Below are 144,179 nucleotides of genomic sequence, written 5' to 3'. Positions count from 1 at the left end.
GAGTGGGGGAGCAGGCATGCTGTCATTCGTAGAGTTGGGAGTGGGGGAGCAGGCATGCTGTCATTAGTAGAGTTGGGAGTGGGGGAGCAGGCATGCTGTCATTAGTAGAGTTGGGAGTGGGGGAGCAGGCATGCTGTCATTAGTAGAGTTGGGAGTGGGGGAGCAGACATGCTGTCATTAGTAGAGTTGGGAGTGGGGGAGCAGGCATGCTGTTATGAGTAGAGTTGGGAGTGGGGAAGCAGGCATGCTGTCATTAGTAGAGTTGGGAGTGGGGGAGCAGGCATGCTGTTATTAGTAGAGTTGGGAGTGGGTGAGCAGGCATGCTGTCATGAGGAGATTTGGGAGTGGGGGAGCAGGCATGCTGTCATTAGTAGAGTTGGCCGTGGGGGAGCAGGCAAGCTGTCATTAGTAGAGTTGGGAGTGGGGGAGCAGGCATGCTGTCATTAGTAGAGTTGGGAGTGGGGGAGCAGGCATGCTGTCATTAGTAGAGTTGGTCGTGAGGGAGCAGGCATGCTGTCATTAGTAGAGTTGGTAGTGGTGGAGCAGGCATGCTGTCATTAGTAGAGTTGGTAGTGAGGGAGGAGACATGCTGTCATTAGTAGAGTTGGGAGTGGGGAAGCAGGCATGCTGTCATTAGTAGAGTTGGGAGTGGGGGAGCAGGCATGCTGTCATTAGTAGAGTTGGGAGTGGGGGAGCAGACATGCTGTCATTAGTAGAGTTGGGAGTGGGGGAGCAGGCATGCTGTTATTAGTAGAGTTGGGAGTGGGGGAGCAGGCATGCTGTCATTAGTAGAGTTGGGAGTGGGGGAGCAGGCATGCTGTCATTAGTAGAGTTGGGAGTGGGGGAGCAGGCATGCTGTCATTAGTAGAGTTGGGAGTGGGGAAGCAGGCATGCTGTCATTAGTTGAGTTGGGAGTGGGGGAGCAGGCATGCTGTCATTAGTAGAGTTGGGAGTGGGGGAGCAGGCATGCTGTCATTAGTAGAGTTGGGAGTGGGGGAGCAGGCATGCTGTCATTAGTAGAGTTGGTAGTGGGGGAGCAGGCATGCTGTTATTAGTAGAGTTGGGAGTGAGGGAGCAGGCATGCTGTCATTAGTAGAGTTGGGAGTGGGGAAGCAGGCATGCTGTCATTAGTAGAGTTGGTAGTGGGGGAGCAGGCATGCTGTTATTAGTAGATTTGGGAGTGAGGGAGCAGGCATGCTGTCATTAGTAGAGTTGGTAGTGGGGGAGCAGGCATGCTGTCATTAGTAGAGTTGGTAGTGGGCGAGCAGGCATGCTGTTATTAGTAGAGTTGGGAGTGAGGGAGCAGGCATGCTGTCATTAGTAGAGTTGGTAGTGGGGGAGCAGGCATGCTGTTATTAGTAGAGTTGGGAGTGGGGAAGCAGGCATGCTGTCATTAGTAGAGTTGGGAGTGGGGGAGCAGGCATGCTGTTATTAGTAGAGTTGGGAGTGGGGGAGCAGGCATGCTGTTATTAGTAGAGTTGGGAGTGGGGAAGCAGGCATGCTGTCATTAGTAGAGTTGGGAGTGGGGAAGCAGGCATGCTGTCATTAGTAGAGTTGGGAGTGGGGAAGCAGGCATGCTGTTATTAGTAGAGTTGGGAGTGGGGGAGCAGGCATGCTGTCATTAGTAGAGTTGGGAGTGGGGGAGCAGGCATGCTGTCATTAGTAGAGTTGGGAGTGGGGGAGCAGGCATGCTGTTATTAGTAGAGTTGGGAGTGGGGGTGCAGGCATGCTGTTATTAGTAGAGTTGGGAGTGGGGGTGCAGGCATGCTGTCATTGGTAGAGTTGGGAGTGGGGGTGCAGGCATGCTGTCATTGGTAGAGTTGGGAGTGGGGGTGCAGGCATGCTGTCATTAGTAGAGTTGGGAGTGGGGGAGCAGGCATGCTGTCATTAGTAGAGTTGGGAGTGGGGGAGCAGGCATGCTGTTATAAGTAGAGTTGGGAGTGGGGGAGCAGGCATGCTGTCATTAGTAGAGTTGGGAGTGGGGGAGCAGGCATGCTGTCATTAGTAGAGTTGGGAGTGGTGGAGCAGGCATGCTGTCATTAGTAGAGTTGGGAGTGGGGAAGCAGGCATGCTGTCATTAGTAGAGTTGGTAGTGGGGGAGCAGGCATGCTGTTATTAGTAGAGTTGGGAGTGGGGAAGCAGGCATGCTGTCATTAGTAGAGTTGGGAGTGGGGAAGCAGGCATGCTGTCATTAGTTAAGTTGGGAGTGGGGGAGCAGGCATGCTGTCATTAGTAGAGTTGGGAGTGGGGGAGCAGGCATGCTGTCATTAGTTGAGTTGGGAGTGGGGGAGCAGGCATGCTGTCATTCGTTGAGTTGGGAGTGGGGGAGCAGGCATGCTGTCATTAGTAGAGTTGGGAGTGGGGGAGCAGGCATGCTGTCATTAGTAGAGTTGGGAGTGGGGGAGCAGGCATGCTGTCATTAGTTGACTTGGGAGTGGGGGAGCAGGCATGCTGTCATTAGTTGAGTTGGGAGTGGGGGAGCAGGCATGCTGTTATTAGTAGAGTTGGGAGTGGGGGAGCAGGGCATGCTGTCATTAGTTGAGTTGGGAGTGGGGGAGCAGGCATGCTGTTATTAGTAGAGTTGGGAGTGGGGGAGCAGGGCATGCTGTCATTAGTAGAGTTGGTAGTGGGGGAGCAGGCATGCTGTCATTAGTAGAGTTGGGAGTGGGGGAGCAGGCATGCTGTTATTAGTAGAGTTGGGAGTGGTGGAGCAGGCATGCTGTTATTAGTAGAGTTGGGAGTGGGGGAGCAGGCATGCTGTCATTAGTAGAGTTGGGAGTGGGGGAGCAGGCATGCTGTCATTAGTAGAGTTGGGAGTGGGGGAGCAGGCATGCTGTCATTAGTAGAGTTGGGAGTGGTGGAGCAGGCATGCTGTCATTAGTAGAGTTGGGAGTGGGGAAGCAGGCATGCTGTCATTAGTTGAGTTGGGAGTGGGGGAGCAGGCATGCTGTTATTAGTAGAGTTGGGAGTGGTGGAGCAGGCATGCTGTCATTAGTAGAGTTGGGAGTGGGGGAGCAGGCATGCTGTCATTAGTCGAGTTGGGAGTGGGGGAGCAGGCATGCTGTCATTAGTAGAGTTGGGAGTGGGGAAGCAGGCATGCTGTCATTAGTTGAGTTGGGAGTGGGGGAGCAGGCATGCTGTCATTAGTAGAGTTGGGAGTGGGGGAGCAGGGCATGCTGTCATTAGTAGAGTTGGGAGTGGGGGAGCAGGCATGCTGTTATGAGTAGAGTTGGGAGTGGGGAAGCAGGCATGCTGTCATTAGTTGAGTTGGGAGTGGGGGAGCAGGCATGCTGTCATTCGTAGAGTTGGGAGTGGGGGAGCAGGCATGCTGTCATTAGTAGAGTTGGGAGTGGGGGAGCAGGCATGCTGTCATTAGTAGAGTTGGGAGTGGGGGAGCAGGCATGCTGTCATTAGTAGAGTTGGGAGTGGGGGAGCAGGCATGCTGTTATTAGTAGAGTTGGGAGTGGGGGAGCAGGCATGCTGTTATTAGTAGAGTTGGGAGTGGGGGAGCAGGCATGCTGTCATTAGTAGAGTTGGGAGTGGGGGAGCAGGCATGCTGTCATTAGTAGAGTTGGGAGTGGGGAAGCAGGCATGCTGTTATTAGTCGAGTTGGGAGTGGGGGAGCAGGCATGCTGTCATTAGTCGAGTTGGGAGTGGGGGAGCAGGCATGCTGTCATTAGTAGAGTTGGGAGTGGGGAAGCAGGCATGCTGTCATTAGTAGAGTTGGGAGTGGGGGAGCAGGCATGCTGTCATTAGTAGAGTTGGGAGTGGGGGAGCAGGCATGCTGTCATTAGTAGAGTTGGGAGTGGGGGAGCAGGCATGCTGTCATTAGTAGAGTTGGGAGTGGGGGAGCAGGCATGCTGTCATTAGTAGAGTTGGGAGTGGGGGAGCAGGCATGCTGTCATTAGTATAGTTGGTAGTGGGGGAGCAGGCATGATGTCATTAGTCGAGTTGGGAGTGGGGGAGCAGGCATGCTGTCATTAGTAGAGTTGGGAGTGGGGGAGCAGGCATGCTGTCATTAGTAGAGTTGGGAGTGGGGGAGCAGGCATGATGTCATTAGTTGAGTTGGGAGTGGGGGAGCAGGCATGATGTCATTAGTATAGTTGGTAGTGGGGGAGCAGGCATGATGTCATTAGTAGAGTTGGGAGTGGGGGAGCAGGCATGCTGTCATTAGTAGAGTTGGTAGTGGGGAAGCAGGCATGCTGTCATTCGTAGAGTGGGCAGTGGGGGAGCAGGCATGCTGTCATTAGTATAGTTGGTAGTGGGGGAGCAGGCATGCTGTCATTAGTAGAGTTGGGAGTGGGGGAGCAGGCATGCTGTCATTAGTAGAGTTGGGAGTGGGGGAGCAGGCATGCTGTCATTAGTAGAGTTGGTAGTGGGGGAGCAGCCATGCTGTCATTAGTAGAGTTGGGAGTGGGGGAGCAGGCATGCTGTCATTAGTAGATTTGGGAGTGGGGGAGCAGGCATGCTGTCATTAGTAGAGTTGGGAGTGGGGGAGCAGGCATGCTGTCATTAGTAGAGTTGGGAGTGGGGGAGCAGGCATGCTGTTATTAGTAGAGTTGGGAGTGGGGGAGCAGGCATGCTGTCATTAGTAGAGTTGGGAGTGGGGGAGCAGGCATGCTGTTATTAGTAGAGTTGGGAGTGGGGGAGCAGGCATGCTGTCATTAGTAGAGTTGGTAGTGAGGGAGCAGGCATGCTGTCATTAGTAGAGTTGGGAGTGGGGGAGCAGGCATGCTGTCATTAGTAGAGTTGGGAGTGGGGGAGCAGGCATGCTGTCATTAGTAGAGTTGGGAGTGGGGGAGCAGGCATGCTGTCATTAGTAGAGTTGGGAGTGGGGGAGCAGGCATGCTGTCATTAGTAGAGTTGGGAGTGGGGGAGCAGGCATGCTGTCATTAGTAGAGTTGGGAGTGGGGAAGCAGGCATGCTGTTATTAGTAGAGTTGGGAGTGGGGGAGCAGACATGCTGTCATTAGTTGAGTTGGGAGTGGGGGAGCAGGCATGCTGTCATTAGTTGAGTTGGGAGTGGGGGAGCAGGCATGCTGTCATTAGTAGAGTTGGGAGTGGGGGAGCAGGCATGCTGTCATTAGTAGAGTTGGGAGTGGGGGAGCAGGCATGCTGTCATTAGTCGAGTTGGGAGTGGGGGAGCAGGCATGCTGTTATTAGTAGAGTTGGGAGTGGGGGAGCAGACATGCTGTCATTAGTTGAGTTGGGAGTGGGGGAGCAGGCATGCTGTCATTAGTAGAGTTGGTAGTGAGGGAGCAGGCATGCTGTCATTAGTTGAGTTGGGAGTGGGGGAGCAGGCATGCTGTCATTAGTAGAGTTGGGAGTGGGGGAGCAGGCATGCTGTCATTAGTCGAGTTGGTAGTGAGGGAGCAGGCATGCTGTCATTAGTAGAGTTGGGAGTGGGGGAGCAGGCATGCTGTCATTAGTAGAGTTGGTAGTGGGGGAGCAGGCATGCTGTCATTAGTTGAGTTGGTAGTGGGGGAGCAGGCATGCTGTCATTAGTTGAGTTGGGAGTGGGGGAGCAGGCATGCTGTCATTAGTTGAGTTGGGAGTGGGGGAGCAGGCATGCTGTCATTAGTAGAGTTGGGAGTGGGGGAGCAGGGCATGCTGTCATTAGTAGAGTTGGGAGTGGGGGAGCAGGCATGCTGTCATTAGTTGTGTTGGTAGTGAGGGAGCAGGCATGCTGTCATTAGTAGAGTTGGGAGTGGGGGAGCAGGCATGCTGTCATTAGTAGAGTTGGGAGTGGGGGAGCAGGCATGCTGTCATTAGTAGAGTTGGGAGTGGGGAAGCAGGCATGCTGTCATTAGTAGAGTTGGGAGTGGGGAAGCAGGCATGCTGTTATTAGTAGAGTTGGGAGTGGGGGAGCAGGCATGCTGTCATTAGTAGAGTTGGGAGTGGGGGAGCAGGCATGCTGTCATTAGTAGAGTTGGGAGTGGGGGAGCAGGCATGCTGTCATTAGTAGAGTTGGTCGTGGGGGAGCAGGCATGCTGTCATTAGTAGAGTTGGGAGTGGGGGAGCAGGCATGCTGTCATTAGTTGAGTTGGTAGTGGGGGAGCAGGCATGCTGTCATTAATAGAGTTGGGAGTGGGGAAGCAGGCATGCTGTCATTAGTAGAGTTGGTAGTGGGGGAGCAGGCATGCTGTCATTAATAGAGTTGGTAGTGAGGGAGCAGGCATGCTGTCATTCGTAGAGTTGGGAGTGGGGGAGCAGGGCATGCTGTCATTAGTAGAGTTGGGAGTGGGGGAGCAGGCATGCTGTCATTAGTTGTGTTGGTAGTGAGGGAGCAGGCATGCTGTCATTAGTAGAGTTGGGAGTGGGGAAGCAGGCATGCTGTCATTAGTAGAGTTGGTAGTGGGGGAGCAGGCATGCTGTCATTAATAGAGTTGGTAGTGAGGGAGCAGGCATGCTGTCATTCGTAGAGTTGGGAGTGGGGGAGCAGGGCATGCTGTCATTAGTAGAGTTGGGAGTGGGGGAGCAGGCATGCTGTCATTAGTTGTGTTGGTAGTGAGGGAGCAGGCATGCTGTCATTAGTAGAGTTGGGAGTGGGGGAGCAGGCATGCTGTCATTAGTAGAGTTGGGAGTGGGGGAGCAGGGCATGCTGTCATTAGTAGAGTTGGGAGTGGGGGAGCAGGCATGCTGTCATTCGTAGAGTTGGTAGTGAGGGAGCAGGCATGTTGTCATTAGTAGAGTTGGGAGTGGGGAAGCAGGCATGCTGTCATTAGTAGAGTTGGGAGTGGGGAAGCAGGCATGCTGTCATTAGTAGAGTTGGGAGTGGGGGAGCAGGCATGCTGTCATTAGTAGAGTTGGTAGTGAGGGAGCAGGCATGTTGTCATTAGTAGAGTTGGGAGTGGGGGAGCAGGCATGCTGTCATTAGTAGAGTTGGTAGTGGGGGAGCAGGCATGCTGTCATTCGTAGAGTTGGGAGTGGGGAAGCAGGCATGCTGTCATTAGTAGAGTTGGGAGTGGGGGAGCAGGCATGCTGTCATTAATAGAGTTGGTAGTGAGGGAGCAGGCATGCTGTCATTCGTAGAGTTGGGAGTGGGGAAGCAGGCATGCTGTCATTAGTAGAGTTGGGAGTGGGGGAGCAGGCATGCTGTCATTAGTAGAGTTGGTAGTGAGGGAGCAGGCATGTTGTCATTAGTAGAGTTGGGAGTGGGGGAGCAGGCATGCTGTCATTAGTAGAGTTGGTAGTGGGGGAGCAGGCATGCTGTCATTAGTATAGTTGGGAGTGGGGGAGCAGGCATGCTGTCATTAGTAGAGTTGGTAGTGGGGGAGCAGGCATGCTGTCATTAGTAGAGTTGGGAGTGGGGGAGCAGGCATGCTGTCATTAGTATAGTTGGGAGTGGGGGAGCAGGCATGCTGTCATTAGTATAGTTGGGAGTGGGGGAGCAGGCATGCTGTCATTCGTAGAGTTGGGAGTGGGGGAGCAGGCATGCTGTCATTAGTAGAGTTGGGAGTGGGGGAGCAGGCATGCTGTCATTAGTATAGTTGGGAGTGAGGGAGCAGGCATGCTGTCATTAGTAGAGTTGGTAGTGGGGGAGCAGGCATGCTGTCATTAGTTGAGTTGGGAGTGGGGGAGCAGGCATGCTGTCATTAGTAGAGTTGGTAGTGAGGGAGCAGGCATGCTGTCATTAGTAGAGTTGGGAGTGGGGGAGCAGGCATGCTGTTATTAGTAGAGTTGGGAGTGGGGGAGCAGGCATGCTGTCATTAGTAGAGTTGGGAGTGGGGGAGCAGGCATGCTGTCATTAGTAGAGTTGGGAGTGGGGGAGCAGGCATGCTGTCATTAGTAGAGTTGGGAGTGGGGGAGCAGGCATGCTGTTCTTAGTAGAGTTGGGATTGGGGGAGCAGACATGCTGTCATTAGTTGAGTTGGGAGTGGGGGAGCAGGCATGCTGTCATTAGTAGAGTTGGGAGTGGGGGAGCAGGCATGCTGTCATTAGTAGAGTTGGGAGTGGGGGAGCAGGCATGCTGTCATTAGTAGAGTTGGGAGTGGGGAAGCAGGCATGCTGTCATTAGTAGAGTTGGTAGTGGGGGAGCAGGCATGCTGTCATTAGTAGAGTTGGGAGTGGTGGAGCAGGCATGCTGTCATTAGTAGAGTTGGGAGTGGGGGAGCAGGCATGCTGTCATTAGTAGAGTTGGGAGTGGGGGAGCAGGCATGCTGTCATTAGTTGAGTTGGGAGTGGGGGAGCAGGCATGCTGTCATTAGTAGAGTTGGGAGTGGGGGAGCAGGCATGCTGTCATTAATAGAGTTGGTAGTGGGGGAGCAGGCATGCTGTCATTAGTAGAGTTGGGAGTGGGGGAGCAGGCATGCTGTCATTAGTTGAGTTGGGAGTGGGGGAGCAGGCATGCTGTCATTAGTTGAGTTGGGAGTGGGGGAGCAGGCATGCTGTCATTAGTAGAGTTGGGAGTGGGGGAGCAGGCATGCTGTCATTAGTAGAGTTGGGAGTGGGGGAGCAGGCATGCTGTCATTAGTAGAGTTGGGAGTGGGGGAGCAGGCATGCTGTCATTAATTGAGTTGGGAGTCGGGGAGCAGGCATGCTGTCATTAGTTGAGTTGGGAGTGGGGGAGCAGGCATGCTGTCATTAGTCGAGTTGGGAGTGGGGGAGCAGGCATGCTGTCATTAGTAGAGTTGGGAGTGGGGGAGCAGGCATGCTGTCATTAGTAGAGTTGGGAGTGGGGGAGCAGGCATGCTGTCATTAGTAGAGTTGGGAGTGGGGGAGCAGGCATGCTGTCATTAGTAGAGTGGGTGGTGGTGGAGCAGGCATGCTGTCATTAGTAGAGTTGGGAGTGGGGAAGCAGGCATGCTGTCATTAATAGAGTTGGTAGTGAGGGAGCAGGCATGCTGTCATTAGTAGAGTTGGGAGTGCGGAAGCAGGCATGCTGTCATTAGTAGAGTTGGGAGTGGGGGAGCAGGCATGCTGTCATCAGTAGAGTTGGGAGTGGGGGAGCAGCCATGCTGTCATTAGTAGAGTTGGGAGTGGGGGAGCAGGCATGCTGTCATTAGTATAGTTGGGAGTGGGGGAGCAGGCATGCTGTTATTAGTAGAGTTGGGAGTGGGGAAGCAGGCATGCTGTCATTAGTAGAGTTGGGAGTGGGGGAGCAGGCATGCTGTCATTAGTAGAGTTGGGAGTGGGGGAGCAGGCATGCTGTTATTAGTAGAGTTGGGAGTGGGGGAGTAGGCATGCTGTCATTAGTAGAGTTGGGAGTGGGGGAGCAGGCATGCTGTCATTAGTAGAGTTGGGAGTGGGGGAGCAGGCATGCTGTCATTAGTAGAGTTGGGAGTGGGGGAGCAGGCATGCTGTCATTAATTGAGTTGGGAGTGGGGGAGCAGGCATGCTGTCATTAGTTGAGTTGGGAGTGGGGGTGCAGGCATGCTGTCATTAGTAGAGTTGGGAGTGGGGGAGCAGGCATGCTGTCATTAGTAGAGTTGGGAGTGGGGGAGCAGGCATGCTGTCATTAGTAGAGTTGATAGTGGGGGAGCAGGCATGCTGTCATTAGTAGAGTGGGCAGTGGGGGAGCAGGCATGCTGTCATTAGTAGAGTTGGGAGTGGGGGAGCAGGCATGCTGTCATTAGTAGAGTGGGTGGTGGTGGAGCAGGCATGCTGTCATTAGTAGAGTTGGGAGTGGGGGAGCAGGCATGCTGTCATTAGTCGAGTTGGGAGTGGGGAAGCAGGCATGCTGTTATTAGTAGAGTTGGGAGTGGGGGAGCAGGCATGCTGTCATTAGTAGAGTTGGGAGTGGGGAAGCAGGCATGCTGTCATTAGTAGAGTTGGGAGTGGGGGAGCAGGCATGCTGTCATCAGTAGAGTTGGGAGTGGGGGAGCAGCCATGCTGTCATTAGTAGAGTTGGGAGTGGGGGAGCAGGCATGCTGTCATTAGTAGATTTGGGAGTGGGGGAGCAGGCATGCTGTTATTAGTAGAGTTGGGAGTGGGGGAGTAGGCATGCTGTCATTAGTAGAGTTGGGAGTGGGGGAGCAGGCATGCTGTCATTAGTAGAGTTGGGAGTGGGGGAGCAGGCATGCTGTCATTAGTAGAGTTGGGAGTGGGGGAGCAGGCATACTGTCATTAGTAGAGTTGGGAGTGGGGGAGCAGGCATGCTGTCATTAGTAGAGTTGGTAGTGAGGGAGCAGGCATGCTGTCATTAGTAGAGTTGGTAGTGAGGGAGCAGGCATGCTGTCATTAGTAGAGTTGGGAGTGGGGAAGCAGGCATGCTGTCATTAATAGAGTTGGTAGTGAGGGAGCAGGCATGCTGTCATTAGTAGAGTTGGGAGTGGGGGAGCAGGCATGCTGTCATTAGTAGAGTTGGGAGTGGGGGAGCAGGCATGCTGTCATTAGTAGAGTTGGGAGTGGGGGAGCAGGCATGCTGTCATTAGTTGAGTTGGGAGTGGGGGAGCAGGCATGCTGTCATTAGTAGAGTTGGGAGTGGGGAAGCAGGCATGCTGTCATTAGTAGAGTTGATAGTGGGGGAGCAGGCATGCTGTCATTAGTAGAGTTGGGAGTGGGGGAGCAGGCATGCTGTCATTAGTAGAGTTGGGAGTGGGGGAGCAGGCATGCTGTCATTAATAGAGTTGGTAGTGAGGGAGCAGGCATGCTGTCATTAGTAGAGTTGGGAGTGGGGGAGCAGGCATGCTGTCATTAGTAGAGTTGGGAGTGGGGAAGCAGGCATGCTGTCATTAGTAGAGTTGGGAGTGGGGGAGCAGGCATGCTGTCATTAGTAGAGTTGGGAGTGGGGGAGCAGGCATGCTGTCATTCGTCGAGTTGGGAGTGGGGAAGCAGGCATGCTGTTATTAGTAGAGTTGGGAGTGGGGGAGCAGGCATGCTGTCATTAGTAGAGTTGGGAGTGGGGGAGCAGGCATGCTGTCATTAGTTGAGTTGGGAGTGGGGGAGCAGGCATGCTGTCATTAGTTGAGTTGGGAGTGGGGGAGCAGGCATGCTGTCATTCGTCGAGTTGGGAGTGGGGAAGCAGGCATGCTGTTATTAGTAGAGTTGGGAGTGGGGGAGCAGGCATGCTGTCATTAGTAGAGTTGGGAGTGGGGGAGCAGGCATGCTGTCATTAGTAGAGTTGGGAGTGGGGGAGCAGGCATGCTGTCATTAGTAGAGTTGGGAGTGGGGGAGCAGGCATGCTGTCATTAGTTGAGTTGGGAGTGGGGAAGCAGGCATGCTGTCATTAGTAGAGTTGGGAGTGGGGGAGCAGGCATGCTGTCATTAGTAGAGTTGGGAGTGGGGGAGCAGGCATGCTGTCATTAGTCGAGTTGGGAGTGGGGAAGCAGGCATGCTGTTATTAGTAGAGTTGGTAGTGGGGGAGCAGGCATGCTGTCATTAGTTGAGTTGGGAGTGGGGGAGCAGGCATGCTGTCATTAGTCGAGTTGGGAGTGGGGAAGCAGGCATGCTGTTATTAGTAGAGTTGGGAGTGGGGGAGCAGGCATGCTGTCATTAGTCGAGTTGGGAGTGGGGAAGCAGGCATGCTGTCATTAGTAGAGTTGGGAGTGGGGGAGCAGGCATGCTGTCATTAGTAGAGTTGGGAGTGAGGGAGCTGGCATGCTGTCATTAGTAGAGTTGGGAGTGGGGGAGCAGGCATGCTGTCATTAGTAGAGTTGGGAGTGAGGGAGCAGGCATGCTGTCATTAGTAGAGTTGGGAGTGGGGGAGCAGGCATGCTGTCATTAGTTGAGTTGGGAGTGGGGAAGCAGGCATGCTGTCATTAGTAGAGTTGGGAGTGGGGGAGCAGGCATGCTGTCATTAGTAGAGTTGGGAGTGGGGGAGCAGGCATGCTGTCATTAGTAGAGTTGGGAGTGGGGGAGCAGGCATGCTGTCATTAGTTGAGTTGGGAGTGGGGGAGCAGGCATGCTGTCATTAGTAGAGTTGGGAGTGGGGGAGCAGGCATGCTGTCATTAGTAGAGTTGGTCGTGAGGGAGCAGGCATGCTGTCATTAGTATAGTTGGGAGTGGGGGAGCAGGCATGCTGTCATTAGTAGAGTTGGGAGTGGGGGAGCAGGCATGCTGTCATTAGTAGAGTTGGGAGTGGGGGAGCAGGCATGCTGTCATTAGTAGAGTTGGGAGTGAGGGAGCAGGCATGCTGTCATTAGTAGAGTTGGGAGTGGGGGAGCAGGCATGCTGTCATTAGTAGAGTTGGGAGTGGGGGAGCAGGCATGCTGTCATTAGTAGAGTTGGGAGTGGGGGAGCAGGCATGCTGTCATTAGTAGAGTTGGGAGTGAGGGAGCAGGCATGCTGTCATTAGTAGAGTTGGTAGTGGGGAAGCAGGCATGCTGTCATTAGTAGAGTTGGGAGTGGGGGAGCAGGCATGCTGTCATTAGTAGAGTTGGGAGTGGGGGAGCAGGCATGCTGTCATTAGTAGAGTTGGGAGTGAGGGAGCAGGCATGCTGTCATTAGTAGAGTTGGGAGTGGGGGAGCAGGCATGCTGTCATTAGTAGAGTTGGGAGTGGGGGAGCAGGCATGCTGTCATTAGTAGAGTTGGGAGTGGGGGAGCAGGCATGCTGTCATTAGTAGAGTTGGGAGTGAGGGAGCAGGCATGCTGTCATTAGTAGAGTTGGGAGTGGGGGAGCAGGCATGCTGTCATTAGTAGAGTTGGGAGTGGGGAAGCAGGCATGCTGTCATTAGTAGAGTTGGGAGTGGGGGAGCAGGCATGCTGTCATTAGTAGAGTTGGGAGTGGGGGAGCAGGCATGCTGTCATTAGTAGAGTTGGGAGTGAGGGAGCAGGCATGCTGTCATTAGTAGAGTTGGTAGTGGGGAAGCAGGCATGCTGTCATTAGTAGAGTTGGGAGTGGGGGAGCAGGCATGCTGTCATTAGTAGAGTTGGGAGTGGGGGAGCAGGCATGCTGTCATTAGTAGAGTTGGGAGTGGGGAAGCAGGCATGCTGTCATTAGTAGAGTTGGGAGTGGGGGAGCAGGCATGCTGTCATTAGTAGAGTTGGGAGTGGGGGAGCAGGCATGCTGTCATTAGTAGAGTTGGGAGTGGGGGAGCAGGCATGCTGTTATTAGTAGAGTTGGGAGTGGGGGAGCAGGCATGCTGTCATTAGTAGAGTTGGTAGTGGGGGAGCAGGCATGCTGTCATTAGTAGAGTTGGGAGTGGTGGAGCAGGCATGCTGTCATTAGTAGAGTTGGGAGTGGGGAAGCAGGCATGCTGTCATTAGTAGAGTTGGGAGTGGGGGAGCAGGCATGCTGTCATTAGTAGAGTTGGGAGTGGGGGAGCAGGCATGCTGTCATTAGTAGAGTTGGGAGTGGGGGAGCAGGCATGCTGTCATTAGTAGAGTTGGGAGTGGGGGAGCAGGCATGCTGTCATTAGTAGAGTTGGGAGTGGGGGAGCAGGCATGCTGTTATTAGTAGAGTTGGGAGTGGGGGAGCAGGCATGCTGTCATTAGTAGAGTTGGTAGTGGGGGAGCAGGCATGCTGTCATTAGTAGAGTTGGGAGTGGTGGAGCAGGCATGCTGTCATTAGTAGAGTTGGGAGTGGGGAAGCAGGCATGCTGTCATTAGTAGAGTTGGGAGTGGGGGAGCAGGCATGCTGTCATTAGTAGAGTTGGGAGTGGGGAAGCAGGCATGCTGTTATTAGTAGAGTTGGGAGTGGGGGAGCAGGCATGCTGTCATTAGTAGAGTTGGGAGTGGGGGAGCAGGCATGCTGTCATTAGTAGAGTTGGGAGTGGGGGAGCAGGCATGCTGTCATTAGTAGAGTTGGTCGTGGGGGAGCAGGCATGCTGTCATTAGTAGAGTTGGGAGTGGGGGAGCAGGCATGCTGTCATTAGTTGAGTTGGTAGTGGGGGAGCAGGCATGCTGTCATTAGTAGAGTTGGGAGTGGGGAAGCAGGCATGCTGTCATTAGTAGAGTTGGTAGTGGGGGAGCAGGCATGCTGTCATTAATAGAGTTGGTAGTGAGGGAGCAGGCATGCTGTCATTCGTAGAGTTGGGAGTGGGGGAGCAGGGCATGCTGTCATTAGTAGAGTTGGGAGTGGGGGAGCAGGCATGCTGTCATTAGTTGTGTTGGTAGTGAGGGAGCAGGCATGCTGTCATTAGTAGAGTTGGGAGTGGGGGAGCAGGCATGCTGTCATTAGTAGAGTTGGGAGTGGGGGAGCAGGGCATGCTGTCATTAGTAGAGTTGGGAGTGGGGGAGCAGGCATGCTGTCATTAGTAGAGTTGGTAGTGAGGGAGCAGGCATGTTGTCATTAGTAGAGTTGGGAGTGGGGAAGCAGGCATGCTGTCATTAGTAGAGTTGGGAGTGGGGAAGCAGGCATGCTGTCATTAGTAGAGTTGGGAGTGGGGGAGCAGGCATGCTGTCATTAGTAGAGTTGGTAGTGAGGGAGCAGGCATGTTGTCATTAGTAGAGTTGGGAGTGGGGGAGCAGGCATGCTGTCATTAGTAGAGTTGGTAGTGGGGGAGCAGGCATGCTGTCATTCGTAGAGTTGGGAGTGGGGAAGCAGGCATGCTGTCATTAGTAGAGTTGGGAGTGGGGGAGCAGGCATGCTGTCATTAATAGAGTTGGTAGTGAGGGAGCAGGCATGCTGTCATTCGTAGAGTTGGGAGTGGGGAAGCAGGCATGCTGTCATTAGTAGAGTTGGGAGTGGGGGAGCAGGCATGCTGTCATTAGTAGAGTTGGTAGTGAGGGAGCAGGCATGTTGTCATTAGTAGAGTTGGGAGTGGGGGAGCAGGCATGCTGTCATTAGTAGAGTTGGTAGTGGGGGAGCAGGCATGCTGTCATTAGTATAGTTGGGAGTGGGGGAGCAGGCATGCTGTCATTCGTAGAGTTGGGAGTGGGGAAGCAGGCATGCTGTCATTAGTAGAGTTGGGAGTGGGGGAGCAGGCATGCTGTCATTAATAGAGTTGGTAGTGAGGGAGCAGGCATGCTGTCATTCGTAGAGTTGGTAGTGAGGGAGCAGGCATGTTGTCATTAGTAGAGTTGGGAGTGGGGGAGCAGGCATGCTGTCATTAGTAGAGTTGGTAGTGAGGGAGCAGGCATGTTGTCATTAGTAGAGTTGGGAGTGGGGGAGCAGGCATGCTGTCATTAGTAGAGTTGGTAGTGGGGGAGCAGGCATGCTGTCATTAGTATAGTTGGGAGTGGGGGAGCAGGCATGCTGTCATTAGTAGAGTTGGTAGTGGGGGAGCAGGCATGCTGTCATTAGTAGAGTTGGGAGTGGGGGAGCAGGCATGCTGTCATTAGTATAGTTGGGAGTGGGGGAGCAGGCATGCTGTCATTAGTATAGTTGGGAGTGGGGGAGAAGGCATGCTGTCATTCGTAGAGTTGGGAGTGGGGGAGCAGGCATGCTGTCATTAGTAGAGTTGGGAGTGGGGGAGCAGGCATGCTGTCATTAGTATAGTTGGGAGTGAGGGAGCAGGCATGCTGTCATTAGTAGAGTTGGTAGTGGGGGAGCAGGCATGCTGTCATTAGTTGAGTTGGGAGTGGGGGAGCAGGCATGCTGTCATTAGTAGAGTTGGTAGTGAGGGAGCAGGCATGCTGTCATTAGTAGAGTTGGGAGTGGGGGAGCAGGCATGCTGTTATTAGTAGAGTTGGGAGTGGGGGAGCAGGCATGCTGTCATTAGTAGAGTTGGGAGTGGGGGAGCAGGCATGCTGTCATTAGTAGAGTTGGGAGTGGGGGAGCAGGCATGCTGTCATTAGTAGAGTTGGGAGTGGGGGAGCAGGCATGCTGTCATTAGTAGAGTTGGGAGTGGGGAAGCAGGCATGCTGTCATTAGTAGAGTTGGTAGTGGGGGAGCAGGCATGCTGTCATTAGTAGAGTTGGGAGTGGTGGAGCAGGCATGCTGTCATTAGTAGAGTTGGGAGTGGGGGAGCAGGCATGCTGTCATTAGTAGAGTTGGGAGTGGGGGAGCAGGCATGCTGTCATTAGTTGAGTTGGGAGTGGGGGAGCAGGCATGCTGTCATTAGTAGAGTTGGGAGTGGGGGAGCAGGCATGCTGTCATTAATAGAGTTGGTAGTGGGGGAGCAGGCATGCTGTCATTAGTAGAGTTGGGAGTGGGGGAGCAGGCATGCTGTCATTAGTTGAGTTGGGAGTGGGGGAGCAGGCATGCTGTCATTAGTTGAGTTGGGAGTGGGGGAGCAGGCATGCTGTCATTAGTAGAGTTGGGAGTGGGGGAGCAGGCATGCTGTCATTAGTAGAGTTGGGAGTGGGGGAGCAGGCATGCTGTCATTAGTAGAGTTGGGAGTGGGGGAGCAGGCATGCTGTCATTAATTGAGTTGGGAGTGGGGGAGCAGGCATGCTGTCATTAGTTGAGTTGGGAGTGGGGGAGCAGGCATGCTGTCATTAGTAGAGTTGGGAGTGGGGGAGCAGGCATGCTGTCATTAGTAGAGTTGGGAGTGGGGGAGCAGGCATGCTGTCATTAGTAGAGTGGGTGGTGGTGGAGCAGGCATGCTGTCATTAGTAGAGTTGGGAGTGGGGAAGCAGGCATGCTGTCATTAATAGAGTTGGTAGTGAGGGAGCAGGCATGCTGTCATTAGTAGAGTTGGGAGTGGGGAAGCAGGCATGCTGTCATTAGTAGAGTTGGGAGTGAGGGAGCAGGCATGCTGTCATTAGTAGAGTTGGGAGTGGGGAAGCAGGCATGCTGTCATCAGTAGAGTTGGGAGTGGGGGAGCAGCCATGCTGTCATTAGTAGAGTTGGGAGTGGGGGAGCAGGCATGCTGTCATTAGTATAGTTGGGAGTGGGGGAGCAGGCATGCTGTTATTAGTAGAGTTGGGAGTGGGGAAGCAGGCATGCTGTCATTAGTAGAGTTGGGAGTGGGGGAGCAGGCATGCTGTCATTAGTAGAGTTGGGAGTGGGGGAGCAGGCATGCTGTTATTAGTAGAGTTGGGAGTGGGGGAGTAGGCATGCTGTCATTAGTAGAGTTGGGAGTGGGGGAGCAGGCATGCTGTCATTAGTAGAGTTGGGAGTGGGGGAGCAGGCATGCTGTCATTAGTAGAGTTGGGAGTGGGGGAGCAGGCATGCTGTCATTAATTGAGTTGGGAGTGGGGGAGCAGGCATGCTGTCATTAGTTGAGTTGGGAGTGGGGGTGCAGGCATGCTGTCATTAGTAGAGTTGGGAGTGGGGGAGCAGGCATGCTGTCATTAGTAGAGTTGGGAGTGGGGGAGCAGGCATGCTGTCATTAGTAGAGTTGATAGTGGGGGAGCAGGCATGCTGTCATTAGTAGAGTGGGCAGTGGGGGAGCAGGCATGCTGTCATTAGTAGAGTTGGGAGTGGGGGAGCAGGCATGCTGTCATTAGTAGAGTGGGTGGTGGTGGAGCAGGCATGCTGTCATTAGTAGAGTTGGGAGTGGGGGAGCAGGCATGCTGTCATTAGTCGAGTTGGGAGTGGGGAAGCAGGCATGCTGTTATTAGTAGAGTTGGGAGTGGGGGAGCAGGCATGCTGTCATTAGTAGAGTTGGGAGTGGGGAAGCAGGCATGCTGTCATTAGTAGAGTTGGGAGTGGGGGAGCAGGCATGCTGTCATCAGTAGAGTTGGGAGTGGGGGAGCAGCCATGCTGTCATTAGTAGAGTTGGGAGTGGGGGAGCAGGCATGCTGTCATTAGTAGATTTGGGAGTGGGGGAGCAGGCATGCTGTTATTAGTAGAGTTGGGAGTGGGGGAGTAGGCATGCTGTCATTAGTAGAGTTGGGAGTGGGGGAGCAGGCATGCTGTCATTAGTAGAGTTGGGAGTGGGGGAGCAGGCATGCTGTCATTAGTAGAGTTGGGAGTGGGGGAGCAGGCATACTGTCATTAGTAGAGTTGGGAGTGGGGGAGCAGGCATGCTGTCATTAGTAGAGTTGGTAGTGAGGGAGCAGGCATGCTGTCATTAGTAGAGTTGGTAGTGAGGGAGCAGGCATGCTGTCATTAGTAGAGTTGGGAGTGGGGAAGCAGGCATGCTGTCATTAATAGAGTTGGTAGTGAGGGAGCAGGCATGCTGTCATTAGTAGAGTTGGGAGTGGGGGAGCAGGCATGCTGTCATTAGTAGAGTTGGGAGTGGGGGAGCAGGCATGCTGTCATTAGTAGAGTTGGGAGTGGGGGAGCAGGCATGCTGTCATTAGTTGAGTTGGGAGTGGGGGAGCAGGCATGCTGTCATTAGTAGAGTTGGGAGTGGGGAAGCAGGCATGCTGTCATTAGTAGAGTTGATAGTGGGGGAGCAGGCATGCTGTCATTAGTAGAGTTGGGAGTGGGGGAGCAGGCATGCTGTCATTAGTAGAGTTGGGAGTGGGGGAGCAGGCATGCTGTCATTAATAGAGTTGGTAGTGAGGGAGCAGGCATGCTGTCATTAGTAGAGTTGGGAGTGGGGGAGCAGGCATGCTGTCATTAGTAGAGTTGGGAGTGGGGAAGCAGGCATGCTGTCATTAGTAGAGTTGGGAGTGGGGGAGCAGGCATGCTGTCATTAGTAGAGTTGGGAGTGGGGAAGCAGGCATGCTGTCATTAGTAGAGTTGGGAGTGGGGGAGCAGGCATGCTGTCATTAGTAGAGTTGGGAGTGGGGGAGCAGGCATGCTGTCATTAGTCGAGTTGGGAGTGGGGAAGCAGGCATGCTGTTATTAGTAGAGTTGGGAGTGGGGGAGCAGGCATGCTGTCATTAGTTGAGTTGGGAGTGGGGGAGCAGGCATGCTGTCATTCGTCGAGTTGGGAGTGGGGAAGCAGGCATGCTGTTATTAGTAGAGTTGGGAGTGGGGGAGCAGGCATGCTGTCATTAGTAGAGTTGGGAGTGGGGGAGCAGGCATGCTGTCATTAGTAGAGTTGTGAGTGGGGGAGCAGGCATGCTGTCATTAGTAGAGTTGGGAGTGGGGGAGCAGGCATGCTGTCATTAGTTGAGTTGGGAGTGGGGAAGCAGGCATGCTGTCATTAGTAGAGTTGGGAGTGGGGGAGCAGGCATGCTGTCATTAGTAGAGTTGGGAGTGGGGGAGCAGGCATGCTGTCATTAGTAGAGTTGGGAGTGGGGAAGCAGGCATGCTGTTATTAGTAGAGTTGGTAGTGGGGGAGCAGGCATGCTGTCATTAGTTGAGTTGGGAGTGGGGGAGCAGGCATGCTGTTATTAGTAGAGTTGGTAGTGGGGGAGCAGGCATGCTGTCATTAGTTGAGTTGGGAGTGGGGGAGCAGGCATGCTGTCATTAGTCGAGTTGGGAGTGGGGAAGCAGGCATGCTGTTATTAGTAGAGTTGGGAGTGGGGGAGCAGGCATGCTGTCATTAGTCGAGTTGGGAGTGGGGAAGCAGGCATGCTGTCATTAGTAGAGTTGGGAGTGGGGGAGCAGGCATGCTGTCATTAGTAGAGTTGGGAGTGAGGGAGCTGGCATGCTGTCATTAGTAGAGTTGGGAGTGGGGGAGCAGGCATGCTGTCATTAGTAGAGTTGGGAGTGAGGGAGCAGGCATGCTGTCATTAGTAGAGTTGGGAGTGGGGGAGCAGGCATGCTGTCATTAGTAGAGTTGGGAGTGGGGAAGCAGGCATGCTGTCATTAGTAGAGTTGGGAGTGGGGGAGCAGGCATGCTGTCATTAGTAGAGTTGGGAGTGGGGGAGCAGGCATGCTGTCATTAGTAGAGTTGGGAGTGAGGGAGCAGGCATGCTGTCATTAGTAGAGTTGGTAGTGGGGAAGCAGGCATGCTGTCATTAGTAGAGTTGGGAGTGGGGGAGCAGGCATGCTGTCATTAGTAGAGTTGGGAGTGGGGGAGCAGGCATGCTGTCATTAGTAGAGTTGGGAGTGGGGGAGCAGGCATGCTGTCATTAGTAGAGTTGGGAGTGGGGGAGCAGGCATGCTGTCATAAGTAGAGTTGGGAGTGGGGGAGCAGGCATGCTGTCATTAGTAGAGTTGGGAGTGGGGGAGCAGGCATGCTGTCATTAGTAGAGTTGGGAGTAGGGGAGCAGGCATGCTGTCATTAGTAGAGTTGGGAGTGGGGAAGCAGGCATGCTGTCATTAGTAGAGTTGGGAGTGGGGGAGCAGGCATGCTGTCATTAGTAGAGTTGGGAGTGGGGGAGCAGGCATGCTGTCATTAGTAGAGTTGGGAGTGGGGGAGCAGGCATGCTGTTATTAGTAGAGTTGGGAGTGGGGGAGCAGGCATGCTGTCATTAGTAGAGTTGGTAGTGGGGGAGCAGGCATGCTGTCATTAGTAGAGTTGGGAGTGGTGGAGCAGGCATGCTGTCATTAGTAGAGTTGGGAGTGGGGAAGCAGGCATGCTGTCATTAGTAGAGTTGGGAGTGGGGGAGCAGGCATGCTGTCATTAGTAGAGTTGGGAGTGGGGGAGCAGGCATGCTGTCATTAGTAGAGTTGGGAGTGGGGGAGCAGGCATGCTGTCATTAGTAGAGTTGGGAGTGGGGGAGCAGGCATGCTGTCATTAGTAGAGTTGGGAGTGGGGGAGCAGGCATGCTGTCATTAGTCGAGTTGGTAGTGGGGGAGCAGGCATGCTGTCATCCTGAGAGAGTAGGAGATGCAGAATGTTTGAGTGGGGGGAGAAGGTGGTGGATTGAAATGTGGTGCAGTGATTGGGGGAAAGTGAAGGGATGTGGCGGAGGGGTGTGTTGTGGGTAGTGTGGCTGCAGGTTGTGCAGGTGTGAGCAGAGAGTAATTGAGGTGAGAGATAAGATTCTTACCTTAACAACCCTGGTGAGGTCATTCAAATTTTTTTCCTGGGAGCTAAGCTCCTGGCATTCACCTCTTCAGACAATTCTTTCCACTGTATTCGGAGCTGTTGTCTCGTGAGCTTCTGCCCCCCTGGGGCAAACAGCATCTGCACAAGGACCTCCAACGTTCCATCAGAGAATCTGGGTGCCTTATCTGCCCTCTTTCTGTCATTGTTGCCCTTGGAATGGATTTCCTCCTAGCTGCAGCCATAGTGCATGTCCCCTTTAAGAGGTGCATGCAGCCTTTAAATGGTGCCGGTGATGCCCAATTTCCCACCCCCTCAAACAGACGCCCAGCCAATAAGCAGAGTGGATTGCGTTGGCTGCGCACCTGTCTAATGATAATGACCTCCTAGCAGATATTTCATGTCGTCCCTTGATAGATCAAACTAAAACTAAAACTAATCCCTCTGCCCCATTCTCTTCCCATAGCTCAGTATCAATCCAATCAAATGCAAAATACCTTTCGAAAAAAATGTTGTTTGACATTCTTTTTCTCAGTAAATTAAATTTTAAATGTCGAAAATAAGGTTTTAAGCAAGATTAAAAAAATGTAAATATTTTTTAATTATATATTTTACAATAATATTATTAAATGTCCCCATTAAGTTGTCTTTTGCATCCTGTAATACCTTCACTAAAGTTTTTACTTCAAGGCCTCAGCCTCTTTCAAAAGCCTTGGTTTTGATCACATATTTTTTCACAAGAATACTTGAACAGATTTATCTACCACATCTGTGCATTCTGAGTATCTGCAGTTTACAGAGGTTTGCAGCACGTATCAATAGTATTCTGTGAGCTGAAGTAAACTGTTGTTTCCCTTCATCCTCTGAAGATTTGTGAGGTTTTGTTTTTGCTTTTTTCAAAAGTCTTTGCAACGCATTGGAGAGATTGAATTCTCAAAGATTTATTTCAGGCAAGCTTCACATTAAAAAAATTAACAACTGCTTCTTTTTTTATTATTATGAACTGCTCAATTTTAATCTCATTGACAGTTAGATAAAACTGTGATTACCATGCCTGTGGTTTCTTTGATCTACGTTTAAGCCTGTACTTTTAAAAAAAAATCTGTTCTCGGGTGGTCTTCTGGCTAATCTGTAATATCTCTAATATCCTCTCTGGAAGAGGACAGTTACAAATATTAATCAACGTAGAAGAGAAATAACAGGAGCCCTCCCTGGAAAAAATATACAAATGCACCAAATTGCCAGAAATGTACATATACTATCATCTTCATTGTGCCCTACTACTATTGCTACCTATTATGACAGTGACAACACCTTGTGCCTAAACCTCTTTCCACTCATGACCTTAACCATGTACTCCTATCCAAGTGCTGCCTCAGCGTCAGGAGGTTGTGAGGTTTGTGGCTGGGTCTGTACTGATGGAGCTCTTGAGGACCAAAGTGGCTCACATCTCAGTGATGCTGATGTCCTCGAAGGACCTGCTTCCAATGTTATGTTGCTTGTGCATCCAATGCTTACTGATTCTAGATCAGAAGCTCCCTCTTGTGTTGGCTTTGAAGGTGACTGTATTGATGCTGGTGCATCATGACAAATAATAACACCTGCACTTACTCCTCGCAGCCTATTAGTCCTGGGCTAATCGTCTGCACGAGTGCAGGTTAAATAGTCCCAATTATGCCCTGAAAGCCCTGAGCTATCTATGGAAGCCGTCATTGTTGCAACTTTGGTAGTGACAACTGCTCTCACCATTCTAGTGCTCCTTCTTCCTAATGTCTTGCGGCTGCATCGACCTCCTGGACTGCCACACTCACCAAGGTGCTCCTCTTGTTATGCAATATCTCCTGTATTGAATCGCAGATGCGGGTTGTGGACTCCTCAAACATTTCCACCATCTGCACCACATGAGAGGCGACAGTCTCCATTGTGTGCACTTGAGATCTATGCTCCTAAATCATAGATCTTTTAAAGGTTGGGCCATGAGATCTTGGTCCTTGAGGGTGCTCCAGGGCAGCTTGATCTCACCTCCAACACTCCATCGTCATGGTGCTCTGACGGGGAAGGCCGGAGGCCTGACGTGTTGCTGTTGTGAGAGATGGCAGTATCAGGTAGATGGACTCCAGCTGCTACTATTCCAATGGACCCGGGATCTGTGGCTCCAATGATAAGCAGCATGGCTGGTTTAATGGCAGCCATCAGATCCTGAAAGTTCTGAGATACAGTGATTGCCACGAGTCTGGAAGCTGCCATCCATGCTGTGCCCCAATCTGTCCTTTATTGCCTCCAGAGCTGCAATCTGTGTTTCTATGGAGTTGGACTGACTGATCCCTGGCTGCTTCAATTGGTGCCTCCAAGAAAGACAAAGCTTCCATGATGTTACTGCAGAGAGCTGTAGACTTGACTGTCACATATATCAGTTGCTACACGTCATCAAAGTTTGACCTTGGAGTTTGCATGTAGGTACGATGTTCCTCAAACATCCATCTTTTCAGGCGAGTACCCATGAGTTCTGGGTCCCACAACTCCGAAGCCCTGGGCAACTTTCTTCTCAGCCTCCGCTGGGTAGGTGGCACATTCTCACCCACTCCCCACTCCCTCACTCCTCTGGTTCTGGAAGTGAGGAAGCAAGTGCCACAGGTAGTGAGTTGGCGGGGTTGGTGCATGGTGAGCCAGTTGCACAGGGAAGGTGTCCCGGTTCTAATACAAATCTTCCTCCTCATCGCCATCGTCAAATGCAATGAGGGAGAAATATCTCCCCAGATCCTTCTCCTCCTCATCATCATCATCATCTTCCTCCTCCTGTGCCCTTGTGGTGTGGTGGATATGATGGAATGGAGGGTGGAAGCTAAGAAAGGATGGGCATTACTCCCTTGGGTCTAAAGAGATAGAAAGAGGGTGAAAGATTCTGTCTGTGTGGTGTTTCACAGGAATGCAAGGGTGACAGTTACTAACCTGCTGGCTGCAAATGGAAAGCACACCTTTAAGTGGCTGCATTCCTTTACATTTTAGCTGCAGCTGTTCAAGGTGTCTTCTGGTCTAAGGTCCTCTTCTTGCTGTCTTTACCTCGCAGAAAAGCCAAAGTGGCTTCCCTGCTCAGTCCAGATTTAAAATTACAGTTGGTGCCTGATGATGTTATCAGACCCAAACTTGCCTGCCTAAGGGAGGATCCCAAGGCTTCAGGCAGATGTCTTTGCCACCTGTGCAGAAAAGCAGGTTAAAATCAGGATCAGCACGAAGCAGGCGGGAAGTCAGTGGGCATTTTAACTGCCTGGCCGCCCGGTTAAACTTACCCCCATTCTGCCTCTCAAGCCAAAATTAGTGCTCCACCTTACGCATTCTTAAATTCATTAAGTATTGTTTTTAGTGCTTCAATGTCTGTTATTAGGTGATTCTGCACCATTAATTCTGGGGTTTTTTGTCAGTTGGGTGTGACCTATTGATGCATATGAACTCCAAAAATGTGCACCAAGTGTGGAGTCCATGTAAAGTAAACTTCGGTGTTCGGTGAGTGTGGTTAAAAAAAAAATTAGCTGTCTGTTATCGCACAACCAATGTCCTAGAACTAAATTAAACCCTGCAGCAGAAACTACTCCTTATTGAACAATACAATGTAGGAAGAATTAAATTTAAAAATCTAATGGGAAGCATTGGATCATGATTTACAATCTATATATGATGCCTGAGGGGAATCTGTCACAAACCAACTCACTTAAAGAATTTTGCCTCAATATTAACCCCACACGACGGCGGGAGAGGGTCAGTGGGGGGGTAGGAGGGGGTGGTGGGGTTATTAACTGAAATATCGGGCCATCTGTGTGCCTCTCCATGGAGAGGCGGGATACTTAATTAACATATTTAAATCGGGCTACCACTGATTTGAAATTTATTGCTGCTGCACGGGTTTCCCGGGGATCAGAAAACACCGCAGTGAAAGGGAGGTGGGAGCTGCTGGTTCCCCAACGTAAGTGCCTCTTTCAGCACTCCTTGTGGACCAGCTGAAGCAAGAGTGCTTCCCCGGGCCCTTCAAGAAAGCCTTCAGCCTCCCCCCAGCCCCGATTGCCAATCTCCTCAGACATGGAAAATGTCAAAGACATGACACAAAATCAGTGTATTGCCAACAACTACTTTATTTAATGATATCTATAACATGACCATTATCACCATTACAAGGTTCAGTATAGAATCATAGCATCATAGAATCATAGAAAATTATGGCCATTCTGCCCATCCTTTCTGTGCCGGCCGAAAAAGAGTTATCCAGCTTAATCCGACTTTCCAACGCTCAATCTGTAGCCCTGTAGGTTGCGGCACTTCAAGTGCACATCCAAGTACTTTTCAAATGAGGTGAAGGTTTCTGCCTCTACCACCCTTTCAGGCAGTGAGTTCCAGACCCCCACCACCCTCTGGGTGAAAAAAATTCTCCTCAGCTCCCCTCTAATTCTTGTACCAATTACTTTAAATCTATGCCCCCCTGGTCACTGACCCCTCTGCTAAGGGAAATAGGTCCTTCCTATCCACTCTATCTAGTCCAGTCATAATTTTATATACCTTAATTAAATTTCCCCTCAGCCTCCTTTGTTCCAAAGAAAACAACCTCAGCCTATCCAATCTTTTCTCATTGCTAAAATTCTCCAGCCCTGGCAACATCTTCGTAAATCTCCTCTGTACCCTCTCTAGTGCAATCACATCTTTCCTGTAATGCGGTGACCAGAATTGTACACAGTACTCAAGCTGGGGCCTAACCAATGTTTTATACAGTTCTAGCATAACCTCCCTGCTCTTATATTCTATGCCTCGGCGAATAAAGGAAAGTATCCCATATGCCTTTTTAACCACCTTATCTACCTGTCCTGCTACCTTCAGGGATCTGTGGACATGCACTCCAAGGTCCCTTTATTCCTCTACACCTCTCAGTATCCTCCCATTTGTTGTGTATTTCCTTGCCTTGTTTGCCTTCGCCAAATGCATTACCTCACACTTCTCTGGATTGAATTCCATTTGCCACTTTTCTGCCCACTTGACCAGTCCATTGATATCTTGCTGCAGTCTACAGCTTTCCTCCTCATTATCAACCACATGGCCAATTTTTGCATCATCTGGAAACTTCCTGATCAAGCCCCCCACATTCAAATCCAAATCATTAATATATACCACAAAAAGCAAGAGACCTAGTACAGAGCCTTGCGGAACCCACTGGAAACAGCCTTCCAGTCGCAAAATCACCCGTCAACCATTACTCTTTGCTTCCTGCCACTGAGCCAATTTTGGACCCAACTTGCCACTTTCCCTTGGATCCCATGGGCTTTTACTTTTTTGACCAGTCTGCCATGTTGGACCTTGTCAAAAGCCTTGCTAAAATTCATGTAGTCTACAGTAAATGCGTTACCCTCACCGACCCTCCTTGTTACCTCTTCAAAAAATTCAATCAAGTTAGTTAGGCACGACCTTCCCTTAGCAAATCCATGCTGACTGTCCTTGATTAACCCGTGTCTTTGTAAATGACAATTTATGCTATGTATGAATGATCACAGAAAAAATAACTGGTACGTACAAAAATTGATTGAATTTGAATCAAATAATGTCCCAGAATTAATTGGTTCAAACTGAGTTTTCAAAGTTACATCATGTACTTGGAAGAATTCAAAGTGCAAAATAGCTCTAGTGTGATTTCAGGTTAAGTTTCTAACTTGGATTTTTAGTTAAATGCACATATCCTAACATTATTGTGTCCTTTTCATGACCTCTAGTACATTTACTGCAACCCTGGATGGTCATTTTACATCAATGCACTTTACATTTGATGCGGGGGTCTCCATCCTGCACACCAGAATGGCTGTAAATAGAGATGCAGGATGGAGACCCTTGCAAATTATTGAAGTGAAATGCCCACCTGTTTGAGGTGGAGGTAAAAGATCCCATGGCACTATTCAAAGAAGAGCAGGGGAGTTCTTCCCGATGTACTGGACAACATTTATCCCTCAACCAACATCACTAAAACAGATTGTCTGGTCATTTATTTCATTGGTGATGTGGCCCCTTGCTGTGCACAAATTAGAGGCCATGTTTCCCTACATTTCAATAGTGAATACACTTCAAAAGTATTTAATTGGCTGTAAAGCGCTTTGGGACGTCCTGAGGTCATGAAAGGTGCTATATAAATGCAAGTCTTATTTTTTCTCCTTTTTAAATATGCAGATTGATAACGTCATCAGGAACCCAAACTGCAATTTTAAATCTCGGCTGAGCAGGGAAACTGCTTTGGCTTTCCGGCCAGGTTGTAGGGGGTGGTGGTGTGTGTCAGCTTCACCTTTGACTTCTGAGCAGTCCGAATCGCTCCCACTCCCTGGGTTCTAGACCTTGGACTTATTTGGGGGTTGTGACAAAGTGCAGCAGACAACTGGTTTTGGTGCAAGAAACTTTGACCTTTATTCAAGCGAGGAAATACAACACAACAATCTTAACACTCTAATAAAATGGGGAACACTTCAGTACACACGAGGGAAATTACAGTAGAAAGATACCTCACCCCTCCTAATCCCAGTGTACTAGTTAGGTTGGACTCTAAAGGGCCAGAGATAATGCTCACCAAACGAAACCTTGACAATAATTCTCCCAGAGGCAAGTCAGAAATAGATTGTAGAGTGGAAACTTTGCGGATCTTCGGTTTTCTCCCAAGTTGGTTTTCTTTGGTCGCGGTGGCTCAATATTACCCGGTTGGTTGGTGGTAATATTCGGTTGGTTGTTTCGTAAGGCCCTTGTTGCCGCGAGGTGTCTGATGGTCACTGGGGCTGTTGCTCTGGTTTCTTCTTGTGTGTCGGCCTGCTTCTAGAGCTGCTGATCTTCCCTGTCGAACTGCCTTCCCCTCGCCTTGTTGTTTGCTGGAAACTGCTCTTCTTTCCAGACACAGGCAGAACCAAGACAAGCAGCCCACCAGAGCCAGTAAGCCAGAGAGAGAGCGAGAGAGAGAGAGCTTTCGCCTTGTGGATGTCTCTCTTACAATGGTCTGTTTAAACAGTTCTTACAAAGCCCTTAAGAATCTTGATGTGGAGATGCCGGTGATGGACTGGGGTTGACAATTGTAAACAATTTTACAACACCAAGTTATAGTCCAGCAATTTTATTTTAAATTCACAAGCTTTCGGAGACTTCCTCCTTCCTCAGGTAAATGTTCAGGAGCTCCTTGAAGCCTACGCATTTATACATATAGAACAATACATGGTGTTTACAGAATGCCCCTGCAACTGCCCGTTGCCAAGGCAATCACCGTGTTCAGACAGAGAGGTAGAATCTTAGATGGCTTTTTGATGGTCCCTCATCATATTGCAAATTGCTTCTCCCAAGGTGTCATTGTTAATTCTGATTTTCTAGAGCTTGTCACACAAGGCTTCCTTTTGTATCCAACGTCCTAGGTGTTGATGGTTTTGCTTTAAAACAAAGGCATGGCCCCACCATGTCTGGAACAGTTACCTCTTTCAATGGGAGTGATTGTCGACCCCCTGCTGTCCGTTTTGCATTAAAACAGAGACATGTCTGAAGCTCCACGGTGTGTGTGTTGTTGATTTCGTCTGGTGACCTCTCACCTATCCTTCCATTTTAGGTTTATAGTCAATGGCCAAAGTTTTCCCATACTCAGGGTTTTTTTAGGGTTTTTCTCCGAGTTTTGGTGGATCTGTGAATTTTGAGAATCTTACAAGGTGAAGACAGAGAGAAGAGGATCCTGGACCTTGAATAGCTGCAGCTAAAATGTAAAGGAATGCAGCCAATTAAAGGTGGGCTTTCCATTTTGCAGTGACTACACTTCAAAAGTACTTAATTGGCTGTAAAACACTTTGGGACATCCTGAGGCCATGAAAGGTGCTATACAAATGCAAGTCTTTCTTTCTAATCAATGTAATGATATTTGGTGCATTTGAATGTTGAGGAAATAGGATGCCGTATGAATCATGTGGACATGAGGACTTTAAAACAACATTCATATCTTGATCTGCATACAGTTATGCACATCTTGCAGTTTTCAAAATTTGGCAGTGATGCTGAGTCTCTGTTGAATAGAAATTCTTGGTATTTATTTTGTGAGAAAAATTAATGAAACGCTAGTGATTTTGCACAGTGCTGTTCATGGTCAGTTGGAGGATGTGCTGTTTTATACCATGTAACACACAATTTATTATTCTGTTGCTTTGGTGGAACTATGTATAATTGATGTATCATTTTTAAGATCCAACTGTTGTTTCGACGCATCCTGGGGCTCTTACAGGCTGATTGCTCTTAAGCAGATTCTGAAGTGCATTAGAAGATACTTGTCTGTTGCTGGGAAGTTTCTCTGCAGATTGGCAAATGCTATTAACCTCCTATCTTCCCCTTAAAGTCAGAAGAAACCAGTAAGAAATTACTTTAAAAAAAAATTGATACTACAATTTCCATATTTCATGAAGTGTGACACCTAAAATATGTTGGATACATCTAAAATCATGTCACTCTCCCATGGTATTGCTCATGGGAAATTGGACAATTTGTCGTTTGAGAAGAATAGGATGATTATATGTTTCCATGGGGAATGTCTAATTTTAGAGCAAAATAGAAATTACAATAAAACGAATGTTTATACATAACTATAGCGGTTTGGAAAAACGCAAATAACAGTAACTTGCATTTATATAGCACCTTTAACATAGTAAAATGTCCTTCGGAGCGTAATCATAGAATTGCATAGAATTACATAGAACGTACAGCACAGAAACAGGCCATTCAGTCCAACAGGTCTATGCTGGCATTTATGCTCCACACGAGCCTCTTCCCATCCACCTTCATCTAGCCTTCTATTCCTTTCTCCTTCATGTGTTTATCTAGCTTCCCCTTAAATACACCTACGCTATTCACCTCAACTACTCCTTGTGGTAACGAGTTCCACATTCTAACCACTCTCTGGGTAAAGATGTTTTTAATCCAATCAGACAAAAATTAACACTGAGCCAAAGAAGGAGACATTGGGGCAGAAATCGCTCCTGAAATGACGGAGGAGCTCAACGGCTTTTTTTATGGCGAATTGAGGGAGCAAGTTCCCGCGTTTGCACGTTAGCACTAAAACACGGAAATCGTGAACTTGTGCCTATTGGTCCGCCAATGATTTGACAGCTGCTTCAATCATTGAAATCACTAAAAAATTGCAAACTTGCTCATCTGCCCAGCTGGAAAGTAACTAATTACGCCACCAAAAGGTATGCTTAAAAATACAGGTGTGAACTAAGTTTTAAAAGCGCAATAACTCTTTATGACTGCCAAACAACTAAAAATTAAATTTTAAAAATGTGGAGTCTCATATTATTCCTTATTTTAATAGTTTTTGGTCATTAAAAAAAATAAAAATTAAACATTTTTTTTACATGTCGCTTTTGGCTCTTTTGCCAATCACCTTAAATCTGTGTCCGTTGATTCTCGACCCTTCCGCCAATGGGAGCAATTTCTCTCTACTCAATCTAGACCCCTCATGATTTTGAACACCTCTATCAAATCTCCTTTCAACCTTCTCTGCTCTAAGGAGAACAACTCCAGCTTTTCCAGTCTATCTGCGTAACTGAAGTCCCTCATCCCTGGAATCATTCTAGTAAATCTTTTCTGCATCCTTTCCAAGGGCTTCACATCCTTCCTAAAGTGCAGTGCCCAGAATTGGACACAATACTCCAGTTGTGGTCGAACCAGTGTTTTATAAAGGTTCATCATAACCTCCTTACTTTTGTACTCTATGCCTCTATTTATAAAACCCAGGATCCCGTATGCTTTTTTAACCGCTTTCTCAACCTGCCCTTCCACCTTCAATGACCTGTGTACATATACCCCCAGATCTCTCTGTTCCTGCACCCCCTTTAGAATTGTACCATTTAGTTTATATTGCCTCTCCTCGTTCTTCCTACCAAAATGTATCACTTCACACTTTTCTGTGTCAAATTTCATCTGCCACGTGTCCACCCATTCCACCAGCCTGTCTATATCCTCTTGAATAGATTGCGCACTATTTTTTAAAAGTTCAAAATCAAGTAAGTCGACGCCACACAGCCCACAGTAAGTACATTTGTTAATTAATTCGCAGGAGCTGCAGCGATCATTGCCATGCTCTGCACAAATTCTGGCCCATTAGGACAGGTAATCAAAAGCTTGGCCAAAGAGGTAGGTTTTAAAGTGCATCTTAAAGGAGGAGAGAGAGATGGAGAGGCGGAAAGGTTTAGGGAGGGAATTCCAGAGCTTAGGGCTTAGATGGCTGAAGGCACGGCCACCAATGGTGTGGCGAAGGAAGTGGGGGATGCACAAGAGGCCCCAGTTGGAGGGTTGTAAGGCTGGAGGAGGTTACAAAGTTAGGGAGGGCGAGGGCATGAAGGGATTTGAACATGAGGATGAACATTTTTAAATCGTGGAGTTGGCCATTGTAGGCCAGCGAGCACAGGGATAATGGATGAATGGGACTTGGTACAAGTTAAGATATGGGCAGCAGAGTTTTGGATGAGCTCAAGTTTATGGAGTGTAGAAGATGGGAGGCTGGCCAGGAAAGCAATAGAATAGTCAAGTCTGGAGGTAACAAAGACATGGATTAGGGTTTCAGCAACAGATGAGCTAAGGCAGGGAGATGAGCAATATTACAGAGGTGAAAGTAGGCAGTCTTGGTGGTGGAGAGGATATGGATTTGGAAGCTCAGCTCAGGGTCAAATAGGATGCCGAGGAAGTGAACAGTTTGATTCAGCCTGAGATAGTGGCCAGGTAGGGGGATGGAGGTAGCTAGGGAATGGAGTTTTTGATAGGGACCAAAGACAATGCCTTCGGTCTTCCCAATATTTAATTGGAGGAGATTTCGGCTCATCCAAGACTGGATGTCAAACTAGCAGTCTGACAATACAGAAAACAATGGAGGGGATGAGAGAGGTGGTGCTGAGGTAGAGCTGGGTACCATCAGCGTACGTGTGGAACCTGACATGTCTTCGGTTGATATCGCTGAGGGACAGCATGTAAATGAGAAATAGGAGAGGGCCAAGGAAAGATCCTTGGGGGACTCCAGAGGTAACGGCATGGGAGCGGGAAGAAAAACCATTGTAGGAGATTCTCTGGCTATGACTGGATAGGTAAAGATTGAAGCAGGCAAGGGCAGTCCCACTCAGCTGGACAATGGAAGAGAGACATTGGAGGAGGATGGTGTGGTCACCCGTGTCAAAGGCTGCAGACAGGTAGAGAAGGACGAGGAGGGATAGTTTACCATGGTCACAGTCACATAAGATGTCATTTGTGACTTTGATTAAGGCCATTTCAATGCTATGGCAGGGGAGGAAACCTGATTGGAGAGGTTCAAACATGGAGTTGCAGGAAAGATGGGCGCGTATTTGGGTGGCGACAACACATTCAAGAACTTTGGAGAGGAAAGGGAGGTTGGAGATGTGGTGGTAGTTTGCAAGGACAGATGGGTCAAAGGTGGGTTCTTTGAGGAGTGGAGTGATGACGGCAGATTTGAAAGAGAGATAGACAGTACCCGAGGAACGTGAACCATTTACAATATCAGCTAGTATGGGGCCCAGGAAGAGAAGTTGGGCGGTCAGCAGTTTAGTGGGAATAGGGTCTAGAGAGCAGGAGGTGGGACTCATGGACAACATAAACTTGGATAGGGCATCAAATCAAACAGTGATATATTCTAACTAGGAAACAGCAACTGTTGTATTTCACACAGTTTGACACCTGTAACTTTGAAAATACTTACAGTGTCACCTACAGGAGTGACAGGTATGGCAGGTACTTCTAATGAGTTTTCAATGAAACACGCAATCTATGTACCAAATTTGTATATGAATGAATGCACTCGGTTAATTCCAGAATACAATAAAATATTGCATGTATAATTTCTACCAGGAGCAAGGAAAGCCCTGGAACAAAACAACTTCAAGACAGATGTAACTTTGAGTACCTGAGATAAAGTATTAACATTCAGTGATAAACAGCCCATGTGTGGAGTAATTAAATTGCTAATATCTTCAATGATACCCTTGCCCAGTCAGAGCCTTCTCACATACTGCTCTTCAGGCAACCAAAGTAATTTATCTCTGGCCCCGCAATTCCATCCACCTGGCTACCTTCCTCGTCTGACTCAAGCCCCCCTCTTCTTTTGTCAAACCTATTGCACTGAATGTTTCTCCTGAAAGAAAACAATCATTTTTGGTATACTAATAAAAGACATAGGCACATAAATTATTAACACTCTTGTACATCCACTGACCCTCCATGATGGTATGTCACAAACTCACACTGGCAATGTAAGAGGGGGTGTTCTTATGTAAATTGTGATCATTGAAAAGAGTCCACACTGCAGGTTGCAGTACAAATACAATTTAGCATCTGCATGATTTAAGTGAAATGCAGCCCAGTGTCTATGGTAAGATTAAGTGAGTGGGCAAAACTATGACAAATGGAGTTCAATGTGAGCAAGTCTGAGGTCATCCACTTTGGATCCAAGAAAGGTAAATCGGAGTATTTTCTAAATGGAGAGAAATTAGGAACTGTAGAGAGGCAAAAGAAATTTGGGAGTCCAAGTACACAACTCATTAAAAGCTAGTAGACAGGTACGCAAAGGCTAATGGAATGTTGGCCTTTATCTAAAGTGGACTGGAATACAAAGGGGAGGAAGTTGTACTCCAGCTGTCTAGAGCCTTGGTCAGACCCCATCTGGAGTACTGCATTCAGTTCTGGGCACCGCATCTCAGGAAGGAAATGTCGGCCTTGGAGGTGGTACAGCGCAGATTCATCAGAATGATACCAGGGCTTAGTGGGTTAAATTATGAGGACAGGCTGCATAAACTTGGCTTGTATTACCTTGAGTATAGAAGGTTGTGGGGTGATCTGATAGAAGTGTTTAAAATGTTAAAAGGATTTGATAGGGTAGATGCAGAGAAACTATTTCCTCTGGTGAGGGAATGAAGAACAGGAGGCATAATCTTAAAATTAGAGCTAAGCCATTCAAGAGTGAAAGCAGGAAGCACTTTTTCACACAAAGAGTAGTAGAAATCTAGAATTCTTTCCCCCAAAAGGTTGTGGATGTTGGGATAATTGGAGCTTTCAGAGCTGAGATAGATAGATTTTGGTTAGGTAATGGTATCAAGGGATATGGAGCAAAGGCTGGGAAATGGAGTTGAGGTGCAGATCAGCCATGATCTAATTGAATGGTGGAGCAGGCTAGAGGGGCTGAATGGCCTACTCTGTGCCTAATGTTCCTATGTATAGCCACTGAAATTGTTTACCCCATATTGACTAAACACAGTAAAACATTATCGCTAAACATGTGAGGAGTGGAGTGACATTTGTTTAAATTCAATAAAAATACATAGACATGAAAAATATAGTAGCATCTAATGTGAACACAAACATGTTAATTCTCAGTGCTGTTCCACTTAGTCATAAAGGCTTTGTCTGGTTCTGTTAAATATCAAAATTGAAAACAATAAATGAGGAGGCCATCCAGCAAGCCTCCTGATTCTTAAAGACCTCAATTCCGAACAAAATGTTGCCATAGCTAATGCCTTCTTCAAGCATCAGCACAGTGTTTTAGCCCAGCTAACTATATCGTCTAGTGATTTTGTGTTGCAAAGATTTTTCCTAGTCAACTGATGTCAGCTGCCAGAAATTGGATATCTAATTTAAGTTTGAATTCTATTACGTCTACCTCAATGTTTTTCAATCATTTTTACTTCAGTTTTCTTTTTCAAAATGAAGAAATTATGAAGATCAAAGGTGTGTTAGTGTTCCCTGTCACTGTTGCTGCACTGTGAAGTACAAGGAGAGTAGATTTATTGGTGGAAAAGTAATGAAGTTATCACTATATATCCATCTGCTTCTTGGGATAAATAGAATGTCAAGTCATGACTATGTTGTTTTGGCTGTAACCCAATTCTTCAAGTTCCTACTGGTACAACTATGTGTTTAAGACCCAGCGAAAGTATTTTTCCACTTCATGCTGTACGATTACACCCACGTGTAAGGAATAGCTAATCAGAGTCCTGGCCGGAATTTATCACTAACTAGTCTAACCATTGTATAAATAATCCTGATTGCCCTCAGAGAGGCTAGGTATTGTGAGTACGCTCCCGTTCTCCGTGTGGTTTATTTTCTGCGTTTCGATGTGTCTTTTAAAGTATTGGAGCGTTCTGCTTGTGCTGCTTTCACCATTAACGCTGGAGGCATCTGGGCCGATCCGCTGCTTGCCCTGCACCGACGAAAGGTTGGCACACTGCCCGCCCGTGGATAATACATGCACAGAGGAGGTGGTGAGGGAGCCCGGTTGTGGCTGCTGCCGGATGTGCGCGCTGCCTCGAGGTCAGCCATGTGGGGTGTACACAACGCGCTGTGGCGCGGGGCTCCGTTGTTACCCCCAGCTCGGGGATTCCAGACCTTTGGAGACACTCATGCAGGGACGGGGCATATGCATGGAGGTAGCTGAGGTGGAAAGGATTCAAGCAGCACAAGCAGGTAACCAAAAGAAATACATTTGTAATATGGCGATGGGAAAGACCAATCTAATATGAAATAATTTCTTTGTTATTAGTAGTAGCAAGATACACTAGTATTGCTGCAGATAACATTATTCTAATAAATGAAGATAATGTACGACGGCCGGTACAATTTGATTTTAATATCACTTAAAGATGCACTGTTGTCTATGTCTTCTTCATACAAAGCCTATTGTAAAATGTCACGATTTTGAAATGATCATGTATTGTAAAAACTGAAAGAGACGTTGCGAATATCTTCCAGTGTTTGAAGACTTGATCTGGCTGGTGTTTGACCGCAGTAGTGTTTGGCTTACAGATCATATGTTTCTGATGACAATACACCTCCTAATACATACTACGTTTGCTGTGTTCCAGACAAATGATCATAAACACCTATTTAATAAACGGAACTACAGCAGGGGGATAGTGTACACAGATTATATACTCAATGCTGCTGAGTGCAATACAGAATCAACAACGCAGTATTCTATAGCTAGTTAAAAATAAAATCAGCAGAAAGGAATATTTTAACTTCATTAAAAAAACCATAAATGTGTGAAAAATAATTTGGATTTTTACAACTATATGGCTAGAATCTGTCATGTTTCTGAGTTATTTGATCTTTACCCCCCTCAGGTAGTGAAATTAGTATCATACTTGTCATCGTTTATATACACTTGTAAAGTTCACTCGTACAGTTCTCCCTCTGTGTAGACCATGGCACAAGGAATGTTTCATGGAACAGTGCCACAAAGTCATAAGCTGCACACTAAATAAAAGAGAGAACGAAAAGTAGACATTTTTTTTTAATATATTTTAAAATTATGAGCTTTGGGGAAGCCAAATTAGAGCCAGATGTTTGTGTAGCTTTACAAAAGTTTGTTTATAATCAGAAATGATTAGCACCATGTTTCTGTTGATATTAAATCCTGTTATGGTATTATCCATTCCTCAACCCGCCCCATGCACACACACACAGCTGGAACAACACGGCATTCACCAGCATTTTACAGAATTTCAGAATTTAAGATTAAAGGTGCTGTTGCATACAGTCATTTAAGGATCCCCCTAATGATGCGGAGTTCCAAGCCTCTGTGAAAAATTACCAGAATTCACTTGCATACACAGCATTTGAGAGTTATGAATCTACCACACTCGTGAAATGACTTGAGAGGAGATATGATTAAGGATTTCCAAATAACCAGGAAAGTAGACTCTGAATGCCAGCAAATTCTTTGAAATGAACTAGAAATGTTAAGACATGTTTAAAAATATCAGCTCACGTAGAGTTGGTAAGATTGCAAAATGAACAGCTTGCACGTGCAGGAATGCAGAATTTGGAGAAGAGTTGTTTCAAAAGGTATTAAAACAGATTTATTGCTGAACAAAGGTATAGAGGGCCATAAGCTTCAACCTAAGGACAGCCGGTCTAAGATGGGCAGGGAATGAAGGAACCTACAGGGGCTGCCCAGCTTCCCCACTGGCTCTATTAATAAATGTATTATCTTGTCTGGTACTGAACCATACAGGCCAGGAAAGTCCTGGCTTCAGTCCCCAATTTGTGCTGCATTAGCTGATCTCAGCTGGTAGGTAGCAGGGACATTAAGATTGGCCTCAGTCCCTGGGCTAGAGAGAGGGATGACCACTCTGGATTCATGCTACTGATTGCCGTACAGTGATCCCTGCTGAAAACTTTGTGGAGATTTGGTAGGTATGGAATTCAGCTTGGCTCCAATGCCGGTCATGATCATTTAGCCTCCCTCTCCAGTATGGCACATGAAGAATGCCCAGTTTGGCAAGATCTGGGATTGCATGGGAAAAAACTGAGGGATAAAAGATGTGGGCTCTGACATTAACTTCAGGCCAGTTAGAAACTCACTGGCCGCTCCAGAAATGGGGCCCAGGGTATTTTACCTCCCGGGCCTCATTAAAATCTCACCGGCCGACTTCCCACCTGTCCTGGGTGGGAAGTCGGTAGGAAGCGGCGAAAAATCTCACGGCCTGGAGACCACCTGCTGAAACCAGATAAGTGCCGGATCAGTTGCCAGGACCACACTGCGGGGTCTCCTAATTGGGAAGGGGACATGAATTTGCAGCAGGGAAGGCCTAAGCTTTCCACATGAGGCCCAGAGGAGCACTCATGCTCCTCCTGGCCCCACAAAAAAAAATTACCATTTTGGACGTCTTCTGGCCCCAATCCTCTTCACCACTGGGTTGGCCCTGCGGGAAACTCACTGCGGCGTCCCAGTCAGGCTGCCGAGTTAAAATTGCAGGCGGGTCCCGACATGCATATGTAAAAAATGACCCAGCTGGCTTTTGGCAGATGTTCTCGCCGCTGCTAGTTGAACATGTTAAAGTTGTGATCGCTTAGTTCCCAGCGGCTCCAGGGTGTATAAGTAACCTGGGCGATTTTAACTGCACACCATGCCCGGTTTCCGTCGGGCGGGGATGGTTAGAATCATGCCCATGGTCTGTAAACAGCACTAATCCACCAATATGATGAAAGAAACAACCTACTCTAATTCCATATGTAAATATGACTTAATAATAAAGCTTGTGTGAAATATCTGCATTTCACTATTCCTTTTAACAAATCTTGTAAATTTGGCTCCCTTTGTTTCTTTGACTGGAATGTGATTGTTAAGTAAGTCATGCCATGAAATGGAGCCTGAATTTCTCTCATACTGTAAACAGTTCTACAGTCAGTAATTTCAGTCAGCTCCTTCTTGACTGTAACACGTTTGTACTGATTGTGGTTCTCTGGTCGAACCGTGCTTTGGTAGGTCAGTGATTGATTTGAGTATATAGCCATATCCAATTTGGTGCAGCAGCAGCGCAATATAGGCAGAACTTAACTGGCATGATTCAATCAGTACCCATTAAGTTATTAATAATAAATAAAAACAGAAAATGCTGGAAATATTCAGCGTCAGGCAGCATCTGTGGAGAAAGGAACAGTTAACGTTTCAGGTCGATGACACTTTGTCAGAACTGGAAGAAGTTGAAGATTAAACAGTTTTTAAGCATGTGCAGAGCCAGGGAAATGGGGGGGCGGGAGGAAGGGGAGGGGAGGAAAGAACAAAAGGGAGGGTCTCTAATAGGGTGGAGGGCAGGAGTGATTCAATGACAAAAGGGATGATGGCGCATTAAGTTATTAGCCTGTTTTTCCCATTATGTGTTTTTCACTTCAAAAGTATAAACTTATCAGGCATTCTCAGTGAAATACTAGGAAGAATTTTTGTTGTGGAATTTCTTGATTTTTTTTTAACGGTAACTGAAGATTTTCCAAAATGTACATTATTTTGTACTGCTTTTAACTTCCTGTATTTTAGTGGTCTACTGGAATATGTTATGTCTTATAACCTATCATACTGAAGATCACTGCATGTAATTGAGGCTATATACGTAGTAAAATGTATAATATGGGCAAAAGCATTCATTTAATGAGAGTTCATGGTTAAAATGATTCTGTTGACAGAAATCAATACACTGAATGTTAGAAAATGGCATTTTTAACATTTATATTCATGTCACAGAACTATTTCTCATCAGTTGTTAGCTTAAGTGGAATCAACTGTGTTTATAGAACAGGTTGTACAAGCAGGTTTTCTGATACTGTGCAGTCTACCTAGAGTATAGTACATGGACTGTCTAAGATCTCACAATTGCATGGTTTTGCCCTATTACCATATTTGAGACATTTCATCTAAGATTTATAAAGTGGCTTTCTCAATCTTTCCAGTCAATAAAAATGAGTTTCCCATCCTTTACTTGTCAACAACTTTGAGTAAGCACTTGTCTTTAATAGAGTCATTTTTTATTGGCTGTTTGGAAACGCCCCTGATTTGCATGTGGTAAATTCTGCTGTGGTTCATTGGAAGGCTGGGAGTTTGAGTACACATGAATGTTGCTATCAAAATAAGTCACAAGTGCTTTATGACAGCAGTGCTGTCACTGGTTCTGTTTGCTTCCCAGTAAATTATACAAATTTGTACAATACAGACCTCATAGATCAAATTTTTCTCCTCACCTCCCAACCCAACAATGAAAGAAATACTTGCATTTATATAACGCCTTTCACAACCTCAGGATGTCCCAAAGTGCTTTACAGCCAAGGAAGTACTTTTGAAGTATCGTCGCGGTTGTAATGTAGAGTGACACGGCAGCAAATTTGTGCACAACAAGGTCCCACAAACAGCAATGTGATAATGACCAGATAATCTGTTTTTTTTTAGTGCTGTTGGTTGAGGGATAAATATTGGCCAGGACAACAATGGGTCCAAATTAGCTACAATTGCATAAATAGAGAAAAGTCGTATGTCACTGATAAAATGATGCCGAAGAACTGCTACAGATAATAAATTCTGTGAAAGTAGGTATGAACTTGTTTTTAAAAATCTTATGGATTTTAAAGAAAAATAACCAAAAATAGTTTAAATATATCTGAGCAGCTTTTGCTGCATGTTTATGGTACAGATTCATGATAGCATGGATTGCACCTTTTCATTCCTGTCCATCTCTGATCTTTGCTGAGCTTGTTGGTGTATTATTTTGGCTTTCGGAAAACAATAGCTTGATTTGAGACTGCTGAAATCAATGGAAAAGAAAATCGAGCGGGTGTAAAATGAGCTGTCAATTCGCAATCACCAGTTTTGTGCTACCACCCAAGACCAATTCCCCCCTTTACAACATTACCAACAAAGGACTGTCTTTGTAAGTAGGTCACATGTTTCAACAGTATTAGCTGTGCTGCCTGTGGGAGTTTTTCTAATGGCAACCAAAGTTATTTGTTCAACATCAGCGTTTTATTAAAAGTATGATTTTCATGGTAAACGTAAAAAGTCGCCTACAAACCAATATGTGCCTACTAATAAAGGTGCAAACTGCCGAATACTGCATGGCACCAACTGAGTCAGGTGATGTGACTCAGTGGTATATGAACTCCGTCCTGTCTGAAGGGAGCCAGACCAGCTGGGCTCTGGCTGCATTGGCCTGTACGTTTACATCGACATGCTGTGGGCTCCCATAAATTCTTCCAGCCATAAGAGTTGTGGCTATCTTATAAAGGAAGCTGTTAGAGGATTGAAGTGTAGCTGTCATGTATGATTGTGAAATAAATGTTTCCTGTCAGCAAAGACTTGAGAAAGGGTTAATTGATTATTCCTTTTAGTTCTAACCCAGCAATCAACATAGTTCTGAGTTAATCATCACCTCATCTTGTCTACCTCAGTTAGCCATTTAACTGAACCTTTCCAGTTTTAAATTTCCCTCAGGGTACAAATGGCTCTATTTATTTCCCCCTAGTCTTACAGTCTCCACATTTCCTGTGGCCAAGGCGCCAGACGTGAGGTCTCTTCTGAGGCCTCCACCGATATCAGTGGATGTCAGCCACTAGGAGGCACACAAAAAAAATTTGCAGACACCTCTACCCTTGATGTTTCTTCTCCATGGCAACATAAGCAATTCAGCAGTGTGGAAGATGAAACCCGCACCCCTCCCTCCCACACATGCTATTGGCTCCAATCAGTAATTCAATGAGCTGTGCCACTGTGCTCAAGAAAAGCTTTCCACTTTTCAATATTCCTTACGCAAAGTCAATCTGCCTCCCAAAATATTTGTACCGTTTAATTGTACTTTTCTCTTCATTTTAATAGGAATGTTACGCAGTCGCATTCATATGTACCTCTGGTGCTGATTGAGCGACTGGATGGTATATATTTGGGGCAGCATGTCCGAGGACTTTTAACTGCCCAATGTGCACAGAACGCCACTCTGCAATCAGGTCACATTTTGAGAGCAAAGGGCTTTTTGGTGTGTTCCTCTCGTAGAGATTTGATGTACTTACAGATAGATTTAAAGTACTTGTAGGTGCAATTTTGTGTGTTCAGCACCAGGAATGTGTTAAAGATTTAAAATGGGCACTGCTTTGAAAGCCTCTTCAGATTGTTTTTTTCAAAATTGCTTGCTTAAAAGAGAGTACCATTAGCAGAGGTAGAACTTCGTTTTGCTGCCGTATTTGTTCATTCAGGATTTATGTAATGTTCCATTGTATTTGTTGTTGGTTTAGGTTGTGGCCTATTTTTTGGTTGTTTTTGGATTGTTGACAACTATAATTTAAGTTACCGCAATCACAGTTCTGAAGATGGGTATCTGTTGGGTTTACCTTTCTATTTGCTGGTTTTGGAGAAGCAAGAGGCGGAAATGAGAAGGCACAAAAGGGAGGCGTACTTATATCTGAGGTGGTCTCGCCTAACCATCATTAATTAGGGAGGATAGATGGTATCCTCTGCCGTCATGATCGAGAGTCCAGTAGGGTGCGTATGCCACCCAATACCAGGGTAAGGGATATTTGAAAATGGCTGGATAGGAGCTTGGAAGGGAGAAGAACCGAGTTCGAAGTGACATCAGGAATCAGATCGGGACGCGACACAGGGGAGGCACCTGATTGGTGAGTAGGTTCAGGTGAGTATTTCTACTTATCGACAGTAACTGAAGTGAAAGGGAAGGTCTGCAGGTCTTATAGGAAGTAGCGTTTATTTTTTAGTGAATCAAGGTCCCTAGTGTAGTTAACATTCTCTAAATTGAGAACAATTTAAAGGAGTAAACTCCTTAAAGGGAGTGGTAAGTAGTTTTTCTTTCCTTTTTTTTTCTCTTGACATTGTAGTTGTTCTTAAGCTAATTTAAGGGTTAAGTCATGGCAGGAGATCCCAGGGCCGTGTCATGTTCCTCTTGTGGGATGTGGGAATTCAGGGCTCCTTCCTGTATCCCTGATTCCTTCACCTGCGGGAAGTGTGTCCAGCTGCAGCTATTGTTTGACCGCTTGACGGCTCTGGAGCTGCGGATGGACTCACTTTGGAGCATCCGCGATGCTGAGAAAGTCGTGGATAGCACGTTCAGTGAGTTGGTCACACCGCAGATAAAAATTACTGAGGGAGATAGTGAATGGGTGACCAACAGACAGAGGAAGAGTAGGAAGGCAATGCAGGGGTCCCCTGCGGTCATCTCCCTCCAAAACAGGTATACCGTTTTGGATACTGTTGGGGGAGATGGCTCACCAGGGGAAGGTGGCAGTGGCCAGGTTCATGGCACCGTGGCTGGCTCTGCTGCACAGGAGGGCAGGAAAAAGAGTGGCAGAGCTATAGTGATAGGGGACTCGATTGTAAGGGGAATAGACAGGCGTTTCTGCGGACGCAACCGAGACTCCAGGATGGTATGTTGCCTCCCTGGTGCAAGGGTCAAGGATGTCTCGGAGCGGCTGCAGGACATTCTGGAGGGGGAGGGTGAACAGCCAGTTGTCGTGGTGCATATAGGCACCAACGATATAGGTAAAAAACAGGATGAGGTCCTACAAGCTGAATTTAGGGAGTTAGGAGTTAAACTAAAGAGTAGGACCTCAAAGGTAGTAATCTCAGGATTGCTACCAGTGCCACGGGCTAGTCAGAGTAGGAATGACAGGATAGCTAAGATGAATACGTGGCTTGAGAGATGGTGCAAGAGGGAGGGATTCAAATTCCTGGGCCATTGGAACCGGTTCTGGGGGAGGTGGGACCAGTACAAATTGGACAGTCTGCATCTGGGCAGGACTGGAACCAATGTCCTAGGGGGAGTGTTTGCCAGTGCTGTTGGGGAGGGTTTAAACTAATGTGGCAGGGGGATGGGAACCGATGCAGGAAGTCAGTGGGAAATAAAGTGGTGACAGAAACAAAAGGCAGTAAGGGAGAGTGTACAGAACATGACCGGACAGATGGTCTGAGAAAGCAGGGCAAAGACCAAGGGAAGTCTAGATTAAACTGCATTTATTTCAATGCAAGAAGTCTGATGGGCAAGGCAGATGAACTCAGGGCATGGATGGGTACATGGGACTGGGATGTTATAGCTATTACTGAAACATGGCTAAGGGAGGGGCAGGACTGGCAGCTCAATGTTCCAGGGTACAGATGCTATAGGAAAGATAGAGCAGGAGGTAAGAGAGGAGGGGGAGTTGCGTTCTTGATTAGGGAGAACATCACGGCAGTAGTGAGAGGGGATATATCCGAGGGTTCGCCCACTGAGTCTATATGGGTAGAACTGAAAAATAAGAAGGGAGAGATCACTTTGATAGGATTGTACTACAGACCCCCAAATAGTCAACGGGAAATTGAGGAGCAAATATGTAAGGAGATTACAGACAGCTGCAAGAAAACTAGGGTGGTAATAGTAGGGGACTTTAACTTTCCCAACATTGACTGGGACAGCCATAGCATTAGGGGCTTGGATGGAGAGAAATTTGTTGAGTGTATTCAGGAGGAATTTCTCATTCAGTATGTGGATGGCCCGACTAGAGAGGGGGCAAAACTTGACCTCCTCTTGGGAAATAAGGAAGGGCAGGTGACAGAAGTGTTAGTGAGGGATCACTTTGGGACCAGTGATCATAATTCCATTAGTTTTAAGATAGCTATGGAGAAGGATAGGTCTGGCCCAAAAGTTAAAATTCTAAATTGGGGAAAGGCCAATTTTCATGGTATTAGACAGGAACTTTCAGAAGTTGATTGGGAGAGTCTGTTGGCAGGCAAAGGGACGTCTGGTAAGTGGGAGGCTTTCAAAAGTGTGTTAACCAGGGTTCAGGGTAAGCACATTCCTTATAAAGTGAAGGGCAAGGCTGGTAGAAGTAGGGAACCTTGGATGACTCGGGAGATTGAGGCACTAGTCAAAAAGAAGAAGGAGGCATATGACATGCATAGGCAGCTGGGATCAAGTGGATCCCTTGAAGAGTATAGAGATTGCCGGAGTAGAGTTAAGAGAGAAATCAGGAGGGCAAAAAGGGGATATGAGATTGCTTTGGCAGATCAGGCAAAGGTGAATCCAAAGAGCTTCTACAAATACATAAAGGGCAAAAGGGTAACTAGGGAGAGAGTAGGGCCTCTTAAGGATCAACAAGGTCATCTATGTGCGGAACCACAAGAGATGGGTGAGATCCTGAATGAATATTTCACATCGGTATTTACGGTTGAGAAAGGCATGGATGTTAGGGAACTTGGGGAAATAAATAGTGATGTCTTGAGGAGTGTACATATTACAGAGAGGGAGGTGCTGGAAGTCTTAACGCGCATCAAGGTAGATAAATCTCCGGGACCTGATGAAATGTATCCCAGGACGTTATGGGAGGTTAGGGAGGAAATTACGGGTCCCCTAGCAGAGATATTTGAATCATCCACCGCTACAGGTGAGGTGCCTGAAGATTGGAGGGTAGCAAATGTTGTGCCTTTGTTTAAGAAGGGCGGCAAGGAAATGCCTGGGAATTACAGACCAGTGAGCCTGACATCTGTAGTGGGTAAGTTGTTAGAGGGTATTCTGAGGGACAGGATCTACAGGCATTTGGAGAGGCAGGGACTAATTAGGAACAGTCAGCATGGTTTTGTGAGAGGAAAATCATGTCTCACGAATTTGATTGAGTTTTTTGAAGGGGTAACCAAGAAGATAGATGAGGGCTGTGCAGTAGACGTGGTCTACATGGACTTCAGCAAAGCATTTGACAAGGTACCGCATGGTAGGTTGTTACATAAGGTTAAATCTCATGGGATCCAAGGTGAGGTAGCCAATTGATACAAAATTGGCTTGACGACAGAAGACAGAGGGTGGTTGTGGAGGGTTGTTTTTCAAACTGGATGCCAGTGTCCAGCGGTGTGCCTCAGGGATCGGTGCTGGGTCCGCTGTTATTTGTTATTTATATTAATGATTTGGATGAGAATTTAGGAGGCATGGTTAGTAAGTTTGCAGATGACACCAAGATTGGTGGCATTGTGGACAGTGAAGAAGGTTATCTAGGATTGCAACGGGATCTTGATAAATTGGGCCAGTGGGCCGATGAATGGCAGATGGAGTTTAATTTAGATAAATGTGAGGTGATGCATTTTGGTAGATCGAATCGGGCCAGGACATACTCCGTTAATGGTAGGGCGTTGGGGAGAGTTATAGAACAAAGAGATCTGGGAGTACAGATTCATAGCTCCTTGAAAGTGGAGTCACAGGTGGATAGGGTAGTGAAGAAGGCATTCAGCATGCTTGGTTTCATTGGTCAGAACATTGAATGCAGGAGTTGGGATGTCTTGTTGAAGTTGTACAGGGCATTGGTGAGGCCACACTTGGAGTACTGTGTACAGTTCTGGTCACCCTATTACAGAAAGGATATTATTAAACTAGAAAGAGTGCAGAAAAGATTTACTAGGATGCTACCAGGACTTGATGGTTTGACTTACAGGGAGAGGTTAGACAGACTGGGACTTTTTTCCCTGGAGAGCAGGAGGTTAAGGGGTGATCTTATCGAAGTCTATAAAATAATGAGGGGCATAGATAAGGTCGATAGTCAAAATCTTTTCCCAAAGGTAGGGGAGTCTATAACGAGGGGGCATAGATTTAAGGTGAGAGGGGAGAGATACAAAAGGGTCCAGAGGGGCAATTTTTTCACTCAAAGGGTGGTGAGTGTCTGGAACGAGCTGCCAGAGGCAGTAGTAGAGGCGGGTACAATTTTGTCTTTTAAAAAGCATTTGGACAGTTACATGGGTAAGATGGGTATGGAGGTATATGGGCCTAGTGCAGGCAATTGGGACTAGCTTAGTGGTATAAACTGGGCGACATGGACATGTTGGGCCGAAGGGCCTGTTTCCATGTTGTAACTTCTATGATTCTATAACCAGTTGTCCTGGTCCATGTTGGAAACAATGACATAGGAAAGAATAGGGAGGAGCTCCTGCTGAGGGAATATCAGGAACTAGGTGCTAAATTAGAAAGCAGGACCTTCAGGGTGATAATCTCCAGATTACTACCCAAGCCACCTGCTAATCGGCATAGGGAGAAATAGATCAGGAAAGTAAGTGCGAGGCTGAAAGAGTGGTGTGAGGAGGAGGGGTTCCAGTTCATGGGACAATGGCACCAGCCCTGGTTCAGGAAGGAGATGTACCGCTGGCAACTGTACCTGGCTGGGACCAAGATCCTAACAGAAGGAGTAAATAGGACTGTAGTAAAGACTTTAAACTAGTAAAAGAGGGAGGAATTCGAGAGGATATAATAGTAACCTAACAATAATGAAAAGAAGGGATTAGAGCAAAGATCAAAATACAAAAAGAAATGAAAATAACATACATACTCAGTAAACAGAAAAGGCTATAGGAAGTAATAATAAAATACATGACAAAAAATAAAGCAGGAGTAACGAAAAGAAGACCATATTAAATTGCCTGTATAGTAATGTAAAGAGCATCAACAACAAAACGGGAATTAGAGACAATAATTAAAAGTGAGGAAATAGATGTCGTAGGGATAACAGAAACATGGCAGAGATAAGGCAGGATTGATAGTTAAATATAGAAACGATAGGGAAGGAAGAAGAGGGTATGGGGTAGCTGTGTTAATCAGAAATAGAATAATGGCAGTAGCAAGAAAGGACATAACGAACAAAGAGACAGAAACAGAATCTATATGCATTAAGATAAAGGACAGGAAGGGATCAGTCAAAAGAACTGAATTCCAGAGGTGAGGTGGGAGTGACTGCCCTTGATATCAAGGCAGCATTTGACCGAGTGAGGCACCAAGGAGTCCTAGTAAAATTGAAGTCAATGGGAATCAGGGGGAAAACTCTCCAGTGGCTCACACCTAGCACAAAGGAAGATGGTAGTGGTTGTTGGAGGCCAATCATCTCAGCCCCAGGACATTGCTGCAGGAGTTCCTCAGGGCAGTGTCCTAGGCCCAACCATCTTCAGCTGCTTCATCAATGACCTTCCCTCCATCATAAGGTCAGAAATGGGGATGTTCGCTGATGATTGCACAGTGGTCAGTTCCATTCACAACCCCTCAGATAATGAAGCAGTCCATGCCCGCATGCAGCAAGACCTGGACAACATCCAGGCTTGGGCTGATAAGTGACAAGTAACATTTGTGCCAAACAAGTGCCAGGTAATGACCATCTCCAACAAGAGAGAGTCTAACCAGCTCCCCTTTACATTCAACGGCATTACCATCGCCAAATCCCCCACCATCAACATCCGAGGGGGTCACCATTGACCAGAAACTTAACTAGACCATCCATATAAATACTGTGGCTACAAGAGCAGGTCAGAGGCTGGGTATTCTGCTGCGAGTGACTCACCTCCTGACTCCCCAAAGCCTTTCCACCATCTACAAGGCACAAGTCAGGAGTGTGATGCAATACTCTCCACTTGCCTGGATGAGTACAATTCCAACAACATTCAAGAAGCTCGACACGATCCAGGACAGAGCAGCCCGCTTGATTGGCACTCATCCACCATCCTAAACATTCACTCCCTTCACCACTAAAGCACCATGGCTGCAGTGTGTACCATCCACAGGATGCATTGCAGCAGTTTGCCAAGGCTTCTTTGACAGCACCTCCCAAACCTGCGACCTCTACCACCTAGAAGGACAAGGACAGCAGGCACATGGGAACAACACCACCTGCACGTTCCCCTCCAAGTCACACACCATCCCGACTTGGAAATATATCGCCGTTCCTTCATCGTCGCTGGGTCAAAATCCTGGAACTCCCTTCCTAACAGCATTGTGGGAGAACCTTCACCACACGGACTGCAGCGGTTCAAGAAGGCGGCTCACCACCACCTTCTAAAGGGAAATTAGGGATGGGTAATAAATGCTGGCCTTGCCAGTGATGCCCACATCCCATGAACGAATTTTTAAAAAGTCACTTTATTGGGGGTATACTTCAGACCACCAAATAGTGAAAAGGAAGTGAAGTGAAAAATATGTAGTCAAATATATGAAATGAGAAAAAAACACAGTATCATAATCATGGGGAATTTCAACTACCCCCAAATAAACTGGCAGGGAGGGGAAGTGCAAGGGGAGAAGGGGATGGCGTTTTTACAGGTGAACACGACTCCTTTATGACCCTATATGTAGGAAACCCAACAAGGGAGATAGCACTGCTAGACCTAGTAATGGGAAATGAACTGGAGCAGATAAGCGTGGGAGAGCATCTAAGGGTCACAATATAATAAGAGTTAAGATAAAAATAATGATTGAGAGAGATATAGATAGTACAAAGACCAAAATAATAGATTGGAAAAAGCCAACTGTGAGGGAATGAGGATGGAACTAAGAAAAATAAAATAGAGAAAAATATTGACAAAGAAGTACAATGGAAATATTTAAAGGGGAGATATGGAAAAATATATTCCACTGAAAAATAGGAACAAACTAGCCAAGAATGTGATGCCAAGGATAAATAGAGAGGTGAGAATAAAATTGATTCTGAAGAAAAAGGCATGCACATTTACATAAACAATAAAGGAGCGGTTGACAAAAGGGAATATGAGCTTAGGAAAGAGGTTAAAAAGACCAGAATGGAATGCAAAGAGGTAATATCAAATGAAAATATCAAAGAATATAAAAAGAAATAGTGAATTATTCTACAGGCACATAAGTAACAAAAGGAGAATTAAGATAGGGATAGAGCTACTAAGGGATGAGCAAGATAAACTCAGGAGATGACACTGAAATGGCAAGGATACTGGGTTCTAGCCTGAAGAAGCCAGCAAAGAGGAAATGACAACAGTAGAAGAAGTCAAGAGGAATATTACAACAGTTAAGATAGAAAGAAAGGAGATACAGTGAAACCTGTACAAACGGACACCTGCAAAAAACGGATACTTATTGACAGTGCCAAGTAACTTGCATTGTCAGAGATACAAGCTGCACCTTGAAATCGCAGACACTCGCAAATTATGAACAACGGACAGCCTTCAATACACCAAGTCCGTTTGCAAGTTAAAGCACAGGACACACTGGTAAGCGTGAGGTGGCAATGGGTGAAAGAAACCGCTTTACCCAGCATCCATAGTGGCAGAGAAACCGCTCTATCTCTGGGATTGAATGCTTGCACAGTTGTATCCCAGGGATACAGCGGTTTCTCTGCCACTATGGATGCTGGGTAAAGAACTCCCCGTTCCACAAAAGCCAGGAACTACACCGGGCATTCCTTCAAACTTCAGTCTGTCGAGCAGCACACCATCTAACTACAGGCAGTGAAATCCATCTTTTTTCATTCCTGTCAAATAGTATCAGGTATTTCTAATTTAAAACGTTATTAAGTGCAGAGCAGAGGAGCACGAGTGCAGAGTGTGAAAGCGGCCGCTCGGAGGAAAGCTTCGGTTAGACTGTGAGCAACGGCGTGATGGGCACTCAAAACCCAACCAAAAACGCCTGAGTGGCTGGAGAGAGCAGGAAAAAGTATAGCTGCAGTTGGAGAATGACATCTCACTCCACCAGTATGTCAGGTATTGATGAGCTGCTAACAGCCACCCCCGCCAGCACTTCAAACATTAGCAGCTGCAGCACACAGAGTGAGGGAGCCCCCTCCAATTTGCCTGGGATCTCCCAGGCACACTGACCCTACACAGGCCACCTCGCCCTGTGCGGGCTTCCAATGTAGCAGATCCCAGGATCAGGACATCCCTCCCTTAATAGAAAAAGATCCCGGGATGGCAATGAATGGGAAACACAATGAGCAGAAAATAGAACTGAAATTACATCCCGCTGGCAAGGCTCCAAAATTAGGCTCGATCCCAGGTGAGGGCGAAAAAAAGAAGGAACGCTGCAGGAGGTACAGCCAATCCCTGGATATTTGACTCATCCGGTTTACTGTGCATACATTGACCATTTTGAAAATAGGGACACCTGCAAATAAAGGACACCTGATGCAAATCCCTTAGGTGTCCACAATATACAGGTTTCACTGTACTAAACGAACTATCTAAGCTTAAGGAGGTCACAATCCCAGGTCCACATGGGTTGCACCCATGGATACTCAAATAATCTAGGCAAGAGATAGCAATTTAATTTTAATAGACAAAGGAATAGTGCCAGAGGACTGGCAAACAGCAAATGTAATTCCTACCTTCAAAAAGGAAGATAAAACTAACCCAGGGAACTACAGATCAGTTAGATTAACATCAATGGTAGGAAAGATATTGGAATCTTTGCTAAAAGATCAGTTAAGAAACCATCTAGAGACAGAGAAATAATAAAAAAAATAATCAGCATGGATTTCTAAAAGGAAGGTCATGCTTAACTAACCTTGTTGAATTCTTTGAAGAAATAACAAAAAGAGTAGACAAGGGCAATTCAGTGGATCATAGTAGATCAGTGGATGTGGTATACATAGACTTTTAGGAGGCTTTCGCTAAGTGCTACATAGAAGACTCATGACAAAGGTCAGGCATGTAGAGTCAGGGGCCAGATAGCAGAATGGATTGAAAGATGGCTACAAAACAGAAAACAGAGTGTAGGAATTAAGGGAAATTTTTCAGACTGCCAGAAAATGGGCAGTGGTATCCTGCAGGGTCCATGCTGGGATCACTGTTGTTCACAATATACATAAATTATTTGGATTCAAAAATTTGAGCCATGGTGTCGAAATTTGCAGAAGATACCAAATTGGAGGGTATAGCTAATAGTGTGAAGGACTGCACCAATATACAGGAAAACATAAGCAAGCTTGCAAAGTGAATGGGTAAATAGCAAATGAAATTGAATATAACGAAGTGTGAGGTGGTTCATTTTGGTAGGATGAATGAGGAAGCCAGTTATTCCTTCAAAGGTAAGAAACTGGAGAGATCTGGGAATACAGATACATAAATCGCTAAAAGTAGCAACACAAGTTGATAAGGCCATAAAGAGTGTGAACAAAGTACTGGGTTCATTTCCAGAGGAATAGAATAGAAAAATAAGGGATAATGTTAAATTTATATCGAACCTTGGTTAGACTGTGTTCAGTTCTGGTCTCCATACTATAAGACGGATATTGAAGTATTGGAAAAAGTGCAGAAAAGATTAATGAAGATGTTAGTAGAATTGAGAGGATGCAACTATCAGGAAAGATTGAATTGGCTAGGGCTCTTTTCTCTGGAAGAGAGAAGACTAAGTGGAGACCTGTTAAGGTCTTTAAAATTATAAAGGGGTTTGATATGGTGGATGTGGAGAGATTGTTTCCATTTGTGGGTGAGTCCATATCAAGATAGCCACTAACAGATCAAATGAAGAATTTTGGAGGAATTTCTTTACACATAGAGTGGTTGGAATGTGGAACTTGCTGCAATGTGGAGTGTTTGAAGCAGATAGCATTGATACAATTAAGGAGAGGTTTGATGTACACATGAGAGAGAAGGTAATACGTGGGCAGGGTGGAAAGAGACCATTAGAGTGAGAGGAGACTCGTGTGGAGTATAAACACTGGCATAGAACAGTTGGGCCTAATGGCCTGTTTCTGTGCTGTAGATTCTATGTTTGTAATCCTATATATGTAAGACTAAGGATGAAGTGTGGTGGCTGGCTCCTAGGATGGAAGTGGCCTAGTACCTCCTTGTATTGAAACCACATGTAATACAGCTGTGGCTGACTGATCCTTGCCCTTCACTATTTCACCCATCTATGGCTTTGCCCCTCCCTATCTCTGTTACCTCCTTCAGCCCTCCACTCACACCACCCCCCGAGCTCTCTGTCGCCTTTCTACTTCCATTTCTGTGCCCTTTCCCTTTATCCTTTTATATTCTTCCGCTTCAAATTTTAATCTATTCTCTTTTAAATTATGTTATAATCTCTGTCTGAATTTCCACTTCTGGTAAAGCATTTCATGTTCAAATAACTCTCCGCAAGAAAAAAATTCTTCCAACTTTCCCCTTTATTCTTCTAGTGAGTGATAATCCTCAGTTTATTCCCCCTTGATACCAATTTACTAACCAATGGAAACAATTTTTCACTATTTACTTTCTCAAAACCTTTCATAATTTTGAGACCCTCTATTTGATCCCTCTTAATAATCTCTGATCCAGTGAAACAATATTCTGATTTTGCAAGTCTTCCTTCATAGTTATAGCCTTTCAGTCCTGGAATCATTCTATTTAACAATAGCATTTAATTCATGTGATATGCTGCAGAGAAGCTTAACAAGTTTCATAAAATATTAAATACTTTTTTGTAACAAATAATTAATTGCAACCACTGTACAGTTCATCGGGTTTGGGACAGGTTTCATTGTGGCCCTATATTCAATCTGGAGGGTAAGGCACTAACCTACTGTTGCGTTACTTCACTACTACACCTGTAGCTTTGCTAACTATCCATGTTACTGATGTCTCTGTGACCTCTTTCAATCTCTCAACCAAGCCTTTCAAGTGGCTTACACACTGAACTTGCCATGAAACCTCCGTCAGACGCACTTCACATCCTCAGTCCTTTCTTGGCTCTTCATCCTGTTCAATTCTATATATTTCAGCTGCTCACTTTCATGTTCCTCTTTTGTTCCTGACTTCAAGACACAGTCAACTCCATTAAATATGCTTGCATTTTTCTGACCAGAGAACAACACCTGGCCTAAGTTAAACTTGCATTTGCATAACGCCTTATCACGTCTCTTAGAAGCATCTTAAAATGTTCCACATACAATTAATTACTTTGAAATGCAGTAACTGTTGTTATGTAGGAAAATATGCCAGCAATCTTGTGCACAGCAAGGTCCCATGAACAGCAATGCAATAAATAATCAATTCATTTTTTGGGGGGTGGGAAAGGAATATTAGAACATAAGAACATAAGAAATAGGAGCAGGAGTAGGCCATACGGCCCCTCGAGCCTGCTCCGCCATTCAATCAGATCATGGCTGATCTTTAACATCAACTCCACTTTCCTGCCCGATCCCCATATCCCTTGATTCCACTAGAGTCCAAAAATTTATCGATCTCAGCCTTGAATATATTCAATGACTCAGCATCCACCACCCTCTGGGGTAGAGAATTCCAAAGATTCACAAACCTCTGAGTGAAGAAATTCCTCCTCACCTCAGTCTTAAATGGCCGACCCCTTATCCTGCGACTATGTCCTCTAGTTCTAGACTCTCCAGCCAGGGGAAACAACCTCTCAGCCCCTACCCTATCAAGCCCCCTCAGAATCTTATATGTTTCAATAGAATCATAGAAAATTTAAGGCACAGAAGGAGGCCACTCGGCCCATCATGTCTGTGCCAGCTGAAAATGAGCCACCCAGCCTAGTTCCACTTTCCAGCACTTGGTCCGTAGCCATGTAGGTTACGGCACTTCAGGTGCACATCCAGGTACTTTTTAAATGAGATCACCTCTCATTCTTCTAAACTCCAGAGAGTATAGGCCCATTCTACTCAACCTCTCCTCATAGGACTACCCCCTCATCTCAGGAATTATTCTAGTGAACCTTTGTTGCACTGCCTTTAAGGCAAGTATATCCTTCCTTAGATAAGGAGACCAAAACTGCACACAGTACTCCAGGTGAGGTCTCACCAAAGCCCTGTACAATTGTAGTAAGACTTCCTTACTCTTGTACTCCAACCCCCTTGTAATAAAGGCCAACATGCCATTTGCTTTCCTAATTGCTCGCTGTACCTGCATGCTAACTTTTTGTGTTTCTTATACGAGGACACCCAAATCTCTCTGAACACCAACATTTAATAGTTTCTCACCATTTAAAAAATATTCTGTTTCTCTATTCTTCCTTCCATAGTGAATTTCCTCACATTTCCCCACATTATACTCCATCTGCCACCTTCTCGCCCACTCACTTAACCTGTCTATATCCCTTTGCAGACTCTTTGTGTCCTCCTCACAGCTTACTTTCCCACCTAGCTTTGTATTGTCAGCAAATTTGGATACATTACATTCAGTCCCTTCATCTAAGGCATTAATATAGATTGTAAATAGCTGAGGCCCAAACACCGATCCTTGCGGTACGCCACTAGTTACAGCCTGCCAACCTGAAAAAAATGACCCATTTATTCCTACTGTCCGTTAATCAATCCTCTATCCATGCTAATATATTACCCCCAACCCCATGAGCCCTTATCTTGTGTAACAATCTTTTATGTGGCACTTTATTGAATGCCTTTTGAAAATCCAAATTTACTACATCCACTGTTCCCCTTTATCTACCCTGCTAGTTACATCCTCAAAAAACTCGAATAAATTTGTCAAACATGATTTCCCTTTCATAAAACCATGTTGACTCTGCCTAATCATATTATGATGTTCTAAGTGCCCTGTTACCACTTCTTTAATGTTAGCCAGGAGACTGGGAGAACTCTGTGCTCTTCGAATACTACTTTGGAATTTTTAACATTCATCTGAGCCAGGCAGATGGAGCCTAAGTTTAACATCTCATCTGAAGGGCAGCACCTCCAACAATACAGCACTCCCTCAGTATTACACTGCCTAGATTATGTGCTCCAGTCTTGAAGTGGGCTTTGAATCCACAACTTTCTGCCTCTGACCCTCCAACTTCTTAACTCTTCCAGCATCCTGGCCAGCATGTAGCCAACATTTTTGAATCAGATTTCAACATTAATATCAGTCTTCTAACTGATGTGATCTTGTTGTCTTTCTTCTCTACCTTGACGGGACCAAAGCACTATCTTTCACCCCTTAGAAGCTTCCACTTGATCTCAAGTAGAGCATACGGATACCTGACCATGATGCACGCATATCCACTGTTCATGTTTCTGTGTACAGTAAAATCTTTGTACCCAGTATCCATGCTTCAGTATTTACAGGTAAAAAATAGTGGGGATTTAAGTTTCCTGTGTTAAACTAAAATTGTCCCATGAGCCATCATAGCTCCCACCTGATATTTTTGATTTCAGGGATTGAACTCTGCTACAAACAGAAGTAAATAAAGCTGACAACCAGAAGTGACATCAGATGAAAGCGACTGATTTCTCTGTATTAAATTATAACAGGTTTTATTGAAACCTGAGACTAAGGAGAGATGGAGAGAGGGAAGTCCTCATCTCATAAACTTTTGCAAGATAAGGAATTCCCATCTATAATGTGTGACACAGAGTTGGAGTTTTATATCTTTCCATGGAAAAGAAAATTGGATGGAGTGCAAAATGGCTGACAATTTTCTATCGCCCATTTTGCACTACTACCCAAGGCACATTTATACTCCATTGTTCAAGAAAATTGTCCCAAATACATTCTAGAAATTCATTGCCTTTACTATTTGAGTTGTTCTGCTTCTCCCAATCTATGTTAAAATTAAAATCTCCCATCATAACTACATTGTTTTTGCTATATGCTTCAATGATCTCCATATTTATACAATCCCCTCCCCCCCCAGCACACATCACTACTGTCAGGAGGTCTGTAGACAACTCCAACCAGAATCTTGCACCCTTTGCTGTTGATCCAATGGTCAGGCTCAAGATGGTACAACACATATATCACTTGCTATTCAAGTAAAGCTTCTATTGCACCAGATCCTGTCACAATTTACATATAGTAAATCAGAAAAATATCCAGATTTGTATTTTGAAATCAGAATAACTTGGATGTAGATGAATTCTGAGAATTCCCTTCAAGAAATAGTTTACATAGGAACATGGGAATGTACAGGACAAGAAAGGGCAATTGCAGTCCATTTAGCCAGTCTCAAAGTTCAAAACATACCATGGAATTCTCTACAGAACAAAAAATATAATTTAGCACTCCCAGCACTAGAGCTTTGTACGCTGAATTTGGGTGTAGAGGTCAACATGCCCAATCTACAGCCTGCACAATTTTCCATACATTAAAATTCATAAAGCATTCAAAGGTCTTATTGGCCATTCAACAAGGTTAATCAAGTGCTGGATGCACCCCAAGGGCATTTGACTAAGAAGTGGAACCGAGTTATTCTAACCTTGTGTAAACCATCAACAAGGACAATTTTGGAATATTGACCCTACCATTACAAGGCTCCACTGGTTATAGAGCCTGGTGAGTATAGGTAATAAATCCCCAGGGTTAGATTGTATTTATTCCGGAGTGTTGAAAGAGACTAGGGAAGAGATTTTGTGAAGCATTGCCAATCCTTGAGAGAGAATCACTGGACACTAGGGAGGTACCAGAAGATTGGAAACAAATTAATGTGGTGTCCATATTCAAAAAACAGACATAGGTAATTACAAACACATTTGTCTTACTTCCATTCCATGTAAAATAATGGAATTGATTATCAGGAGTAAACTTGAGGATTATCTGTATAACAATAACCTAGTTAACAGGAGTCAACATAGATTCAGAAGGGGAAATCCTGCCAGACCAACCTCCTCAACATCTTTGCGTAAGTAACAAACCAACTGGATTGTGGTAAACCCTATGACGTGGTATACCTAGACTTACACATGGCTTTTGACAAAGTTCCACATGTAAGGCTAGTAATTAAACTCAAAGCTGTGCGGATTCAGGATGAACTATGGGAATGGAACATAGGCCATTCATCCCCCCGAGCTTGTTCCACCATTCAATTAAATCATGGCTGATCTGTATCTTAACTCCATCTATGGAGTAACTCAATGGATTAGATACAGGTTGAAAGGTAGGAAACAATGAGTACTCATTAGACCACTTATGTCAGAGTGGGTGGAAGGATGATTTGGGTGCCTCAGGACTCAGTGATGGGACCACTACGGTTTCTGATTTGCATAAACAACCTGGATTCAGAAACTTAATGTAAAGTGGTCAAATTTGCAGATGATACCAAACCAGGAGGGGAGTGGAAACAGAAGATGTGGCTCAGAATACGATTTGGACAAGATAAGTAAGAGGGCAGAGCAGGACAAATGAAATTTAATGTAGACAATAGTCTGATACCTCCCTAGTGTCCAATGATTCTCTCTCAATGATTGGCAATGCTTCATAAAATCTCTTTCCTAGTCTCTTTCAGCACTCTGGAATAAACACAATCTAACCCTGGGGATTTATTATCTAACTCAAGTGTAAAGTGCTACATGTAGGAAAAAAATAATAGACGACACGTGTACTCCACAAATGTTGTTGAAACAGCTAAGGATGGAGCTGAAAGAGACCTAGAAGTCTTAGTGGACTCAAGCTGAGCAGCAATCAACAAAGCCAATAGAATACTGACCTACAAAACCAAACCAGTAGAATATAAGTCAGAGGAGGTAATAATCAAACTTTATAGTGCTCTTTATAGACCGAACCGGAAAACTGCAACCAGTTCTGGCCATCAAGGTATTAAAGTAGTGGAGGCAGTGCAGAGAAGACCCACGAGACTAATCGCCAGAGTCAGTGGTCTCAGTTATGAGGAAAATCTGGAGAGAATTGGGACTTTCAGACTGGAAAGAAGGTATCTGAGAGATGATCTTATAGAGGTTTATAACGGGGAAGAAATAACGGTGAGCTCAACAGCGCTCTCCAGCGTGAAACACAGAAATCGTGAACTTGCTCCTAGTGGTTCGCCGGTGATATGACAGCTTCGAATTAAAGGGACATCGCACATGGCAATCAGAGAAATCATTGAAAAAGTGCCAACTTGCTTATCTACCCAGCTGGAAAGTAACTAATTACGCCACCAAACAAATACGCTTAAAAATACCAGGTCTAAACTAAGTTTTAACAGCACGGTAATTTTTAATGACTGCCAAACAACTAAAAATTAACTTTTAAAAATGTGGAGTCTTATATTACTCCTTATATACATAGTTCTGGGTCATTAAAAAAAAATTTTAAAAATTAAAAACCTAAAATTTTTATTTACTTTTTCCTTCTGTCTCTTTTATTTCATTCAATTATTTCTTACCCTCTTTTTTTCACTGTCTATAACTGTTTTTACAATGATTTTAATGTTGTACCTTTCACTTCCTGGGTTTCACATTTGAAGCCTGCAGAAACAGTTTTGCAGCTGGTCAAAAATGCTGTGATCTGATCGGCCGAGGGGAGAGATCGATCCTCTCGCTTCTCCCAGGGTCCTAGCTTCGCTTGAACTGACGCTGGGCTTTTCTCAGCTTCCTATTGGAGGAAGTGCCTGAAGTAAAGACTGCATTGGTTAGAGGGTTAGTTTAAATCTATGGAGCGGCGAGCACTGTTGGTTCGCTGCTACGAGCAATTTCCACCCCAACATTGTTAAGGGTACAGAAAAGTTAATCACGAATTTATCCCGATTTTACTTTCCAATCCAGTCAATGTGTCAGCAAGTGGCCATGCATCATGCAATTAGATTGTATTACAATGACTTTATGTGTGAAACCCTTTTAAGATGTGAGTGTGGCAGCACTAACAATTATTTGTTATATCCTGAATATGTGCCCTGCTGAAATATACTAGGCACAAGATTCAATAATAAAGCTGCAAAGTTATGTGAGGGCTTACCATGAGCAAGCAGTAAATGTGGAATAAATTTACAGGCAACAATAGGATAATTTTTAACTTCGCCGCCTGGGCAGTAACCTAACTGAGCGAATCGCCCGTCCATTATAGAATCAGCCCAATTTCCATCCCATTAAAATCCAATGCTGCAAAAATTAGTATTACCCCACCCCCCCCACTTTGTGATACATTTTTGGGCCTTTGACCTGGGTAAATGACATTAAATGGTAGCATTACCATGCCGTATTCTTTAAAGTGTGCTGTCTTCTCCCTCTTTTGTTCCTCGATTCTGCAGGTAATGGGTAGACTTTTGATCCTGGCTGCCACCTCCTGACAGGCATGTGTACTGCTTTCCCCTTCAAAAAGGGCATCCTTTCTTTCAACGACCCCATGCAACAGCAGGTCTGCTTTACCAACCTTCAAACAGGCAGTTAGGCACTGCACTTCTCTATCATTAGCCCACAGACTCTATTTTATGCCTCCACATCGGATTTCCTTTGACTTCACTGTTGCCTGGCACTCCTTCCAGCAAAGGGCAACAAATATTTCAGATCCAGTTTAAATCTTTATAAACATTGAAACAACAGCTGTCTCCCATAAGCACCCACATCTCTTTAAGTTTGAGCTGCTCGCCAGATCTTATGCATCTCCCATTTGGCTAGTTCTCACTGGGAGCACTGGGAGCTCATGCTAATTATTCAAATAAACTGGCACAAAGAAAGAAAGGCTTGCACTTATACAGTGCCTTTTATGACCTCAGGACGTCCCAAAGAGTTCTAGAACCAATGAAGTACTTTTGAAGTGCAGTCACTGTTGTAATGTAGGAAATGCGGCAGCCAATTTGTGCACAGCAACCTCCCACAAACAGCAATGTGATAATGACAAGATCGTCTGGGTTTTTTTTTAGTGATGTTGGTTAAGGTTACATATTGGCCAGGATACTGGGAGAACTCCCCTGCTCTTCTTTGAATGGTGTCATGTGATCCTTTACATCCAGCTAGGTTTAACGCCTCATCGGAAAGACGGCATCTCCGACAGTGAAGCACTCCCTCAGTACTGCACTGAAGTGTCAGCCTAGATTTTGTGCTCAAGCCTCTGGACCTTGAACCCATGACCTTCTGACTCAGAGTGCTACTGATTGAGTCACAGCTAACACCCTTTGGCTCAGTATGCTTTAACCTATCATTGTTCTAGCAGCCAGGCATTCTCAGCTCTATTACATCGGGATCACAAAATTGTACCTAAGACCCTATAGGGTGATGTTGGGCGATGCCAGTAGTGTGTATCGGGCTCATAGCAAATCCACAGCCCGTTTTACACCATACCGATTCGCTATGAGTCCATTTTGTGCTGCTAGCGAAGTCCAATTTCACCCCCTATATACTTTTGCTCGATCCCCCACATTGTTATTTGCAGTATTTGTTTAAGATACAAGTAATTTTATTTATTTATTTTCTCTCCTCCCCTGTCAAACCTTTACTTTCAGTTTTTTATTAAAAAATATATTTTTGTCCCTTTCCCACAATGAAATTGTACTTTTTCCCCTGTTGAATTCCCAATGATCATTTGCCATGATCCAGGTCGAATCGACTGACCTCAACTGATCATTGTCTCATAACATTCCTCTTCTGGACCAGATGAAAACATCACCCCGCTGCCTTCCCCCACCCCCCGCAAGTGCCACTAAAAAAAACACATATCTCGAACATCAGGTCACAATTTTTATCTAATGGTCTAAATTGTATAAAATAGTGGGAAAAAAAATGAAATCCTTTCATTTTTGATTTGTTTTCAATGTTGTTACTAGCAAATTTTCTGCCTGGTTGTCATATGGCACAAGTTAGTCATAGAGTCATAGAGTTATACAGCACGGATAGAGGCCCTTCGGCCCATCGTCTCCGCGCCGGCCATCAGCCCTGTCTACTCTAATCCCATATTCCAGCATTGGGTCCGTAGCCTTGTATGCTATGGCATTTCAAGTGCTCATCCAAATGCTTCTTGAATGTTGTGAGGGTTCCTGCCTCCACAACCCTTTCAGACAGTGAGTTCCAGACTCCAACCACCCTCTGGGTGAAAAAGTTCTTTCTCAAATCCCCTCTAAACCTCCTGCCTTTTACCTTGAATCTATGTCCCCTTGTTATAGAACCCTCAACGAAGGGAAAAAGCTCCTTAGTATCCATCCTATCTGTGCCCCTCATAATTTTGTACACCTCAATCATGTCCCCCCTCAGCCTCCTCTGCTCCAAGGAAAACAAACCCAATCTTCCCAGTCTCTCTTCATAGCTGAAGCGCTCCAGCCCTGGTAACATTCTGGTGAATCTCCTCTGCACCCTCTCCAAAGCGATCACATCCTTCCTGTAGTGTGGCGACCAGAACTGCACACAGTACTCCAGCTGTGGCCTAACCAGTGTTTTATACAGCTCCATCATAACCTCCTTGCTCTTATATTCTATGCCTCGGCTAATAAAGGCAAGTATCCCATATGCCTTCTTTACCACCTTATCTACCTGTTCCGCCGCCTTCAGGGATCTGTGAACTTGCACACCAAGATCCCTCTGACCCTCTGTCTTGCCTAGGGTCCTCCCATTCATTGTGTATTCCCTTGCCTTGTTAGTCCCTCCAAAGTGCATCACCTCGCACTTTTCCGGGTTAAATTCCATTTGCCACTGTTCCGCCCATCTGACCAACCCATCTATATCGTCCTGCAGACTGAGGCTATCCTCCTCACTATTTACCACCCTACCAATCTTTGTATCATCAGCGAACTTACTGATCATACCTTTTACATTCATATCCAAGTCATTAATGTAGACCACAAACAGCAAGGGACCCAGCACCGATCCCTGTGGTACCCCACTGGCCACAGGCTTCCAGTCACAAAAACAACCTTCGACCATCACCCTCTGCCTTCTGCCACTAAGCCAGTTTTGTATCCAAAGTGCCAAGGCACCCTGGATTCCATGGGCTCGTACCTTCTTGACCAGTCTCCTGTGGGGGACTTTATCGAAGGCCTCACTGAAATCCATGTATACCACATCCACTGCGTTACCCTCATCCACACGCCTAGTCACCCCCTCAAAAAATTCAATCAAATTAGTCAGACATGATCTTCCCTTGACAAAGCCATGTTGACTATCCCTGATTAATCCTTGCTTCTCCAAGTGGAGACTAATTTTGTCCTTCAGAATTTTTTCCAATAATTTTCCTACCACTGATGTTAGGCTCACTGGCCTGTAGTTCCCCGGTTTTTCCCTACTCCCCTTCTTGAATAATGGTATTACATTAGCGGTTCTCCAGTCCTCTGGCACATCCCCTGTGGCCAGAGAGGTTCTGAATATATGTGTCAGAGTCCCCGCAATCTCCTCCTTTGCCTCACACAGTAGCCTGGGATACATTTCGTCCGGGCCTGGGGATTTATCCATTTTTAGGCCTGCTAAAACCGCCAATACCTCCTCCCGCTCGATGTTAATATGTTCGAGTATATCACAGTCCCCCTGCCGTATTTCTCTGTCTACGTCGTCCTTCTCCATAGTGAAAACAGATGCAAAAAATTCATTTAGAACCCCTCCTACATCTGCCGGCTCCACACACAGATTGCCATTTTTGTCCCTAATGGGCCCTATTTTTTCCCTAGTCATCCTCTTACCCTTAATATACTTATAAAACATCTTAGGATTTTCCTTTATTTTGCTCGCCAGTGTTATTTCATGGCCCCTCCTTGATCTCCTAATTTCTTTTTTAAGTATCCCCCTGCACTTTTTGTACTCCTCTAGGGCTTCCTCCGTCTTTAGCCTTTTGTATCTGCCAAAAGCCCTCCTTTTTTTCCTAATCCATTCTCGTATATCCCCTGACATCCAAGGTTCCCTGGAGTTCTTGGAACCACCCTTGACCTTTACGGGAACATGTTGCCATTGTATGGTCTCAATCTCCCTTCTGAAAGACTCCCATTGCTCCGATGCGGATTTTCCTTCAAGCAGCTGATCCCAGTCCATTTTGGCCAGATCCTGCCTTATCCTATTAAAATCGGCCTTCCCCCAATTTAGAACCTTTATTTCCGGCCCCTCCCTGTCCTTTTCCATGACCACCTTAAATCTCACCGAATTATGGTCACTCTCACCAAAGTGCTCACCGACTAGCACTTCTTCCACTTGGCCGGCCACATTCCCTAGAATTAGGTCCAGTACCGCCACCTCTCTTGTCGGACTTTCTACATGCTGGCTCAAAAAGCTCTCCTGGATGCACGTTAAGAATTTTGTACACTCTAAGCCTTTTACACTCTGAGTATCCCAGTTAATATTGGGGAAGTTGAAATCCCCCACAATTATTACCCTATTATTTGCACAATTTTCTGAGATTTGCCTACATATCTGTTCCTCTATCTCCCCCTGACTGTTTGGGGGCCTATAGTACACTCCCATCAAAGTGCTTGCCCCCTTTTTGTTTTTAAGCTCCACCCATATGGCCTCATTAGAGGAACCTGCTAATATATCATCCCTCCTTATGGCAGTAATTGATTCTTTAATTAATATTGCGACCCCCCCTCCTCTTATACCTCCCCCTCTGTCTCGCCTGAAGATTCTGTACCCCGGAATATTGAGCTGTCAGTCTTGCCCCTCCCTCAACCATGTCTCTGTGACAGCAACAATATCATACTCCCATGTGTTTATCAACACCTTCAGTTCATCCACCTTATTCGCAAGACTCCTTGCATTAAAATAGATGCCATCCAGCCTTGCCCTCACATATTTGCCCTGTCTTCCAAGCTGACTTGTTTTTTTCTCTATATTTGGCTGCACATCACCCCCTATTGTAGCTCCACTCTGTATCCCATCCCCCTGCCAAGTTAGTTTAAACCCCCCCCAACAGTGCTAGCAAACCTCCCCGCAAGGATATTTGTCCCGCTCTGGTTCAGGTGCAACCCGTCCGACTTGTACAAGTCCCACCTTCCCCAGAAGCAGGCCCAGTGATCCAGGAAACTGAAACCCTCCCTCCTGCACCAACTCTTTAGCCACGCATTCATCTGTTCTATCCTCCTATTTCTATACTCACTAGCCCGTGGCACTGGGAGTAATCCAGAGATTACAACCTTTGAGGTCCTGCTCTTTAATCTGCTACCTAGCTCCCTAAATTCTTGATGCAGGACCTCATCTCCCTTCCTACCTATGTCGTTGGTCCCAATGTGGACCACGACCTCTGCCTGCTCACCCTCCCCCTTGAGAATGCCCTGTAGCCGCTCAGTGACATCCATGACCCTGGCACCAGGGAGGCAACAAACCATCCTGGAGTCACGTTTACGGCCACAGAAACGCCTGTCTGTTCCCCTTACGATAGAATCCCCTACCACTATAGCTCTTCCACTCTTTTTCCTCCCAGCCTGTGCAGCAGAGCTACCCCTGGTGCCAGGAAGTTGGCTGCTGCTGCCTTCCCCTGATAAGTCATCCCCCTCAACAATATCCAAAGCGGTATATTTGTTTGAGAGGGGGACGGCCACAGGGGACCCCTGCACTGCCTGCCTGCTCTTCTTACTCTGCCTAGTGGTCACCCAATTACTTCCTGCCTGTACAACCTTTACCTGCGGTGTGACCACCTCACTAAACGTGCTATCCACGACGTTCTCAGCATCGCGAATGCTCCTTAATGAATCCATCCGCAGCTCCAGTGCCGCAATGCGGTTTGTCAGTAGCTGCAGCTGGATACATTTCCCGCACACATGGTCGTCAGGGACACCGGAAGGGTCCCTGATTTCCCACATAGAGCAGGAAGAGCATAACACGGGGCTGGGCTGTCCTGACATGACTTACCCTTTAACTAATTAATTCAAATTAAATGAATCCCACCAATTTCACTTCAATTAAAAAGGTATACTCAAGGGCCCTTGCTGAACAGCAGTCCCCCACTACACAACAGAGACCAGAGAATCCACAAACTCTAACCTTAGACAAATTCAGCAGGAAAATACTCACCAGCCAATCACTTACCTCTTCCTTGGTGACGTCCCACTTAGATTACTTTTTGCTTCTTATTTATCTTAGGTCCAGGAGTTAAGTCCCTGTGATGTCGCACAGTAGTTGTCTCTTGGTGCAGGTCTGCTGCTGCTTTTATTCCACAATCTCAGCCTTCTACTCTCAGGTCCACTACCGCTCTGCAGGAAAAGTTTGGAAAAGCAAGGCAAAGCAGCACCTCCTTCCCCCACTTCACCAAACTCCCACACTTACCGAACTCTCAGCACACTGTGTTGTCCGCACACCGTGTACAACTGGGCATTATAGTTCCGCAGGGTAAAAACTACAACTACCATGGTGCATCTCTCTCGCTCAGCCACAGAATTTATTAATGGGAGCTGGAAATTACCAGCGCTCAAGGCCCAAATGAAATTTCAAATCTGGGACTGAAGCACAACTCAAGACTAAAGGCATGGGGAGAGGAACAGCGCTGTATGGGGGGAAACATACGACAGACATTTTTAACATTAAATGATTCATTTTGTGTGTAAATTAGTGATATTTTCCCGACTCCAGATTTATACTAACACTTCAATGCCAGTAAATGCAGCTTAAAAATGTTCTAATTTTGTAGCCACTGTTAACATTTAGCATTTAGTTCCAGGTTTGTTATACTCTGGATAAATTACCCAGTGATTTTCCATTATGTACAGTAGCAATTCTAAGTGCCCCAAATGTATTATTCCCAAATCAAGTAAAAGAGGTGGAACAAAGTTGTCTTCGCAAAAGATTGGATGTGGGGTGTGAATATATGAATAGGATGTCAAGGTTATACATCTTTAGATTTAGCCTGGGGAAGCTGATGGGAGTCAGAGCAAGTCGGTCCTGATAGCAGCTGAAAAGTATGTCTTTGGTTTTGCCGATATTGAGCTGAGGAAAATTTTGACTCATCCAGGACTTGGTGTTGGACAGTCAAAGAGTACAGCAACAACCTTAGAGTTAATGGTGGAGGCAAAAAGGCAGAGTTGCCATTGGAATAGTTGTGGAAGCTGGCTTCTGCTTAGCAATGATGTTGACAAGGGGTAGTAACAGGGGTCAGAATCCAAAACGCAACAGAATAGAATGGAATTAGAGGTAGAAAAAGTCTTTGCCTTCAAGATCATAATATTTATGCACAGAGTCTTGAAACTTGAACACTTGGTGGACATAGTTATGGCTTTTATAAGCATTTAAAGAGATAAAGAATCGTTAAAGACATGTTAGAACCTCTTGGGGATGAAGGAGGTACTTTAATTGTGGGGGATGAACATATGGCAAAGACATTCGGAATCCTACGATCTAGCAATCTATTTGCATATTTACGGGGTCTAACACCTGGACAACTAACAGTTGCCCAAACCAACATGGCCTCTAGTGCACTTTCAATCCAGGTCAAGCACGACACATCATCACATGAAATTTCAAGGCCTAATGCCCATTTTATGGGCACAAAATGGGAGGCTGTAAGTTGAATTTCTTGCCCCATGAGTCAACTTAATAATGAAGCACAGCCAAGCAGAGCACTAATCATACAAACAATTAGGGAAAAAAGCATTACATCTTTTGCTAAGGGGAAAATTCTCAGTGGAATATTAGCTGTTCCAAATAAATTGGGAAATGGCCCAAGAAATTCTACATTCCAAACTAATTACATTCCTGCATCTCCAGGAGGAAAGGGAGGAGAAGAATAGGAGACCAACCCAATCTGTTTGAAAGCATCGTACGTTCTACATCATCCTGAAAAAAGTATTGTTTTCTTAGTGGAGAAAAGGCAATGTCTTGCATTGTTTAATCTTTGTTTTGATTAATTTTTAAAAATTACTTATGGCAAATGTGCCTTCAGTTCTTTGTGCCTATTAAAAAATAAAAATCAAACACTTTAATGAGGAGATGAATCAACCAGGACCACCCTCACATTTTCTGAGTGGAAGGATAAAATCAATTTGAAAACAGCTTTGGAAGAGTACTTAGAGCAGTTCACCTTCTTGCCCTCTTAGTCAGAGAATAGTGTGTGACATTGAAGGAATTTGTAGTGAAGATGAAATAATTAAGAATTGAGTCAAATGGTTTTAGTAATAGACATTAACCAGGATTGGTACATGCCACACTTTATGTGATTATTATAGATTCAGTATTTTATAGCATGTGGTTGAAAAGTGCACTTTGAATCCAGCCAAAGTACATATTAAACAAATACATGGGACAGAATGCAATAAAAGTGCTCTTCTTTCCAAGAATTGCCTCACTCTGGATATTAATCTAGCTGGCAGAGACTCATCTGATATACAACAAAACCATAAAAATGATTATTTTTAATAAACAAATCAATGGGAAAAATAGAAATGTATGCAATAATGACAGTGTGGATACAAAATTGGCGAAGGGACAGAAAGTAGTGGTGAATGGTTGTTTTTCATACTGGAGGGAAGTATACAGTGGTATTCCCTAGAGGTCAGTATTAGGACCACTGTTCTTTTTGATACATATTAATGACCTGGACTTGGGTATAGAGGGTATAATTTCAAAGTTTGCAGATGACACAAAACTCGGACATGTAGTAAACATTGTGGAGGATAGTAATAGACTTCAGGGGAGCATAGACAGACTGGTGAAATGGGCAGAAACATGGCAGATGAAATGTAATGCAGGCAAGTGTGAAGTGATGCATTTTGGTAGGAAGAATGTGGAGAGGCAATATAAATTAAACGGTACAATTTTAAAGGGGGTACAGGAACAGAGAGACCTTGGGGTGCACATACACAAATCTTTGAAGGTGGCAGGACAAGTTGAGTAGGCTGTTAAAAAAACATATGGGATCCTGGGCTTTATTAACAGAGGCATAGAGTACAAAAGCAAGGAAGTTATGCTAAAGCTTTATAAAAAACTGGTTAGGCCTCAACTGGAGTATTGTGTTCAATTCTGGGCACCACACTTTAGAAAGAATGTCAAGGCCTTAGAGAGGGTGCAGACGAGATTTACTAGAATGGTTCCAGGATTGAGGGACTTCAGTTATGTGGAGAGATTGGAGAAGCTGGGGTTGTTTTCCTTAAAGCAGAGAAGGTTGAGAGGAAATTTGATAGTGGTGTTCAAAATCATGCAGGGTTTTGACAGAGTAAATAAGGAGAAACTGCTTCCAATGGCAGAAGGGTCAGTAACCAGAGGACACAGATTTAAGGTGATCAGCAAAAGAACCAGAGGCAACATGAGAAAACATTTTTTTACGCAGCGTCATAATGATCTGGAATGCACTGACTGAAAGGATGGTAGAAGCAGATTCAATAGTAACTTTCAAAAGGGAATTGGATAAATACTTGAAGGAAAAAAAATTACAGGGCTATGAGGAAAGAGCAGGGGAGTGGGACTTTCAAAGAGCCGGCACAGGCACTATGGGAGAAATGGCTTCCTTCTGTGCTGTAACATACTATGATACTATGGAAAGTCTACAGCTGCGGCACTGAAATATACTGCTGGAAGTATAATAAGCGCTGTCAAAAGATTATATGCCATGTTTAAAAATTATGCATATTTGCTATTTATAGGTTAGTTGTAGTTATACAAATACTTTGTCTTGTAATCATCCAGGGTTTGGGCTTTAGTTTATGCCCATAGTTTAAATATCTTGCACTATCTAGTCTTCCTAAATCTAAGCTTAATACCACAGTTGTTTTGAGTGTCTCCATGACTGTTGCTAGAGTCTCATTTCCAGGACCTAGTGTTGCATTGTGACAGTTTTCACTTGAGAGACTTCTGTTGTCCTGATTTCTTCTGGGAGTTTTGGTTTCACCTGTTGGTAGTGTTGGTGTAGGTATCTCAACAGGTGTACTTCAATCCTGGATGTTCAAATGATATCTTCTGAATGTCTCTGGTCATGCCTAGTGAATAGATTAAACTTCTATCCTTTCTTTTACATAATGCTATGCTGAGATGTCCTGCATGTGTTTTCTGTAAGATCTCTGATCTTGTAGACTGTGGTAAACAATGTTTTTGTCTTTGCGCACAATATCATTTTCTACAGCAGGCTCATCTCGGAAATATTATTACTCCTTGAAACCAATGGGCACCTCTGACTTGGATTTTGGCCACCCTGACTTTATTGTGAATTATGAGTGGGAATCAAGGGATATGGAGATCAGGCGGGAAAGTGGAGTTGAGGCCAAAAATCACCCATGATCTTATTGATGGTGGTGCAGGCTCGAGGGGCCATATGGCTTACTCCTGCTCCTATTTCTTATGTTGTTATGTGACAATTATTTCTTGCAGCATAGAATATTCTGCAGTTGTATCTTGTATTTCCATTATTTTATTGGCTGTTATGGATAAGTTTGGCATTATGCAGTATATATATGCAGTCATGTCTTTCTTTGCTTCATAGCTTGGTTAGTAGTGTCTTGAGAGCGAGTCCGCAACTGGGATTTCTTTCCCTTGCTTGTGATGGACATCTGAATTGTACTTTGAGAGTTTTAAGATCATATTCTGTAGCTGCAGTGATTCTGCAGATAATGATCTTTCATGATGCTCTCAAGTAATTTAAGATCAGGCCTTATGCCCACAAATATATTGATGGAATTTTCCACACCAATTTAAAAAAAAACGTTATTCAATATATTAAGGGGGTGAATTTCTGTGGGGTTCTCCCGATCATCACTGTAACTTTGGTGGTGAAGCCACAAAAACCCCTGAAAATTTTCCCTACCTTTGTGGTATTTGGAATTGATGACTAGGCACTTCTCCACACTGGCATCCACATCTCTTTACACTTACCATGCTTATTACAAATCATCTTGTTCTTAAAATGTTATCCATTCTTGTGTGCCTGTTTGATTATGTTTACAGATGCTGCGATTTGTGGTGCTTGCAGTGGATCACCTTCTTTGAGCACTGCCAAATACTTGATGATAAAATGTCCATTGAACTTTCTAATTACTGTGTCACGCTATTTAATGTCGTCATCTGTCAGGTTGAATAATCCAAGAATATCCTCTGCTTTATCAGTAAATCAGCGTTTTTATTTGTCTGATTCTATCAGCTCCTTCGGACATGATGCAATAGCATTCCCAATATTTTTTACAGCTCAGCCTTAACTTGTGTTTGGTAATATTATATTTTCCTGAAGGAGCTATAGCAGTATTAGTTTCTGTCATATTTAGTTTTGCTTGACACTTAACTTATATTTCGGGAGGTTTGAACAGTCTTTAGTCCACAATGCAAGTGGCTTTCCCTGCTCAATATTCGCACTGACTTCAGTTTTGTTTTTTTCTCTTCTTGCTTACCAACAACACTTCAGCAGCTTAGATTAACAATTTCCTTTTGTTCTCAGTCCTTTACGTCAATGGCTTTTGAGGAGCAGGCAGAGGCTTCACCCCACCTCCTCCCCCCCCCCCCCCACCAAGGTCATCCCGGAAACATCTCCTAACGGCCAGGACTTTGTGTACCAGGTCCTGGCTTCGTTTCCAGCTATTCCGGTGGACTCCTGCCAATGTTACAATGGGAGTTCACTGGAAGAGCCACATATTTTTGGACAATACTCCCTTGGCTGAAATACATTACCATGTTACGAGTGGTCACGCTCATTCCCAGTTTATTAATTCTATTATTCCCTGCAAACAAAACTTCTTTTTGCCTTCTTCTTTCTCAGTTGCATATACACGGAGTTCAGTAAAATTCAACTTTATTAACATGCCAACTTTTTTAGTTTTTTCCCAGACTATTTGCATAACTACTGTAGCTACATATAGGGATGAACACTAAACAGTGACAGATGGATGAGTGCTTCTGTATTTATCAGGGCTATTTGACCTCAAACCGAATTCAAATATTTTTTGACATTTGAGTGTGGGTTTAGTTCCAGCTTTTCTTTCTCAATTGCTTCCCGTCCTCTCCTGAAGTGACACATGCTACGCTACAGATCTACAGGCATTCCTGCCAATTTACCAAGGCTGCCATTCTTAGATGGTGAATGTGCTATTCAGCTTGGAGGGAGGTGGAAGGCACAACAACAACAGCTAGTAATTATATTGCACCTTTAACGTGGAAAAGTGATCCACAGCACTTCACAGATGTGTAACCAGATAAGAATGGACGCCAAGCCAATGAAGGAGATATTAGGAGATTCAACTAAACTTGGTCAAAGAAGTGGGTTTTAAGGAGGTTCTTAAAGAAGGAGAAGGAGCTTAGAGAATTAATTCCAGAATGTGGGGTTTAGGTAGCTGAAGGCTCAGCTGCCAAAGGTGGGCTGAAGGGAGGGGGAATGCACGAGGCCAATGCCTAAGAGGCCGGGGGGAAGCCCTGGAAATCCAGGACATGTAAAGTGGGCAGAGACTTGTCGAAAGTGATCTCTGTCTCTTTTTCTTAACCTTTGTGCCTTGTGAAATGGACAGGAAACTCAGCCCTCTAATCTTCAAAAAATCATTTGGACATCACCAGCTGGCTCATTTTATATTTGATCTTGGGATGTGGGCAAAACTGGCAAAGCAGTATTTGTTGCCCATCCCTAGTTACCCTGAGGGCATTAAGAGTCAGCCACATTGAACTGGAGCTACACATAAGCCAGACCAAGTAGGGATGGCAGGTTCCCTTCCCTGAAGAACATTAATCAGCCAGTGGGTTTTTACAGTTTTCATGGTTATTTTCTGACCATTAAGAGATTTTTGAATTCACTTTCGCAATTTATTTATGGTAGGTAAATACTCCCACCTACTTTTTGGGGGAGAAAAAGATCATAAATGGTGTAGCTTTATTTATGCAGAGCAGCTTGTCTGAACTTAGTCTTTTATTCCAAGATCACAGCTACATAAATACAAACTTCACTATGGGGACCTGGAAAAGCAAAATACAAAACAAAGATCGCATCAAGAAATCTAAAAAGTTGAATAAAAATTCTTAAAATAATAAAAAATTGGCACATGTAGTTTGCTCCTGAGTTTAGTACCTAAAATGCCCAAATTCCATCCACTGTTAAAAGGGTCTGTGAAAATTTTAGCCTAGTGTTCAACTCTGTGACATAGGCTATATGTAAGTTTAGCTCATAATTAATATTAAGTTTTGTTGGGCTGTTTTGCCATTCAGCTCAACAATTGATACTAACAGTAAAAAAAGATTTCAGTGCCCAATCTGTCACCTTGTTCAGCTATTTTGAAGAGTATTATGCCATTTCTATTCTAAAATGACTTCTATTGTGCTTCTCTGAATTTTACATAAACGTATTAGTTTCTGTTGTACAACTAAGGTTTTTGACTTTTTGGTGTGTGCTGCATAGTTTTGAGTTCTTTTTGTGCGATCAGGGTGTTTTCGTGATATTTTTCAATTGTTACTATGGTCTTCATTTTTGTGCTTCCAGGCCAATGTATTCACACATCAGTACTAAAATTAATCCTGAAACTTCATTTTTGTTTCCAACTACAACAAATATCGTCATCTATTTCCTCTGGCTGCTAAATTCAATTAATAAAGGCATGAATAAACTGGGAGTAAGACTGATTTTTAAGGTGATTGGCAAAAGAACCAAAAGTGACACGAGGAAAACTTTTTTACACAGCAGGTGGTTAGGATCTGGAATGCACTGCCAGAGGGGATGGTGGAGGCAGAGTCAATCGTGGCTTTCAAAAGGGAATTGGATAAATACTAGAAAGGAAAACATTTGCAGCACTACGGGGATAGGGTGGGGGAGTGGGAGTAGCTGGATTGTTCTTGCATAGAGCCGGCATGGACTCAATGGGCCGAATAGCCTCCTTCCATGTTATAACCTTCCTGTGATTCTATGAGTCTATGATAGAAAATTGACTTTTCTTCAGTATTTACTGTTATTCTATCTCTTGCTCTCACACTAACATCTAGTAATGAAAGCTAGCCAAGAAAATTCTTTGTTAATTAAGATCTCGACAATAGCCAATAGTGAAAATCTTGAGCACAGCTTTGCAGGCCACAGTGTAGGGTAGAGAAATGAATTCACATTCAAACCTTTAAGTTAGTTAGGCAATGGGAAGGTGAAATTTCAAAACACCAGCAGAACTAATAGTTATTGGGGCTATTCCTGCACTCCTAATGCCACGCTCTACACTGCAGCCCTGATTCTTCGACCCACACTCCCTGTGAGCACGGCTCCACAGGAGAGCAGGATAGCAGGGTTAGCCCTGTTGTTTAAAAATATTCTAAACATGGGGGAACTGAGTGACGTGGTGGGTTAAATACTAACCTTTCACTTCTGGGACCTGGTTCAAATCCATTTCAAACCGATGAAAGAAAGTCTCCTCTGTCTGCTGGCTGGAAAGGTTCTAACTGAAATGAGCTTGAGCAGTCATGCTCGAGTTCCCAGTGGGACTGGGCCCATGGCAGAAACCGCCCCTAAATTGACAAGGCCACAGGATGATTGGTGTGGGAAATTGGAAAAGTGCCATATTGAAAAAAGTAGGGGATTCTCTGCTGAGTTTGGGCTGAGGCATGAATGGCAGGGGCTTTACTCTGCACTTGGCAGTGCTACACCTGACCTGCGAGTGCTTGATGCTGACACTGGAGGCCTGAAATGCAAGGTGCTCCATCCGACAGCACTAACATCCCTCAACTTGATGAGCACTAATGTTTTTAAAAGTAAAATGTAAGCATTCCACCATCCAATTTAAGTGTCAGCTTGGCTCAATGGTAGAACTCTTGCCTTGGAATTAGAAGGATGCTGGTTTAAGATCCACTTCAGGCACCTTGAGCACACAATCGAAGCTGAGGTATTGTCTTTCAGATGAGACTTTAAAGGCTCACGAAGATGTAAAAGATCCCATGGCACTAAATAAAAGAAGAGCCGGGCAGTTCCCTTGGTCTCCTGGTCAGCACCATCCCTCACTCAACACCATCAAAACAGATTAACTGGTCATTTATCTAATTGCTCTTTGTGGGAACTTGTTGGGGGAAAACTGGCTGCTGCACTTGCCAACATAACACTGCGTACACTTCAAAAGTAATTAATTGGCTATGAAGCACTTTGAAATGTCCTGCGGTGATAAAAGGTACCATATATATGCTAGTTCTTTCTTTCAACAACAACTTGCATTTTTTTATAGTGCCTTTAAAATTGAGAAACATCCCAAGGCGTTGCAGAGAGATGCAAGCAAAATGGACACTGAGCCAATCAAAGGGAGATTAGGGCCAGCAATTTACTCAGAGCCACTCCCTCTCCGCTACAATAACTTTGCATAAGCGCACCAGAAACACCATTTACTGCACTTCCAGTGAAGTTACGACAGCGGAGCAGGAGCAGGTCCGAGGAAATTCCTGATCTAGGAGGGGTAACCAAAATATCTGTCAGAGGTGAGTTATAAGGAAGGCCTTAAAGGAGGAGAGGGAGGGGTATAGGTGGAGGGGTTTAGGGAGGAAATTCCAGAGCATGAGATCTAGGCGGCTGAAAGCACACCCATCAATGGTGGATCAAAAGGAGGGAATGATCCACAAGAGGCTGGAATCAGAAGAACGAAGAGTTCAGGGAGTGTGGGATTGTAACGTTGAAAGTGGGTACAGAGATAGGGAGGGGCGAGGGCATGGACAGATTTGAACCTAAAAATATGAATTTTAGAATTGAAGCACTGGGGAACCAGGAACCAATAACAATGTCACAGTTTTTTTAGATGTGTATCATAAAAATGCAATTATATAACCAAAATAATGTTATTGAAATATTTTATTAAGCATGCAAACCAGTTTTCATGTGCCCAGTATATTGTAAAAGTTCAACTATAGTTTGTTTAAAGGAATTGTTTGAATTAATCAATTGACCAGTATGTTACTCCAATGATAAATGCAAAGATATGATTTAACAAGTCAACAGCACCAAATGTAATAGAATTTCGGAACAGTTATCTATATATGTGTCTCAATTGTGCCCCAGACAAATTGAGCACTATGAACCAGGTAAGTTTGGTGTTTTAGTCAGTACCGTACAGGAAGCCAATGCAGATTGGTGCCTTGAAACTTGGAAGCAACCTTTCAACAGAAGCTCATATTGACAAGTTTCGTGGTGGATTCTAACTTTTCCACTTTTGAATTCGGCAACCCAGAAAGACATTCTGGGTGTGCCAGGGAGGACTGGCAACATCAGAGAAAGAGAACTCATGTCTGCAAGTACCCCAGAACAAAAATATATTGGTCCCAGCAGACATTCCTACACTTGTCACTGGAACAGTACATTATGTGCTGACTTTTCCTACACCAACAAATGCAACACTTCATTACTTCTCACAAACATTGGGTGAAGACTCTACCCTCCCTACACTTATGGATTTGCTAGGGGACAAAGGTGTGGGATGAAGCTGCTGCTACAGATAAAGTGATGCAAGCTATCCTTCATGGTCTGGGGTGGGCATACTCTTTATGGGATACAAAAGGCATCTCAGTGTCACATATGAGGAGGTTGTTTGCTGTGAAGGTTTTCCAACTGAGGTACTAATATCCGTGAAGGAGTTTGATTCAAGTGCCATACAATGCTTCTCTCCATACTGTGACAGCAAAAGCAACCTTTCCTCTTCAGGATGAATTTTCTGTATTCAGTTCCTCTGCTGCCTCTTGCCATGCCTTTTTTCCCATGCCCATTCATCTTCTTGTCACTTGAGGGAAACAGTAACCTCTGTCCTCTTTTCCAATTCCTGGCGCAGTAGCTCCATGCTGTCATCATCAAAGGGGGAAGGGGGGGTGTTGAATATAGGATCTAATGTTTGTAGACATTCTTTACATAATTCGTAGGAAGTGAAAAACAGGCACTCAGGAATTTTCTTGGCAGAAACACCCACCGCAAAGATGAGTTTCTTTAACTCTTCCTCTCTCTCTCTCTCCAGATGGTTACCAGTGCCCTCTCAATACCTGCAGGCCTTTAAGGCATAACACTGTTCAGCAACTTCCTGTTAATCAGGAGCCCACATCCAATGACCTGCCACAGCAGGTGCTTGTACTTTGCAAACGAGGAAGGACAGGAAATACTTCTTCGAAACGCTTCCAGTGCATTCCATCCCGTTTAGTGCGTGTATACTAGGGTCCCAGGAAAATTTCTATTAAGAGTTTTCTTTATTATTACTTTGTCATGATAACAAAAGATAACCGAAACCATTTTGGGCCTGCATCCACCGAGACTGTCACAGTGGGTTGCTGAACAATAGAATGCTCAGCCAAAGAAATTACAGTTAGGTGTTGTCTTGGTTACAGGGTGAGGTACAGATCTCTGGACTGAGACCTATGTCTTGCACCAGCAACCAGGAATTATGCCATGATTTAGAAGTGAAACTGATCAATGCTATTTGAACTAATAACTAAATTGGCATCAATAGGATAAAGCACGTCCCTATATTTGAGAACAAACCAGTTCAAGGTTAATCTGGGCTTTTATTCAAGAAATCTTATGCAATTGACTTATTTCCAAGAACTTCAAGCACTTAGATTCACACATTGTAGCCCTGATATTTACAGAGGAGCGGGGAGGGAGTGGGGGGGTCCTAGCAGCCGGGAAACCTGGAAATATGGCTAACCTGGAGGTCCTGCCAGCTAGATAGAGAGGCTGCCTGGCTACCGTGCGAGAAGGCCTGTGCTGTTAGGCCATGGCCAGAGAGTGGACAGGAGGGAGGGAGGGAGAGATTGTGGAGGAAAGGGGAAGATCGGAAAGGCTGGGTGGAAGATCGGAAAGGTCGGGGGGAGATCAGAGGTTGGGGGGAGACTGGAAAGGCCGGTGGGGAGATCGGAAAGGTCGGAGAGAGAGCGGAAAGGTCAGGGGGAGATCAAAGGTTGGGGGGAGATCGGAAAGGCCAGTGGGGAGATCAGAAAGGTTGGGGGGAGATCGGAAAGGCCTTGGGGAGATCGGAAAGGCCAGGGTGGGGGGAGGATTGGAAATGCTGGGGGAGATCGGAAAGGTCAGGGGGATGGGGGCCGATCGGAGGTCGGGGGGAGGGAAGCAGGTTAGCTTGGGAGGTCGGGGGAAGCACTCCGGCTCCTCCTGGCCCACAAGCAGTGCTGGAAAGGCACTTACCTGCTGGATCTGGCCGTTCTCACCTCCCTTCAGCTGCCGGGTTTCTCGAGCCCTGGGAAACCCGGCACGCAGCCATTATATTTAAAACTGAAGTAAAATTTGAGGCACGCAGCCTCATTAAAATATTTAAATGACGTGCCCGTGTCTGGAGAACAGGTTAGTCATCCGTCTCCGTTAAAATCGGAAGCAGGTTAGGGTCGGGTTTCCGATTTTTGAAATTTCAAACCCCCCCACCACCCACTGCCCTCTCCCACCTGTCCTGGGGGATAAAATTCCTCCCTGTATGACTGACCTCTCAAGCATGAACCCTCAATATTAATATGAATCAAAATGAATATGAGAAACTACAGCATAAATGAAAATGAATTCAACCTTAAATATGTCAGATATGAAAATATTGAGGTATACTTTCCTCTGCATGTACAGTTACAAAAAACATATTTTATTAAACTGTATAAGCAAGTTACATTTTAGTGAAAGAACATATCTCTAACTTTATCCACAGATGAAAATATGCCCATAGTCTCCTATATTCAAATTGATCTATATGAAATATTTTAATCCTGGACTCCTTCCTTATCTTCTGTTTGAAACTGCAGCAATTAAACACCGGGTTTGAAATGTTAGAAAGGTCAAAAGCTCATTTTACTGCCATGTTTACCGTTTCCCTTTTAAGCAAACAACCCTTATCTGCTGTAAGCAAAGTAAATTTGCACATTAAGCACCTTACAATTTTATGATACAGAGAGGACGATTAACAAAAGAGGCTTTCCCAGGGAGTGAGTTTATTTTACACACCCATCAAACACAGTGATTAACTTGACTGATGTGGGAGGTAGAGTAAAAATGTACTAAGCCTTTTTAGAAAGTTATCAGATCATTTTGATTGGGCAAGCAATGATGTAACACCAGATCCAATCTCACTTTCTAATTAGTTCATTTTACTATCAAGTGCTTTTGTTTGGCCAATGTGAAGTTCTTTTAACTGGTACGTTAGGTGAAGGCTGGCAGTTGAGGAATGTGTACCGAGCGATGGTGGTATCTTACTGTTATTATGCAGGAAGGGGTTTTAAGGTTGTGCATACATGTAATTGATGTTAGGAGAGAAGGTAGCCATACTGTAAAATCCCAGGTTAGTGCTCCCCCCTGCCAACGTGCATTACGAAGGGTTAGTTCTATAGCTGTAACTTTTACAGCGTGCTCAAGAACGAAATAGGAGAGTGGTCACTGTGTTACCTTGCCTGTCCTGGTCAGGTCATTGAACTTTTTGTGGCAATGGTCTACAGTCCTGTGGACGAGAGAGTTGGCACTCTGCACCAGTGTCACCTCAATCCATATGGCACATGACCTTTTTTGCCAGGTTTCCTGCTACAGATACGCAGCACTGCATCTCTCCTGTGTTCTATTTCATCCAGCAGGGTTTGCAGGTTGGACTCAATTAAAGTTTGGCATCTTCTTCTCTGCCTCTGTGCCATGCCTTTGTCCCAACTTTTCCTGCCCCTGCCAGATTTAACTACATTAGATATTCTTGTAAAGTGGGATAAAAACAATCATGAGACATCTAGTCAAACTAGCTGCCAGTCAACTCACTGAGTGAAGTATTTTTCTCCTTACCTGCTGTTCCCCTGGGCTGCTGCTGTTTTATAAAGCTGCACCCTAATTTCTATGTGCTTATATGTCTATATGTCTCATGACTGTGCCTCAGCACATTACTCTCATTTTTACATGGGATTTAAGATTTTGATTACTCCAAAGATTATACCAATGAGCTGACTCAAGAAATTCTCCAAACAGCTCCCCCGGCCATCTGCAGGCACCACGCATTTCCCATTGGTGTAAAGGTGGCATAATTCACCATGTGCAATTTCAGAGCCAATGTACATATCTATGTGTGTATATATGTATAGATATGTATGTGTGTAGTTCCTTTTTAAAAATGCAAATAGCGATCAAGAAATAAAGCAATATTCGTTCAACAGTACTAACTGTAATAGAACTCAGGAGCAACCTAGCAAACTAAATCATAACAAGGTAACTAAAGATTGAAATCAGGTTAATTAAAACTTCAGATTCAGATATGAAATCCTCCCTCCCCCACAGAAGTTCAATATTCCAAATATGAACTTTTCGGGAAAAAGTATAGGTCTACTAATGGCAAGAATTTCTCCAGCCAACATTACATAGAAATTACAACATGGAAACAGACCATTCGGTCCAACCAGTCCATGTTGTTGTTTATCATCCACACAAGCAGTAGTCCACAACCTATTTGCCTGCTCTGTTCCCATATTCCTATATTCCCCTTTCCTTTAGCCACCTATCTAACCAATTTTAAATGTTGACATGGTCTTTGCTTCAATCATTAACTGCAGTAATACATTCCACAGCCTCACAACCGTTTGTGTAAAAAGGTTTCTCCTGCTCTTTGTCCTAAAACTCTTACATTTAATCTTATGTCCCCTCAATCATTGGAAACTGTCTGTTTCTATTTACCCTCTCCCATCCTTTCATAATTTTAAACATGTCTATTAAATTACTCCATGATTTCCTCTGTTCTAATGAAAATAGCTCCAATTTTTCAAGTAGAGTGAGACTGAGAACAAACTTGGATGCATGCTTACTGGATATCGGAGCAAGCCCACTGAACCACCAGAGAGTAAAATACATACCCATTAAAGTGCCAAAGAATATTTAAATCTTAAATGCTACATCACTTCCTTCCATAAATGCATTAAGGGGGAAGCTAGATAAACACAGGGGGAGAAAGGAATAGAATGTTATGCTGGTAAGATTAGATGAAGAAGGGTGGGAGGAGGCTTGTGTGGAGCATAAACACCGGCACGGACCAGTTGGGCCGAATGGCCTGTTTCTGTGCTGTACATTCTATGTAATTCTATGCAATGTAATTCCAGCTGTCATCAAATGGAGATATCAAGATAATGAAATGATAGGAACAAAAAGGACCAACTATGGAAAATTATTGCATTATTCATTTGAGACACTTTTTCCTCATAATGAAGGCTTGTTTTTAAATATGCATTTCAGGGTGCATATTTATTTATTCCATATAAATAAATATGCACCCTGAAATTCCAAGCCCCACAATCTGCTGTTGTAGGTGCAGCAGGATGGGACTTCTATCTGCCTAATGGCCCCAACATTGACTCCGTAAGAAATCCCAGGGTCAGCAAATTTTAATATTGCTCAGCGAGACAAAGGCCCCAGTCCCACCAACAACTGGTTATTTACTCCAGGAGACTTTGAAAATACGTGGGGGTGGGGCCCAGAGGAAGCACTTGTAATAGTGCCGATGCAGCTGGACCGTTCTTAAAACGAAACCACCACACAGCAGTCTGAAGGCATGGATCCAAAATGAAGACGAGAGCCTCAAACTTCTCTTACAGTGACATAAGTATTCTTCTAACTAAAATTAGGCACAGGAGATATGGAATACTTGGTTTGGGTGGCACGAGACCTGCCAACACAGCAGCCATGGCCATATGGGAAAGGGTGGCCCAGGCAGTGAGGGGCAACTCTCTAATCCTCAGGACTGCCCTCCAGTGCAGGAAGAAATTTAATGATCTCACAAAGTCAGCAATGGTAAGTATAATGGCTGCAAACTGTTATTCATCTATCTGTTACATTTTACAAACTGCAGACTGAAAAGTGCAGTAACAAACTTAAGGGTATATGCGTTGGAGCTAGATTTCTTTTGTAATCCCACCCAAAATTGGAACGGGCTCTAGTCACTCCTTCCCCAAGTACTCCAAGCATATATCAGCTGGGGGTTGGGGTCTGTGTCTCCAGTGGATTTCCCTCCTTTCTACCCCAGTTACCACTGCTGCCAAGAGCCACCACCGTATGAAGAGTGGTGGAAGTCCCCAGGAAGTGGCAGTAAAGACCCTTTGTTCCTCCAATGGAGGGAGATGGACTTTTAATGGCCTGCACTCCCCTCTACCTGGCCCCAAAAACGACCGCCTGAAGGCCTGGGTCTCAGCCCAGGCCTTCAGTGGGAACCTTACTCTGATCTTCAGGGCACTTCTGCCCCTTTATGGTCCCTCGCCACACCTTCTGTGTTGCACCGGCAGTGTTTCCTCAGTCATAATGGCAGGCTCCCTCTTGACAGCAGGAATTTTCCTGGAAGCTCGCTGTGAATTTGCAACGAGTCATAACCCAGGAAAATGGGTTCGGGTTGGGGTGGAAATGAAGGGGTAGGCAGAAGTCCCATCCCACTGGAACTCTGCCCTGAAGAGAAGAATGCCCCCTCCCCGCCCCATTTTTTCTATAGGAATTTCATAAGACAAGTAACACAAATTCTCAAATGAACCAGCCTGTGACTGAAAGTAACAATCATTCTGTTCTCACACAGGAAAAAAAAATGCTCATAATTCATGGGGATGTTGAGCTCCAGCAGGAGGAACAGCAAGCATTCATCCATTAACCCAGCAGGAGGAGGGGACAATTGAGACACTCAGATCCCACTCGGGTGAAGCGACGAGGGAAGGAGATGTGGGAGGTCCTGCACCCACAGTTGGTTTGTGCGGAACAGTGTTAATGTTCAAGATCTTAAAAAATTTCAGTTTTCTGACATACATTGAGGAGACCCTTATATGAGCAAAACAGGAAGGAAATGATGACAAGTAGGAAACTCATCGACCTTCTCTGTCCTTCTCTCTCCACAGAAGCTGGAAGCAGGGAAGGAGAAACAAAGGAGAGGAAGTGACCATTGGCAGGACCCTCAAAAGCAAGGGGCAGACAGTAGAAATTCACTCACCCTGTCTTTCACCCTCACAGCCCAGGTAGAGTCACTCAGAGGGGATAGAGATGAGGAGTAGACATACAAGGAAGCCAGAGGAAGAGGTGGTGGAGGTGGAAAAGGATATTCCTGATCTGACGCTAAGGAAAAGTCAGCCCTTGGATGAACAGCATTTGGATAGTGACCTTGGGGGGTCCTGCCATGAAAAGAAGGATTCTAGCAGAACATCAAACTCATATGAAGGCACTGCAGAGTTTCTCTGAAAATGTGCAACATTCAGCAGGGCTGTGGGCAGAGTCTAATGATCTCCTTTGTAGCAATTCAGAGAGGACTTCTTAACAGAGCAACTTGGAGCAAATGGTAGTTGTAGAAATCATGGCTTACATCCCACATAATGCAAAGGTCAGGTGGCAAGTCATCACCTCCAATGTGCAGACTTTTACTGGTGGTAATCAGATCTTGAGTGATGGAATGAGGAGAACCAAATCTACCAAATTCACAGCGAGCTTCCAGGAAAATTCCTGCTGTCAAGTTCACCAAGGCACCATTTCAAGGGGTTTGCATAATATTCATTGTACTGTCTCCCACGGATTAAAGGATATTAGTAATTCATAAGATCTGTTTTCCCACAGATCATTACCAACCACTATCCTCATCCCATGCCTAATGAGAGAGCAGGAGAGGTCTCTAAGGATCTTGCCTTCCCTCGGGATAACAGTACCAGAGAATTCTCTGCTCAGTCCCCTCAGATGCCTTCACAGCTGGAAGAAAGTCAGAAGGCCAAGGGTGTGGAGATTGCAATCCCAGAGAAGCAGTCAGTTACAGTCCATCCCTGGAAAGTGGCTGTGAAAGAAGAGACACCTCTGTCCCAAGAGGCCTGTAGTTACATAGAACAGCCCATTGACCCCAAACCTAAGGTTTCACTTAGAAAAAGTGTTAGAATGAAGGAATGCTAGGAATGAGGAAAAAGTGATACGTCAAAGGGTGCTGAGTCTATTGGACTTCTCAGGCATAGTGATGAGTCTAATTGAATTGTTAGTTACAATATTCCAGAAACCTTATAAGATTGTTGCTGTCAGAAATATTCTTATCACTTTCATGATTTTTCTGTTGAAAGCATAAAGTTGCATTGGAACTTTTGGACTTGGAGACCCTCATGGGACTTCAGCTTTTAATGATGAATAGAGTGTTCTGAAGGGTTATACATGAAAATTACATGGAGCAAGCTGGTTATTACAGATGTAGTATAATCTGATCACATGGTACTGAAAGTCTCTCTGATGAGTTTGTCTTGCAGCTCCCTCCCAACAGCTGGCACTCCTGCTTCTCCAGGGCCCACAAAAATAAAAACTGAAAATTTCTTGGGCCTTTTTACACTCTCTTTGAGAATGTTGGGTAGGCTGATCAAGACCTCCTGCAACTAGGCAGAGCATGCACGGTGCAAGATCCACCCACTTGTACTTGAATTTCGCATTTGGTGCCCTACGACTGGTGTAGGGCCTTGATTTGCATATTTAAGGTGGTTAACACCTGTACCCTGGATGAGTCTGGCACATTTTCGGTCCAGATCGGGCGCAACAGATCGTGATACGAAATTCGGAGGCCTAACGCCCATTTTACAGGCACAAAATGGATGGCCATGGTTTGAATTTCTCTGCCCAGGAATCATGAATTTTATTCTGTTATGTTTGGTGTGGATAATTTGCTGAAGGACCCCATGGAGCATGTTCACTGACCTGCAGTGTTAGAATTTATTGAAACAAATCAGGACTTATCATTTCAGTTTATGTATTCCTTTTCAGCTGGGAGAGTTTTGAAAAGAGATTAATGGGACCCACTCTGTATTAATAAACCCAAATATTATAATCAGTAAATGAGCACTGACAGGCCTTCAAGGCAGAGATAGTTCGGGTAAAAACTATGCATATTCCCATAAGGAGGATAGATGGCGCATCCAAAGCTAGAGCTTCCTGGACAAAGGAAATAGGTGTTAAAATAAAACAGAAAAAGGAGGTTTATGACAAAGGTCAGGTACAGAATACGATAGAAAACCAGTGCAGGGGGAAATTGAAAAAGGATATAAGGGCAAAGAGAGAATATGAGAAAAGATTAGTGGGTAACATAAAAGAGAACCCAAAAATCTTTTATAATCATACAAAAATTGAAAGGATATTTAAAGGAATGGTGGGGCCGATTAGGGACAAAAAAGGAAATCTTCTTGTGGAGGCAGAGGGCATGACTGAGTTACTGAATGAATACTTTGCATCTGTCTTCACAAAAGAAGAGGATGAAGTTAATGTCACTGTAAAGGAGGAGGGAGTAGAGATATTGGATAGGATAAAAATAGATAGAAAGGAGGTGCCAAATAGGTTGGCATCATTCAAAGTTAACAAGTCACTCAAACCAGATGGGATGCATCCGCAGTTGCTGATGGAAGCAGGATTGAAGATAGCAGAAGCTCTGACCACAATTTTTCAATCCTCCTTGGATATGGGAGTGGAGCCAGAGGACTGGAGGATTGCAATTGTTATACCCCTATTCAAAAAAGGGGAGAGGGATAAACCTGGTAACTTCAGGCCAGTCAGTTTAATGTCAGTGGTGGGAAAACTACTAGAGGCCATTGTCAAGGACAAAATTAATTCCCACTTGGAGAAGCATGAGTTAATAAGGAACAGCCAGCATGGATTTGTTAAAGGCAAATTGTGTCTGAATAACCTGATTGAGTTCTTTGAGAGGGTTGATGAAGATAGTGCAGTAGATGTATAGGCTTTCAAAAGGCATTTGATAAAGTACCACGTAACAGACTTATTCAGAAAATAGAAACACATGGGACTAAAGGGATGGTGGTAACTTGGGTACATAATTGACTAAGGGATAGGAGGCAGAGAGTAGTGGTGAACGGATGTTTTTCTGACTGGAGAGACGTATACAGTGAGGTTTAGGACCATTGCTTTTCCTGTTATATATAAATGACCTGGAATTGGGTATAGGGAGTACAATTTTGAAGTTTGCGGATGATACAAAACTTGGCAACATAGTAAATAGTGAGGAGGATAGTAGCCAACTTCAAGAGGATATAGACAGACTGGTGAAATGGGCAGACACATGGCAGATGCAATTTAATATGGATAAGTGTGAAGTGATGCACTTTGGAAGGAACAACATAGAGAGGCAGTATAATCTAAATTATATTATTTTGAAGGGGTTGCAAGAGTAGAGGGACCTAGAAATGCATATTCACAAATCTTTGAAGGTGGCAGGGCAATTTGATAAGGTGGTTAAGAAAGCATATGGGATACTTGGCTTTGTAAATAGGGGCATAGAACACAAAAACAAGGAAGTCATGCTAAACCTTTACAAATCACTGGTTAGGCCTCAGCTGGAATATTCAGTACAGTTCTGGGCACCACACTTTAGGAAGGATGTCAAGGCTTTAGAGACATTAGAGAGGAGATTTACCAGGATGATACTAGGATGAGGGATTTCATTTATGTGGAGAGATTGGAAAAGCTGGGATAGGTCTCCTTAGAGCGGAGAAGGTTATGAGAAGACCTAGTAAAGGTATTCAAAATAATGACTGGTTTTGATAGAGCAAATAGGGAGAAACTGTTCCCTCTGGCAAGAAGTAACCAAAGGTCATAAATTTAAAATAATTGGCAAAAGAACTAAAGGGGAAATTAGGAGAATTTTTTTCACAGAGCGTTGTTAAGGTCTGGAATGCACTACTTGAACGGGTGGTGGAAGTCGGTTCCATAGGAACTTTCAAAAGGCAATTGGACATGTACTTGAAGAGGACTAATTTGCAGGATTATAGGGAAAAAGCTGGAGTGTGGGACTAAATTGGACAGCTCTCTCAAAGAGCCGGCACAGGCATGACGGGCCAAATTGCCTCCTTCTGTGCTGTAAGATTCTCTGATCCTATGATTCTATTCTGTAACATTCAGTGCTGGCTAATTAACATGACCCATGGAAATTCTGCCATCTTTTAACAATACAATATACATAGCTGTGGCTCAGTGGTAGGACTCTCACCTCTGAGTCAAAAGGTTGTGGGTTCATAGTCCCATTCTAGACTCTTGAGCACAAAATCGAGGCAGTGCAGTACTGAGGGAACCCTATACTGTCAGAGGTGCTATCTTTCAGATGGAATGTTAAACTGTCTGCCCTCTCAGGTGGACCTAAAAAATCCCATGGCACTATTTTGAAGAAGTGTAGGGGAGTTCTCCCCTGCGTCCTGGCCAATATTTATCTCTCAACTAATATCACTAAAACAGATTATCTGGTCATTATCACATTGCTGTTTGTGGGACCATTGCTGTGTGCAAATTGGCTGCTGCGTTTCCTACATTACAACAGTGACTACACTTCAAAAGTACTTAATTGGCTGTAAAGCACTTTGGGACATCCTGAGGCCATGAACGATGCAAGTCTTTCTTTCTTTATTAAAAATATCAGCATAAAGTGTATAATTCCTGGGACCTGTGGAGGAGCCTTTCAACATGGGATGTATATCTGATATTGAATTTTGACATTAGTACAGTGTACAACAAGCTTATCCATATTGGAAATGCAACTATATCCAAATGCTTTGTTTAACCCTTTACCATCAATAACTTTGAAATATTCCATTATTTCCAATGGGATTTTTACTTTTTGACCATTTTCAAGGTATTTGAAAAGTACTGCTGGATGCCAGCATATCCACTGTGCTGAAGGTTCTGCAAGGCACATCATACTATTAGTGGGACTTTTATTATTTTTGAAATTCTGATTTATGGGTGGATAATAAACTAATCCTTAAATATTATATTTGCCAACACATATTTATCAAATGGAGTTGTGTGGATTGGCCTGATTAGGTGGGAAAGCTTTAGAAATGACAATAGAATATAGAATATGTGGGAATTAACTGGTGCCTATTAATTGCCACGTAGTGTATTTATGTTTAAATAGTTTGGGGCAAAAATGTTGTGGTTGTATGTTGCCTACTGAACTTCTCAATTACTAAATGTAGTTATATAGGATAACAGATAGCCAGGAGCGAGCTACAATGTAATAGCCCTTTGAGGGACTCAAGTGATATGGATCATGAGAGCAAAGCTTGAGCAGTTTTTCAATGTTTTCTGAGCTCCAAGTTATGTAACTTTTTGAAAGTATTATTGTATATATTTATACAGATGTATTTACTGTTCTATGATCTTCCTGTACCACGTGAGATCATTTCCTTCCTGCGGCCAGATTTAATTCCAGCTCTCTGACACTAACGCCCATCACAAGTACATAGAAATAAAATCTTGATAATTACTTGATGGCTTAAAATAAAATGGCATTATCCCTACTGTGGTACCAATGTTGGACAATATCTGTCAGCGCTGGCACTGATGCAAAAGAAAATAATTCTGTCCAATATATTAATAAGAAAAGTTACCAGGGTGTGAGATCAAGATGGTTGTTTTATCTCAGGGATGTCATAAATCGCTCAATCTTCACTCTAACAGTTTATGATATCAGTTAAGCCACTAGATTAGATTTCAAAACAAAAACAGCATCTGTGGAAAGAACAGACAAGTTAATATTTCAGGTGTAACCTTTCATTGCAAGATTTTTCCACATATGCTGATTGACCTGCTGAGTGTTTCCAACATTTTCTGTTTTGATTCCAGATTTCCAGCATATTTCATTTTTTTGGGTTTTAGCTCATTCTAATGTCACCAACTTTCTGCCTATAATACTTCAGCATTCCAAAATCTACTTTTTATGATTTGTACAATTAATAAAACATAACAGCAACTTACACTTAAGGGAGGAAAACATCACAAAGCACTTCCCAGGTAGAGGAAGGAACACTCAACAATAATTAGGGGTGGGGTGGGGGGTGATTGAAGGTTTGGTTGAAGTAAGTTAATTTTGAGCTCGATTTTAAAAGTGGGGAGAGCCAGAGCAAGATGGAGTAGTTTAGGAGTTAAGGGGCATGATGGTTGAAAGCTCTGCCACTGACAGTGGAGAAGAGTGAGGGGAAGACATACAGTAGAAGAGAGTTGGAAGAGTGGAGAGTGCAAGTAGGAACACAGGACCAGAGGAGGTTGCAATGATAGTGTGGCAAAGATTTTGAAATCAGTCTGCTGGGTGATGGTGGTCAGTGAAGAAAGGGTTAGCAGTTGAACTGAACTTTAGTACGGGATAGATTTTTGGATGAGTTAGAAATTATGTAGGGTGAAACTTGAGAGCTGGTGAAGAGACCATTGGAAAAATCAAACCTGGAAAAGATGAAAGTAAGAATAAGGGTTTCAGCACTGGTGTGGGTGAGGTAGAGATGGAACTGGGTCATGTGACAGGTAAAAATGGGTCATCTTGATGAAGGATAAGATATGGGGTTTCAAGCTCAGTTCAGAGCCAAATGTGAAGCTGAAGTTATGCCTCATGTTCAAACATGTTATACATCATGTTCATTAAGATTGTGATTATGAGGTTTTACAACTTACATGAACTGATAAGAATTCTGAAAGTTACCTCTTTATCTTGCAGTAGTTTATTTACTATTCTGATATTTGTAAAATCACTTTCCCAGATCGTGATTAACAGAATTGCTCCTTCAATTTCAGCCTTGATGATGCTGGGAACACTGCAGTTATCCTCAGCATCCTCTGGGCTATGGAGAAGGTGGCGGGGTAGGGGGGTGGTGGTGAGGAATCAGATAAAGTTTCTACTCCTGTTCAGTATCCAGTGATTCCTGTTGGAAAATGTGCACCTGTTAATGTCAGGTCAGGACAGGACGGGCTTGACTGTAATGTTTCTCATAGGAACATAGGAACAGGAGCAGGCCATTCAGCCCCTTGAGCCTGTTCCGCCATTCGATGAGATCATGGCTAATCTGTATCCTAACTCCATCCACCCACCTTGGCTCTATATCTCTTAATACCCTTGGTTAGCAAAAATCTATTGATTTCAGATTTAAAATTATTAATTGAGCTAGCATCTATTGCTTTTCATGGGATAGAGTTCCACACTTCTACCACCCTTTGCAGGAAGAAGTGTTTCCTGACTTCTCTCCTGAATGGCCTGGTGCTGATTTTAAGTTTATGTTTCCTTGTCTTAGACTCGCCCACCAGTGAAAAAAGTTTCCCTCTATCTACCCTATCAATTCGTTTCAAAATCCTAAAAACTTCAATCATATCAACCCTTAACCTTTTATATTCCTGGGAATACAAGCCTAGTTAATGTAATCTCTCCTTATAATCTAACCCTTGGAGCTCTGGCAACATTCTGGTGAATCTGCACTGCACTCCTTCCAAGGCGGTGCCCAGAACTGTACACAGTACTCCAGATATGGTCTAACCAGGGCTTTGTATAGCTGTGGCAAAACTTCCTCCCCTTTATATTCTAGCCCTCTAGTTATAAAGGCTAACATTCTAATAGCATTTTTGATTATGTTTTGTATCTGACTACTACATTTTAGTGATCTGTGTACATGGACCCTTAAATCTCTTTGGGGGCCACAGTTTCTAGCTTTTCACCCTTTAAAAAATACTAGGATCGATCCTTTTTTGGTCCTAAATAGGTGACCTCACGCTTGCTTGTGTTAAAATCCACCTGCCGCAGTTTTGCCCATTCACTTAATCTATCAATGTCTCTTTATAATTTTATACTCCTGTCTACACAACTTACTACTCCATCAATCTTTGTGTCTTCAGCGAACTTGGATATATGGCTCTCTATTGTGTTATCCAAGTCATTAATAAATATAGTGAATAGTTGAGACCCCAGCACAGACCCTTATGGGACATTACTAGTCACTTCTTTCCAATTCGAGTACCCATTATCCCTACTCTTTGTCTTCTAGCGCCTAACCAATCTCCTAACCAGGTCAATAATTTGCCTTCAATTCTATGAGCTTTAATTTTAGCTAACAGTCTCTTATGTGGAACTTTATCGAATACCTTCTGGAAGTCCATATGGATAGACAGTCCATATCCATAGACAGTCCCCTGTCTACTACTTCCTCAAAAAATTCAATTAGGTTCGTTAGACATGACCTGCCCTTTACAAATCCATGTTGGCTCTCTCTAATCAGCTCAAATTTCTCTAAGTGCTCAGTCGCTATTTCCTTAATTATAGATTCCAATAACTTCCCCACAACAGATGTTAGACTAACAGATCTTTAAATTCCTGTTTCTCTCTCTCACCTTTCTTAAATAATAGAGTTACATTTGCAATTTTCCAATCTAAACAGACAATTCCTAAATCGAGAGAGCTTTGGAAGATTATGGCTAAAGCATCTGCAATTTCCTCACCTACTTCCTTTAAAATCCTAGGGTGGAAATCATCAGATCCTGGGGATTTGTCAGTCTTTAGTGCCACTATTTTTTCTAATACTGTTTTCTTGCTTACATTAACTTTAGTGAGTTCCAGTCCTTGATTCATTATTAGTTTTCCTGGAATGTCAGGTATATTATTCTCTTCCTCTACTGTGAAGACTGACACAAAGAAATTATTCAACAAGTCTGCCATTTCCTTATTTTCATTTGCAATATTACCTACATCTGTTTTTAAAGGGCCCACATTACCCTTGACTACCCTTTTTCTTCTAATATAATTGTAAAAACATTTTGAGTTAATCTTCATATCCCTCACACGTTTCTTTTTGTATTTTCTTTTTGCAACTCTTACTATCTTTTTTGTCTTCCGTTGCTGTTCTTTATATCTGTAGAAATTTGGAACTCTCTTCCGCAAACGGCAATTGTGCTAGCTAAATTGCTCATTTTAAATCTGAGATAGATAGCTTTTTGCCAACTAAAGGTATTAAGGGATATGGGCCAAAGGCAGGTATATGGAGTTAGATCACAGATCAGCCATGATCTTATCAAATGGCGGAGTGGGCTCAAGGGGCTGATTGGCCTACTTTTGTTCCTATGTTCCTATCTCTCCCAGTCCCCTGGATCTACACTATTCTTTGCACTTTTGTATGCTCTTTCCTTTAGTTTTATGTTATCTCTGACCTCTTTTGTCAACCATGGCCATTTTATTTGGTAAGTAGTGCTCTTGTTCCTTCGGGGTATATGCTGGCCCTATATTAAGCTAAATTCTTTTGAACACCTCCCACTATTTATCTGTAGTTTTGCCCGATAACAGTTTTGACCAGTCTGCTGTCATCAGTCTCTGTCTCATTTCGTTAAAGTTAGTCTTAGTAACTAGTAAAGTTTCTCCTTTTCAAACTTAACATTGAATTTGATCATATTATAATCACTGTTAGATAAAAGTTCTCTTACTGTTAGATTATTAACTAAGTCTGGCTCATTACTCATTACTAAATCTAGTGTAGCCTGCCCTCTTGTTGGTTGTAGAACATATTGCTCCAGAAAACTATCTTGAATGCACTCAAGAAATTTCCTACCTTTCTGACTTGAGCTACTCTGCTCTTCCCAATCTATATGAAAATTAAAGCTTCCCATTAAAACGACTCTGCTTTGCTACAAGCCTCTCTAATCTCTGAATTAATACATTCTGCCACATCATTGCTGATAACAGGAGGCCTGCAATGGCTTCTCTTCCCGCTCCCGCATTGTTATCTCTGGAGTCCCCCAAGGATTTATCCTTGGTCCCCTCCTGTTTCTCGTCTATGTGCTGCCCTTTGGCGACATCATCCGAAAACACGACGGCAGATTCCACATGTACGCTGACGACACCCAGCTCTAGCTCACAACCACCTCCCTCCATCCCTCCACTGCCTCTCATTTGTTATATTGCTTGTCCGACATAGCAAAAGTTTCCTCCAACTAAATATTGGGAAGACCGAAGCCATTGCCTTTGGTCCCCACCTCAAACCCCGTCCCTAGCCATCGACTCCATCCCTCTCCCTGGCCACTGTCTGAAGCTGAACCAGACCATTCGCAACCTTGGCATCCTATTTGACCCTGAGATGAGCTGTAGACCACATTTCCACTCCATCACCAAGACCGCCTACCTCCACCTCCGTAACATCACCTGTCTCCGCCGCTGCTTCAGCTCATCTGCTGCTGAAACTCTCATCCATGCCTTTGTTACTTCCAGACTACTATTCTAATGGTCTCCTGGCTGGTCTCTCATCTTCCACCCTCCATAAACTTGAGCTCATCCAAAACTCGGCCACCCGCATCCTAACTCGCACCTAAGTCCAGTTCTCCCATCACCCCTGTGCTCACTGATCTACATTGGTTCCCGATCCAGGAACACCTTGATTTTAAAATTCTCATCCTTGTTTTCAAATCCCTCCATGGCCTCATCCCTCCCTATCTCTGTACCCTCCTCCCGCCCTACAACCCATCGAGATCTCTGCGCTCCTCCAATTCTTGCCTCTTGCGCATCCCCGATTATAATCACTCCACCATTGGCGGCTGTGCCTTCAACTGCTTAGGCCCTAAGTTCTGGAATTCCCTCCCTAAACGTCTCCAACTCACTACCTTTCTCTCCTCCTTTAAGACATCCTTAAAACCCACCTCTTTGACCAAGCTTTTGACCTGTCCTAATACCTCCTTACGTGGCTCGGTGTCAAATTTTGTTTGATACCATTCCTGTGAAGCGCATTAAAGGCACTATATAAATGCAAGTTCTTGTTGTTGTAGACAACTCCTGTTACAGTTTTAAGTCCTCCTTTATTCTTCAATTCTAACCATAGAGTCATAGTATCATAGCATGGTACAGCACAGGAGGAGGTCATTCGGCCCCTTGAAAGAGCTATCCAATTAGTCCCATTCCTCTGCTCTCTCCTCATAGCCCTGTAATTTTTTTCCCTTCAAGCATTTATCCAATTCCCTATTGAATCTGCTTCCACCACCCTTTCAGGCAGTGCATTCCAGAACATTACAACTTGCTACGTAAAAAAATGTTTCCTTGTGTTGCCTCTGGGTCTTTTACCAATCACTTTAAATCTGTGTCCTCTGGTTACCGACCCTTCTACCCTGGGAACAGTTTTTTCTTATTTACTCCATCAAAACCATTCATGATTTTGAACACCTCTATCAAATCTCCCCTTAACCTTCTTTGTCCCAAGGAGAACAGTCTTCTCCAGTCTCTCTATATAACTGAAGTCCCTCATCCCTGGTACCATTCTAGTAAATCTCTTCTGCACCCTCTCTAAAACCTTGATATCCTTTCTAAAGTGTGGTGCCCAGAATTGAACACAATACTCAGGCTGAGGCGTAACCAATGTTTAATAAAGGTTTAGCATAACTTCCTTACTTTTGTTTTCTATGTCTCTATTTATAATGTGTCTGCCCATTTCACCAATCTGCCTATGTCCTCCTGAAGTCTGTTACTATCCTCCACATTGTTTACTACATTTCCAAATTTTGTGTCATCTGCAAACTTTTAAATTATACCCTGTATACACAAGTCCAGGTGATTAGGATATAGCAAAAAGAGCAGTGGTTCTAATACTGACCCCTGGGGATCACCACAGTACACTTCCTTCCAGTCTGAAAAACAAACATTCATCACTACTCTCTGGTTTCTGTCCCTTAGCCAATTTTGTATCCACACTGCCAATGTCCCTTTAATCCCATGGGCTTTAATTTTGCTAACAATTCTATTGTGTGGTACTTCATCAAATGCCTGTTGAAAGTCCATATACACAACATCAACCGCACTACCCTCACCAACCCTTTCCATTACTTCATCAAAGAACTCAGTCAAGTGTCCACTGATTGCTTTCCCTTACCTATATCCTTTCTTAATAATGTCGTAATAGTATATTTAATCAATAAGGCTACCCCTCCTCATCTTCCAGTTTCCCTATCCTTTCTAAAGATCTTATAACCTCAAATATTTAATTCCCAATCATGGCCAGCTTGTAGCCATGTCTCAGCAATGGCCACCATGTCATACCCTTTAAGTTATATTTAAGCCTTTAATTTATTTCTAATACTCCATGCATTAGTATATAAAACTCTTATTTGAGCAAGAGACCCTAAGCTGTCCTTCTGCCCTGATGCTGTCTTTCTCACATCATTTAACTTAATATGTTTCTTATTTGTCACTGCTACTGTAACTACTTTAGTTATTTGTGTAGTCCCTTCACCTGGAGTATCTATATCACTGTTTGTGACCTGAACTCTACTCTTACCCTTTTTTTTACCTTTAAACTATCATTTTTACTACTTGTACAGCTCCCTCCTGTCCCAGTACAGGTGCCAGTATCCCATGAAATGAAAACCCTTCTTCCCACACCACTCCTTTAGCCACGTGTTTACCTTCTTGATTTGTTCGTTCCTATTCCAATTAGCACGTGAGGCTCAGGTAATAATCCTGAGATTACCACACTTGAGGTCCTGCTTTTTAATTTAGCTCCTAACTCCTGATACTCTCTCAGCAGGACCTCCTCCCTTTTCTTCCCTATGTCATTGGTCCCGACAAGGACCACAACAATTGGATCTTCCCCCTTCATTACCAGATATCCTGTGGTACTTACCGTCTAGGATAACACGTGAAGAATGGCCACTTGGGTGAAATACTTGGGGGGCTGCTGACATTTGTGGAACTGCATGCACCAGCATTTCAGAAAATCAGGGACAAATTTGGGGAAAAAATAAATAGGAAAATAAAGGGAGTATTTTGTTATTTGAGCAGACGACCAACGAACTTCGAAAGTCAACTGGCTGGGTGGGGCAGTGAGAGGCCCGGGCCATTTCAAAAGCAGTGCCTCATTTAAATAGAACTGACGAGATGCCACCCCAAATGGACGTCCCGATGCAGCTTGGCAGATTTGGGCCTGCGCAATATCGGGCAGGTGGGAGGCCGCCCGTCCAGCAGCCCAGATTATTTGTGTAGGGCCTTGAGGAATACTCCTGCTCCTCCTAGCCCCATAAAAATATATTTTTCACTGACCTTCGAGGTCCTCCATGTCTTTGCCAACAGGTTCTACTGAGCAGAGAGTCCACGGGGGACACTCCGCCCAATAGGCCATATAAAAGGCTTTGGCATCCTGTCTACATAATAGGACCCCGATTTAAATGTGTTCATGAGGCTCCTGCCAGAGATAAGTGGGCGTCTCAGCCACCCATTAAATTAGCAGCAAAAAGATGGCGGGAGGGCAGAAAACCATTGGTAAGTCTACCGCTTTGATTTTAACTTTGAGTTTCTGCCGGGAGGAGGGAGTTAAAATCCTTTCTTATGTTTCTGATGTGCAGTATTTGTGAACAATATAACATACATGTGATTTGTGGTTATATTTTATTGAACTGCCATTCAGCCAAGCTGAAGAATATTTATCTGGCAAAGGGCTATTTTAAGAGTCTTTTGGTGTTAATGGGTCCTGGGACTGGGAGTTTTTAAATGGCATTTTCCTAAGGCAAATAAAGGATTCCATTTCTTTCTACTCTACACTATTTGCGTTTGTTACTAAGTGGTCTGTGCAGCCTGAACACACTTTGCTATCTCAGCATTCTTGAACATGTTACGCTGCTCGTTAAAGACAAATTAGTAAAGAGTGATTTCATTTTGATAGAACACCTTTATCTTTCAGACCCATTATATTTATTTGAACAGGCCCTTGGTAAGCTAATTTTGAACTCCAGCCCTGAAATCATCCCAACTTGGGGGATAAATGGTACTTATAATAATGAGCCATAACATTCACAGGAATTCACAATTCAGATTCTTGGTGTTGAATTTCATTTATAAGATGACTGTTATCTGCACAACAACAAGGTGCCAGCTTGGCTCAGTAGGTAACATACTTGCCATGGGTCAGAATGTTGTGGGGTTGAGCCCTGCACCAGGAATTGAGTGCATAATCTATAGTGATACTGCAGTTCAGCACCAGTCAACCAACACCACTAAAATATAGATTAACTGGTCATTCATCTTATTGCTGTTTGTGGCACTTTGGTGTCTCCAAAATAGTTGTGGTGTCCATCCATATCACAGTGAATGCATTTCAAAGCATTTCATTGTATGTAAAGCACTTTGGGACATTTTGGAGAGAAGCAATAAGGCACTATATCAATTCATGTTCATTCTTTCTTACTTACTGAAGGAGTGCTGCATTGTCAGATGTGCCATATTTCGAATGAGACATTAAATGGAGGTCCTGTCTGCCTGTTCAGGTAGAGCTATCATCTCACTCCTTTAACAGTTACTGCCTCACCAATACATGTTCTAGCTGCAATTATGTGTTGGTACTTAAAATATTTTCAGTACTTCTGTGAAAACTGTCATTTTCAGAAACTCAAGAGTCTGATGTGGAAACTGAGAATCCCAGTCCAGATGGCACGGAAGGCACCCAAGATAGGTTAGCAGGCACCAACTTTAGGTTTATGCCAGCTCCTGGGCCCGTCATAACAGACAGACTGTTTGATACGCGGAATTCAGCTGATGCACAGATGGGAATGAGGGCACGAATAAACTTCAAACAGAAGCCAAGAGGGCAGCAGGTAAGAGTCAGAAATTTCTTGAAATCATTCTGGAAAAAAATTGATTTTACTTCCTTCTGTTTTTCCATTTAATTACTGTTGGCTTGACATTGGTAAACATTTGGCCTGAGTTTTCTTTACCATTGTATAATGGTTAACTTAATGCCTCAGCTGATAATTCATCCAAGTATAACACTCTAGACAATGTTAACTCTGGTTACACTTATATTTCTTTTTTTTCCCTCTATTTTCTCCTCTCTGCCATTGGTGCTGGTTCATTCTGGGCTATAGTTCCAGGAGCAAAGGCTGTCCAGTGGTACTTTGCTGAGACAGTGACTATTGATGGGCTACCAAAGGTAGGGGAGTCTATAACGAGGGGGCATAGATTTAAGGTGAGAGGGGAGAGATACAAAAGGGTCCAGAGGGGCAATTTTTTCACTCAAAGGGTGGTGAGTGTCTGGAACGAGCTGCCAGAGGCAGTAGTAGAGGCGGGTACAATTTTGTCTTTTAAAAAGCATTTGGACAGTTACATGGGTAAGATGGGTATAGAGGGATATGGGCCAAGTGCAGGCAATTGGGACTAGCTTAGTGGTATAAACTGGGCGACATGGACATGTTGGGCCGAAGGGCCTGTTTCCATGTTGTAACTTCTATGATTCTATGATTCTATGATTTGATTATAGCACACAACACAGCTAAACCCAATCATATCCTCATAAGTTATTCACACATTGACACTTTCCAGTAACTGGATAGAAATCAGGAGAAGGAACACTGGTAAATAGTCCTCTACCTAAACCAAGGGCAATGAGGACAGTTATTACCCCTACCCCTGCACTGGCTTAGATCAGTAAGTCAGCACATATCTGAGATCAAACTTGGGATGTCTCTATGGCCCAGCTAGTCAATGCTTTAAACAGCTGAGCAATTGTGGGACTGCTTTCGAAGCAGTTGTAATTCGATGATATGATGTTAAGTTGAATATGTAGGCCATAATTTTCCAATTTTGCGGTATCACGGCACATCTTCAGCAGGACGGGACATCAGCAAGCCAATTCTCCAGGCATCATTTGCATTTTTGAGGCTCACTCCCCAGCTTCTGCCACATTGTCTGCCGGAGGGGAATGGACATTGCCTGTGGATGGCCTTGAAGGCCTGCTACAGTAACATGGCCTCCATGGTGAGATTGAAAAAATGTTTTGAAAATTATCAAAACAAATGGACAGCTAAGCTAATGCAATCATTCTGCGATCAACTGGCCAGTCTTCTTTTGGCCCTTTATAATTGAAATGGGCCCTCTGCCACCCATAGCAATGTTGGACATCAGGGACAATCAGGTGTCCCTTGTGCCCAGTGTTGCTATGGCATAAATACTAAAAATAGGTCATATTACATATTTCTGTCATTTGCATAGCATTACAGTAAGTCCAACTATAAATGGGCAACTGAAGAACACTTCCCTATTAGCTCCAGCAGGAAATCTGAGGGTCTGTATTACTTGAATGGAAAATCTAGGGCCCTAGTATTGATCATTTGACATTTGTTTGATAACATTATTACTATGTGACACTGGGAAACCTGTAACACTCTTTGAAAACTTGAACTTAAATGTTGCAAGCCCACTTTCCAAGGTAATTACACTATCATTATGCAACATGCTTAGTGATGGAACGATGCTATCCTGTCCACATCAGCAGCATATATGGAGTCTACTTCTGTCAATTTTCTAGCAACCTGGAAAACAGCACTGGTATCAAGACCACCTGATAAGGATGATTGTGTCCTTTTAATGCTATAGGTTGACTATTTATCACCTATAACATGACGTTAATGGGTAATCATCCACAGTGCACCACATTGTACATTGATGGCAGGACAGCAACCCATACAAATGTGTGAACTAACACATATCCAGATGTTGAACAAGCATAAGTGTATGGTGCTGAAATGAATATGCATGGGACCCTCCCCAACTTGGGACTGTTAAAATCATCACACTCCACAAGCCGTTCAAGGAAGCAACTCCATTCTTTCCACCCACATTGCTTCAGAAATGGTAATGATATTGCACAGTGTAGCTGCAGGATTATACATCCATCCATGCAACATAATTTCCTCTACAAACTATGTGATGCACAAATGATTAAATTTTCTATGCAAATATCCTGTGCTATTTTATTGACTTCTAATATTTGCATATGGGTAACTTTGGGTGGTGAGGCTCCTGGTATGGAGCATTGCTAGATGGGAGCAGGGGACACAGATTTGGTCCTATATTATACAGCCCTACCTCTGATCCAAGCTCTGGCAGCAAAGCTTCACGAGTACAAGGTTACCACAACAGTAGTTATGAATGGAATTTCAATATACAGTTCAATCTCCGTTAGGTGTAAAATTGGCCAGATTGGATTTGTCCTGCTTTTTGTGGACAGGTCATACCTGGGCAATTTTCCACATTGTCGGGTAGATGTCAGTGTTGTAGCTGTACTGGAACAGCTTGGCTAGCTAGTTCTGGAGTACAAGACTTCAGCACTACAGCCGGGATGTTGTCAGGACCCATAGCCTTTGCTGTATCCAGTGCACTCAGCCGTTTCTTGATAACACATGGAGTGAATCGAATTGGCTGAAGACTGGCTTCTGTGATGGTGGGGATGTTGGGAGGAGGCCGAGATGGATCATCCACTCCGCACTTCTGGCTGAAGATGGTTGCAAACGCTTCAGCCTTGTCTTTTGTACTCACGTGCTGGACTCCGCCATCATTGAGGATGGGGATGTTTACAGAGCCTCCTCCTCCCATTAGTTGTTTAATTGTCCACCACCATTCATGACTGGATGTGGCAGGACTGCAGAGCTTTGATCTGATCCGTTGGTTGTGGGATCGCTTAGCTCTGTCTATAGCATATTGCTTCCCCTGTTTAGCATGTAGTCCTGAGTTGTAGCTTCACCAGGTTGGCACCTCACTTTTAGGTATGCCTGTTGCTGCTCCTGGCATGCTCTTCTACACTCCTCATTGAACCAGGGTTGATCCCCTGGCTTGTTGGTAATGGTAGAGTGAGGAATATGCCGGGCCATGAGTTTACAGATTGTGCTGGAATACAATTCTGCTGCGGCTGATGGTCCACATCACCTCATGTATGCCCAGTTTTGAGCTGCTAAATCTGTTCTGAATCTATCCCATTTAGCATGGCAGTTGTGCCACACTGGATGCAGTCTTCAGTGTGAAGGCGGAACTTCGTCTCCACAAGGACTGTGTGATGGTCACTTCTACCAATACTGTCATGGACAGATGTATCTGTGACAGGTAGATTGGTGAGGACGAGGTCAAGTAGGTTTTTCCCTCGCGTTGGTTTGCTCACCACCTGCTGCAGACCCAGTCTGGCAGTTATATCCTTCAGGACTCGGCCAGCTCAGTCCGTTGTGGTGCTACTGAGCCACGCTTGGTGATGGACATTGAAGTCCCCACCCAGAGTACATTCTGTGCCCTTGCTACCCTCAGTGTTTCCTCCAAATGGTGCTCAACATGGAGGAGGACTGATTCATCAGCTGAGGGAGGGCGGTAGGTGGTAATCAGCAGGAGGTTTCCTTGCCCATATTTGACCTGATGCCATGAGATTTCATGGGGTCCGGAGTCAATGTTGAGGACTCCTAGGGCCACTCCCTCCTGACTGTATACCACTGAACCGCCATCTCTGGAGGGTCTGCCCTGCCGGTGGGACAGGACATACCCAGGTATGGTGATGGAGTCTGGGATGTTGGCTGAAAGGTATGATTCTGTGAGTGTGGCTATGTAAGGCTGTTGCTTGACTAGTCTGTGGGACAGCTCTCCCAATTTTGGCACAAGTCCTCAGATGTTAGTAAGGAGGACTTTGCAGGGTTGACCGGGCTTGGTTTGCCTTTGTCGTGTCCAGTGCCTAGTGGTCCGATGCGGGTGGTCCGTCCGGTTTTATTCTTATTGTGTCTTTCTGTAACGAGATTGTACAACTGAATGCCTTGCTAGGCTATTTCATAGGGAGATTAAGAATCAACCACATTGATGACTATATGATCTAGTTTGGAAGGGTGGAATCTGTAAAACTAACTTCAAAAAATCTACCAATCTATTCAGTATTCTTTGTTCAATACCTTCAAATGACCACATGGAGGCATTATTCCTTTCTTGATTAAATTTTGTGTGGCACATTTTCCAGGATTAGGCTCAAAGCTTAGTAAATTAAAAGGCATCCATGTGAAAAGTACTGTGTCATGCCTCATTCATATTCTTTTATTTTCCTTAAATATATGCAGTGATATTTAAACGAGAAGGGCTAGGGTACTGATTACTTTATGTATTCTTATTTTTGAACAGCTTTTTGTTTTCCTTTCTGAGAATTATTTAGTTGAAGTGTGGAGAGCAGGAGAGAACCATTTCAGTTAAGAGAAAATGAAACAGCCGAGCTCCACTGACATCAGGCAAAAGAACTGCATTTTACCACAGTGTTTGCTCTAATCAGTAGCCACTTTTTAACTTTTGGCATCATACTAAAGTAAAAAGCGCAGCTTCTGATCCATCCTCAAACAAATGCCACTGAATTAAATACCCACTAGTGCAGTCTGTGGCCTGACATCAACAGAGTGAGACTGCTCCATTTCCTCTTCATCAAAATGTCTATCTGCCAGGGTCTATAGGAGGGATTTTTGACTAAGGATTTTGCTGTGAAAAATAGATTGTTGTTTAGGTCCATTGTTGTTTTTCAAACTGTTAAAGCTTTCACTGCAGTGGACTTGGTGGTCTAGTGAATTAGACATTGTTTCATTTCTGGGATGTGGTTTTGAATACTGTCCAGTCTAATGGGTTGAAAATCCCTCTGTCTGCTGGCTGTAAAAGTGTTTTTGGGCAGCTTCAAACACACTTCCTAATAGGTATGTTCTTAAGGGAAAAAAAAGTAGCAATAAACTAGTACCCTCACTCAGACAGGTCAGAAGGATTGGTGTCACAAGTGGAAAAATGTCACAATGGTGTCGTATTAGGGGGTTTTCGAGAATGGGTTCAGGTGCATTTTTATGGCAGAATAACAAGACCTATAGTCTGTAGTTGTGCTGGGAGTACTTGATCCAGATACTCGGTACCTGAAATCAAAAATACCTCAGTCCTTACCTCACCCCACCTCTGCTGAAACCCTTATTCACATTATTGCTACTCCAAGACTCATCTTCAACCACTCCTCTCTGCCCTCCTTACACAGACTGCAAGGGGTAGATTTTCAACTTGTCACCTTGGTGTATAACTGGCATTGCTGACCAACGGATATGGAAATTGGGCAGTTTCTATAATAATCCGCAACGGGCCGGGAGGCAAATTGAAAATCTACTGCATGTCAACCAAAATGTTGCCACTTGTATTGTGTCCTGCAAGAAGAAAATTATTCTGCATCATTCATTTTGATGAGCACAGTTCACAGGGGAAAAAATTGTTTTCATGGCTTCATAACCAAATTCTTTCAGTGTACAGATAGGATCTAATAACATTGAATCATAATTTCATTTCTTTTTATGTTTCCCAATTTATTCATTTTTCAAGTTATTTTACCCTGTATAAAATTTCCCCTGCCACAAACATCATTCCTTGGCTGAGAGGTAATCTGCCCTCGGGTCTCTGTCAAAGACACTCTTAAATTGCTCACTGCGAGGTACAGGATAACGGCCTGGGATAACTTGTTGTGGTGAAGCATCTGGCTGCTGCTCACTGCCTCTCAAATGACCAAGCCAAGATCGGGAACCTATTGCGCTAAGAGTTAAGGATGCAGTACCGTAGTTTACCATTCATGTTTAATGTGTGGTACAGCAGATATCACTGGAAGATAAATTGACTTTAATTATATAATTTTTTCCCTTAAAGTGATAGATTATCAGTAATGTGTGGGAAATGCATTGTCACTATCGGTCTCTGGTTTATGCCCTTTCCTTCCAAGCTATTCTCAGAAACCTAGGGCCAAAGAGTAGAGGTCAGTGATGTCAGTACACAAACAGTATTGCCCTTATTGATCCCTTAGGAAAACACTGGCTATCTGTAAAATGGGACGAAGTTTACAATTTTTTTCCCAGACACACTACATTAGCTCAAACCTGTACAAAATAAAATTAGATTATAAAGCCTTGCAGATTTCAATTATTCCTTAATAATTTTGAAGTTTCAATTCTGGACTTCATCACAGCTTTGATCCAGATATGGAGGCAAGAGCTGAATTCAGCAGGAGAGGTGGGAGTAACTGCCCTTGACATCAAAGCAGCATTCAACCGAGTGTGGCAACAAAGGGGCCCCAGTAAAACTGACGTCAATGGGGATTAAAGGGATAACAGCAGGACCTGGAAAACATCCAGGCTTGGGCTGACAAGTAGCAGGTAACATTTGCAATTCATAAATGCCAGGTAATGGACATCTTCTACAAGAATCGGCCCAATAACTCCCGAGACCTTCAGTGCCACCATCACCAAGTCCCCCATCATCAATATGCTTGGGGTCAACATTGATCAGATGCTGAACTCAACCAGCCATATTAACAGCATGGTTAGAAAAGCAGAGGCTGAGTACTCTGCAATGAGTAGTTCACCTCCTCAATGCTTCTCCACCATCTACAATGTCCAGGTCAGGACAGTGATGGGATACTCACCACTCATCTGAATGGGTGCAGCTGCAACCGCAACAACATTCAACAAGCTCAATACCATCCAGGACAGAGCAGTTCACTTGATTGGTGCCCCTGCCACTGAACTCAATATCCACCCCATCCATTACCAGTGCAATATAACTGCTGTATGTGCTACCTACAGAATACATTGTAATAACCCGCCAAACTTACTTTGACAGCACCTCCCAGTCTTGCACGCGCAGCAAGATCATGGGAACACCATCACCTCCAAATTCCCCTCCAAGTCACACGCCATCCTGACTCAGAGATATACCACCATTCCTTCATCGTTGCTGGATCAAAATCCTGAAGTTCTATCTAATACCATCATGGGAGCGCCATCGCCACAAGGACTGCAGTGGTTCAAGGAGAAATCCCACCACCATCACCCACCCAGAACTAATTACAAGGAAGACATCTAGTTGATGGGTCAGATGGTGGCATCAACCACAAAAAAAATTCTCGAATGATTTGTGATGATCTCCTGAACAAATATTGAGATTCTAGCCTTGAAATCACTCCAGAGTATTTGTAACCTTTTACTGTAAATTTTAAACAGGTGGTTTTATTTTATTTTAATTTAGACCGACATTTTTTGCTGATAGCCAATGTACTCCATGTTATTAATGTATGATGGTGCTCATATCGAAGGATTGATGATTTTGATGTAATCACTGAAAGTTCATTAAGTGATTATCAAAAGTTTATAAATATAATAAATTTAAGAAAATTGATTGCTGAGAATAATATGGTCAGTATATACCACTGATTTTTAGAAGTCATCTTTGAATCAGGGACGAGTTGAAGATGTAGGATATTTACATTTGTGTTTTACTGGGGAGGTTACTGAGAATCACATACAAAACCTGAGTCATAATGTCAATACCATGTTGATTCTGCCCAGGGTCCGTGCCAGGAGGAAATGCAACGAGCTATTGACAGGATTACTCTGGTTCAACAGCATACTAATGAAGAGCTTTACAGGTTTCACATCCCGAACTGTGATAAGAGAGGATTCTACAACCTGAAGCAGGTATGTGGATTTTTACAGTTAAAAGGATAATGAGGGATATCTGGGAGTAATTACAAGGCATTGTTTGAGGTAGGGAGTCCTGTCTGTTGTACAGTCTGCATAGGCTCATCCCTTGTTTACAACCCTCATGTGCAGTTCAGAGTTAATATAGGCTGCTGCACCAGGCTTGTTGTAGTACACACCATGCCAAAAGAAACCTCTGATCTTGCCCCTTTGCCACACCAACTTGTAAGTCTTTTTTATTCTCAACTTTCCGAAGACAACTATCCTTGTTTCAGTTGGCACCCTATTTTTATTTCATAAAAACATTCTGGCTAAAATTTCTGTTCTTTTATGGGGTGCAAATCAGTTATTCTGGGAAAAGAGGGGCTAAAAAATGGGGCAGAACCTAATTCCACAGGGTTTGTGCCCCTTCCTCAGTTTCACAGTAATTTCCGATGGGGTGGGGAATGTGGGTGGGTGACTCTTTCTCCTGCTCCCCCATCCCAATGCCAGTTTTGGGCATTTCTCTAGGATGCCAGGCTCTTCCAGATATTAATCCATCTGGAGCAATACTTTGTGCAGTACTTTATCTACCATTGTTTGCCCATTTCCGTATTTTGTCCAACTCATTTTGTATTTCCTAAATGTGCTTGCAGGAATCTTTACCCTCCCAACAAAGTGCATAAACACAGGATAATATATCTGCAATTCTCTAAGGAACAGTGCACAAGGAGGCTGTGCTTCTGTAGGGAAGCTGTCACAGTGTTGTGTCACCTCCTGCAGCAAGACCTGTATCAACTATCATAGCTCACACAGCATTGCCTGTTGCAGTCAAGATTGCCTGCAGCCAAAGCACTTTGGCAACAGTTCATTGAAGAGCGCTTCAGATGAACACTATGCCCCCTGAATTGTCTGTCTTGTCCAGTGAGACATGATATATCCTGGGATGCTGATGGAGAAGTCTGGGATGTTGGTTGATAGATATGATAAGTAGAAAGGTTTCTGTGTTGCATCGAAGGATACATTCATTTGTGATCAAAGCTTAGGCTTTTTCACCAGATTACTGATCCTTCTGACACACCAATTAGAGCCAATAGAACCAATAGATTATATTATTTTGAACCATATTGTTTTGGAGTTATATTTATTTATCCAGCATTTTATATTTAAAAAAATTTGGACGTTAACAAGAATGTCAGGAAATGTAGATTTTAAGTTCCCTCTATTTAAAAATCATCAAATTTTATTTACCAAATATGGGATTAAGACGTGTATGTGTATATGATAGTGGGTTGGTTTAGTCCGATGACACTGGGGAGTGGAGATTGGTGTTGGGAAATCAACTACGAACAGAAAAAAAATACGAGAAATGATGGACACTGTAAAGATGCTTTGCTTTTCACCAAACGTTCCCTTCAACTTATATGTTACCTACAACTTTATGAATAAAATTAACAAAAAATTTTATTACATCTGTATTAGAAGTCAAATTCAAATGTCCTAAGAGATGATAGGCATGGTGCTCTGTGGGATCTATCATTTGCTCTGGGGCCATTATAAGTGAGCTGGTGCTTTATTACAGTTTATGGAGCAATCCTTTCTAATACAAGTCAATCATGTGAGCAAATGATTTTTTCTATTTGCATGTATTATTGCCCATTTTGTAGTTTACCACATGTGAAGTAACATTGTACAAGCAGCAAAAATAACTTTAACATATGTATCAGAAAATGTTTTCAATGTATTACAGTTCATAGCATATTTTATCAAGTTACATTTCACCAAACTTGTTCACTGTGTGTAGTACTGAAAATAGTGAACTTCATGAATGTCTTGGTATCATGAACTGAGAATGACTTGCAACATTTTGCTGTACACCCTAAGAATATTATTTGGAATCTGGCTCAGGGATAGATGACAATATGTTTTTATTTTCTCCAGTGACTGTTCATATGAGACAAAAGTGAAATACATTGTGCCAGTTAATTTATCAATTGGCTGGAGTCCCCAGCATAAAAAATCTTCTTTGGAATTAGCAGCACTGACTCTCGTGGAGAAAGTTGGTGTTACTGTGCTCCCAGTGTGGAGCTTGTTTACTGGGAGCACGTATCAGGAAATCATGCAGGCCACAACCCTTGATTTTCCGTTCGTAAAATTAATGGATGGAAGATCAAGGGCTGCACCCATACAATTTCTTGGATGAGGCTCTTCACTGGGAGTACAGAAGTGGAAACTTTAGCCTGTTTGACAACAAGACAACAAGACAACAGTGACTACACTTCAAAAGCAATTCATGAGCTATGATGGATGTCCTGAGTATGTGAAAGGTGCTAGATATTGTTAGGTTCTTCTATCTTTCTTCTTTAGAGAATTAACATGCCACCTAGTGAAATATTGAGGATGCAGTCCAATAAATTAAAGAGAATCTTAGAAATTACATCACAGAAAGAGACCATTCATCCCATCCATGACAGTTTGCTTCAGTGGTAGTACATTTGCCTCTGAGTCAGAAAGTTTTGGGTTCAAGGCCCATTCCAAGGACTTCAGCACTTAATCTAACTTCAACATTGAGGGAGCACTGCGTTATTGGAGGTGCTAACTTTTGGCTGAGACATGAGATAGGTGACCAGTTAATCTGCTTTTCGTGGTCAATATCTCTATTGAGTGAGAGATAAATGTTGGCTAGGACACCAAGAGAAATCCCTTGCTCTTCAAATAGTGCCATGAGACCTTTTACACCCATCTAAACAAGCAGACATTGCCTTAGTTTAATGTCTCATGTAAAAGATAGCACTTCCAACAGTGTATCACTCACTACTGCATCAAAGTGTCAGCCTGGATTAAGTGCTTAATTCCTGAATGGAGCTTGAATCCACAACCTTCTGACTCAAAGGATCTATGTATTTATACCTCTATACCTGTTCTGTTACTCTGTTAGGAATCTGATCATTTAAAGTATACTTCCTTTCGCTGTATTTTTTCTAAAATGTACTATTTCACATTTTTCTGCATTTGCCCCCTATCTGCCCACTTGGACAACCTATCTATGTCCTGGAATCTCCTCCATTCTTCTTCACAATTTGCCATCCACCTAACTTGGTACTATCAAAATAGGAACGAGGATAGTATTACATAATGGGGTAGAAAATGGTATCTGTTATTTGGGCGTGAGTGAATACCTAAAACAGGCATATAGCCCTTTGAATATGTAAATTAGGGGCCTAATGCCTATTAAAGAACCCCTTTCAAAAATTGGTCACCTCATGAGTAGGGCAGGCGGAGACCTGCTCCGCTCAGGATTCTTCAGCGGCCCCAACAGTCGCCAACCAAGGATAAGTTTTCAATTTTCTTTTTCAAAAAACACTGTCCTATGGAGCCAGGAGCAGTAGTGCTCCTCTGACTCCACAGGAGACGCGTTCACCCCCGTCCCTCCCATGGCTCACCCCAACATCCCCCCTCCCTAAAACTTACCTGAAGGCTGCTGCCGGCGAGGCAGGCGGCCCGAAACTGGTTTCTCCCATGGGGCAAGCTACCAGCACTGGCAGCTCATCCTGAGAATGCAGATGAGCCCCGAGGTCTAATTTCTATTAATCTGGTTATTATGTCCAGAAAAGTGGAAGGGCCGTGAATCAGGTGGGCTGAACTCCATACCTGATTGTCCAGTCTGCTTTCCCTTTGAACAAGGCTGCATTATCTTAGATCATGCTGTTTTGCATGATTATTTTATGTAGTTACCTTGGAAAAAGCTTTTTTATTTCTGCGCTTTGCATGATAATTTTGATAAACATTTCATAGTATCATAGTATGTTGCAGCGCAGAAGGAGGCCAAACGGCCCATCATGTCGGTGCCGGCTCTTTGAAAGAGCTATCCAATTACCCCCACTCCCCTGCTCTTGCCCCATAGTCCTTTAAAATTTTTCCTTCAAGTATTTATCCAATTCCCTTTTGAAAGCCACAATTGAATCTGTTTCCACCACCCTTTCAGGCAGTGCATTCCAGATCATAACAACCCTCTGCGTAAAAAATGTTTCCTCACGTCACCTCTGGTTCTTTTGCCAATCACCTTAAATCTGTGTCCTCTGGTTACCGACACTTCCGCCACTGGAAGCAATTTCTCCTTATTTACTCTATCAAAACCGTTCATGATTTTGAACAACTCTATCAAATCTCCCCTTAGCCTTCTCTGTTCTAAGGAGAACAACTCCAGCTTCTCCAGTCTCTACACATAACTGAAGTCCCTCATCTCTGGTACCATTCTAGTAAATCTCCAATGGGCCTTGACATCCTTCCTAAGGTGCAGTGCCCAGAATTGAACACAATACTCCAGCTGAAGCCTTACCAGTGTTTTATGCCTCTATTAATAAAGCCCAGGATCCCATATGCTTTTTTAACAGGCTTCTCAATTTATCCTGCCATCTTCAAAGATTTGTGTACATACACCCCTAGGTCTCTATGTTCCTGTACCCCCTTTAAAATTGTACCATTTAGTTTATATTGCCTCTCCTCATTCTTCCTCCCAAAATGTATCACTTCCCTTCATTAAATTTCATCTGCCATTTTGCCAGTCTATCTATGCCCTCCTGAAGTCTGTTATTATCCTCCACATTGTTTACTACATTTCCGAGTTTCATGTCATCTGCAAACTTTGAAACTATACCCTCTATACCCAAGTCCAGGTCATTAATATATATCAAAAGAGCAATGGTCTTAATACTGACCCCTGGGGAACACAACTGTATACTTCTCTCCAGTCTGTAAAACAACCATTCACCACAGCTCTCAGCTTTCCGTCCCCTAGCCAATTTTGTAACCACTCTGCCACTGTCCCTTTAATCCCATGGGCTTCAATTTTGCTTACAAGTCTATTATGTGGTACTTTATCAATTGCCTTTTGAAAGTCCATATACACAACATCAACCACACTGCCCTCATCAACCCTCTCCATTACTTCATCAAAGAATTCAATTAAGTTAGTCAAACACAATTTTCCTTTAACAAATCCGTGCTGACTTTCATTTATTAGCCCATACTTTTCCAAGTGCCAATTAATTTTGTTCCAGATTATTGTCTCTAAAAGTTTCCCACCACTGATGTTAGGTTGACTGGCCTGTAATTGTCGGGTTTATCCCTCTCCCCTTTTTTGAATAGATTTGCAATCCTCCAGTCCACTGGCACTGCCCCCATATCTAAGAAGGATTGGAAGATTGTGGCCAGAACCTCTGCACTTTCCACCCTTACTTCCCTTAGTAACCTAGGATGTATCCCATCAGGACTGGGTGACTTTTCCATTTTGAGTACTGCCAACCTTTTAAATACCTCCTCTTTATCTATTTTTATCCTAACCACTGTTGCTATTACCTCCTCCATTACTGCTACATTGGCAGCATCCTTTTCTCTAGTGAAGACCGATGTGAAGTATTCATTTAGTGCCTCATACCCTCTGTCACCACAAGATCATCTCCTTTTTTGTCTCTAATCTGTCCCACCCTTCCTCTAACTACCCTTTTACTATTTATAAAAGACTTCTGGGTTCCCTTTTATGTTAGCCACTAATCTATTCTCATAATCTCTTTGCCCCTCTTATTCCCTTTTTTATTTCTCCTCTGTACTTTCTGTATTGAGCTTGATTCTCTACTGTATTATGAACCTTACATTCATCATAAGCCTCCTTTTTCTGTTTCATTTTAATCTCTATATCTTTAGTCATCCAGGGAGCTCTAGCTTTGGATGTCTTTCCTTCTCCCCTCGTGGGAATGTGTCTAATCTGTACCCAACCCATCTCCTCCTTGAAGGCCTCCCATTGTTCAATTAGTGTTTTGCCCACCAATTTTTGATTCCAATCCACCTGGGCAAGATCCCTTTTTAACTCACTGAAATTAGCCCTCCTCCAGTATTATTATTTTTACGCTTGATTGTTCCTTGTCCTTTTCCATAACTATTCTAAACCTAATGATATGATCACTGATCCCCAAATGCTCCCCCACTGAAACATGCTCTACTTGCCCCACTTTTTCCCCCAAAACTAGATCTAGCACTGCTTCCTTCCTTGTTGGGCTGGAAACATACTGATCAACAATGTTCTCTTGTATACATTTCAGGAAATCCTCCCTCTCTTTGCCCTTTACACTGTTACTATCCCAGTTTATATTGGGATAATTGAAGTCCCCATTATCACTACTTTTATAGTTGTTGCATCTTTCTGTAATTTGCCTGCAAATTTGCTCCTCTATCTCCTTCTCACTATTTGGCAGCTTATAGTATACACCCAGTAGCGTAACAGCTCCTCTACTTTTCCTTAATTCTAACCAAATAGAATCTGTCTTTAACCCCTCAACTACATCATCCCTTTCCAGTGCTATAATAGTTTCTTTGGTCAGCTATCCACAAAGAGGACAATAAAAATTGTGTGCTTATGTTTTAAAAGTGCGAGTCATCACTGGATGGGCAGCGTGGAAAGTGTTGGTGTGTTTTTCGTTGGAATGGAAAGAGAATCCCTGGCTCTCCAGAAGTGAGAGGTGATCCCCAATGCCATAGGCACGACAACCAAGGTTCGGCGTCGGCAGAACAAAATAACTGAAGTGTCTTAAGAAACTGATGAGGCGTTAACATCTTTGCTTTTCTTTCACACGTTGCACCACAGCATTTGAAGGTGATATCTGCAAGGTTACAGTTATCTTTCATGTATGTAAGCTATTTATTTCCTGCTCTGTTTTTTAGTTTAAAGATTGCATTTAAAAAAAGAGAAAAATATCACATTTAAGATGACATGTAGCTGAATTGTCCAGTAAAATAATCTATTGTTGCTAGATGCACTTTTGGTTCACTACTAGATAACGTGCATGAAAATATTTCTATTGTGAATAATGCATGACTAGATTACACTAAGTTGGAAAAGAGTAGTATCTAAACAGTCAATGGGTACACTGCAAGTCAATATGTATAATCAAGGGGTATAACACATATAGGTATTGCCATAATGGATCTCATGGCATTCGAATGATGTAAAGCTTGAGTCCTATGCCACAAACACAATTTCTGTTACTATCAATTGACATTGACTCCTTTTCAAGTCATACTTCCAATCGCCTTTTCAAATTTCTATATTTTAAAGAATAAAAACATGGTAGTGTGTTTCAAAATGATACACATCTTCAGGTTCAGATAACATAACTTTTGCTAACTGCTCAAACTTCATTCTTGTGCTTTATGACATCTGTTTAACAGCTCCTATGTACAACACTTGGTATATCTAGTATTTTAAAAGAAAATTAACTCATTTGGTGCTGAACTGTTTTTTTTGTTTAAATGCATTCATGATCTAATGTTAATTAGAAGCAAACAAAAGATGATTACTTTATTCTTGTGGTGCAAAATTACACTATTGTCTCACATTTCCCTATCAATTTTGAAGTAATGAAATGGATTAGTGTCCACCCTTTGCACTCCGAGCCCTTAGCTGAAGGTAAAGGCCTTATGCCCACTTCACCACGAGGTGTGTAATCGCATCTTTTATAACTAGTGATGCTCAAATGGATTTCACCCATTGCCCTCCCACAAAGCGGTTTTGCTTCAACTAATGTTCAGATACACATCTGCCAAGTAAAAGGGTGAGACATCACTGTGCTCAGCACTCATAGTAAAGGAGCAGAAATCTGATAATAATTAAATGAAAAAAAACCCGTGAAGCTGTCTGAAATGGTCAGTTAATACACAGCAACTCCTTGGTCATCATTAGATGTAACTGAAGCCATGGTAGATGAACTTAGCTGAGCCTCTGCCAGCCAGGAGTTTTTTTAAATCGATCTGTCCGTATAATCGTGGACACCCTACTGCTTCAGGGGTCACCTTTGCTGGGTGTCAAGTCTGATTGAGCAATTCTCATTTTGTTTTTGCCATCATAGCACAAGTGAGCGAAATAAAATTTAGCCTATACAACATTAATTATTCAACTTTTACTTTAAACATCATTTTACATATTGGGCACTTACAAATGGAACAGAATTTACCAGTTTCTTTTCTTTTTTGCTTAAGTGTTGATATTTCCTATACCAAAATTTGTGAATTCAAATCCAACATAAAGCAAGAAAACATGACTAACGTTTCATGAGTAAAGAATGCTTGCAGTATATTAAAAAATTGTCCAGTGTTATTGAACAATGGTGTATTATTTTACTGATTGTACACAAAAGTGCCTATCAACTGTAATTGTGTTGAACATATTGACTCGGTAATGACTGGAGAATGTGATATAGAAAATTTGATTTCCTGCACCTGCTGGGTTTTCTGGTGATGTATTAACACCCTGTAACCACTAGATGGCACTCATACATTTGTTCATATTTTCTCATTTACTATAATTGTTTTTATTCAATCAAAATTGTTGTATGATAGCATATGTCCTTATAGTGCAACTGCATCATCTAAATTTTATTTTAGAAAATCATTACATAATTCTGATGTACAAGTAATGGACTTATCTTCAGTGAATTTGTGATTTGTGTAATATTGTGGTACAAATTAAGCTATTGACTTGTTGCTGTAGAAAATACAACACTTCATGTTTATTCGGTTTAAATAATGTTTATTAAAAAACATAATTATATTAAATACAGACCATATTCTAACAGAATATTCATTTCATTTAAGGAAAAATAATCATATGAATTTTTAGTAACATGAAAGCTTTTTTTTTTAAAAGAACAAAAGTCCTTTTTAAATTTTATAGAAAGTTTTACCCGTGAAGGCTAGGTTCCTGTTTCAGACCTGCAGAACAAGACATTTCAAAATATGTAGTATCATACACTAATATTTTTACATAAGAGCACAAAGTCTGTCAGGATCAAATTGGTCACAGGCAGTTCTTAAATAGTCAAGTGGAGATTCCCTGATTCCTTTCTGAAGTGCCTTTTCCTTGGGAACTATAGTGCAGATTTCTTGGGAATTAAAAAAACTCCCACTCTTTCAGGGAGCTGGAAGAATATGTGGCAGGGTAGAGCTGCATCATTTGGGCTGAAGAAAGCCCCCTTTCCGAACCTAAGCTGACAGCAGAACCCACAGCTCTAGAACACAGGCGGTCCATGCTACTGCCAGTTGCTCTGAGGTCTCTGATTGATCAGTGTCTCTTGCTCGCTCTCTTTCTCTCTCACACACATACAGAGTCCACAGGAGCTGCAGTCTTCCTCACTTACTCTCAAAGCTGTAACAGCGCAATTCCCCATTCCTGTCATAGCTGGGCAGCCGAGTGCCATATTTATCCACACACCAGCAGAAACCTCTTCTTCTACCTTTAGAAGATCGGCACTGTGCGAAAGAAAAAAAAAATAAAAAAAAACTATAATGTAATTTTCCCTTTAAACTTAATATAGTAATTTACAACCAAATTACCTTGCCATGTCATTAAAGGGTCTTGTTTTTATTATAGTCCTAATACTGGCTCAGTGAGACCAGGATGTCGAGCAGCATTCATACTTTTAGCAAAGATTTGCCTCTTTAAGGGATATTAAGGGAGCAATAGCTGCAGCACCCCAGCCATTCTTTCCCAGGCTTCGGCAGCTACAGCACCAAAAGATCTGCAAGGAGTGGTGGTGCACAAGGCACAGTTGGTAGGCCACTGTCTTAAATTAGTTTTCTGTCACAGTGCACTGGATCTCTTAGCAGTTTGCAACAGAATAACAGGACTCTGCTTGATACTTTCAAATGGATTTCCTCTTACAACTTTGCAAATAGCAAGTTTGAAGTTTATTTCACAGTCAACATTATCCCCTGATATCAACTAAGGTGAAGGATATCCATTACTGATTAGTTTCGTGTAAATATCACAATGCAGTCTTGTAGAGTACTAAGCTGCAGTCTGCAAATATTTGATCCACGTTATAGAGTGTCTGTATACTATTAAAATAATAGGACTCATCGACCTGAAGGGATGATTCAGCAATTGTAGTTTCAGATAGAGTCAACCTAACTCTTGATGTAGTAAAGAGTGGAAATCTGGAACTCTCTCCCCAACAAGCTGTTGAGGCTAGGTCAATTGAAAATCTCAAAACTAAGACTGACAGATTTTTGTCAGGTAAGGATATGAGGGATATGGAACCAAGGCGAGTAAATAGAGTTGAGATACAGATCAGCCATGATCTAATGATCCATGAATGGCAGAACAGGCTCGAGGGGCTGAATGGCCTACTCCAGTTCCTATATCATTCATTTCCAAGAGCAGTTACATTCCTGCACTATTTTAGAAGGTGCCCACCCAAATTAGTTGTACAGTTACTTCTAATTTAAAAACAATTTTAGGTATAACAGTTTTACCAATGACAAAAATGCAAATCCTACTAGGTCAATGCTCACAGATTTTAAGGTCTAAACAATAGCAGGTGATGGGATGCTTAGTCACCTGAAATGATGGCAACTTGAATATCCGCCCCCTCGGTCAGCCAAAACAATAAACATTACAGATACAGGGGGAGTGGGACGACTGTGAGAGGATCACACTACCTTCATGCCCTCACTTCCAATATTTCTCCAAAAAGGATGCACAAATTTCAGGTCAGTTCTAAGTGTAAATACTATTAGATAAAAGTTGGGCATTATTTTTGCACAATTCTCAAAAAATGTTAAATGTATGAGCTGTGCCCAAGAACAAATCAACTGCAAAATTTTGCCTTTTGTCTTGACTATTAAGCTACGAGCAAAATATTAGGAACGGACTGCATACCCTCCATTGGTGTAGTATAGAAAATCCTATGAGTTTTTGCATTTTAGCCAATCTCTGGTTAGTAATCGATATGCATGATGTGTGTTAGGGGTAGAACAATTAGGCAACTTCAGCGAGTGCATCCTACACACAATTAGGATGGGAAACATTTATCAAATGGAACAAACAAAGGAATGCTAGCAGCAAAGGAGCTGAGCCATCTACAAACCTGTTTTTTCTTGTAGAAACCTTTCTTGTCACAATTTGGAATGTATACACCTCTGGGGCTCAGAATGGATACAGCTTTCAGATTATTTAGGATGTCTTCCATTTCTCTCCGACAAGGACCCTGATAAATATAAAGGCAGAAAAATCTCATTATCTTTGGCGCACAGACAAAGATGACTTTACTTTGTGAAAATAAAATCATTCATTCAGAATCAACCAAAATCTAAATGATGAATTTTTAAAAAAAAAACAAATTTGTTTAATTGAAAATGTAATAACTTTGGATGCACTGGGATAAGAATTTCAATGGTTGCTTATGTTTAGTGACATTGCAAGTAAGTTTTTGCTGATTTCCTGTGTTTGGCATTTCTTGTAAAATTGTGAACATGCTCTAAAGAAAACACATCTATGATTTAAGTAGAAATGCTACAGTGGAAATCTTCGGCACATTTATGATGTCACTACATACAGACCAGAGGAATTCTTACCTCACTGTGGTAGGTAGTAGAGGTGCATAATTTGATTTCAAAGATTGGAGGGAATTTCCTGAACAGGAGATTCAAATCCTTCAAAATGTATATAAATTTAGAGAAGGACCCACTGTACACTCACATATTCTGTGTCATGTTTTATTTCTGAAGAGAAGTTGGTAGTTTCAGTGTTCTCTGCTTCATTGTTAATTTTGTAGAGCTGGGATTTTCTTGATGCTTCTTTCTGAAGCAGCTTATTGTGTTGTTGATGAGTTTTACGGTGTGTATTGGGACTCCACTCATTCCCGGAGTTACTGGCATTCCTTTCTTCCACTGAATGGTTGACATTCCCTAAATGTAAAAATAGGAGTCACGTCAGTTAAGCTTAGTGCAAAAATCCTATGGAACAAAATTCTTTAGTGCTTAAACTGCATGCTGAGGGGGATAAAACAGGCAAGTGTACAAAATGGTTTAACTTCATCACCATATTTCAGTTGATTCCAGTCGTCAGTCTGTCCTTGTAAGGCTTTTAAAGAGCATCGCCGCTCAGCGGCAAGCTTTGCAATACTCTCTTCCACCAGACGATGGTGAGCTTAAATCGCCACACACATGCTTACTCCATATACCAAATGTCTGTTAGCAACGTTACCAATGCCACAAAATTGTGCCCTAGCGAGGACTAGAAAGTGTAGTTATTCTTATCCCCACCTATTCAATAATAGAACAGACTTTTAATTCATTTTACACTGTTGTACCAATAGTATAATTGCCGTAACTAAATATTCATAGAAAAAAGCTTTTAAAAAAAACAAGAGGAACACCAATGTTTCAGCACGAAATACGTTCAGCAGCGCTATTATTCCACGTGTATAAAACATCTTAGAGTAAGCGACTTCTTTTCAAACAGACGTTAAAATACATCTAAACTGAAAACAGTCAGTGCATCGCATATATTTATTCAGTTGCTGAAAGTACAGTTGAAGTCATTCAAGACATAAATTAACTTTGAAAAGTTACTACCAACTCACAAGTCGCTGCTCCCTCTGATGAAAAGGCCAAGCAACGCTGCCTTGTTTCAAACCATTTCTCCCAACCCAAACAGTGAGGCTACTGTTTAAAACAGTCCTCGGGTTAAACACCCGCTTCCTATCGGGTAAGAATATAAACTTAGCATCACGTAGATTTCAACCACCCAGTCACAACAATGATGCGACCACTGGACCTCCACTTCAAATGCACAAATATTTTAGCGAAAGAAGCCGAATAGAAATGAGATCAAATCTCCATGTACAGTTTGCGGACGTGCTTATCGACTGGCAAGAGCAGCATCTTATACTTCCAGCCAGCACCAAAAAACCTAGAGCGACTAAAGAAACGCCACTAATAACTCGGCTCCCCCTCCCCCTGAAAGAACGAGACTGTAAAATGCATGATTCTGTACCTGCAGCGGTCAGGAGGACGCGGAGTCTCGCCGTCTCGTTAGTGCACAGCCCCCTGCCCTCCAACAGTGATTGCAGCGGTCTGCTTTCGCCCGCCTGGGGCAGACAGGTGAGGCCCGAGGCGCAACGCTCCGTGTAGACGCCGCACTGCTGCCCCTGGCGGAGGGCGCAAGTCACGCAGCAGCCGCAGCCCGGCTCCCTCACCGGCTCGCAGTCGCCCTGCAGCGGTTTGCATTGCGCCAGCGCCCGGCCGTCGCACGGCTCGCAGCGGACGACAGGTCCCAGAGAGGCCGCTAACTTGACACTCACCGCCGCCACGGCCAGCACACACAGCGCGTACACCATGGTTTATTCACACAGCCTTCGCCGGGAGTCACGTCTCTTTGCAAAAGAGCTTCTCACAATTTTTTTTTTCAAACAAGAAAATGGGGAGGAGGAGGAGGAGGAGGGGGGGGGGGGAAGTTGGAAGAGAAAGAAAACAAGTTTGCTGCTCTGCGAAATTCAAACCGAACTTGTAGCAAAGTTTCCCTTTTATTTTACTTTTTCTTTTTTTTTTAAAAAAAAATAAACTTTACCCGCTCGCACTTTCTTCGACTCCGAGAAACCAGGAGCGAATGCAGGTTCTCTTATATCAAGAAACGAGAGATCCCGCCTCCGGAATATGAATAATTCACTCGCCTCCCATTGGATTTACGCAGTTGGTTATTTGCTGATACAGGTTTCGGGGCGGGGCAGTTTCTTTGCCCCTCTCCTCCCTCCCCATCCGATGGAACAGCGGCTTCTTTTTCTCTCTCTCTCTCTCTAAAAGTCGCCCAAGTGAGTGCCACCCCTGAAGACGAATAACGAATGCTAGTGTCATCTTGGACTCGGAGAACATCTTGGGCTATTCAAGTTGCAGGGTGCCACATTACCTTTTTTTTTGTCATTGAGAAATCGTCAGTTTGCAATTGATGAAATCATTGTTTTAAACAAAGAGAATGCGTGCATCCGACTGTAATAATACTGCATGCACAATACAAGCAACGACCTGTGCCACAGGGCTGATTAATCTGTGACCTGCAGAAATAAATGATTAAAACTGATCATTTTGATGGATGGAGACTGTTCTCAGTCAGGCGGAAAGGCTCCTTGTAACTTAGACTTTCATTCACCTGAGCCAAATGAAATGATTCTGCACCGATGACTTCTATTGTTAAGTGTTCAGTAATCGGAACAGTCTCCTCTTAAAGCCTGTTTTATTATACACGTAATGCGTCTCCCTCACTGAAAACCAGTTGATTCCAACTTGCTGGAGTCAAAGTTGACACAGATCTCTTACACCTTTAGCCGCACGTTCGCCTTCCTTGTTTCTATCTAGCATTAACAGAAAGGAGATAGCAGAAAACCAATTTTTCTGAACAAACAAGGTCGCTGCGAAGCGATCGGCCGCTCTACTTGTTAAGAAAGGACTGTGTGAATAGAACACCACATAGTTCTTCAAGTTAGATTCACATTTAGTAACAATTGTGAGATATATGGAAAACGTTGAATCTTGGTTTCTGTGTCGGTTCAGGATGCATTCTGGGCAATAGGTACCCGCAAATCAGTTTTACTATTTTACATTCGTCTTTCTCCAAGAAGATTTGACATGTGCTCGGTTTTTAATGCACAATATCGTTTTTATTTATCGTGTTTGGATTTTATGCGGATCTCTTTCATGCTCCTCATCCCCCTCTCCCTTTTTTTATTATTATTGTGGTCCAAAAAAAAAAGGAAATCAATTGAAAGGGGTAAAGGGTTTGCGGAAAGCTGCTAAGTGCAGGTTGGGTAGAGTCTGGCTCTTGGCGTGCGCTTTAACCCGGGCAGGACAGCCGGGGGCTCGGGTCTGGGTTGTTTAAACCGTGTCCTAGCAACCGTGCACACCCAGAGCAAGCTCGTGACTGCAAGGGGAAGGGCACAAAGACAGTCGCAGACATTGCTGCACGCTGCCACTCTGCCTTGACACAACTTTCTGCCACTCGAAGCTCTGGCTCAATCCTCCGATCTGCACAAAGCAAAAAGTCTGACATTATAATTGCATCCAGGCAAGAGCTGAAAACGCCATCAAATAATACATTAATGTCGCACGATTAATGTTTTTATTTTTTTTAAAAATATATACAGTGGCTATTTTCCAGTCTTTATGGGGCTATTTTTTTTACAGACCAAAACAAAAAAAATCGGGTTGTATGGATTGACAACCAGCAATGAATCTGCTGCTGATTTACTTTGTTTAATTGAACGTAAAATTTAGAAGACGTGAGGAGACGTGTCTGCAAACAAAGGAACTAAAAAGCGCACATGGAGCATTTTGGACGGTTGTTCAGATAAGGAGGAAGGTGCCGATGATGTGACGTTAATTCATGTCCCGCTCTTGATTTCGGGGGGATTTTTGCAACCTGATTTTCCGACGCCGACCGTGAGCATGCGCAACCCCCCCCGGCTCGCCAGGACAGCCCCGAAAGTTGGTGCTGATCAAACATTCTTCAATCGGTCGGCGATCTCATCTCTATCACCCTACCTCCCGCAGTGAACCGGCATCTTTCCATTTAAAAAACCACACACACACACAAGGTCAGAGCTTAATAGCGTTTCTCCAGAATTAAAACCACCTCAGCTGTCGATATCGATACAAATATCTGTAAACAATTTTACAACACCAAGTTATAGTCCAGCAATTTTATTTTAAATTCACAAGCTTTCGGAGGCTTCCTCCTTCGTCAGATACAAATATCGGTAGCTCTGATTTGCAGGTCGGCGATCACTTGGCCATATCGATCACGTTATTCCCGCCCCTTAAATAGCTGGACACTGATTCATAGGGTCCTGACCAAAAGCCATCGACCTGAAGCGTTAGCCCGACCTTCCTCTCTCCACAGATGCTGCCTGACCTGCTGAGTGTTTCCAGCATTTTCTGTTTTTATTACTGATTCTTGCTCTTTGGCACGGCCATGACTTAATAACTCAAATTCCGTTTCTTTTATACGCGATTCTGGGATTTTTTTACCAGTGTTTTGGGGATTACATTCCAAAATTCTGTCCGTTTATAATTAGGAGACCTGGCTATAAATCAAATTCCAATTTTAATTGCATAGGGTTACAGAATTTTTTAGATTTTTACCAGTGTTTTGGGGATTTTACTCGTGAATCCATCCATTTTTCCACGAAGACCACAAATTAGGGGCCTTGTTCATTGACGATGTCCCTTCTGTCAATCCCTTATCTGTCCCTAACCTCCAGGCTCAGTTTAATTACAATTTCTGAATAACAGCAAAAACCTGTGTATGTGATGTGTGTAGAAAAATGTCCCAAGCTGCTTTACATGAGGAAATCAGATACCAAGCCAAATGAGATATTAGGAGGGGTGACCAAAAGCTTGGTCGAAAGGTGGGATTAGGGATGGTCTTAAAGGAGGAGAGGAATGTGGAGAGCGAATTAGAAGGTAGCAAATGTAAGAGCACTATTCAAGAAAGGAGGGAGAGGGAAAACAGGCCAATTAGCCTGACATTGGTCATTGGGAAAATGCTGGAATCCATTATTAAGGACGTGGTAACAGGACACTTAGAAAATCATCATATGATTAGGCAGAGTCAACATGGTTTTATGAAAGGGAAATAGTGTTCAACAAATCTATTAGAGTTTTTTGAGGATGCTCGCAGGGTAGATCAAGAGGAACCAGTGGATGTAGCTAATTTGGATTTTCAAAAGGCATTTGATAAGGTGTCACACAAGATAAGGAAGTCATGATGAACCTTTATAAAACACCAGTTCTGCCACAACTGGAGTACTGTGTCCAGTTTTGGGCACTGCACTTTAGGAAAAATATGAAGGCCTTAGAGAGAGTGCAGAAGAGATTTACTAGAATGATTCCAGGGATGAAGGACTTTAGTTATGTGGATAGACTGGAGAATCTGGGGTTGTTCTCCTTGGAACAGAGAAAGTTTGAGAGGAGATTGCAACATATAAGATTCTGAGAGGGCTTGACAGGGTGTATGCTGAGAGACTGTTTCCCCATCTGGAGAGTCTAGAATTAGGGGGCATAGTGTCAGGATAAGGGATCAGATGTTTAGGACTGAGATGAGGAGAAATTTCTTCACTCAGATGGTTGTGAATCTATGGAATTCTCTACCCCAGAGGGCTGTAGATGCTCAGTTGTTGAGTATATTCAAGGCTGAGATCAATAGATGTTTGGACTCTAAGGGAATCATGGGATATGGGGATTGGGTGGGAAAGTGGAGTTGAGGTCAAAGATCAATCATGATCTTATTGAATGGCAGAGCAGGCTCTAGGGGCCGTATAGCCTACTCCTGCTCCTATTTCTTATGTTCTTACAAAAAGGGATTAGGAAGAGTATGCCAGGCTGCGGGCCAATGCAGCTGATGGCATGGCCACTAGTGAGGGGGAGAAGAGGGAGCAGAAAAGAGGCTGGAGTCAGAGGAACAGAGAGTTTGGGGGTTTGTAGTGCTGGAAGAGGTTACAGATATAGGGAAGAGTAAGGTAATGAAGAAATTTAAAGACAAGGACAGGAATTTTACATTTTGAGCCATTGGGAGACTCAGAGCCAATGTAGGTCAATGCCAATGGTCACAGAATAGAATGGAGCAGCTCAGCTTCCTCTTCCCTCAATGTCTCCCCTGCTCCTGACCACATCCTGCCCTTCCTACCCCAGTTCCACCACTACACTTTGTAGCTTCCCCACTATCTGGTGGACATAAAATATCCCAAGGCACTATTCAAAGATGAGCAGGGGAGTTCTCCTGGTGTCCCAGCCAATAATTATTCCTCCTCCAACACCACTAAAACAGATTATCTGATCATTATCTCATTGCTGTTTGTGGGATCTTGCTATATGGCAATTGGCTGCCACATTTCCTGCACTACAACAGTGATTACAGCCAATAAAGTACTATTGAAGTGTAAAGCACTTTGGGCATCCTGAGGGCATGAAAGGTGCTATATAAATGCAAATCTCTTATCTCCCTTCCAGTTTTCACCACACACATCTGCTCCATGAGACCAATCACTTGTTTTTTTGTCCACTCCCAGCTCCTAATTACCCAACCATCCTTCTTTGGCCAAATACTCACTAATATCATTTATAGCTCCCTGTCCTCTGTAGCCCTCAGCCCTCCAAAACTGCTGTCACCACCTCCTTATAAAGGTCCACCGTGGACCTCACCACTCTTTCCAACTACCACCCTATCTTCAACCTCATTTCTCTCAAAAGTTCTCAAATGCATTGTTGCTACACAATTTCACATCCACCTCTCCCATTACTCCCCCGTTTTAATCCTTTTGTATAGTTTCTGTCCTGAACATTCTACCAAGACTGCCTGATTAAAATCACCTGTGAGACTGCAATCATGGTGCTTTTTCTCTCCTCATCCCCCTCAACCTCTCCTCAGCATTCAGCAATCACTCCATCCTCTCCACTGCCTCTCTTCCAGGGTCCATCTCCATGGCATCACCCTGTCATGGCTCCATTCCTACCTATCCAAATGTAGTCAGCCAGTCTTCTGCAATGGCTTCTCCCTTCATACTGGCATAGTCACCTTCAGTATGTCCCAGATTCCATCCTTGGCCCCCATTTGTTCCTCATGTACATGCTGGCTCTCAACAACATTATCTGCAAGTACTATGCCAGCTTCCATATGTATCCTAATGATGCCCAGCTTTACCTTTCTGCCACAATGCTTGATTCCTTAATATTTGCTCTACTGTCCAACTACCTGTCTAACATCAAGCCGTGGATAAGGCGGAACTTTCTCCAGCTCAGTATCGGCAAGACAGAAACAATCATCTTTGTCCCTCGCCAGAAACATCATGCCAGAAAATTCCATCCTCCTTCATAGCTGCTTGATCGGGTTGAACTTAGCTTGCTATCCTTGTTGTTGTTCGTGAGGGTATTAGTGATAGTGGGGATGAGGTAGGGGTGAAGGCAAACACTGCCACCTCGTTTCACACTCACTTGCAATTTTTTCCAGCTCTACGTGCTAGCTTGCACTCTTATGACTCAGACCACCCGTGCACCTCTCCTTTTCTTTGCTCCACCATTGGTGGCAAACCTGTCAATCATCACACCCCAGCAATCTGGAACTTCCTTCCCAAAGCGCTTTGAAATGTGTTCTTTAAATCTAATGGTGTCTTCAATTATCTCCCTAACCCTGCTCCCAAATTCTAGCCAATGGTCGGTCCCTTTCTGTAAAGTCTCCCTTTCGATACAATAAAGGCACGATGTAAGTACAAGTTGTCTAATTGTGGAGCCTAATGCGATTTTTTTTGGTAATGATGCCACAACGTTCAGAAGTTTCAATTAAACATTTAAATCCACGGATTTAAACGCGGGCTGGTTTACAAACCAATCACGTGTGTGTTCGTGTGTGAATTGAATAGGAACTAGCAGGCTTCGAATGAAACGAAGAGGCGCACTCACAGGTTACTCTTGGCAGGCCACTTTCTTGCCATCTTAAGTCTAAATGATGTTGTGATACTATGGGCTGCAAAAACTCTAATGTCCAAATTCAATTTGGATGCTATCCTGGGTATGTTGAGATGGATTGATAGCAACGTATTAAAAGGTTGAATAACTAACGAGTAGATTAATAACAATTAAACCAAAATGGCAAGACGAATAAAGAGGGGAAACCGTAAGAATTTTATTTCATGGGATTTCTTGTTCCGGGTTTTATACATAAGTATATTATTTGGTGCAATTCAATTATAGTGTCTTGGGTTGTCATATTCTCACCATTACTGTGTTCCTCAATTTGTTTAAATTTCCTCACTATATCAAAGATACACAGTGCTCAAAGCCATGTATAGCACTCAGTTTTTATTTATCTTGTGGACCCGATGCTGTTTAAGGTTCAAATGAAATCATTGTACAAGCCTGCTCAACAAATTAGATGTTATATTGCATTAATTACTCTGCCCCACCCTCCTTTAGTTTAAAGCACACCTCTAACACTTTCATCTTTGAACGTCTCCCATATCTGCTAACTGGTACAGGTGAAACTGACATCAACCAGGAATCATGCAGCTGATATCCACCGGAATTCCAAAGCTGATATTGTAATTATAATTTGAAATGGCTTTTGATCTGCACCATTTATCCATTGAGCATTACTGGAGTTCTAACCTAAATAGTAATCTATACTCTCTACAACAGGGAAAGACAAGTCTTGATAACTGCATGATCATAGCTAGGAAGCGAGGACAATATACCCTTTCAATTTAGTTAGTAAGGCTGTAATGTACAGTGGTACCTGTCTCAGATTGGTAACTACAGATTCAATTTCAGCCGCAACACCTGTCTGGAACCACACTCTGATGACCAGCAGAGTGCTCTACACAAGTGCTTACAGAGAGCATACGGAGAGCTTTACTGCATGGAAGTACATTTTCTCTCAAATGTAATTTTAAAAAAAGTCTTGAGCACTTTTAAAATCTATTGGCGTTATACTCCACCAGGTGTCATGCCCAAGTCGTGTGAGACTGCCTCCTGAGGGGAGTCTTACATCCCTGTGCTCAAGTCAAATCAGGCCTGTCACTTTTGCATCACTCTTTGTGAAGGGAAAACTGCTTTGGGACAACACAAAAGTGGCAGTGCCCTGAAACTACTCATACTTAGGATGAACAAAAATGGCCCTATACTTGGTTATTTCAAAAGTCCAAACCAAACTGGATTGTTGAGTTTCAAATACAATGCTGGTCTTATCTGGAATTTGTATATTTATCACTCTTGCATGATTTAATATTGCCCATTGTAATTTTTTGCAGATCTCACCAAGTATTATTACCAAATCTCACTGTAGATTATTTTGTAAGAAAGCATTTCTGACCATGGGTCTACATCCAAAAAGTTAACCTTTCTTTTCTCTTTATGGATGCTGGCAGACCCGCTAAGTATTTCCAATTGGAAAAAAAAATATTTGTGAGAAAGATTTGTTCAAAAAATAGTTGACTCAGATGGAGTAAAATAGTTGCATTTCAATTCCATTTTGGATCTAAAAAGCATAGATCAGAATACTTTTGAAATAGTGAAAAACTCGAAACAGTGGAGGTCCAAAGAGACTTAAGGGTCCATGTGCATAGATCATGTTCAACAAACCTACTGGAGTTTTTTGAGGATGTAACTGGTAGAATAGATAAGGGAGAACCAGTGGATGTGGTTTATTTGGATTTTCAGAAGGCCTTTGATAAAGTCCCACATAAGAGGTTAGTGTGCAAAATTAAAGCACATGGGATTGGGGGTAATATACTGACATGGATTGAAAATTGGTCAACAGAAAGGAAACAGAGGGTAGGAATAAATGGGTCTTTTTTGGGGTGGCAGGCAGTGACTAGTGGGGTATCGCAGGGATCAGTGCTTGGGCTCCAGCTATTCACAATATATATCAATGATTTGGATGAGGTAACCAAATGTAATATTTCCAAGTTTGTTGACTACACAAAACTAGGTGGGATCGTGAGTTGTGAGGAGGATACAAAGAGGCTTCAAGGTGATTTAGACATGTTGAGTGAGTGGGCAAGTACATGGCAGATGCAGTATAATGTGGATAAATGTGAAGTTGTCCACTTCGGAAGGAAAAACAGAAAGGCAGAGTATTATTTAAATGGTGATAGATTGGGAAATGTTGATGTACAAAGGGACCTGGGTGTCCTTGTACACCAGTCACTGAAAGCAAACATGCAGGTGCAGCAAGCAGTTAGGAAGACAAATGGTATGTTGGCCTTCATTGCAAAAGAATTTCAGTATAGGAGCAAGGATGTCTTACTGCAGTTATACAGGGCCTTGGTGAGACCACTCCTGGAGTATTGTATGCAGTTTTGATCTCCTTACCTAAGAAAGGATATACTTGCCATAGAGGGAGTGCAGCGAAGGTTCACCAGACTGATTCCTGGGATGGCAGGACTGTCATATGAGGAGAGATTGGGTTGACTCGGCCTGTATTCACTCGAGATTAGAAGAATGAGAGGGGATCTCATTGAAACGTATAAAATTCTGACAGGGCTACACAGACTGGATGCAGGGAGGATGTTTCCCCTGGCTGGGGGGGTCCAGAACGAGGGGTCACAGTCTCAGGATACGGGGTAGGATATTTAGGACTGAGATGAGGAGAAATTTCTTCACTCGGAGAGTGGTGAACCTGTGGAATTCTCTACCACAGAAGACTGTGAAGGCCAAGTCACTGAATGTATTTAAGAAGGCGCTAGATAGATTTCTAGACACAAAAAGCATCAAGGGGTATGGGGAGAGAGCGGGAATATGGTATTGAGATAGAGGATCAGCCATGATCATTCCAAATGGCAGAGCAGGCTCGAAGGGCCAAATGGACTACTCCTGCTCCTATTTTCTGTGTTTCTATCTCTAAAATGCCATGGACACATACAGAAAATAATCAAAAAGGCTAATGGAATGCTGGCCTTTATATCTAGAGGACTAAAATACAAGGAGGTAGAAGTTATGCTACAGCTATACAAAGCCCTGGTTAGACCACACCTGGAGTACTGTGTTCAGTTCTGGGCACCACACCTTAGGAAGGATATATTGGCCTTGGAGGGAGTACAGCGTAGATTTTCTAGAACGATGCCTGGACTCCAAGTTTTAAGTTACGGGGAGAGATTACACAAACTACAGTTGTATTCCCTGGAATTTAGAAGATTAAGAGGTGTTTTGATCGAAGTTTTCAAGAAATTAAGGTGAACTGATAGGGTAGATAGAGAGAAACTATTTCTGCTGTTTGGGGAGTCTAGGACTAGGGGTTATAGCCTAAAAATAAGAGCCAGGACTTTCAGGAGTGAAGTTAGGAAACACATCTACACGCAAAGGGTGGTAGAAGTTTGGAACTCTCTTCCGCAAATGGCAGTTGATGCTAGCTCAATTATTAATTTTAATTATGACATTGATAGATTTTTGTTAACCAAAGGTATTAAGGGATATGGGCTAAGCTGGGTATATGGAGTTAGGTCACAGATCAGCTGTGATCTCATTGAATGGCGGAATAGGCTCGAGGGGCTAAATGGCCTACTCCTTATCCTATACTACTAAGTTTAGAGTAGTTATGGAAAAGGACAAGGAATAATCAAACGTAAAAATACTCAACTGGAGGAGGGATAATTTCAGTGAATTGAAATGGGATCTGGCCGAGGTGGATTGGAATCAAAGATTGGCAGGTAAAACAATAAATGAGCAATGGTAGGCCTTCAAAGAGGAGTTAGTTCGGTACAGTCTAGACACATTTTTGAGGAGCAACAAAAGGACATCCAAAGCTAGAGCTCCCTGGATGAGTAAAGATATAGAGATTAAAATGAAACAGAAAAAAAAGGCTTATAATTAATGTCAGGTTCATAATACAGTAGAGAATCAAGCAGACTACAGAAAGTGCAGAGGAGTACTGAAAAATTAGGGGCAAAGAGAGTTCATGACAATAGATTAGCTGGAAACATAAAAGGGAACACTGAAGTCTTTTATAAACATACAAATATTAAAAGGATAGTCAAAAGAAGGGTGGGGCCAATTAGGGACCAAAAAGTAGATCTTTTTCTGGAGGCCGAGGTTGAGATACTGAATGAGTATTTTGCATCTGTCTTCACAAAAGAAGAGGATGCTACCAATGTCACAGTAAAGGAGGAGGTAGTAGAGAAATTGGATAGGATATAAATAAATCAAGAGGAGGTACTTTAAAGGTTGGTAGCGCTCAAAGTGGAAAAGCCATCTGGTCTGGATGAGATGCATCCTAGGTTGCTGAGGGAAGTAAGGGTGAAAATTGCAGAGTCTCTGGCCAAAACCTTTCAATCCTCCTTAGATATGGGAATGGTGCCAGAGTACTGGCGGTTTGCAAATATTACACCCCTGTTTAAAAAATGGGAGAGGGATGAACGAGGTAACTACAGGCCAGTCAACCTAAGATCGGTGATGGGGAAACTTTTAGCGACAATAATCTGGACAAAATTAATTGTCACTTGGAAAAACATGGGTTAATAAATGAAAGCCAGTATGGATTTGTTAAAGGCAAATTATGTTTGACTAACTTTTGAGTTCTTTGATGAAGTAATGGAGAGGGTTGATGAGGGTTGATGTTGTATATATGAACTTTCAAAAGGCATTTGATAAAGTACCACATAATAGAATTGTTAGCAAAATCGAAGCCCATAGAATTAAAGGGGTAGTGACACCATGGATATGAAATTAGCTAATGGACAGAAAGCTGAGAGTAGTGGCAAATGGTTGTTTTTCAGACTGGAAGTGTACAGTGGTATCTCCCAGGGGTTGGTGTTAGGACAGTTGTTCTTTTTGATGTATATTAATGACCTGGACTTGGGTATACAGGGCATAATTTCAAAGTTTGCAGATGATACGAAACTTGGCAAAGTATTAAAAAGTGAAGAGGATAGTAGCAGACTTCAAGAGGACAGAGACTGGTGAAATGGGCAGACACATGGCAGATAAAATTTAATGCCGAGAAATGTGAAGTGATACATTTCGGTAGGAAGAATGAGGAGAGGCAATATAAACTAAATGGATATTTTTTAAAGGGGGGTGCAGGAACAGAGGCTGTACATACGAACAGATGCTTTGAAGGTCGCAGGATAAGTTGAGAAGGCTGTTAAAAAGGCAACTGATCCTTGGCTTTATTAATAGAGGCATAGAGTACAAAAGCAAGGAACTTATGCCAAACCTTTTATAAATTGCTGGTTAGGCCTCAACTGGAGTATTGTGTCCATTCTGGGCACCACACTTTAGGAAGGATGTCAAGGCCTTGGAGAGGGTGCAGAGGAGATTTACTAGAATGATATCAGAGATGAGGGACTTCAGTTATGTGGCGAGACTAGAGAAGCTGAGATTGTTCTCTTAAAGCAGAGAAGGTTAAGGTGAGATTTAATAGATGCATTCAAAATCATGAAGGGTTTTGATAGAGTAAATAAGGAGCAACTGTTTCCACTGGCAGACGATTTGGTAATGAGAGCACAGATTTAAATTAATTGGCAAAAGAGCCAAAGTTGAGCTGAGGAGGCATTTTTAATGATCTGGAATGCCTTGCCTGATTGGGTAGTGGAAGCAGATTCAATAGTAACTTTCAAAAGGGAATTGGATAAATATTTGAAGGGGAGGAAATTGCAGGGCTATGGGGAAAGAGTAGGGGAGTGGGACTAATTGGACAGCTCTTTCAAAAAGCCGGCACAGGCACAATGAGCCAAATGGCCTCCTTCTGTGTTTATCATTCTATGATTCTAAGCATGGTATTGCATTACCGAGGAGCTACCTTTTGTATAATTTTTTAGATTTAATTTGTCCCTTTTTTTTGTAGGATATTGCAATAACCAAATATTCTCTTAAATGCTTTAACTGTTTAATCTTGTTTGTTCACAGGGACACAAATGGGTAAACGCTAAACGTAAATTACCGAATGCTTTTATTTTAAATTATTATCACTAAATTATATTTGCTGAGGTCCACTAGTGATTGTAATAGTCACTTAAAACTGCGTTGGTGATATTTATATTGTGTTTCATTGTACTCTGTCGCTCCAGCAGATAAACCTAGCAATCCATATTTAAAATCAAACAGTCTGACTGATATTGATAGATCAATGTCAGATATTCAATATGTTTGTGCATCAGATTGTTCTTTTTGAAGAAGTATATGGGCAAATGTTGTGCAATTCATTGCAAATGTTTGAAAGTTTAGTTTATGTGCTAAATTAACTTCGGACTTGTAGTTTAGCTTATTGTTAGAATTACATAGAATATACAACACAGAAATAGGCCATTCAGCCCAACAGGTCCATGCCGTTGTTTATGCTCCACACAAACCTCCTCCCTCCCTACTTCATCAGCATATCCTTCAGTTCCTTTCTCCCTCATGTCTTTATCTAGCTCCCTCTTAAATGCACCTATGCCATTTGCCTCAACTACTCCTCGTGGTAGTGAGTTCCACATTCTTACCACTCTCTGGGTAAACAAGTTTCTCCTGAATTTCCTATTAGATTTTTTAGTGACTATCATATTTATGGCCCCTAGTTCTGGTCTCCCCCCGAAGTGGAAACATCTTCTCTACGTCTACCTTATCAAACCCTTTCATAATCTTAAAACCCTCTATCAGGTCACCCCTCAGTCTTTTTTCTAGAGAAAAAAGCCCCAACCTGCTCAATCTTTTCTGATAGATATAACCTCTCAGTTCTGGTATCATCCCAGTAAATTTATTTTGCACCTTCTCCAGTGCCTCTATATCCTTTTTATAATATGGAGACCAGAACTGTTCACAGTACTCCAAATGTAGTATAACCAAGGTTCTATACAAGTTTAACATAACTTCTCTGCTTTTCAATTCAATCTCTCTAGAAATGAAGCCCAGTGCTTGGTTTGCTTTTTTTATGGCCTTATTGACCTGTGTCGCTACTTTGTGATTTTGTACATCTGAACCCCCAGATCCCTCTGTTCCTCTACCCCGTTTAGCCTCTTATTATCCAAGCAGTATGTGGAACCCCTATTCTTCCTACCAAAATGTAATACCTCACACTTATCTATATTGAAATTCATTGGCCAATTACACACCCATTTTGCAAGTTTATTAATGTCTTCCTGTATTTTGTCGCAGTCCTCTTCGGTATTAACTACAACCCCCAATTTAGTGTCGTCTGCAAATTTTGAAATTGTACTTCCGATTCCTGAGTCCAAATCATTTATGTAATTGGTGAACAACAGTGGTCCCAGCACCGATCCCTGTGGAACAACACTTCCCACCTTTTTCCAGTCTGAATAACTACCTGTAACCCCTACTATCTGTATTCTGTTTTGTATCCAGCTTGGTATCCATTCTGCTACCTGTCCCCTGACTCCACATGCTGTGACCTTAGTCATGAGTCTACTATGCGGTACCTAATCGAAGGCCTTGTGAAAATCCAAATATACTACAATACACTAGAAAAGGCAAATGCAAGTGTAGGCCTCCTACTGTGAGCCTCCCACCTCACCACACACATATACAACCAATGTGACAACCTCATTTAATAGATATAAAGAAGCCCTTTCTGGTGACCCTCAGTTGTTTTAAAGCAGCCATCCTGAATTTTATCAATTCCTTCTTAACCTAGTGGTTTCATCTATTTTATATTTTAATAGTTGAACCTTTACTGGACTCTTTTAAAATAGTATCGTTATCTCTGCAAAACGTGTCGATCTTATAAGGAGCTGGCCACCTTGATGTGAATTTATCTTCTATATTGTTTGCCACACATTCCATTTGTTATATCAAAGAGTAAAGGAGTGGAAATATTCCCGGTAACCATGCCGTTCATGCCGTTTCCTTCTTAAACCAGTGTCTCACTCCTGACAGTCTCTGCTGCTGCGGTTGCAGCGCAGTTTTTGATGACTCAGACCAAGGTCAAATGAGGGGAAGGATTAGAAAACGTTCATTTCATGTAACCTCAGGGCAAGTGGTTTGCTGTTAAATGACACGTCCCCCATTTCCTCTGTCACTTGGACAACATGCATTTTTTTCATAGAGTGCTATTGACGTGAACAGCGGTGGGCGTGAGCGCCTGACTCTTCCGATGCAAAGTCATTTTTTACTCGAACTGAACAAAAACCAGGATGCATCCGGCCACAGATAGGCCATAAAGAGACGTAAATGGGAAATCCCGTGCCAGACGAGGACAATCTTCCCACTGCTTTGGTTGTTACGCAAGAACTAAATCAAACTGTGGGAAGTTATGACACGACTGTCAAATTAAATATATAAAAATGCACTTCCCGCATCATTCAATATCGCCTAAATATTCCTGCAGTTTCGATTGTATGCAGATGTTCCACATTGGTGTAAGGACATTTTTTTTGAAAGAAACAACAATTTCTATAATTTAGTGCCTTCCGAATGCCATTTAATTCCCTTAGGAATGTTTTCCCTCAAATAAATGTGATCATAGAAGGGGATTGAGCCAATAGGGATAACAGCTACCTTAATTACACTTCCTCCCACCCCGCTTCCTGTAAGGACTATATTCCCTTCTCCCAGTTTCTCCGTCTCCGTCGCATCTGTTCTGACGATTCCACCTTCCACACCAGTACTTCCGATGTGTCTTCCTTTTTCCTCAACCGAGCATTCCCCTCCACTGTAGTTGACAGGGCCCTCGACCGTGTCCGTTCTATTTCCCATACTTCTGCCCTCACCCCTTCCCTCCCCTCCCAGAACCATGATAGGGTCCCCCTAGTCCTCACCATTCAACGTATCATCCTCCGCCACTTCCAGCGCGATCCCATCAACAAACACATCTTCCCCCCCCTCCCCTTTCAGCGTTCCGAAGAGACCGCTCCCTCCGTGACACCCTGGTCCACACTTCCATCACCCCAACACCCGCTCTCCTCCACATGGCACCTTCCCGTGCAAGGGAGGAGATGCAACACTTGCCCCTTCACCTCTCTTCCCACTGTCCAGGGCCCCAAACACTCCTTCTAGGTGTAACAGTGGTTTGCTTGTACTTCTCTCAATTTAGTATACTGTATTCGCTGCTCACAATGCAGTCTCTACATTGGGGAGACCAAACACAGACTGGGTGATCGCTTTGCTGAACACCTCCGCTCAGTCCGCAAGCGTGACCCTGACCTGCCGGTCGCTTGCCATTTTAATTCCCCTTCCCACTCTCACTCTGACCTCTCTGTCCTCGGCCTCTTACACTGCTCCAATGAAGCTCAATGTAAGCTCGAGGAACAGCACCTCATCTTTCGTTTAGGCACTTTACAACCTTCGGGACTGAATATTGATTTCAATAACTTCAGATCATAACCACTGCTCCCATTCTTTTTGGTCAGCTAGTGCTGGCAATGGTTTTGTTGCTGCCATTTACAGCTACTCCTGATCTAATCTTTTGTTTCTTAACATGTCCCATTGCCACCTTCCTTGCCTTGCACCATCATCCCTTTTGTCATTTAATCACTCTTGCCCTCTATCCTATCACAGACCTTCCCTTTTGTTCTTTCCTCCAAACCCCCTCTTTCCCCCCACCACCCCTTCCCTGGCTCTGTACTTGCTCTAAAACTCTTTAATATCTTCCAGTTCCGACGAAAGGTCTTTGACCTGAAACATTATCTCTGTTTCTTGGAAGCTGAACGTGAAACTGTTGACCCCGGGAAACATTGAGGAACTGAAGAGGGATTACAAAAGTTGGAAAACCGTAAAGCCCCTCTTTGACTCCCCAATGCACTGGTGGGAAGTCATCAAGGCGAACATCAAGAGGTTTTTCATCCTCAAAGGTGTTCACAAGGCGAGAGAGAGGCAGAGGGAAACATCCCGACTCCAGAAAAGCATGCAGAATCTTCTGCTGCAGTCGATGGGGATCGATGTTGGGGAGGAACTCAGAGGTGAAGGACCAGCAAGCCTCACTCTTTGCCTCCGAGGCCTCCAAGATCATTTTCTGGTCCAGAGTCCGCTCCGTGGAGCAGGACGAGACTTGCTCGCGTTTCTTCTTCCAAAAGCTGCAGAGAGAGAGCTCTGTGATCAGCAGCCTGAAGGAAGAGGACGGCTCGGTCATGCCCTCGCAGCCCGACATAATGAGGATCTGCAAATCCTTTTATGCCGGACTGTACGATGCGAAGCCCACAGACAGCGCGGCCTCCCAGTCCTTCTTATTGTCTATCACGGAGGTTCTAGACGACAGCAAGCGGGAGAGTCTGGATCAACCGCTAACTCTGGACGAACTGACAAAGGCTGTCCGTTCCTTCGAGAAGAGTAGGACTCCCGGAAGCGACGGCTTACCGGTGGAGTTGTACTCTGCTCTGTGGGACTGGATAGGCCCAGACCTGCTGGAAGTGTACGGGAGTATGCTTCTGGCAGGCAGCATGTCAGACTCCATGCGGAAAGGCATCATCACCCTCATCTACAAGCGGAAGGGGGAGAGGGAAGAAATCAAAAATTGGCGACCTATCTCATTACTTAACGTGGACTACAAAATTCTGTCCAAGGTCATCACCAATTGGGTCAAGTCAGCCCTGGAGGTGGTAATTCACCCCGATCAGACCTGCGCCGTGCCCGACAGGAAGATCTCTGATAGCCTGGCGCTACTCAGGGATACGATCACCTACGTACAGGACAGGGGGGTGAATACCTGCCTGATCAGCCTGGACCAGGAGAAGGCCTTTGACAGAATATCCCACATGTACATGATGGACGTGCTCTCCAAAATGGGGTTTGGGGAGGGAATCCGCAATTGGATCCAACTGCTCTACACAGACATCAGTCGCGCCGTTTCAATCAATGGGTGGGAATCAGAAAGCTTCCCGATCAAATCTGGAGTCAGGCAGGGCTGTCCTCTCTCCTCCGTCTTATTCGTGTGCTGCATTGAACCCTTTGCCGAGTCCATCAGGAGGGATGCGGGCATAAGAGGGGTGACGATCCCAGGCAGCGGAGGCACTCGGGTCAAGGCCTCCCTGTACATGGACGACATCGCCGTCTTTTGCTCGGATCAGCTGTCGGTCCGCAGATTGAGCATCTGCGACCAGTTCGAACTGGCCTCGGGCCAGGGTAAATCGCACCAAGAGCGAGGCCACGTTCTTTGGGAACTGGACCGACCGATCCTTTGTCCCCTTCCCCGTCAGGTCGGATTACCTGAAGGTGCTGGGGATCTGGTTCGGGGAGGCCGGGGCATACACCAAGAACTGGAAGGAGCGTACCTCCAAGGTGAGGCAGAAACTGGGACTGTGGGATCGACGATCCTCCTCGATCGTGGGCAAAAACCAGGTCATCAGGTGCGAGGTGCTCTCGGTGTTGCTGTACTTGGCACAGGTCTCGCCCATACCTCGCTCCTGCGCTGTGACAGTCACCCGAGCCATCTTCTGCTTTATCTGGAGATCAAAAATGGACCGTGTCCACAGGGACACGATGTACAAATCCCTGGAAAAAGGGGGGAAAGGTGTGCCCAACGTGGCCCTCATCCTAATAGCCACTTTCGTGTGCGGCTGCATCAAGCTTTGCGTGGACCCTTGGTACGAAAACACAAAATGTCACTACGTGCTGAAGTTCTACCTATCCCCAGTGTTGCGAAGGATGGGCCTGGCCACGCTGCCATGGAACACTCCGTCCAGTTGGACCGTTCCGCCCCACCTGTCCCTCGTCAAAAGGTTTATGCCAAAAAACACTTTCAACCACAAGGCGATCAGTAAGTGGTCCACACGTAACGTCCTCGAGACCCTGCGGGAAAAGGAGACGATGGATCCTGTCAGTTGGTTCCCCGAGCAGACTGTCAATGTCATTTGGCAGAACTTTCAAAAAAGCACCAAGACATAGCTTGGCTGGTGGTGAGAAGGGCCCTTCTTGTAAGATCCTTCATGCACTCCCGGACTCTCAGCGCCACCGCACATTGTCCCCGAGGAGGCTGCGGTGCAGACGAAACCGTCACCCATCTCCTTCTGGAATGTGCCTTTGCAAAGAAGGTCTGGAGAGAGATGCAGTGGTATCTGTCCAGGTTCGTCCCGAGCAGTTCCGTAACACAGGACTCTGTGCTCTACGGGCTGTTCCCGGGGACGCACACCGAGACGGACATCAACTGCTGCTGGAAGACCATTAACTCGGTGAAAGATTCCCTTTGGTCTGCCCAAAACCTGCTGGTCTTCCCGTGCTCGGAGCTGTCCTCGACCGAGTGTTGCAGACTGGCACATTCCAAGGTCCAGGACTACGTGCTCAGGGATGCACTGAAGCTAGGTGCGGCCGCTGCAAAGGCTCTGTGGGGAAAGGCAACCATTTAGAGCCTTCCTGCCATTGTATACCGAGGGGTTGCAATCAGGGAAAACCCCCCCCGGGCAGAATGTAAAATTCAAATTCAAATTGCTGTAATGTACCTGTAATCAATAATCTGTATTGAGTATAATGCAATGAGACATCCCAGAGTGTCATGAACTGTAATTATGCACGATGTGTTCATTGAACTGTACTTGATTTAACCTGCAAATTGTATAATCTGTATTGTGTATGTTTGGAATGTGATCTGACAACTGTATTGTATGTTTTTGCTACAAATTTTATGAATAAAGTATATTTTTTGAAGAAAAAAATTATTTCTGTTTCTTTCTCCACAGATGCTGCCTCACTTGATGAGCTTCTCCAGCATTTTCTGTTTTTATTTGGGATAACACTACTCATTGATCTGTGGGAGAATATGAAGCTACATATGTGTATGTGTAAAATAAGGTGTTATGATTATAGATTTAGCGTTTGAATTAACAGCTAATTAAACAAAGAAAGATATCAGTTAGCTTTAGTTCCTATGGGCCAGAATTTACTGTCAAAATAACACTGAGGCTAATAATGCTTACCGTTATTTATGCGCAAAATCTCACAGCAACTTCAGGCGTGGGCAGATGTGAGGTTAAATGCGTAAACCTGAAAGTTGTTCTCCACCGATAGCTTCCCGAAAATGGCATCTGGTTTTCTGGCTCACCATTCAAATACATTGAACGGCGTGAAGTTCCTGTACTTGCATGGTGGATATGAACTAAACTCGCCACAGAAAGTTAGGGCTTGTCCATTTCAGTCTAAGTGCCCTTTTTAATGGTGTGATAAGTCTTAATTACCAAACAACCTCTCTGGCACTGAAAATTAACTTTTACAAGTGTGGAGTCTCATTCCTTCAGCTTTTAATTGATGGAGATTTTAAAAAAATGTAAATAAATTTTAAATAATTTTTTTTAACTTTTCCTTTCTGTCTCTTTTTTTCTCTCTCTCTTGATCCAATCTTTCTTTCCCTCTCTTTATTTCACTTTCTGTACCTGATTTGACATTGAATTCATTATTCTAACTTAAACTTCCTGGTTCAGACTGCGCTGTTCATTAACAATTCATCAATCTGATTGGTTCAGGAGACACACAGTTGCATGCCTTGTTCGCACAGGTCCCAGATGCCCTGTAGAAGGCGCCGACAACAACAACTTGCCGTGCAAAAGCTCATGGAAATTAAATGGGCAAGGGCAAGTCTAACGAACGGCGGGCGTCTTTTGTTCACCAGCTGTAGAGTAAATTCAGGCCCATATCTCAGAAGATGTCATCCGCCAATTTGACCTCCATGGGCAGCAGTTAAGACTTCTCAGAATCCGATTTGTATAAAACACCTTATACAAACAAACTAATCTTCAAAATAGTGTATTTTTATTACGTCATCAGTTTGATTTCTTATGACATCTAAACTTTGAGGTACCTGCTTTTTCCACAGCCTTCTTAGTTGGGTTTCACCCAGACAGCTTACAGGACCCTCTGAGGGAGTGTTGCTGTGTGAATGGGATTTATAGGTTTCAGACACAAATATAATTGTTACTTTGATATGTTGTCTCTGTATGCCACAAATCAGCTTTGCCTTTAGCAAAGTTTGAGAACTGGTAAGGCTCTTTGAACGAATGTAACCTCAATCAGTCTTAAAATGAATCCTGCAGAGGAGTGTGTCTAAATTTTTTTTTAAAAAGTCACCCGTAGTTTAATCTTCCACCTCTCTCCCACTGATGTTGCCACAATGGCTTTTTGATCTAAATAAGGATGAGTAGCATCAGAAAGTTTGAAATGCCACTGGGATGATGGTGTAAGTATGAAAAATTCCAGAGTCTTGATTTACCACTGGGCACCAGGATTATGACTTCAAAAGAATAGCTAACTTTGGATATCAGCCTCTGAAGGTCATTTTATTATGAACCGAATGCCAGCAAAAAGAAACACAACCGTTCAATCTCCAAAAACACTCAGCCACCCATTCTAAAACACAAGCAAGCTGTCCAATAGTTTGCAATTTCCTAAACGCTAGCTGTGCAATCCTAGAAAGAAGGAGGCTAAGAGGGTCTCTTGTGGAAATAGATAGGTATGGTAAATCCAGATTATTACATCAAAATGAGTTTTTTAAAAAGTGGGATATAAATGTGAATTAGTGAAAAGTAAATCTAGAACATAGAATCAAAGAATGATACAGCACGGAAGGAGGTCATTCGGCCCATTGTACCTGTGCCAGCTCTTTGAAAGAGCTATCCAATTAGTCTCACTCCCCTGCTCTTTCCCCATATCCCTGCAAATTTTTCCCCTTCAAGTATTTATCCAATTCCCTTTTGAAAATTACTATTGAATCTTCTTCCACCACCCTTTCAGGCAGTGCATTCCAGATCATAACAACTCGCTGCGTAAAAACATTTTTCCTCATGTCGCCTCTGGTTCTTTTGCCAATTACTGTACCTTAAATCTGTGTCCTCTGGTTATCGATCCTTCTGCCGTTGGAAACAGTTTCTCCTTATTTATTCTATCAAAACCCTTCATGATTTTGAACACCTCTATTAAACCTCTTAACCTTTTCTGCTCTAAGGAGAACAAGCCCAGCTTCTCCAGTCTCTCCATGTAACTGAATTCTTTCATCCCTGGTATCATTCTAGTAAATCTCCTGTGTACCCTCTCTAAGGTCTTGACATCCTTAAGTGTGGTGCTCAGAATTGGCTTCAATATTCTAGCTGGGGCCTAACCAGTGTTTTATAAAGGTTTAGTATAACTTCTTTGCTTTTGTACTCTATGCCTATGTTTATAAAGCCGAGGAGCCCATATGCCTTTTTAACAGTCTTCTCAATTTGTCCTGCCACTTCTAAGACTTTTGCACATACACCCCCAGGTCTTTGTAAAATAGCTGCAGGATTTTTGATATTACGAAGTTAGATATATTTTATCATAAAACAGACAGCACATTTTTTATTCTGAGATAAGGAAAGACTTGAGATACTGGGATTATTTCCATTTGAGCAGAGAAGGCTAAAATTAGATTTAATAGGTTTTTAAAATTATGAAGGATTTTGATCCCCGGGTCTCTGTCGCTGCACCCCCTTTAAAATTGTACCATTTAGTTTATATTGCCTCACCTCATGCAGTAAAAACTTATTTGTTCAACGGCCTTGAATTTACTCCAGGGGATAGTAGATATGAATTTTAAATGGGTTAATGCTTCTGCTAAAATAGTAGAAGGAGGAATTTTAGATGAATGTTTAGCACTTGCATTTATTATCTCATAGTCAAATTTCAAAGGCAAAGAGTGATGTGTTTGGAATAACACACCCACCAAGGCAATACAGGAAATAAGCATTAGTATTAGTCTAAATACAACTAGGTGCCATAATGGGGAATTAACGTACTAGAGGAATGAGCCTTGATGAGACAAATGGCCTTTACGCATCCCTGACTTTTATGTTCTAAACACATTGGGGAGAAATGGAACTCACAACCATCCATTTTGTGCCCAAAAAATGGGTGGTCAGTAGTTGAAATTCTGGGAGGGGAGGAAACTCCACCACCTCTTTGCTGCCCAAAGCCCACCTGATGCAATATTCAGGTGGGCCTGTAAATGGGTGAGCAACCTTCCCACCTGAAACAGGCATAAGGCTGCTTAAATATGCAAATTGGGGTCCTACACCAGTTGTAGGACCTCAATTGCAAAATTCAGGTACAAATGGGTGGTCACTCTGGCATTGAGCGGCCTAACCAGCTATCCTTAAAGGAACTGTTGGAGCCCGCTCAAAAAAACAGGTGCAAGAGAATCAGTAGTGCCTCTCCTGGACCCACAAAAAGTCAAATGTTTTGACCATTTTTTAAAAAAAAAAGGTGTGCATGGTTGTAGGACTGTCACTTCTTCTACTGTTCTTTCTTTCAAATACCACCAGATCTGTGTCCTAGAAAATGTATCTATTTAAGCATGCCTTATGGTATAGCATAAATAGCCTGTATCTCACCCAAACTTAGGTAGCTCTTTTAAGCTTTCTTTTTCCAAGAAAGAAGCTCTCAGATGAAACTATCACTTCTTGACATACATAAAAGCATAGAGTTCTGCTGCCAACATTTCTCTATTTCTAGTATCAAATGTGATGTACGTCATCATAGGTACAATGAAGAAACTAAATGTGAAGATTACCTCGCCATTGTTTGCCCAGTCTCTTGTAAAGTAGAATGTGATAGTGATGAGTTACTGGTACATTCTCATAGTGGTTGAGGCAGACAGCTTTCAATATTAGAATGGATCGATGGATAAAGAAAAAGGGGTTAAAGGGATTTGGGAACAGAGTGGGTAAATGTGTTAGAACTATTTCCTCATGTGGAGGGTAAATGCTGCTGGCCTGTTTCCATGTTGTAACTTCTATGTATTTCTCTGATAAGCTAAAAGGAACTAAATAGCCCTGGTCTTCACAGTCCAAAAGAATGCTTTTGCTGACACGGACAGGTTTTCTCAGCTGGCTGCAACACAAAGTTGGAAATTGCCCGTTCGTCTCTTCAATATATCTTGTTGCAGTGGAGTTACATTGTAAACAACATTGATAGCATATCTATATCTGCTATAGATTTTAATATAACAGTGGCGACTGGGTTTCCTTTAAATATACAATCTCAGCACTAACATACTGAAAACAACAGAAGCAAATATAGGATGTTAGTCCAGTACAAAGTGTGCCATTTATTTCTTATAATCTGTCCACTGTTGTATGGCCTTTCTTTAGTACCCATCTCAGCGATGCATCTGTACGTATCCCTGTTACAGTGTACCTTCACAAATGCAGGGCAGCAGCTCTTAATTTCCATACACTCCTAATTCATGCAGTCTCTTTACAAATATACCAGGCCATCTGGAACAACAGCAAACACTGCACAGCATACAGGACAGACATTGCATCAGATCAAAGATTCAGATACCTGTATGTACACAATGAGACAGATCAACACTCTATGAATGGTCACATTACTCATAGAAAGTACCATTATCAATAGAGGAAAATTAATGATGGAGTTCCATGTTAAACCTCAGACCTCAGGTGCATGTGGAGGAGCAGATAGCTGAAGAGATTACTGGGCATGTACTGAAACCATGGGGTCGATTTTAGGATGGCCGAACGGGTGCGTTCGTGGCGGGGGGGGGGGGGTTCCGAAAATTCGGGATTCCTGGGGCGGGTCCGGAGCCCGGCTCCAGCCCGCCCACTTCCGGGTTCTCCAATGATGCACGCGCAGCCCCCGCATGCGAGACACCCACCGGCAATTAAAGCTGGTGGGATCCCACTTAAGGCAATTATTTTGATAGTTCAGGTCGTTTGCAGACCTGATTGGGAGGATATTTTAGGAGGGGTGGGATTTTCAGGTCAATTGAGCGTGTTTCCCGTACTGGGGGAAACACTCCCAGTTGAAACAGACGTGTTGCAGCCACCAGTCTGTGGGAGCTTCAAAGGTCCATTTGATAGGTGGGGGAAGACCCTCACTTATTGCAGGAGGCCATTCCGTCACTTTGGGCAAAGTTTGGCCTCCACCACCACCCTCCTCCTAACACAAAAATTCACCAACTTGGAACCTCAACCCCAGTGTGCAGACACATTTACCTACCTTGCGGACCCCCTCAAACGTACATCTTCCGGAAGGGGCTGCCATAGCCGCAGTCATGGCCTCCTCGGAGGACGAACAGCATCGCCAGCCACGCCGGCCACCTCTGACACGTGGAGCTCCACAACACAGTGCTGTGACACATCGACCTGCACAGCAGGAGGGAGGGCAACCGCAGAGAGAGATGCGTCGCAGAAGGCACTACCCTCGCCACAGGGTCTACAGACCGAGGCTCAGCTTCCTGGACCTCTCTGAGGAGCAGTGCACACGGAGGCTCAGAGTCACTCGACATGTAGTCATGGATATCTGCAGCCTCCTTGATGCCAAGCTGCTCCCGGCTGGCCCGAGCACCAACTTCTTATCTGTCGCTGTCAAAGTCACCACTGCCCTCAACAACGTCTCCTCCAGATCCTTCCAGGGTGCCACCAGGGACATCGCTGGCGTCTCTCAGTCATCTGCACAAAAGAGCACCGCAAATACACCTGCACCCACTCTGCAGTGACACAATGGGTGGCATCAGTTGTGGGTCTTCATAGTGATCCTCAGGAAAGGGAATTATTGCACAAGCCAGACAAGATTTGCAAAGATGTGGCAGTAGTGGTGATAACAAATTTTAATTTGCTTTGCAAAACAAATGAAAGTAAATCAAAAACATGACATTCTGTCATAGACCCTGTGCATCCCCTTTGTGCTCATAAAACCTTAGCCTTACGTTTACGGGAACCCCTACGTGGTGCTACCCCTGTGGCTTCAGCAGATGTAGTGGCAGGTTGCTCTTGTCCATGCCCTGACCGATGAGATGCTTTGCGCGGACGCTCTCTGGGTTTCGGTGCCCGTGAGGGCCCCTCCAAAGACTGCTCCACCTGCACCTGTGCAGGGGCAGACGCGGCCACCTGGAAAGGAGGCAGCATTGTGGGTTCTGGTTGAGAGGGGGGCAACAGGTGAGACATGGAAGCGCTTTGAGTGGCGTCCCCACTTCCATGTCCCCTTTTGCCATCATCCCTCTCCTGGGCCTTCTGGCATCTTCTCCTAGCAAGGCAAAACACAGAGAGGCGTGATTGAGTGATGGTTGCATAGCGACCCACTGCATGCATTGGTGTGGGTGGGGGTGACCATGGGGGAGATGCATGGGAAGGTGCGTGTGAGACATAACCATGAGATTGTATGAGGATTAGGTTGCGTGGTAGTGTTCGAATGGGAACTGGGGCGGTAAGTGCAGGCAAAGTGAGGATGATGGTTGAGTGGATGTGAGGACTGATGCAAGAGTGTTGTGGTGGCAGTGCAGAAGGAGTTGTGTGGTGGTGAAGGTGATGTGGAAGATGGAGTGTGGGAGAGTGTGTAAGTATACTCACTTTGGCTGACCTGGTTCGGTCATTAAAGCGCTTCCTGCACTGGACCCAGGTTCGGCAGACATTGCTGCTGCTGACCTCCTCGGCCACCTCCAGCTAGGCCTTCTTGGTGGCAGAGGGAGGCCACCTCCTCCCATCAGATGGAAAAAAAAATTCCCTCCTAATCCTCACCCCATTGAGCAGCACCTGGAGTGAGGAGTCAGAGAACCTTGGAGCAGCCTTGGCTCTGGCTTGCTCCATGCTCCAAAAATGTTTCTTTGCTGCAGGAGGAGCATTGGAGGACTGTCCCTTTAAGTAGGACTCCTCCTGCTGACTGCCTGTGATGCAGGTGCGCAGTGCGCCCACTGTGCAGGTCTGGAACGGGAAACCCGGAAGCATGCGTAAGTACCTTCAATTAGGCTACGATCACGTGCGGAGCACCCCAATTTCACTAGGCGCATTACCCATGCGCCCAGTCGACCCTCCCCACCACTGCCAACCCACCTCCCTCCTAATATTGGGCCCCATGTGTGCTGGATTGGCAGCAGGATATGCAATAATGACAGTTTTATATTAAAGGTTGGGCACTCTCCAATGCCCAATCCCTGAGATACATACAGTGCAGGGATTGACATAGAACTTGTGGCTGTAGTGGAATCTTCAGTACCTTGTGGATGTAGCAACATATGGGCAGAACTGCACTCTGCTTAGACTGTAGTTGTATCAGACATGGAGTCAACGCTCCAGGCAATTCCATAGGCAGGGCTGCCTGATGTTGCAGATTGATTGTGGTCATTACTAAGGGAAGGTCGGCAGAGGTGAGCGATGTCCGCAATCTGGTCTGAGGCAGATAAATGAAAGCATTCATCAACTGCAAGCTAAAAATATGCAAGTCCTTGTATTAGGAATATATACATATTGGACAATAAATTATGTGGCATTGAAATCTGTACATATGTGTCATTAATTGGTATTATTTACATGCCAATAGACAACCCATAATATGCATGGCAGATAGCATTGGGGATATGTTGGGTTACCCATATTTGGTGGCAGAACATATAACCTAAGTGGAGATGGTAACTGGTACCTTTGTGAAATTGGCAGGGTGTTGGAATATAAGTATGGTTGAAAAGCCTGGTCAATGGTAATTGCTTCGGTACAGGAGGCACCTTCAACTCAAAATTCTGTTCAATGAGGTTGCTTCTGTTGGTCTACCAAAACCAACACTTCACCCTGGTGCAAGTTCATTGGCAGGGCAAGCTACCATTCCTTTGTGATGTCTAGGTGGAAGGCTTTCACAACAGAAAGGCTGAAAAGCACACAAGAAGCCAAAAAAGAATTTGAAGACTTTGAATGGTGCAGAATCTCGGAGTGATGTAGGAACTTAAATCTCTGACCAATTAAAGCTCAGGCTTGCTTTACCACTAAGGAAGTAGATTTATGGGCTCAGTTATACCAATGCTGAGCTAGTATTTGAGGGTTGGTTACAGGTGTCATAAGCTATGGTTTCAACGGATTACCATGGGACCCTGAAGCCGGCCTTGCAGTCTGTTGTCCTGTGCAAAACCTATAGAAAACATGACATTCAAAATAACTGAATTGTGTGTTGAACCTGGGAACTTGGCAGTTACCTAGAGAATTCTGTACTGAATACCAAAGACTGACCGAATAGAGCACCTTATGGATTAACTGATGGTACTTGTATTTTCATAGAAGAAGTCTACAATGAACAGCTCCCTAGAATATGGAGCAATGACATGAAACATTTGCTTTGTGGCCTCATTCCTGGAGAAATGAATGAAGCTGACAGCATTACTGAACAGTGTATCAGTTATCTCCTGAATGTAACTGAACTTGATGACCTGACTAATGCCAACAAAATAAGTTTCTAGCATCTGGAATGACCCCCGGTGAAGACATTGATTGTTGCAATCAACTCAACACCTAGTGGGAAAACAAATTTACTTAATTTATTTGGATCAAGCCCAATAATTATTTTATTAGTATGAATCAATAGTGAGCATTTACTGCTAAGCACCTTGGGACCTTTTGCTATGTTAAAGGCGTCCCATAAATAAAAGTAGTTGTTGTTGAGTTAAACTTAAATTGAAACCTGCTATTTGGGATTAATGCTGTCTAAAAGCACATTAAGGCTAAGTTTGCTGTTTTCTGCATGGTACTAAGTCAACATTAAAACTATTGACACTTGGAAATTATTGATCCTTAGAAATAGATTGAAGGATAAATGAAAGCGGTCAAGGGCAGATTTCAGTAATGTGATTATTTTGTCAAATCAATTCAGAACCAACTAGAATTGTACCAAGGTTTAGACCAGGCCTGGTGCTATCAATAACAACAATAATGAACAGTAGAACTCAGAAGAAAATGTTTATATTGTGTAAAATGTTATATAGTTCCACTGTTTTATACCTATGAGTCAAAATGATTTGTTTACCATGTTCCATAGCTGTTATAAAAGGACTCTGCAAGTTTTACAACACACCTTTGTAGTAGTTCTTATCATAGAATCAGAGAAAGTTACGGCACAGAAGGAGGCCATTCGGCAAAAGAGTTATCCAGCTTAATCCCACTTTCCAGCACTTGGCCCTTAGCCATGTAAGTCACGGCACT

At 43.9% G+C, this 144,179-nt stretch overlaps 2 protein-coding genes across 2 annotated transcripts; one reads left to right on the top strand and one right to left on the bottom strand.

Annotated features, from left to right (window-relative positions):
* The first annotated feature begins 34,595 nt into the window (after nucleotides 1-34,595).
* On the top strand, nucleotides 34,596-111,628 carry LOC137341989 (insulin-like growth factor-binding protein 1). Its single transcript, XM_068005557.1, has 4 exons — nucleotides 34,596-35,027; nucleotides 95,150-95,358; nucleotides 102,907-103,035; nucleotides 109,442-111,628. Exons 1-4 carry the CDS (start codon nucleotides 34,679-34,681, stop codon nucleotides 109,592-109,594), a joined length of 840 nt encoding a protein of 279 aa, XP_067861658.1. The 5' UTR covers nucleotides 34,596-34,678; the 3' UTR covers nucleotides 109,595-111,628.
* igfbp3 (insulin-like growth factor binding protein 3) lies at nucleotides 111,578-116,413 on the bottom strand. Its single transcript, XM_068005568.1, has 4 exons — nucleotides 115,847-116,413; nucleotides 114,548-114,756; nucleotides 113,937-114,056; nucleotides 111,578-112,317 (listed from the first exon to the last, which is right to left on the bottom strand). The coding sequence occupies exons 1-4, from the start codon at nucleotides 116,187-116,189 to the stop codon at nucleotides 112,198-112,200; spliced, it is 792 nt and encodes a 263-aa protein (XP_067861669.1). The 5' UTR covers nucleotides 116,190-116,413; the 3' UTR covers nucleotides 111,578-112,197.
* Between the last annotated feature and the right edge of the window lie 27,766 nt (nucleotides 116,414-144,179).

The sequence above is a fragment of the Heptranchias perlo genome, chromosome 2, assembly GCF_035084215.1.
Source record: "Heptranchias perlo isolate sHepPer1 chromosome 2, sHepPer1.hap1, whole genome shotgun sequence".
Taxonomy (NCBI): Eukaryota; Metazoa; Chordata; class Chondrichthyes; order Hexanchiformes; family Hexanchidae; genus Heptranchias; species Heptranchias perlo.
Note: the sequence above shows the minus strand (reverse complement) of the source record. Positions and strands in the feature narration are given on the sequence as shown.

Excerpts from the sequence above, each read along its gene's own strand:
- LOC137341989 (XM_068005557.1), top strand. The coding sequence starts at position 34,679 with ATGTGTCTTTTAAAGTATTGGAGCGTTCTGCTTGTGCTGCTTTCACCA. Across the intron at positions 35,028-95,149 it reads GATTCAAGCAGCACAAGCAG|AAACTCAAGAGTCTGATGTG; the intron begins GTAACCAAAAGA and ends TGTCATTTTCAG. Across the intron at positions 103,036-109,441 it reads GATTCTACAACCTGAAGCAG|TGCGAGTCATCACTGGATGG; the intron begins GTATGTGGATTT and ends ATGTTTTAAAAG.
- igfbp3 (XM_068005568.1), bottom strand. The coding sequence starts at position 116,189 with ATGGTGTACGCGCTGTGTGTGCTGGCCGTGGCGGCGGTGAGTGTCAAG. Across the intron at positions 114,757-115,846 it reads CGTCCTCCTGACCGCTGCAG|GGAATGTCAACCATTCAGTG; the intron begins GTACAGAATCAT and ends TTTTACATTTAG. Across the intron at positions 114,057-114,547 it reads TAAAACATGACACAGAATAT|GGTCCTTGTCGGAGAGAAAT; the intron begins GTGAGTGTACAG and ends TATATTTATCAG.